Source organism: Nelumbo lutea, chromosome 6 (genome assembly GCF_056320005.1).
Source record: "Nelumbo lutea isolate HS-2025 chromosome 6, American lotus-T2T, whole genome shotgun sequence".
Classification (NCBI taxonomy): domain Eukaryota; kingdom Viridiplantae; phylum Streptophyta; class Magnoliopsida; order Proteales; family Nelumbonaceae; genus Nelumbo; species Nelumbo lutea.
Genome location: NC_142689.1, coordinates 66,109,400 through 66,226,373, shown reverse-complemented (window position 1 = coordinate 66,226,373; position 116,974 = coordinate 66,109,400). Strand labels below are relative to the sequence as shown.

The following is a 116,974-nucleotide window of genomic DNA, read 5'->3' as shown; positions in this document are numbered from 1 at the left end:
ATCTTAATCTGTCTCACCCGATTTCCATTGTTCCACCTATTCCTATCATTTATTTTTATTTTTATTTGTATTTTTGTTTTCATTTTTTTATTGTTCTTCTGAGTTAAAAGTATTTCAACATATCCACGCTTTCTCAAAGACACTTGCATCGCTGGAACATTTTCTACTTCCTTAAGAGTATAAATCGATGGAGAAGAGACAAAATACCATGCTATTTAGTGCTTAATGACCTGAACTGACAATCGATTCATTTAGCAGCAACAGATAAAAGAGCTAATAATATCGAATAGACATAGAAACTAATAAGAGGTATTAATACATAGGACAAGCTAAGCAGTATATTTAAAGAATAGGAAAAGATTTACATAATATGATTCAGAGCCCAACAATTCATTGTCACCATACTTGCTTTCAGCACCAAAAAAAGGAAGACAAATAAGTAAATACTCAAAACAAAATCTAAAGGTTGAGCAGAGACTACGTTAGTGGCTGTAATAAAATGCAATGCTAATAGTATGTAGAAATGAATAGATATCTGAATAAATGAAGCAATGACTAAGCTAAATACAACGAAGAGGCAGAGCAGCTACATAAGAGATGGCAGCAAAAACAACCCTACGCTTAACCAACCAACAAAGACAAGGTCATTTAAATCCAAAAAAAAAAAGAACAGCCAAGTGGGAGAGGTAACAGGAAAGAATAATGACATCCCTTTTAACCACCATTAAAGCGAGAAAAAAATAGAAAACAAGGGAATTCGGTGGTGAACCCATCGTCAACTTATACCAAAAAACTCTGATCATATACTATTTCACATTAGAAGTAACAGAAAATGTAAAGAAAAAAATACTAAAGAAGAAATCGAACCATTGATTACCAACGAAGGAAAAAAAACAGTGAACTAAAAAACACCATACAAAAAAAAAAGCACGGATAATGTAAATGGCAGGAAAACAACACTCCCATCTTTCTCTTGATAGAAACGGTTCAACACAGTTCATTGCCATCCCTTATGTCTGTGATTAAGTAACACATTTGAGCAAGGGAAGGTATCAGTTGAGAATTAAAGCAAAGAGAGGAGAAAGGGATTACTAGATGAATTTGCTTCAATATGAATGGGTATTTTGGCCTGAATCCGGCTGATGCTGTTGGCAACAATTGGTGTTGGTAAGAATGTATAGGACACATAGTTGTCAAGGCGACTAGGCGAGGCTAGGAGGAGACCATGGGGCGCCTAGGCGCGACGCCTAGGCAATGGAGTCTATAAATATATTAATTTATGGATTTCTATACTTCCTAAAGGACCTAAACTATTTTATAAGTTATATTTGATTACTAGCTACATATTATGCTAAGCATAATCAATAAAATCTTTCATATAAGTATAGTTTTCATGTGAAAACATAAAAATTAAACATTTGAATTAAAAGAAATAAAAAATCAAACAAGTGTACTGATAAAAAAATATGCAATCGAGCAAGTAAACTAGTAAAGTAAGAGAAAAAGTCTACTAACATGGCAAGTTCCAAGTTGGCAACACTAAAAAAGTAAAAAAAAAACTAATAATTTAAAATTTTAGTTTCATATAAAATAAAATCATAGTACCATATCTTTTGGATGATTGAGTGTTGATCTTGAGTATTCTTTTTTCTCAAACTTTGCCTTCAATAAGATAACAAATTAAAAGTATTAATCAATAAATAAGAAATCAACCTTATCATTAACAAATGGAAGAAGAAGCACTACAACAAAAATAAAAACATTCATAAGAATTCAATACATACCTTAGTTGATGCTTGGCACTTTAAGAAATAATAAGATGAAATGATGAAAGTCATTAAACCATTAAAAAATACAAATCATAATAGCATATAATGAATAAGTATAAAACTAAACTATAAATCACCGTTCATCTCCACAAGTCCACAAAAAATAAATATGAAGTTTAAAACTTTAAATGTATTATAGACAATACAATTCTTAAAGAAAATTCTCTATTTCTAATTAATTGAAGTGTCTAAGAAATAAGAACCACCAAAACCTCCATTGAATGCACCAACATCATTAGCACTATAATCAACATCTTCATCCTCATCATCATCATGATCATCTTCAACATCAATATCTTCTTCTTCATCTTCATTATCTTCCGTATCATTATCTCACATCGAGTCTTCTTCTTTTTTTTGAACAACACTTTTGTCTTTATCTTATCTTTCAAATTCACTTATCCCACGATTACCTCTGCCTCTACTTGGACCCCATTTGCATTTCCACGTCCATGTCCATTTCTCCTTTGACTATTTGACCCTTCAAAGATTTTAGATGCCCCTAATGCTTCATCAACTTGAATCCAAATAAGATCACACCCTTCATGGACTAGGTCATTTGAGGGGGTTTTCTCAGTTAACCACTCACTGGTTTCATCTACATCATCAAAGCAAATAGGGTCAAATTGTTTTGAATTTGCACGCCTTGTTGTAAATCTTTCTTGGAGGCGTTGATTGTATTGAACAAATACAAGATCATTGAACCCCTTTTGGTCAAGCCTATTCCTCTTTCTTGTATGAATCTACATTCGCAACAAAATAAGAAAAATTATAAAAATAATTATTTTAACTTTCATAAATAATTTTATCACAAAACTAAACATTAGGTCCATTACTTAGAACTTATATGCTCAAAAGTGCTTGTAGGACCTAATATGTGTAATGCAATACGCTTAAGGTCTAGGGTGCAATGTCCATAGCTATGCCACCAATTAGCTACAAAATAGAAAAATGAATTAAAACAATATAAATTTAAAATAGTAGGAATAACATATAAATATAAGTTTCAAGAAAAGAGAGCTTATATTACTTGGTTGCTTCATTTCATGTTGCTTAATTGTCAATTCTTTAGAGAAAGAACCACGAGTTTGCTTATACTCTTCCAACTGATTAGAAATCTTGATTTGAATTTCAATATCGTTAGCCATTCTCTCAGTGCAATCTAAAAAGTCCATTTCAAAATTTCCAACCGATGCTTCATCTTGTGTTTTAACTTTATAATAAAAGGGTAGATTAAGAAAAAAACTAGCAAGGTGCAATGGATGTTGCATCATATTAGTTCAACACCTATAAAAAATGTCTAAAATGAGATTATACTCCCTTTCTTTCCTACTAAAATTTTCTTTTTATTTTTTTTATTGCTCGCTCCATTGCATAGTAAAAATAATCCATTACGAGTTTCTCATCACCATCAACCAATCGTAAAACCTCCACAGTTGATTGAACAGCCAAAAGAGCAACTCTTACATTTTTCCAAAACCCAATAGAAAGCACATGCTTGATGCTCTTTGTTCATTTGATTTGTTAGCCCATTAACTGTTGTTCCACACATTACCAATTAATAAAGCACGCAAGGGGCTCTTTGAAAGTATGCAAACTTTGTAACTGCATATCATACAAAATCTCTTCCATTTGTTTTTTCCCTCATGAGTGCAAGAAGAAGATGATGCATATAAATAAAAGCAGTCACTTGTCTTGCCTTGGCAATACAACTTTTTGTAGACCTCAATTCTCCAATGTCTTCCAACATAGGGTCTACACAATGAGCAGCACAAGGAGTCCAAAATAAATTCTTCCTCTTCAATCTTAAAAGATCACCAGCAGAGTGGTTATCAGTAACCACTTGCACCACATGCTCCTCCCCTATCTCCTCAACAACTTTATTAATCAACTCAAATAGAAAACTTGCATTATGGACTTCATTTGATGCATCAACTGATTTAAAAAAAAAAGTTCCTTCAAGAGAATTCACCAAAAAAATTAATCAAAGATCTTTGCATTTTACTAGTCCATCCATCAGACATGATGGTACAACCATAAGTCTTCCAAGAAGCCTCATACTCCTTGTACATTAGTTTTCTCAACCCCCCCTTTCAAAAGTGGCTCTCGTAACTCATGGTAACTTGGAGGCTTGTATCCAGACCCGAATTGTGCAATTGCTTCATCCATAACTTCAAAACTTTTCAACTTCACCGTATTGAAAGCAATCACAACTTCATAAAACCACTTTGCTACATATTCATGTACTTTTTTTTTCTTCCTTCTTCAAACGACCTTCAATGCCTGTTTGAACCAATTTTACTTTATGCTTTGTTTCAACTTCTTCTAGATTTAGTCTGACAAAACTATCCATAGGTCCTCTGACATTTTCCTTCTTTTTTGGTGGAAGGGGGGAATTTGAAATTGGAGTGCTCCTACCATTTGAAATGGAGACACCTTCTATGGGTTGATTTCTTTGATTTGTTAGAACCCCTTTCAGATACAATATGCTCCCATGCCCCATGATTATCTTCAATTGTAAAACCATCCAATCGTTTCTTCCTCTTATTCTCCTGCATATATTCTTGCATCTCCTTGGCAACGCTTGCAGTAGTTTTGGGACATTTAGTCACATCCCCATATCCCCCAATCAAATGTTGTTTTATCTTTTTTATTCATCCTTTAACAACTTTACCACATAATGAGCATGAAATTGCATTTTTATCTTCTAAATCATGCCAAAATGCATATTTCCATGCAAGGTCCTTTGATTGAGCCTTATGCCTAACATTGTCACTTTCCTCTTCAGATGCCATCCTCTATTTCTATTGAAAGAAAACCTAATCAACAAATAAAATAAACAAAAATGTTATTATGTTTAACAATAAAATACTTAATAAAGCAAAGCAAGCAATGAAGTTTCAAACAATATTGCAAATTTGCAAGATTCATAATTTCATATATTTCTTAAATCCTAAGTAAGCAAGCAACCATAATGCAGCCATATAATCAAAACAAAACTGATAAAAAAATAAAAAAGTTTCAAAATAAAAAACACCATAAAGCATATAATCAGCCAAAAAAAAAAAAAACAAATTTAACAAAGCTGATAAAAAATCAGCCAAAATAAAAAAATAAATAAAAAACAAAACTGATAAAAAATCAGCCAAAATAAAAAATAAAAAAACAAAACTAATAAAAAATCAGCCATAATGCCATATACATATAATCAACCAAAATAAAAAATAAAAAAACAAAACTGATAAAAAAATCAACCATAATGCTATATACATATAATCAACCAAAATAAAAAAGTAGAAACAAAAGTTACAAAATTGATATAAAATCAACCAAATAATCAGCCAAAATAAAAATAAATAAAATACAAATTGATAAAAAATCTGCCATAATGTCATATACATATAATCAACCAAGATAAAAAAAAATAAAAGAAAAAATTACAAAACTTATAAAAAACCAGCCATATAATCAGCCAAATAAAAAAAAATAGAATACAAAACTGATAAAAAATCAGCCATTGAGCCAAAAAATAAAAAATAAAAAACAAAACTGATAAAAGAATCACTAAATCAACCATTTTAGATTTTCAAAATAAAGCATTTCAAATTCAAACGTATCTCAGATTTTCAATTCAGCAATCAACATACAATCAAATTCAAAATAAAACATTTCAAAAAAGAAAAAACAACAAAAGAATGGACTCAAGGACTCAAAGGGGCAGACGATTGTTGGAACACTTGGACAGTTGGACTCTTGACCTTATGGGGCGGAAGAAGAAGAAGAAGAAGAAGAAGAAGAAGAAGAAGAAGAAAAAGAAGAAGAAAAAGAAGAAGAAGAGTGGAAAGATGACTGAATTGACTAGCTACTGAGAGGACAAAGAAGTATATGGGAGAAGCCCTTGTTTTTGACTTTTAAAAAAAAGAAAAGGAGGTCTGGCAGAAGAAGAAGAAGAAGAATAAGAATAAGAAAACTAAAGAAAGAAACTTACCTGTCGCTTTCATTTTTATCTTACTCTTTCTCTCTCAAAGCTTTCCTCTCCCCTCTTTTCGTTATCTCCTTGGAGCTCTTCCCTGCTCTTCCTTCTCGTCTCTCTCCCTCCCTTACTTTCTCTTGGCTCTTCTTCTTGCCACTGAAAATAAAGCGCTCAGCCCCTCCTTTTAAAGAGTATCTAGGTGCAGCTTCGTAAATTTTTGAAAAATAAGGGAACACTGGTGGCTTTGGATACGTAGGTCAAAAAGGAGTTATTGAGTCAAAACGAGGTTTGGTGCAATACTGGGTGACTCCAGTTTAAAGAAAAATAGGGAATGGAGATTGGTTCAACCATAAAGAGGGTTTTTTGTGCTAGTGGGCTAGTGAGATTGGCGAAAATAGAATCTTTTTAGATGAATGGGGGAATTTTTGACTGAAATTTGACAAGGTGAGGGTTTTAGAGATTTTGAGTTGTTTGGTGGGGTTGGATTGGGCCAAAAGGGTCCAGATTGGGCAGATTTGGAAAAAGGTTTGATTCGACTAATCTAGAGCCTCAGAATGGAATCTAGGTGCGATTAAAGGGAAAATAGGGTTTGTTTTGGATGAAGCTTCTCAAGGTAGGGTTTTTGGGTAATCCAAGGTGATTTGTAAGGCCAGATCGGGTCAGATGGGCTCAGATAGTAAGAATTTAGAATCTGGTCAATATGAGACCTTGAAATGGAATCTTGGTGCGATTAAAGGGTAAATAGAGGTATCTTAGGATGAGATTTCGCAAATGGGTATTTGGGGGCGTCTGAGATCTGATGATGAGGTCTGATCAGTTTTTAGAGGGTCAAGGTTATAGGAGTTTAGGTCAACGGGATGTTCCGAAGCGGAATCTTGGTTTGACAAAAGGACATACAGGGGAATCTGGGTTGAAACTTTATGGTTAGATGTTTTGATGTGTTCGAAGTCTAAAGGTGTGGTTTGATCGGTTTAGATGTGTCAAGATCAAGGTAATTTGGGTCTGAGTGTTTAGGCTAATGGGAGGCGTTAGAATGGAATCTTCATTTGATGAGTGGGTAAACGGGGGATTATTGAGTTTGTATTTTATGGGTAGGTGTTTTGGGAGGTTCTAGATCTGATGGTTGTGTCTGATCTAAGGGTTGAGGTCTAAGCGAGGGTTGATCGGGGGCATCAGATAGGTACTAGGTAGGTTTAACAATGGATTTGGGGGCTTTGGGGATGGAAGTTGGGATTTTTGGGTTTTTCGGTGTTTCATATGGATAGAAAGGGTTTGATCGGGTATTTGGGGTGAATTGGAGGTTTAGACGACAGATTGAGCAAAAATTGGGTGTTAACACCACTTCAGCCATTATCAATGACTCCCTTAATGTGTGGGATTATTATTATTATTATTTTTATTTTGACTCGGAAACTAAATTAGTGGACCTATTACCCACATGATAAGTCTTTAAAGCCTTTTTTGCTACATTTTTTAGACCACTGTTAGCCTTTTTGGCTACAATTTGCATAGAAACAGAAATTAAATCATGAAAAGTGCATTGAGAAATTGAGAGTATGGCACTCAAGATTCCTCATGTTAAGCTGCACAATGTAACGTAATTAAATCATGAAAAGGAACAAGAGCAAAAACTACAGAAAATTTTCAAATATTATTTGTAAAATATCACCTCTCTCTCTTTCTCTCTCTCTCTCTCTCTCTATAACACCATGCATTCCATGAAAAAGGATATAAAAGTGTGTCCCACTCCCATACAATTAGATATCTGACCTATATGCCTAAATGAGGGTCCGATATTTTCAGAATGGAGTACATCTTTTAGTGATTTCATTTATCTGTTTTTTTTCCCTTTTCTTTTTAGGTTTGGAGGGTTTGCTTAAAAGACATAATGAGATTGGAGATATAACTATTCTTGATATCCTATTGATAGGCAAATTAAAATCTTTTTCCATTTGAATCTTAGCATCCTTCTATTGAATACTTTTCTGAGATAATCTACCATTTAGAGTTCAAATCTTACAATTCAATTTACATGAATTTTTCTATTATAACTGAATTGGCAATGGTCTAAAGACAGAAAATATAAAACATAGATAATGGCTGAAGTGGAGTAGGGCTACTGGGTAGTGGTGGTGGTGGTGGCGGAGCCAAGGAGGCCAAGTAGCCAAGTGGTGAATGGTGATGGTGGGCGGGAAGCGTTTTTCTGGCTGTGGGTGCATAGGTGGAGGTCGGTGGATGTAGGATGATGCCCAAGTTTTGGTAAGAGATGCTTAAGATTTCAAACATTGAATAAATTCAATGGGAGTTACTGATTTACTATTAGCGCCTTAACAGACGAAGGGACAGACAGATCACTAACGGACAAACGATTGAACGATGGTAGTGTTGTGCGACAGATGGACTAACAAACGACGTCACTGGACGAACTAGACTAGAATCACCAAGTCACTAGAAAACTTTACTCTTTCAAGTTTCGAATGAGAAGCAGAGAAGAGAAGAGAAACTGATAAAGGGTGAAAGAAAGACCAGACTCAAAGAAATAAAGACTCTTCAGAAACGAAAAGAGAAGGTTTAGGGGGCTGGGGGCAGCATTTCAGTAGGGTTTTGAAAGAAACCCCACCAAAATGACACTTTAGCCCCATCTTATGTAAATATGACATATATGATGTTTATTTATATTTAATAGTATATAATATATAGTTATACATAGGGACGGGTTGGATCAAAGTTGGTTCGGAACAAGGTGGGCCTGGTTCCGACCTGATAGTAATCGGGAATTTCTTAAGACCCGAAACTGACATGTCGAGATAAATTCTGGAACCAAAACCAATCCAATTGGTTCAGGCCCATCGGGTCTGACCTGACCCATTTACAACCCTAGGTTAGATTGAACTCATATAGTTTCAGCGTTGGGCAAGGCTTGAGCAAAAGTGATAATATGACAAAATGATAATAAGTTTATCCAAACTTTTAATCTCCCCAGGCTCAAATTCCATTAAGCTAAATTTTGAAATGTGCAATTTGGTTAACCAAGGATTTATATCGGGTCCGGATGTAGTAGGCACGTTAGGTAAGCACAAAGAGTGAGCACGTAATAGTTGTGTGACACATTTCCTAGTTAATGCGCCTTTCATCCAAACGTTTTTGTTCCGTTAGACAGAAATTATCCATTATTTTATTATTTTTGTTAAAATAATTAAAAATAAAGACAATGAAAAAGGAAAACCTAAACGTGTTGGGAGTTGTGACTCATTTATGTTTTTCTTTTTTTTCTTTTTTATTTTTAATTATTTTGACAAAAATAATAAAATAATGGATAATTTTTGTCTAACAGAGCAAAAATATTTGAATGAAAGACGCATTAACTAGGAAATGTGTCACACAACTATTACGTACTCACTCATTGTGCTTATCTAATGTACCTACTACATTCGGACCGGATTTATATCTGTATTTATTTTGGGACCAAGGATCAAAATAATAGAACATACCAGTGCATATCATACAATACATATTGGTTTTTGAACCCACTGAAATGCGACTTAAAAGATAGAGGGATCTAGGTTCAATCATTAAATCCTCTTCTATCTTACCTAATCCTAAAACGTCAAGATGAAAAAATAGAGTATTGAAGATTTATATCTGTATTGAAGATTTACTATATTGCTATAGAGTACTATAGCAGGTGAATGGCATTATTTACTGTTTTGTTTTACACTAAGAACAAATTTTACTCTGGTAAGATCTTCATTACCTGGAATGGCGTATAAGAAAATTATCCGACTTGAAGTTACCATGAATAATATTGACAATGTGAAGAGTCTCCAACATGTCAGGCATATCTATGGTGTAATAAATGTATAGGGTTAGTAATTTTGACTCCAACCCATTTGACCCACTCATTCTAATGTTGGGTCAACATGGGTCAATTAATCCATTAGGGTGTGAGGAAAAGGGTCGGGGTTGGGTCTACTTATTTAAAACTCTCTCCTTCGACAATGCTTTTCTCCTCTATCAATTAAGGTTTTTTTCTCCTCTGTTTAGGGCTTGCTGAAATCGCCAGAGGAAGATTCAAAATCACTCTTGTTGCCACCATTCTCTCTCGCTCAAGTCGCTGCCACCAACAATGATATCAATCCATTCTCACTTCCATTACCATCGTCGTTCCTTCTCCCCAATCTCTAAAGCAACAACATTGGTGTGACATGTTTCAACAGATTGATGTCAGCAATTGAACAGAGGAGAGGATGCCGATGATTGAACAAAGGAGGGGATGTCGATGATTTAACGGGTGGAAGAGAAACAGGGGAGAGCAATCTAAGAGTAGATGATGCCGGCGATATAATGGATGGAAGAGAAACAGGGGCGAGAAGTCTAATAGTAGTAGATGGTGTCGGCGATTTAATGGATGGAAGAGAAACAAGGGTGAGCAATCTAAGAGTAGATGACGCCGGCGAGTGAGATAGGACCATCTGATAGGAGACACCACTGCATTCAATTTTTTTAGTTTCTTATCATTTTTGTATATTTTATATGATTATTATTTTTTAGTTTTTTTGATACATCATTTTTAGCTGAAATATATAATGGGCAGATGATTATTATTTTATCATTTTATGTGATTATCTTCTGCAATTTTCTTTTATTCTAATCTTTGGTCGAATATATATTTTTGAAAGATTTCATCATTTTATGTGTTTTCGATAATTTGTTTCTATTTTTACCTGAAACATATAATTTCTGGAAATTTTTATTGTCATTTTCTATGTTGTTATGTGATTATTGTTTTTAGTTGAAATATATAAATTTTTGAATTTTTACTATTTTATTTACTATTCTGTAATTTTTGGTTTTTTAGCTGAAAATATATTTTTTGAAAATTTTTATCACTTATATGTTTTCACTAATTTCTATAAATTTTGCATTTTCTTGCATATTTTGTACACTTTAATGCAATCTTTTGTATTTTCTTCAATTTCTATGTTTTTTACAATTTATCTTTCATACTTTTATTTAATTTTTATTATTTTAAAAATTTTCTATAATTTCTGATGTTTTACATGATATATATAATATTTGTCATATATTGTGTTTTTATGCATTTTTATTTTTATTTTAAAATTTTATTTTTATTTTTGATTTTGTAGTTCAAATATATAGTTGTATGTTTTTATGAAATTAGAATAAAGAAAAGGTAAAAAAAATCTGACTTGAATAATTGCATTAGATATGTAGAGGGTCAAATGGGTAGATTAGGGTCAAAGTGGGTTGTGACCCTCTGGCCCACTAACATGAGTAACAAAAGGGTTAATGGTCAATATGGGTAGGTTGGTACTAACCCTCACCCAACTTAACCAAATCCACCCATTTGCCACCCCTAATGCATTAACGCTTGTTCCATATTCTAGCCAACCACCAAATATGAATTTATAGAACCTTGCACAAAATATTCATGTAAAGATCAGTTCAACAAATGTAAAATGGGATTCACCTACCTAAAGTGTTCCATAATTAATATGCTATAGTCAGAACACATATGCATCTTGTGAGAAAAACCAAAGGTTAATCTATGAAAAAAAAATGAAAGGTCATAAATAAGCAACATTTCTTACAACCAAGTCTCCATGATTAATGATAATGTCAACAATTAGAAAATTAGTGATACGTTTGTCCGGTTAGTAATACATGCAAAACTACCACAGTTCAAAAGATAATGATAGTTAAACCTAAATTACATGATATATGGGTGATTGAGTGTAGCCAAGATCAAATGAACATAGAGATCACAATGAACTTCAAAATAACAACTTCATCAAGATTGTTGTTAACATTTGCTTTGAATTCTTCAGCAAATCCACCTTAACTTGCGCAACTTTTGATCAGGTACTTCTTCCCACCTTGATCGCAACAATGACAAATGCAAATTTGTAATTACAGAAGATAAATATCAAATATAAAAAGCAAAAGAATATACACATAAATGTGTTTATCATTCTTTAGAGGATTAAACATTCAATTCTATTTACCAAGTATATCAATATCGTTCTAATTTTATGGCAATTCCAATATTATTTAGCAAACCAAATAAAAAGTTGCAAGAGAATAAGATAGTAGTATATTCTTTTCAAGGATTTAACCCATATTATTGCTGCCCCTTGACCATGAATATTATGAGGTTTTGCACAATATTTAGCACGAGGCTTTTGAACTTTCGGTTCTGCTGCCACCAATTTAAAAAAGGGATTGAGTAATTGGAAAAACCTTAGAAGCACAATATATAGCTTGGGGAAGAGCCATAATGTATACATACATACATACATACATATATATGTGCATTGTACGTTGAAATTTTAAATTGCAATGACAATTATTATTATTATTATTATTATACATACATACCTTAGAAGCACAATGTCCAAATGTTTTCGACAAAATTGTATACTTTTCTTTTTTGTGTTCTATCTTTTTTGAATATTTATTATTCAATTATGATATCACCATGAGTTTATTTGAAAAGTTTGATTATTGACCCACCATCTAGATAGGGAAATAGCCTTGCTTTTAGATCAATTTTAAATTATATATTTCATTATCATACTTGATTTTTATTTGATATAATTAATATATAATATTAGATACGTGTCAAATTTTTTTATAAATTTTATTCTTTGTACATTTTTTATTTTTTTAAAATTTATTATTTTACTATAACATCATTAGTTAATCCATTTGACCCAAACCACTAATCCACCACCCAAACTATTTATTATTGCATTTCCATCATTGACAAAATTATGTATAATACTTATTCTTGTTCAATATAATGAATGTATAATATTATACATGGACCCAATATTTTATTTTATTTATAAATATATAACATCAAATATGTGTCCAAATTGTTCTCTAATTTTTTCTTTATTTTTGTGATTTTTTTGTTTTTTATTTGAAACTTTTTATTATTTGACTACGGCATCATTTGATTTAATTTCAAGGTTTATTTTAGAATTGTAATTGTATTTTCATCATTAATAAAGATATTTCTTACATTTCATACTTAATTTTATTTAGTATAATGAGTATACAATATTAGAGATATGTTCAATTCCTTTTTTTGTAATTTTATATATTACTTATTTTATTTTTTTTATTATTTGATTATGACATTATTGGTTAACCCATTTGACCCAAATGGTTGAATTTCTTACCCACCACCAAGAGGGAAGAAAATGGTTTTATCTTCAAATTATTTTTTAAAGTATTTATTTTTATACTATTAAAATCAATGTTGTGGATTTAATTAATAGAATTTAATGATGAAGAAAACATATCTTCAATGCAGGATTTAATGAGAGAATATATACCTTAGATATGAGACTTAATGAGAGAGAATTGGAAAATAATTTTATTTGAAATTGGTTTTAAATTTTATATTCAATTTCCATCATTAATAAAAGTATTTATTATTTATCATACTTATTCTTGTCTAATATGATGAATATATGATATTAAAGATGTTCCCAAACTTTTCTTTAGTTTCTATATTTTTTGCACTCTATCAAGTTTTTAATTTTTTATTATTTAATTGTGGCAACAATGCAACATGGGTTGGGCTATTTGACCCAAAATTGTTAAATTTCTTACCACCACATAAAAAGCTTTTCAAAGTAAATTCCAAAAGAACAAGTTTTTATGTTATTAGAATTGTTTATGTATGGATTTAATTAGTGGAATTTAGTAATTAATAGAAACAAAAATGCCTTAAATATATGGTTAAATGAGGGTGAATGAGATTTAATACCTTAAATGGAATTTAATGATAGATAATTGAATGCAATGAATAACAGTATTCAAATTACATTTTCTACCCTCATAATAGATAGGGACCCTATTTCAAAAAAGGGGGTACTTTAGTCCAAAAAAATCTAGAAATCTTAAGACCCTATTTGTACTTTTTATAGTATATATATATATATATATATATATATATATATATATGTGTGTGAGAGAGAGAGAGAGAGAGCAAAAAAAGTACATCCATGATACACATAAATGGACAATTTTCTTTTCTTTTATTTTTGGAGCCTACATTGGACTCTATCACAAGACATCAGAATTGCAAATGCTAACACATCAATCCATTGAACCATGAGCTAAAACAAATGGATGAACAATTTATGTCATCAATATCAAAGTTGAAAAAAGGCTTATAACAAGTCTTTGCAAGTTGTCACACGAATTCCAGTTCCCTCAAACATTTTCTTGGAGTTATTATTTGACTCCCAATTTGAACAAATAAGCATGACAAGGTAATTAGCAAGAAACAAGTTCAATTCCAAAATAGCTGATATAACATCATGCTGGCATGGATACAATAAACACATACATCAAATAACAAATCAAATCCAAACTATGAAATATTTGCATATTGTGTTTTGAGCTATAACAGAATCTGAATGCATAAAAAATCAGAGGGAATGAGGAGTTCAAGAGGCAAGGACAGAATCCTAAAAATTGTTTTTTCTTAATAAAGTTATCTTTTGTATTGGCATCTATAAAAAAATTCAAAATGTGCCTTAGGTTTGCACCTAGTAACATTAATTTTAATTAAATAGTTATGGGCAATAGATACTTCAAACTGGCATTTAGACCCCATAGTCATCATTATAATTGCATTTGAACCATACTATTTGAAGACATTGGAGGAAATAATGAAAGAGAAAAGTGTGCATTCTTATAGTCATCATTATAACTGCATTTGAACCATACTATTTGAAGACATTGGAGGAAATAACGAAAGAGAAAAGTGTGCCTTCTTATTATAGTACATTTGGAAAAATAGAAACAAAAAATCCTTTAATAACGCATTAACCCCTATTCAAGTGGTGATTGAAAGAGCTCTATCGGCCTTTTAGGAGTACTATGAAACCAATTTGAAGATTAATGGGGTGGAATCCCATAAGTCATGCAAATATGTTGTGTGGCAAACTCCAAAAATTGGTACTATCAAAATTAACTTCGATGCGTCCCAGCGAAATAATGGGTTGTGCTTAGTCGTAGCATAGTTAGGAACTTCATGGGTGAAGTGGTAGATTACAATGCTTACCACTTAGGTTCTACGACAATCAACTTGGCGGAAGCTTGGGCCGCATGGGAGGCCCACAACTTGGCAATGAATTTCCCAAACCATTCTATCATCATTGAAGGCGACTCCTTGATCGTGATTTCTTGTCTGAAACAACTCATCAACCCCCCTGGAACCTTTGGAATATCATTGAAGAATGTTTGGATTTGAAGAATCGAGCAAGTGAAGACTTGGTCTACAATCATGTATATCGTGAAGCTAATCAAGCAGCAGACTGGCTCGCCAATCAAGCATTTTCGTCCCTACAGGGCACAATAAGTCTCAATCTTAGTGATCTTCCTTGAAATCTATCTTGTATTTGTAAGTCTATTTTTGGAGATGCGCTGACGTAAATGTTATATTAAGATATGTGGATGAATAAATTGAAGTAAAAAATGCATATACACTTAAAAGATAAGAAAATAGGAGATACAAAAAAGTACTAATTGCCTTCTGCTTGAACCTCAAAATCTAGCATTACCTCATCAGCCCACCCATCATCGAAAACTCGAGATACAACAACTAAACACAACCAAATCACACCAAACAACCCACATATCAAGGGACTGACAACGAATTTCTCGACTAAAACTTGACATTGGAATTGAATAATAAGCTGAATTCCCATAGCATACCCAATCCTGACCTCAGAGTAATATTCCTTTGGACTCAAGCCTCTGGAAGTGGAACCAAAGTCGTTGGGCACAGAGAGCTTCATTTCTTCATAATTTGGTTCTTCCTTCTTGATAACAGTCTTATGGATAGGGTGATATTCAGATAGGATTAGTGATTTCCAAAACTGGTTTTGTTGAGTGTGTGGGGTTAGACAATACAAGGGTTGAGACTGAGTCAAGGATTCAACTTTGATAGTCGTCTGATGTTGGAATTTATGGGGAAGGTTAGCAACTATGTTCAAGTGGCACTTTACTAAAGAAAAGGTCGAGATAAGGAAGAAAAAGCAAAAATGAAAGGGAGAGCCAAAGTCATTGTTAGATGTCATCCGCGGCCATTCTGGTATTGGGTAGTCATTCAATATTCACAATAGTGAGAGTTCAAATGCAATAGAGAGAGAAGTGCGAAGAGAATGATAATAATGGAGGAGGAGGGAAAATTCCCTGATTCGCGCCTTTCATATAGTGGCAGTTTTAAATGCCTACCGCTATATATAGTATTATTTTTAGCGGCAGTGGCTAGTGGCTAGTAATCTGATGAAATTGTTGCATCTCCTTTCAAAATAATGCTAAAGAATAAATAATATGTACTAAGTGCAAGGTTAGTATTTTAATCAATTTTGTTTCACACCCATCATTTATATTGTAAACAATAACCCAATTTATGGATTAATCTAATCAATTGGAATGCGCTTTTTTTTCTTTTTCTTTAAGCGGAGGTAACTACCGGCTACCACTAACCCTTTTTGAGTGTGGAGGTAACTATCATTTTGAAGCTCGTATCTTTTACATTTTTTAGATTAGGTAGATACATGCCTGAAAAAGAATGTTTCTATTTGAGGGCGGAAATAATCATTATTCTTATAACATCATATTTGGTTTTGAATACCAATGAATCAAATATGGGCCTACCTATCCTCCCTTTGTAGTCCTATCCCAAATAAAAAAGTCTTTTTCATGTTCCCATCAATACCCCATGCACAATGTCGCGTGACCATGTCAAATTGAATTGTTTAGATGTGGTGTGACTAAATCATTTTTGTGTCAAAAGTCAAATCATTTTTATGATGTTTCACATAGGCTCATAAGAAGTAAAATCAATGAGCAAAATAAAATAGAAATTATTAAATCTAATAATTACTATTTATTATTGATGTAGGGGTGATTTGGCCCGACCTCGTAGCACGGTGACACATGTATATGACCTGGTATAAACGATAAGTCAGCGTGACAGCCTGGCCGCAACTCGATGTAACAAGCTCGCTGATGCCCAACCAAACGACTCGGCGGGTGTGACAACCCGCCGAGAAGCAAGGCCCAGTTTGCCCCAAGCCTGAAGGTGAAGCTCCCCGAGCTCCCCAGTGCAAGGGGACCCAAGCTCTCCTTGCGACCCAAGCTCCTCCTAAGGGGCCCCGAGCTCTCCCTTCCTAAGAAGGGAGCACCCTGGCTTTTGGCTAAGTGTCCCGAGGGAGAAACACCTCGGGGCAGCACCATCGAGACTCCTATTCGAACTTGCTTAAGGCTCACCTCCAGTGCAGGCACCCTGGTGTACCTCGGTGCAAGGAAAACATGCCCTAGGTGGTTCGGTGTACAGTAGCTCGGCAGACTACAGGGAGATCTGCTTGACATCCGTACCTATCGGATTTGGTGGCAGTGCTCGGATCCCTTGCCAGGCGGCGTTCTGCTTGCCGTCTCTGAAAAGCATGGCACGCCTGTCGGGTCCGTACCTTGCAGTAGCAACCTGTAGCAATAGCCTGCACTTGCCACCCTTGCCTTGGCAGTAACGGCTAGGGCAGTGGCGGTTATGCCTGATGTGACCGAGCTTCGGTATAAAAAGACCCCGACCCTCACGAAGCAAAGGTATTGAAGCTAGCACTTTCAACACTCTTAACTCTCTGTGCCTTCTTTGAGTTTCCTCATAGTTCTAATTTAGCCATCGGAGTGTTCCCACCGGGAGAGCTCCCCGGGAACCCTTCACCTTCCTCTTCCTCTCAGGTGTCGTCCGTCATAGCTAGGAGCCAACTAGGAGTGTCTAGACTGTGCAACATCAATCATCATATTTAATAATTATTGTAAGGAAAAATATTTTACAACCCTGTATATTGTACCGTAAAATAATCATTCAATTTATGGTGGACTATCCATTTTGTCTACCTTATTGAACACTAAAAGCCTTATTTATTGGAATTTATGCCAAATGAGTATATTAGAGTGAGGGATAGGATTGCAAATATCTTTCTTATTATGGTTGGTATGCAATATTTTTGCATTCTCTAACTCCAAGGCTATGTTTGGTTTGAAAGAAAAAGTAGGGAAAGGTAGAGAAACCTTTACAAACCTTGTATATGTTTTCCTACATTTCCCTTCTTTTCCCTACCTTTTCCTTCAAACCAAACATAACCTACTGTTAGAACTCAAAAGACTGCTTTTCATTTCAATCTTAACCGACCTCTCAAGTTATATGGGAAGACTTCATTAAGAATTTGCCAATAAAGTAATAATTTGGGTAAAACTTTTCTTGGTTTGATGTTGCCTTTGTAATGGTTAGAGGCTTTCTTTTTGTATTGGGATTTTATGGGATGAGTGAATATGTAACAAACGAGAGAGAGAGAGACAATGAGTGAGTGAGTGAGTTTTACTAGAAACAATTAAGACTTAAGAGGGGTTTTATTTGAGTAGTGGATGGATTTTATTAGACAATTAAGGCGGAAAATGGTGTCAAACCTGGTGTGACTTAATTTATTAATTATTGTGTTTCTTTTGTATCCTTTTTTTTGTTATTATTAACGGTTTCCATCGGGAAAGTTTTATCCCTTAGCCAAATCCCCTTTCTCCTTATTTGTTTATTAATAAAATGAAACAATAAAATATTATTAAAATAATAAAAAAATAATATGTTAATAAAATATTTATAAATTAATGATAAATATTAAGATATTAAATATTAAATATTAATAAAAATAAAATAAAGTAATGATAAGATAATAATAAAAGTATTAATAAAATAATAATAACATATATTCATAAAACAATAATAAATTAAAAATTTCAATTAAGAAACTTGCCTAGCATTATCTGAATGAACAACATAAATGGTGGGCTCAGATATGAAAATCGAAATATATCCCTTTAAATGAAAATTTTCCTCGACCCATTCCACGTACCAGCTCTTACTTTTGAAAATCCACTACTCCTAAGATTCAAGCTCTTTTTCATGAGGTTGGTTTCATTGTTTTAGAAAACTCCACAAATCCAATTTCACAAGTACCTTGGATCCAGAATAATAATTCTTTTCACATGACCAATCACCCTATTATTGCAGAAATTCTGAATTATACTTTTACCAATCTAATCCAAAATGGTGATTGGAACACACTTGTAATCCATTCTTTTTTTGATATTGTACAAGAATCATACATACTCCACACACCTATCCTTCGTGCAAATACTCCCATTTCATGCATTTGGACTAAACATTTTTCAAGGAAATTCTCAACTTCAATGGCTTATAAAGAGTTAATTCAAAATAATTTGCCTCAGTTGAATGATCATTTGAAATCCTACATTAAATGGATTTGGAGTCTATCTTGCAAGGGCGATCATGGGCTGGGCCGGGCTTGAAACATAAGCCCTAGCCCAAGTCTATATAGGCCCGGGTCGGACCGGGCTTGATTCTGGGCCAATGTCACTCATATATAAAACATTATATAGCTATAATATTTTATATTAAATGACATAATATGCACATAAACTTATTTCATACATTATATAATATAAATTATACATGTCATGTTATAATATTTATACATATAATATATAATATAATGTAAAATAACATGTATACATTATACACAAAATATGTAAGTTTAAATATATGCGGGCCACGCCGGGCTTGAAGTATTAAGCCCAAGCCCAACCCTAAAATTTGCGGGTTTGATGTGGGCCTGGGCCTGGGTCAGGCCTAAACACAAAACTCAGGTCTAAGCCCAAAATTTGTGGGTCGAGCTTGTGCGGGCCAGGTTGAAATGATTACCCCTACTATCTTGTCCTCCTCGGTATCAATTTTTATTTTGGCGTATCATACATAATTACCTCCTAGTAACTAAAATATTCAACCGAGATTAAGATCAAACTTGTGTCTTTTGAAATAACAATTCAAAATCTACTAATCATTTATTACTTGAATGTTCCTTTACTCAAACTATTCTCTTTGCATCTCCCTAGAACATTATATTAGATACCTTTTTTTTTTTTATCTTAATTGGATTGAAGGCATAAATAGTCTTGCACAAAAAATTCCAAACAAATATGATTTTCGCAAAATTCTTAGCTCGTATGGTATTGTATTATACTATATTTGGTTCACAAGAAATGAAAAAGTTTTTAAGGATTCTGATCTTTCTAACATATGGGTTATTTGAAAAACAAATGCCATCTTTAATAAAATATTGGATAAATCAACAAATCCTACTCCAAATCCACCATTCCCTCTTCAATTATGTCTTTATCTTAATCATAATACTGATTGTATCATCTTTACAGATGCAGGAAAACTTATCCATTCTTAATTTTCTTTTGGGGTTATTATTCTAATTACTCAATTGGAGTGCTTACAAGTTGCAGGCAAGGTTCAAAATATCGATATGCTGGTAGGGGTGTATCGAGTGTTTTGATACTTGTATTTTTATCTTTTTTTTTTTCAAAACTGATTCAGGGGAACCGATCTAGGACCCCTCTATCCCCTAAACCGGTCAGACCCTCGATACATCCACTGTAGGGGCGTATCAAAAGGGTTTTAAAACAATACGTATCAACTAATACATAACGATACTTTGAACCTTCATTGCAGGTGGAATAAAACTTTTGAAAGTAGAGGAAGCATAACATTTTACAATCTTCCAAGGAATATCTTATGCTCGTCAACTAGGGAAATCTAATCGTTCAGATTCTCAGATGGTGATAAATGCGATTGAACATCCATCTTCTCTACATTGAACTATTCTTACACTGCTTATATCAGCTACCAACCTAACTTCAACTCTATCAAATTTATCTCATTATCCTTCCTTCATTACCTCTGTACAAAACTTTGTATTTTGCTTTTCTTTAGTCCAAAAAATACATCACATCAATAATAGGTGATTCCCATCTTATCCACAAATCGAACGACCATTAACGTTTTTCCCTTTCATAAAACTCCATGGGGAATGAATGGAGGTCGGTGTGACTTTTTTGTTTTTTAATAAAAATCGGTGTGACCTTTTGTGCTGAAAGCTCTTTACTCTTATCGATACTTAATGATTAAGGCTCTTCCTTCTTTTCACAACTGAAATTCCAATCCAACTGTCAAATAATTTCCCACTTGTAAACAGATCAAGAAGTCACGAAACGTCAGAAAAACTCCACTAGTCCAGGTGACCTTATCTCATCGTTCATTCAATCATTCTGAGTTCATTTGATTACCACACTTTGAGCTCGCGAGAAGGAGAGTTGAAGACGATGAAAATGGTGATACTGGTTTTTCATTAGGCCTAGCATACCGTCAACCTTACGCCCTCTTTGAGAATAGCATCGTCAACCCGGTCTCTCCCTAGAATTTCGGATTGGTTTGAGAAACCCTAAGAAACCTCTTCTTTCGAGCAAACGATTCGAGGACTCCTTGAGACCTTGACGTATTCCGCGGTTTTCATTCGTTGCCTAATCATGGAATCTGTGAGTCTAGATTCACCCGAGGAAGTGAGGAGCTGGCTTGAATTGCCTGCGGACGTTTTATATCTGATATTTATGAAGCTTGGTGCCATTGAAGTCCTTGTCCGAGCTCAAGCTGTATGTTCTTCATGGAGGAAGCTTTCCAGATCACCTCAACTTTGGCGATGCATAGATATGCGGGAAGTGCAGGATTACTACCACACTGATTATGGCGTAGAGAATCTGGAGAAAATGGCATTGAATGCCATAGATAGGAGCGACGGGCAATTGGTCGAATTTTCAGCGGAACATTTTACAACCGACAAAGTTCTGGAGCGTATCACCGATAAGTAAGATATTCGTATATCCTTGCTTGCCTGTAATACGTTTCTTAGTTTGAGCTTGTTTTCGTTTTTTTTTTTTTAAATTCCATAATAACCCTCTTTTCGGTGTTTGAAATCGTACTTGTGCTGAATTGCGTTGTCATTTTAGTTGGATGTTGTATTGATAGAAGAATATTATGAAATAATGTGAAAATTGTTTAATACGGACTCTTCCTAGTGCACAGACTCGTACCTACCAGGATTATGGATCATTTTATATGCACAGAACATATATACAGGTTTGAAAACGGATCCGTTTGAATCAGATATACCTAGATCCAAATTTAACTTGTTAATATTCGGTTATGAGCTGAATCTTATCTCTTCGATTTCTATTGGACCCGTATTGGAATTTGGATAACTGGATTACAACTGAACTAAATGAGAGCTGGATCTTATCTAATTCTTCTATTGGTGGTTTTATGTGTTTGAATTGTTTTTGCCAGGAATGGCAACGGGGCGGGGCGGGGTGGGGATTGGGAGCCTCTCCCCATCCCCTCGTCCCCGTGAAAATCCCCATTCCCGTCCCCGTCCCCATCCCCGCTAACGGGGAAAAGGTTATCTCCATCCCCATCCCTACGGGGATCCCTATCCCCACGGAGATCCCCATTCCCCGTGATTCTTTATAATGCTAACCATTTTGTTTTTGTTTTTTATTTTATTTAAAAAATAAAAATAAAATAATTAACATTTACAATCGTATTAGAAAATATTCAAACATATTCAATCATATTTTTAAAAATATTAATATATAGATGTGTGTTTACATATTTGCATATATAACGTATGCATACAGATATATATATATATATATGTGGGGATCCCACGAAGCGGGGATCGGGGTCCCCACGGGGCGGGGAGTGCTCTCCCCATACCCACCCCATTCCTGCTAACAGGGATGAAAATTTCTCCATCCCCATCCTCGCGGGGGGAAATATCCCCATCCTTGCCCCATTCGGGGTGGATCCCCACGGGGATCGGGGAAATGGGGAAAATTGCCATCCCTAGTTTTTGCTTTACAAACCAATCCCAAAAGGGAATATTTTCTTTTACTTCTAACTTATCTTCGTACCATAATTCTCGGGTACGTTCTCTCTCATTTTTAGAGAAGTTTTCAAAGAACTATTTTTTTCTTCATTGGTTGTGAATTAAAGTCTAACTTTATTAGGTTTTTATCTATTTGGAATTCTTTTCAATTTCCAAGATATTTATCTCAAAATCTGCTTCACTGAGGGGTTACTCCTCTGGGCTGCGTGATAGTTTGAGGGTGGTGTATCTATTATAGGGGTTTCATAGGTAGCATATATAATGCCAAGAGGAGGATGAGATGGTTCCAACAAATCTACCGATCTTCTTGAATGAGAAGATCTTACCTCTAGTGGTTCAACATACAAGGACCTTGAAGAAGTAGAGGCTCTTCTGAACCGCAACTCAACGGATCCATCCTGGTTACTGAATACCGATACTAATTCAATGGACTTCATGGGTCTGGGAGGTTCTGTATTAGCTATTGACCAACTGTCCGGTAGTTTTACATCTTTCCACAATCTGCCTAGGAATAGTTATATTATTCCTAGCGTTGGTCTGGAATAGGGTAGTTATTCCCCTTGTTCCGATGATCCTGGTATTAGGACAGATGGTATTCGTGGTCTTAAAATAGACCATATAGACTAATGCTACATTCACTGATCCTGGTTTCAAATCGAAGCCTTGGGTCTAAGGTTAAGGCTTCTTGTATCCCTGGGTCCGTTAACGACAATGAGAAATTAGGGAAAGCAATAAAGTATATCAGCCTTTGATGAAGACTTCCTTCTGTTACTCCTATTAAGGAATCACTGAATTTATTATGTCTTGAATCTGTTAGACAGGCTAAAGCAGTTGTCTAGAGGCCCAACCTTGTTAATGGTTTTATGGCTACTTGTATTAGGCCAAAGTGTATACAATGACAATGTATTTTTTTATAAGCCTCTATCACCTTTCTATCTATAAGATGAAAATCTTCTGATTCGTTGCCTAGAGCAACCGCTATTTCTACTATTCTAATGTTAAAGTCTGTATTTAGACTGAATACTCCTTTTTCATATATTTCGGAGGGTGTTATCTTAGGTATAGTCCAGTTTTGAAGAGATTCCTCGATATTACTATAGTTTTCTTCCATATTTTTTATAAACATAGACATTGTAAGGGATGAGCTTGTACCATATTCCTCAGGACTATTTTCATTACTAGATCCTGACCTAAACAATCTCCTCATCTTATCCTTCCCCTTAACTGTTAACATGCAGTCAACTTCAATGGCCTTTCACCAATCCTTTTTGGCCAAAAGCGACTTTGCCCTGGGTGCAAGGGTTCTAGCCATGGGGGAACTGTTAGGTGACTAGTCTAACAACTTGGGTGCTAGCCAAGTGATCTCTCCAAGGGGACTGCAGTTTTGGGTTCTAGCTAAAGGTTCTAGGTAGTATCTAATGATTAATAGTCCTGATTCTTGTAGGGTTAAAGCTCTGTACCTACGGTTTACCTATAGTTTGGATGTTGCTTGGATTATGCCTCTGATACCAAATGGAGATTAAATCTCAAATGGGTAATAGAATGAATGGAAATATTGTAGGAATTAAAGCTTAGGATAGAGAGAGAGAGATCTGAATCGAATTCAAGGAAAGCCTCTCTTATTCCCAATCCACTTATTTTTGCATGTACAATGTAGTTTTATGACAGCTGTAACAACTCAAGAATCAAGATTCCCACTTGCATTAGTTAGTTTGTTGTACACCTGGTTTAGTCCCACGTGTTTTCTTCCTTGAGTAGACCTTCTGAATAATTGGCTTGCTCTGTTTTTGGTTTCTAACAGTCCCCCTCCTGTCTCTTCGATGGTGGATTGAGGATGCACACCACTTTGGATGATTAGGACTAGGTGTCAATTCAATGCTGGATTGTGGAACATGTGAAGTGGCAAAATAGGCTGCTTATTATGTTTTTTCCCTCCAATGGAAATGGAGCAAAATATGCTTGGGTTGGATGAGATGTGCAAATTACACATGCCCGATGTAACATTTATCATTTTTCATCTACTTCTATATTTTGGTGTGCGTATGTGTTTAGTTTAGTATTGTGATCCTCCCAAAAGATGAAATTTCCACTTGTGTCAGTTCTTTGGTAAAGTGGGTAAACCAACCAAGATGTGCCACATGGCAGCACACCACAACCCGAATGTCCAGAATTATAACCTTCTAGTTGGGTTAATTTTTCCAGTTACTGGGTCAACCCAATCCTTATGTACTATTTGACAACCTACTATGACCCAAGACATGCATGTATGTGTCCAAGAATCTTTTAATGAGAATGATGGGTTGGGCAGGTTGAATTGGGTAATGGGTGGCACCCATTTAAGACTTCAAATTTGTCCTTCATAGGTCAGTGGATTGAAGCTCAAACCATGCCCAACCTCCCAATTGCAACCCGTATAGTTTGTGTCCCAGTGTTTGGCATTTTTCTTGGTTTTTTGGTTGAGGTGTGTAGTTTAATAAATGTTTTATCATTCTTTAGTGAAATACATAGTAAAGTCATTTGGGATAGTTGAAGTAACACCATAACTAGAGTTCACTATAACTTAAAAGACAAAATTGTTTTCCCTTAGATGGTTAGGATTTGATGAACATGGTAAGATATTATGTCTAGGCTCCTAGCTAGAGCCCACTATGCTGGACAGCCTAGCAGCGGCAGACCATCTGCCAACCCCACACCTGACTGAACACCACCTGGCACCTGATTGTGCAACCCTTGCACTCATCAGTGCACTTGGCTCCACCCTTGCCCTTCCCCCCTTCCTCCCCTTCGGCAGCACACTTGACTATACATTTCTGTGCAGCACACATTCTAGAATGTGATTGATGTTTAAGCATGTGGCGCTCACCATCTCACAAGTAGGATAAACTCTCCATGTTTAAGCTTCTAGATAGATATGTACACTAAATTTGCTGTTCGTACAGTGTCTTCTGTCATGTAACAATGACATCTATGTGCTGCAAATTATTATCAGAGAGATGTGTGAGGGAGGGAGCAATCCTGTGTCATGTGTCTTCCATTTCAATAGATGGTCCAAAATGCCATTACGTTCAGAATAGTTCTTTACCAAAAAAAAGTTCAGAATGAGAGCAAACTTTGCATCCAAAAACTTTTGCACTCAAAGTTGGTCAATGTAAAAAAGGGTGGATTTCAGTCTTGGAATTTGTGTTTGCACCCATCACAACTAAAATTGTTTGGCAAGAGTATGAAACTATCATTGCAAAACTAAGCCAACTTTGCATTTTTATGAAAGAGAGATATTTGTATCTACACTCTTCCCAAATGGAGCGTAAAAGGTCTTCATAGCTCTCTCTCTCACATCTAATGGCTATATGGTCTGTCTACATATTGCTTGCTTCTCTTCATTTTAACTACAGTGTTGCATCTAGCCCTCTATCTTGTTCTAACTTTTTATATGGAATATATTGTTCTGATTACATTATCATTTTCAGGTCAAGTCCTCTAAGATGCCTTCGGTTAGTGTCTTGCTATAAGATTTCAGATGAAGGGTTGATGGAAGCAGCTAAAAAGCTGCCCCTATTGGAGGAGCTACAACTTTCCTACTGTTCAATCTCAGAAGAAGCACTCGAAGCTGTGGGCAACTCGTGCCCTCAGTTGAAATCCTTCAGATTGAACTGCCACGGGTACAGGAGCCCACATATCGAGTCTAATGAAGAAGCACATGCTATATCAAAAAGCATGCCTGAGTTACGCCACCTCCATCTTTTTGGAAATAAGCTGAATAACGATGGTCTGCAGGCCATTCTTGATGGTTGTCTCTATCTTGAATCCCTTGACCTCCGCCAGTGTTTCAATGTTGATCTAGCAGGAGACTTGGGAAAGAGATGTGGAGAAATGATCAGACATCTGAGACCTCCCAATGATTCCACCGATGATTTTGAGTTCAGTGCTGAAATTCATGATGATCCATCTTTTGTTGATTCGTTCTCATCTGGAATTTCTGACATTTATTATGATGATTACTTTGGATATTTTGATGATAGTGGCCTCTCCGACTACGAAGATTTCAGTTTTGAGCCCTTTATATTGGTTTGATGGTATTCACCTAATCACATCATAGATTTGAAGACTGAAGAAAAATTTGGGAAGACCTGTTTTTGGATGGAGTGCAGGTCAGCTGGTTTCCAGGCTCTGTTCCTCTTAAAGCAAGAAAGCACAGTTTTATTATTGTGACTAGCTTAACATGCCCTTGGATAGGTTAATTAGAAAATCAATATGAGCTTTATGGAATAATCCTGGATTACCAATGGCTGCATTCATCATTTTCTGATATTATTCGGAGGGGTGGGGGAGAATTGGGGTTTTGTGCAGAAACATGTAGTTATTTTCTATTCACAGTTGATGTTAAATCTTAATTATTTTTTATTTTTTGTAGGCTTTGTTGATGCGAAGAACGGCATGATGATAATCTGTCTTTTGATTTTCACAATGGGGTACCCCTCCTTAAGGACATAATATAGAATGAAATGATCGATTTGGTATAGCTAACTCCCAGAATATTATCTTGGGCGAGTTACTATGTTTGTATTTATTCTTTTCTGTGGGTAAATGTTGTGTATGTTTAATTGTTTATTGTCCAAATAATCTTTGATTTGGATGCCATGTCCTAGAAGTTCTCAAGCTTCGCTTGGAATTATATTACTTAGTCCTTGTTATATAATATTGACATTATCTCTTATAAGGGAAACAACAAATTTTTTGACGCGGCAGGTTCATTGATAAATGCTTAGTTTATAAAGTAGAAAAATTAACAGTAATGAAAAATACAATAAAAAAAAAGATTTGAGAAATCTTTGCAACTGATGCAAATTTAAGTAGCGCCAAAAAGGTTGGTTAAACGCCTCCAACAGAGATGAAGTCATCAAGTGCATCTCCCTACCAAATGAGTCTGTATCAACTATGCAAAACCCTCAAGGGGTATAGAGAAAATAGGTACCATGGCAATTGAAAACGTGAAAGCGGGAGAGGCTTAAGATTGCTTCCTATTATAAAACTCTTCCTAATGCTTCACTGTCCAAACATTCAAGTCGTTATAAAAGCTGAAACATTTGAAGTTGTTACAAAATTCTCCCTAATGCTCCCTTAACTGTAGGAATGCAAAATGTGCAAAAAAAAAACCATCCATCCATATTGTTATAGAAGCTGAAATATTTGGAGCTTGAATGTCGTTGGAGAGAACTTGAAGGTCACTGGAAAAAGGCTTGCCAGGAACGATAACATCGTTACAAAACAAATGGATATTAGCACATTACACACAAATTCGACCAAGGCCCTATAGAAATAAGAAAAAGAGGAGAGGGAAAACGAAGATTAGAATGAATAAAACCAAAGTTCCCAAGTCTGCTCCATAGGCTTGGATCAAAACCGTTGTCTTTCAAATCTATCCAAAGAACCTCTCCAATGAACACTGATATGAAGAGAAATAAATGAAAACTTACATCCATAGATGTGAGAGAGAAATTCTCACGCAGAGTGTGAGAGAAAAACTCACATCCATAGATGTGAGAGAAAAACCCTCCCGCCAAGAGAGAGACTCGCGCAAAGGAAAACCTTCCGGCATAGAGGAAAAAAAAACATTGATTTCAATATTTTAAAAGTTTATATATATATATGTGTGTGTGTGTGTAGAAAAATGTGGTTTGAAATCTTAATGTTCTATTTTGAGAAATAACCATGTTGCAATTTTATCCTTATGGATGAATTAGTTTGAGCTATGCATGTATGCAAGTATAGATACTAAAGCAAGTATCACTTTATATAATATAGAGATTTTTTGCTCTAACAATCCTTGAATTTTGTGAAGAGGCTATTTTTTATCCTAAAGATTCAAAAGGGCCATTTTCACCCTCAAACTATAATGGAAAAGCCTTTAAATTTTTAAGGCAAAAAGTGAGAATGTTAGAGATGTTGTATATGGGTTTCATTATACAAATAATAAAAGGGCAAATTGCTGAAACATTTCTTGAAGTTTGGTAATTATAATCACTTCCCTTGAACTTTCTGACATAGTTTCAAGTAGACCCTTTTTTTTTCTAGAATCTTCTAAAAAGAGGCATAAAATGTCTAAAATACCCATGAAATTGTTTTTGACCAAAATGTTTAGTTTCTAAAATTTGTCTTCATATGAATCATTAACTCAAACCCTTTCAATCTCTTTTTTGAAACTGTTTTTTTTTTTCAAATTTACCCTTTATTTCAATCACTCAAAGGTGAACTACAACTTTAAATTCTCTTTGTTTTGTTTATAAAATTTATATTGTTTTTCTGTAGAAACCAGCCTCAATAGTAACTACATGGGTATTTTAGACATTTTAAAGATTTTTGTTAGAAGATCCTCATAGAGGGAATCTATTTGCAACTATGTCATAAAGTTCAAATGAAATAATTGCAATTACCAAGTTTTAGCAATGGTTATCAGGGGAGATTTCAAAAATTTGCCCATAATAAAATAGGGTCCGACTATGACATGGAAAACCATATGGTATCGAAAATCCCTCACAATGCCACATTTGCAGCAATTACTAGATTTACTATAGTAACTGGTAACTAATTATTTTATGTTATAATTAAAATTTAAAATATCCAAAAAAACTTGTAAGTCGATTCCTGAGAACTATGTCAAAGAATAACATATCTTGTACAATAATAATCCGATGCCCCACTTTCATCACCATACTGAAAGGACTAGCCACACTTGGAATTCTGAGCAGTGCAGCCATCATCTAAAGTTTGAACTGCTGAATAACATAGTTCATCTGAATAAGATACTAGAGAAGTTATGGATGAGGTGGCAGCATCAAAGAAATTCAAAGCAAGCTGCAAAAATGTAATAGTCTTGGCAAGGATTTCATCTGCAAAAATGTCAATGGAAATGAAAGAAGAGGAAGGAGAAGAAAGAAATAAATAAAGAAAGCTTTACATTTAGGCCGCTATATTTGGGGCAACCATTGCAGGCATTGTAGGTGACCCACAAGACATCACTTCCAGTGTCAATTTAGACATAGAATTCTTTTGGAGGAGTCCCCAATTTCACTCTGGTAAACTAGAGTTTGGTTCAAAGAAAAAGAAATGTGTCAAAACCATCGCAAAAAATCCCCACCTTGTAGAGTTTTAAAGAGATCAAAAGCCGAAGAAGATAAACAAATAAAGAAAATGAATCAACATCTTCGAAATCTCATATATGAACTATATTAAAAGAGAAAAAACAGTATAGACCCACATAGCTATCAATTTGCAAACTAAAGAACCTCAGAATATCAAAAGCCCATTAAACAAAGAAAAGGAAATAATAAAGAATCAAAGAAGAGAAACAAATTCCAGCCAAGAACATAAACTAATTCAAGAAACAAAACCCGAAAGCCAAACGTCATCTTCAATTGAACCCAGAGCTTAAAATCAACCACGGACCAAAAAAACAGAAAAAATTACCTGACGGTGTAAGGATTGTAGGTACTCTCGACGGGAAAATCGACAACCCCACCCTGCAATATTCGGTGGTGCCTTACACTGTCACGAGCTCTAAACTCACTCAGTTCAACTCTCTGGTTTATTGGAAAGGCTCTTTCGAGCTTCAACCTCTTCGGAAATCCACAAAACACCACCGCCGGCAAGAAGATGGCGCCCAAAACCAAGATCAGAAAACCCAACATTTCATTTTGATTTGCCTCTCACCCTCTCTCCACAACAAAAAAAAAAAGTGATATTATATTATAAACCCATACAATTCAGAGGTGAAGATCGAGGTGTGTCTTTTTGTATCATTGAAAGCAAGAAACAGACTAGAGACTGCCCAAGGTCCTAAGCAGAGAGAATAAAAAGACGTTCCACAAGAGGAGACCTCAACAACGGCCACCAATAGAGAGAGGAATGAAAACGTTAACATTCTTATTTTGAAATCAATTTCTTTTTTAAATGTTTGTTTTTGAAACCGGTTACATGGGATAACCCGTATTCACCGAAACAGACAAGTCGAATGTTGATTGGTCCATATCATCTGATATGATATGATATGAAAAAGATGCTTTTTCTATATCATAAATTTTTCCAATAAAATAATAAGGCCTGCTGATATGTCTACGCTGAGGTAAAAATAAATAAATAAATTTATATATTGGTTCTAATTAAAATTCCCACCTGTTTACATGTGATAAGAATATAAACAAAAATAATTATTTTTATTTTATAATTACACTTAAATATAAAGAGATGTTCTTAATACACGGTGCATGGACTGTGAGATTGGTGCGTTTATAATAAGACCCTAGATCAGTCATCACCCACTCTAATGACTCTGAGTGCTCGACAGGCACAGGGCATTATTATTGGTTAAACAGCCTCCAACAAAGCCATGAAATGCGAAGCTACTAGAAAAGGCTTGAACAGAAGAGCTGTGCAAATGGGTGTACAAAATACAATAATCAAATTCTGCTTTCTTAGCTTTTTGGGTGGTGGTTCACAAGTAGTGACCTTTGATTACTAACCTTGAATACATGAAGTGGCTCAACCGAATGACTTTTTGCTTAGGCCAATAAAGAGTTTACAACCTATCAAATAATTTATTCACTAAAATAAATAAAGTAACAAATCATTCGGTTAAACCATCTAAATTGAAAAGTTATTGTGTTTTGTCAAGTACCAAAACAACAAAAAATAAAACACTATTACTATATTTTATAAATATTTGTACTGTACATTCATTCACAATTCATTTTCAATGAATCATCACCAATTATGGTTGCCCGTAAAGTTGCTAGGTTTGTGCTTCATTGTCACTTTATTACTACTGACTTTTTGATAGTTCTGAAATTTCCAAAAAAGAACCAAGTCATAATGGTATATAGTGGTACTATGATAGCGGTCATCATTGGCTGGCCTGCACTGAGCCACTCACCTGTAATATTTATTAATAAGAATTGTTCTGTTGACTTTAGCGGACGTGATATTCCTCGTTCTGTGTAGTATATTTCTGTTTATTTTCAGAAAAATAAAATAAAAAATTATGCCCAAACTTGACCCCCCAAACTTAAAAAATTACAAGCATGATATGGACCTAGGCCAAGCCCATAAATTTCCGGGCTAGGTTTTACAACCGCATCAGAAAGTCTGAGGGATGCTTTTCTAAGTAGGAGTGTTCATTGGACTGAATTTGGTTGATCCAATCTAATATGAATCCATTACAAATGGGCTATGTCCATTCCAATCCCATGAATATTTTGGATTAATCCAATTCAACACCTGGACCATCTAATATGTTCAAACTGATTGTATTTTAAATTTATTCTAATTTAAATCAGGGCCATTGACACCTCTTTTTTATCTTCTATCAATGGACGTGATATTGGTTCAATATCATCTAATTCTAATATAAATCTATTACCGATGGAATGGATAAATCCAATCCAATCCTGTCCAATTAATACTTTATAGATTAGACCATTAAATCTAAACTGGTCCATTCAATATGTATTATTGGTCCGTGCAATCAGTCCAAATTAATTTTGATACGGTCCATTCCCACCCCTATTTCTACTACGTATTACAACGGCATTTGTTGACCAGTTGCAATCAAATTATTTTGCCATAACCTCCAATCCGGAATTCTTTTTTAGTAGAAGTAAACCTCCGTTCTCCAATCTCCAATTCCGTACCTTACCAAGAGCATGACCACATTCAGACTTCAGACTGACCCAAGTATCCTCTTACTTGAGTGCGACAGAGCAGAGTCGAATCGAGTTTTGATAGCATTTTCTAGCCATAGGAGATAAAGATAAGAGAGATGCTTCTTTGAGTAAGAGACAGAAGCGGCTAGAGTCTAGCGAGAGAGAGAGAGAGAGAGAGAGAGAGAGAGATGGGATTAGAGAAACCGAAGCACGGAATTTCTATGTTAATTTCAGCTTCCGTCTTTGTCTGCATCTCCCTCCTCTTATGCACGGTGGATGCCCAGCTCTCAATTCCCGCCAAGTATGACGGGTTTGTCTACAAAGACCGCAGAGTTCACGACGACACCATCGTGATTGAGGCTTTTCTCGACCCGGTATGCCCAGACAGCAGGGACTCTTGGCCTCCTCTGAAACAGGCACTCGAGTACTATGGCCCTCGCCTTTGGCTCCTTGTTCATCCCTTCCCGTTGCCGTCAGTAGCCTCTCTTTTATCTCTTCTTTGTCTGTTTGAAGAATCGAATTGTTGATTGTATTTCTTATCTGTTCTAGTTCGATGCTCAATTGAATTTTACTGAATGATGAGATTGACTTTTCTTGTGCTTTCATCAAATTGAATTAATCTACTTTGACATTTTATTTTATTTTTCCCGTCTGTTTCGCTTCTTCATACGAGTGTCTGTTTGGTATAAATGGTTTCCTGAAAAAGCTGAAATTCGGTTCTTGTGATTTAATGTTTATTGCTCTATAATTGTTCTTATCTTCCATTCTATTATCCTAGTCTGAATGGGTTCTTTCCATTCCTTTTACACTTTTTTTTGGTTAACCTTTATAACCATTTGAATCTAAAAATGATGTTTCTTACTAAAATTATTTTGTAACCTGAGATCATTTTTTGGAAGTAGCAGTTAGGCTGATTCCGTTCAACAAATCAACATTATGCAAATAGCTCCTCACGGACGACTTCCTCGATAAAGGGAGGAGGAAGACTGTCCCATTCAAAATCCTTACAAGAATTAACAGACTGCTTAGCTAGGAGGTGTGCAGCACGATTACAGTTGCTGGAAACAAACACAATTGACATAGAAGAGCTATCTAAATTAGATGCCTGCAGTCCTCTAGGACACCCTGTATCTTCCAAGGAGGAGGACGCCTTTCCTCCAACAGGCACTTGACAACACTTTCAGCATCACCTCTGGAAATTCAAGCTCAGGCCCAGATTTATTCCTTCTTTGATGGCCAGCACTTAAGCCTCTGCTGGGGATCGCGGAGGAATGCAAATAGATCTGCTTCAGAGATGGACGCCCTTTTGATCCCTGAAAATAACACCAAATCCAGCCATCATCCCTCTGATTGCCGCATAAATATTTACCTTTACTCCTTCAACTGGAGGCTACCATCCATCGTCTCAACTTCCGGCTTTTCTGAGACATCCTCCTGAGTATGGTGAGCAGCAGCACAGAGGTTCCTCCTGGCTTCTTTAATTTGAGCTTGGGCAGTCAGAACAGTAGAAATTGGATTGCCATCAGTCCTACTTTCTTGAACACAAATTTGTTGCGTTGCTTCCATATGTTTCATGCTAGGAAGGCACCATCAACAAGGAATAATTGATCACTCTTGACACCTTGACATGGAAGGCACTTCCATTCCTCAATCCACTCCCCCAGCCTTTCTTCGGAGGACTCGGCCTTCATTCCAAGATGAGAAGCAAACCATACTTGTGGAGCAAAGGGGCAGACAAACAATAGGAGCTGAACAGTCTCAGGCTCATTCCAGCACAAAGGGCAGGCACTGTCTAGCCCTTTAGTCTCTTTCCTAAGTTCTCCTTAGTGGGCATGGCATTAGAAAGGTACGTCTACAGGAAAATGATTACACTTGGCTGCACTATTCTTAGGTTCCAGATAACATTCCATTTCAGGTCCCAACCACACTGGGATCTTCTCCATTGCTGATCCTGAAGCACCTTGTACGCAGACTTACTTAACAGAAAATAAGCCTTTAGGCATGTGAGTCCATATGAGGTGGTCCTTTGGATTTGACTATGGGTCCTGCAGTCTGATGCTTAGGATAGCTTTGGCATAAATAGGACAAAAACTCTCTTCCACCAACCTTTTATTCCACTTCTTACCCGTGTCCAGGAGGTCCTTCACCTTTATATTCTTCACCGATGGATTAGTGATCACAGGCATGAAAATTTGAAGATCGGGAATCAGGGGTCACGACTAATGCTTATTTTCCATCCATCACCCACAGACCAGCAAGAACCACTTGCAAGGTGATCCCTGCTTGAGAGAATAGCCTTCTACACATGAGAGGAGCTCTTTGCAACTCCCACCTGCCAAAAGTCCTTTTTTTCTTTTGAATACTTCTGCTTGAGAATTTTTAGTCACAAAGCCCATCCACATTGAGCTATCAGATTTTATGCAATATTGTTCTCCTTTGTTGTTCTCTTATTACTAATGCTGGTTGATTTATTTTCTTTTCCATCCTCATTGAGCAAGCATCATCTAAGATGCTTTCTATTGGCCAAAAATTGGAAGAATACCCCATCTCGCTGGGCTTGAGATTGCTTCCATGGGCCCCAGTTTTGCCTTTTCATCTTAATTGTGGTCCCTTGCAGTAACTTCTTCAGTGAGGCAGATGGACCTAAGATTCCTTTTGTAGTGGCTCTACACCTTTCTTTCTTTTTTTTTTTTTTTTGTTGTAAAAGGTAATGTAACTTTATTCAAAAACAAACTCAAATACAGACTGAAATCAAACCCATGAAGGCAGTCTGAAAACAGCCGGAATTACAACCTCCACCAGGAACAAGACTGAAACAAATAAGACAAGTTTAGATTTCTGAACTCCTCAGAGGTAGAAATCCAAGAAATCAACTTGCCCACTGCTCTCTGAATTACATCATCAAGACTTTTAGATCTATTACAGAAAAATCTACCATTCCTTTCTGCCCAAATGGACCACAAGACAGCAGCAGGGATTGTCTTCCACATGAACTTCCGTTTCTTACTTAGGCCATTTGTATTCCAGCTGCAGAGATGCTCCTTAACCGACCTAGGCATGACCCAACTGATACCCAATGCTTTGAGAAAATGCATCCAAACCTGAGAGAACGGACAGTGAAGACACAGATGATCTGTAGATCCTGTAGCAGACCCACAAAGACCACAGGATAAATCCAGAATTTGAATGCCCCACCTTAAAAGATTGGATATGGAAAGGCATTTGTCAAGGGCCATCTTCCTGACCAGAAAATTGGATTTAGAAGGACTTTAAGGATTCCATATCTGTGTAGTGGCTCTACACCTTTCAAGCATAAACTATGAGAGTGCTTGATCCTTTTGGTATGTACTATGCATATTTACTATTCTTCCATATACCTACGGTCTCTCCTTATGCTCCAAACCTTAATAACTTCCTGTTAATGTATAGAGTCTCCTTGCTTATTTTCTCATTCCTGTATAGAGTTAGATGATCATGTACCACAAGGACCAACTGGGACCAATGGCTACATCACTGAGAGTGTTGATTTGGTGTCACTGTTAAGTTGAAGGCACTAATACGAAGGCAAAAATAATGTGGCTTGAGATTGTGAGAAGATATTTTATGGCCTCTGTTTAATTAGAAGATATGGCTCTAGATGGGTTAAATTAGGGCAGAGGGTTTGTGTAAGATGATGCCAATATCTTGGACAAGGTCTCTTTGACTTATTCAATGATTATTCTCCTTTCGATTATGGGATTTATTTAATAACCTAAGGTTTTTAATCCTGTGTAAAGCTTAGACTTCTTGTTATTTCTTTGGATAATGTCAATTCCTACTGTGCAAGATGGTCTAAGTTCATATGATGCATTTTTTTTATTGATTTGAAATGAAAAGCCTCTAATGGATATCTGTGTGAAAAATGCAGTTACCATGACAACGCTTTCTCTACCAGCCGTGCACTACATATTGTGAATAAACTAAATGCATCTGTCACATACCAAGTACTGGAAATGTTCTTCAAGCATCAGGTTGGCAATTTTTTTTTTTGGTTTCTGGGACTTTTAGTTACAGGTCTTTGATAGTCATTTTCAGTAACAAAATTTATATTCTAATTTTAATATTGTCATTCACTATCTTGTTAACTTCAGCTACCTTATTATTATTTTTCTTGACATCCTGTAGAATTTGATGGATGTATTCTTTATTAAGTAAGGACCATTACTCAAGGATGGTCCCTGCTATCCAGGGTCTGGGGAGGGGTGGACTGGATATGGACCTAGCCTTGGTATTCTTCTTTTGCACAAAGTAGCCACTATGGAGCCTACTTTCTCATGCTTGTCAGACCTAGATTTTACCATTGCAGCAAGCAATGTCCTGTTATGTATTCTTTTATCAAGTAGTCTAATCATTATTGTGGTTTAAGATGATCTAAACTATATTTTGAAGTTCTCTTAAATTACCATTGTTCTCTAAGGAGTTTCTCACCTTACGATTTGACTGGCAAATTGATGACAATCCAACAATTGCATTAGAATTCCTTCAGTAGAAATCTATTGAATTAAAAAATATAAAAGAAAAGTATTTTCTTGAAGAGAGAAGGAAGAGAGAAGGAGAAGAAGAGAAGAGAAGTTGAAAAGAAAAGAGAGCAATAATCTGGCTGCCCCCTTCACTTATTATTTATACTAAAATAATAGAACAGTACAAAGACAACTATGCCCTTATAGGGCGGCAAAACATAAAACAGCATATATAACACTCAAAAACATAATAAAATTTGGACTCACATAACTACTGTGGTCCCCACCTCCTATCTAACAACTAACATAAAACATCTACTCAGAAAAACATCATAAAACTAATTAATCTTCAACACTCCCCCTCAAGTTGGGAGTAAATGTCACACATTTCCAACTTGTGTAGATCATGTTCAAGCTTGTTCCTTGCCACCCCTTTAGTGAGAACATCAGCCAACTGCAACTCTGAAGAGACATAAGGCAAACAAACTTCTCCGGTTGTTACCCTTTCTCTTATAAAGTGTATATCAACTTCAATGTGTTTTGTCCTATCATGTTGAATTGGATTGTGGGCAATATTGATTGCAGCCTGATTGTCACAGTATAACATCATAGGTTCCTCTGCTTTCACCCTAATCCCACTCAAAAGAGATCTAACCCAAAGAAGTTCTGAGACACCATGAGCCATGGATCTATACTCAGCCTTTGCACTTGACCTTGCCACAACCGCTTGCTTCTTACTCTTCTAGGAGATCAAGTTTCCACCTACAAAGGTACACACTCCTGATGTAGACCTCCTGTCATCTAAGCATCCTGCCCAGTCTGCATCTGTATAGGATTCTAGCTTCAGATTCTCATGATTTGAGAAAAGAATGCCTCTGCCAGGGTGCTTTTTCAGATATTCAAGTATTCTCTCAATAGCTTTCCAGTGCTGAACCCGAGGTGCATGCATGTACTGACTCACAACACTGATAGCATAAAAAATATCTGGTCGTGTCATACACAAATACAACAGTTAGCCCACCATTCTTTGATATCTCCCCACATCCTTTACCAACTCACCATCCACACCATTAATTCTGTGATTTGGATCAATAGGAGTGTCTGTTGGTTTGGTCCCCAGCTTCCCAATCTCTCGCAGTAGGTCAAGTACATACTTTCTCTGTGAAATGAAGATCCCATGCTTGGATCTTGCAACTTCAATCCCTAAGAAGTATTTGAGCTCACCAAGATCTTTGATCTCAAATTCTTGCTGCAATGATTTTTTTATATCACTAATCACCTCTAGATCATTTCCTGACACCACTTTATCATCCACATACACAATCAGAATTGACACCAGAGCATCTCTCCTCTTCACAAAGAGGGTGTGATCAGACTGTGTCTGTGTGTATCCAGAACGGATGAGTGCCCCTCTGAACCTGTCAAACCAAGCCCTAGGTGACTGTTTCAGTCCATACAAAGACTTTTTGAGTCTACACACCTTTCCTTTACCAACATTTTCATAAAAGCCTGTTGGAATGTCCATATATACCTCCTCCTGTAAATCACCATTGAGGAAAGAATTTTTGACATCAAGCTAGAACAAGGGCCATGAATAGGTGGCTGCTAGAGATAAAAGGATACGAACTGAATTCATCTTAGCTACTGGTGCAAAGGTTTCCAGATAATCAACACCATAGGTCTGATTATACCTTTTTGCTACCAACCTTGCCTTGTACCTCTTTGTCTTGTCGCCGGCCTTATACTTCATTGTGAATACCCATCTACATTCGACTGTCTCCTTGTTTGGGGGGAGATCAACTATTTCCCAAGCTTGGTTTTTGACCAAAGCATCCATCTCATCTTGCGTGGCTGTTTTCCACTCAGGTTTGGAGAGAGTCTCAGTAACATTCCTGGGTATAGACACAGAATCCAAGGAAGAAAGAAAAGCACAGTAGGAGGGTGATAAGGCACTGTAGGAAAGATGGTGTGAAATGCAGTGGGTTGTACACTTTCTCTTCTCCTTACGAAGTGCAATGGGAAGATCAAGGTCAGTGGGATCAGCTGCAACAATGGTGTTAGGGACAAAAACATTATCATCAGAAAACATAATAGGCTCAGGCTCAAGAGGAATACCTGAAACTGTATCTGTCGAATCTGGAGTTTCAGAAGGGCTGAAAGAGAGTGGTGTGGGTTGAGGACGTGTGGAGTCAACCATCATTTGTCGGCGCTGATATTTCTGTGAGGCTGCCCATAGTGGCTCAGGTAATGAAACTGGAGGTGCAGGTGTTGGCTGAACTGATATAGATGCTGGCTAAACTGATGGAGGCACCACTCGAGAAGAAGAATGTGGATTCAAAGAAGGTAACATCTATAGTGATAAATTTGCTCCTCGACACTGGGTCATAACAACAATACCCCTTTTGGTTCTGAGCATGCCCAGGTTAATCAAATGCACGGCTATAAGAACTGCATCTCCCCAGAACTGCACAAGAACTGAAGTACACACCATAAAACTCCTTGCCACCTCCACAATGTGTCTGTTTTTCCTCTCAGCAGCTCCATTTTGTTGCGGTGTATATGCACAACTGCTCTGATGAACTACATCATGTTCTAAGAGATACGTGGTCAAGTCCTTCTCAAAGTACTCTTTGGCATTATCTCATCTAAAAGCCTTAGTTATCACTCCAAATTGTGTGAGAACCATCTGGTGGAAATGTCGTACCAAGTTAGGAACCTCATCACGTGATCTCATCAAATATATCCAAGAATATCGTGTATAATCATCCACAAACAAGAGAAAGTAATGGAATCCTCCCATGGAAGGGATATGATATGGCCCACATACATCAATGTGAACAATATTAAAAGCAATATTTCTTTTATTAATTGGTTTGAAAGACTGTCTATAATACTTTCCTAACTGACAACTCTCACACTCCAAAGTAGATAACTGAACAGACTCAAACAACTTTGGGAAAAGACATTTCAAAGAACTAAAAGAAACATGTCCCAAGCGATTGTGCCAAAGCATAATCTAGTTCATTGACTCTGACCCACTACTACTACTACTGCTAACATGATGGCCCTGATGTCTCAGAATCTCATCCAGAAGGTAGACTCCATTCACCTTACGACCACTCCCAATCATCTTCTTTGACTCCAGATCCTGCAAAACACAATTACCAGGAAGAAAGGTCATGAAACAATTCAAATTTTTTGTCAAAGAACTAACAGACAGTAGGTTGGTATGAAGTCTAGGGACATGTAAAACAGAAGACAGAGTTATATCATCGGTCACTCTAACTGTCCCCTTCCTAGCAATGGGCATATGTAAACCATTTGCTATAGAGATTCTGTCTCTACCAGAGCACAACTTATAGGAATTGAAAATGGTAGGGGCATTAGTCATATGGTCAAATGCTCCTGAGTCTATAATCCAGGGAGGTCCCTCCTTACCTGAAGTGGATGCAAGATCTGCAGTTGCATATGAACTACTTGTATGTGCAAAGAAAGTGGTGTAGTTGGCTCCTGCATTCTGTTGTCCATCTGGAAGGCTAAAGCTAGGTGAATCTTTCTTACTCATAAGTTGTCCAAACCTCTCCAATTCTGTTAGCATTGCTGCTACTGCAATGGATTCCCAATCAGTTTGGGAGAGAGGGATTGAAGAGTCTCCTGTAGTGGCTACATTTGCATTTCCCTTCTTGTTTCTTATTCGAGCAGGCATAAGATTTGGATGAAGCTTCCAACAAGTGTCCCTGGTATGCTTCAGATTCTTGTAATAATCACACACCAAGTCCTTCTTATCTTCCCTTCTAGTCTCACTACTCCCCCTGACTCAATTCAGCTTAGGTTTTGTTGTACCAACCATAGCCGACTGGTCAATCCCAAGCTGTATCAGCATTACATTCCTCCTACTCTCCTCTCCAGAGACAAAGGCATAGGCCTGAGAGAGTGTCACACCCTCCTTAGAAAGAATATGCTGCCTAGCAATGTCAAATTTAGGGTTCAGCCCTGCCAAGAACTCAAAAACCCTATTCCTCTTTACCAGTCTGTGATAAGTTGTTGCATCATTTACACTTTCCCATACCACAGTTTCTAAGTGATCTATTTCTTGCTATAGGGTTTTCAGCATGGAGAAATATACAGCAAGAGGTTTTTCTCCTTGTTTCATACTTATCACCTGGTTTTTTAACTGATAGGCTCTGGCTTCATTTTTCTTATGAGAGTAGGTTTCAGTCACTCCATCCCAAATCTCCTTAGCAGTATTAGCCCATAGGAAATTTTTTGCAATATGAGGTAACATAGAATTACACAGCCAGGACATTACCATGTAATTCTCCTGCACCCATCGGGAAGAGTCTGTATCAGGTTTCTTCTCCTCCCCAGTGAGATACCCTAATTTTCCATGGGCACCAATAGCCATCTTAGTTGATTGTGCCCACTCCAAATAATTTGTACCATCAAGTTTTACTATAGCAATGATCCTAGACCAAAAAATATCACTACTACCTCTAATACCCAGTCTCACAGTACCGGTATATTTCATCTTGGTATTCCAACTCTCCATCTTACTTCAAATAGTTCAACACTAAGAAAAAAGTATATTGAAGACCTTCAAAAATTAATTTAATATCACACACACACAGAAACCAACCCTTTCGGAAGAAGAAAACCCTACCTGGGGGGAAATCTCTCTCCTCCCCACGCCTCCCAACAGAGAGAAAAGTGAATTGATCACTCCGGGAGGCCCAGAAAATTCTAGAAACCAAACCGCCTTCTTCAAAAAATCAAAGGAAAACTAACAATACCTAGGCGCCCAAGATCAAATAAAAAACAAAGAGTCCAACTTTTCTGGGACTCTTCTCCGTGCTCCAGTTGATGTCGAACAGTATATCACCTTCCTGATGACTAAATCCCACCAAAAACTCCAAGAACTAGGCAATCTATAGCAGATTGATCAGCCCTTTACTACTTCATGCAGTTGGCTGATCTAGGGCTGCATGAGAGTGCTTCAAGAAACCCTAGTCGATGCTCTGATACCAAGTAGAAATCTGTTGAATTAAAAAATATAAAAGAAAAGTAGTTTCTTGAAGAGAGAAGGAGAAGAAGAGAAGAGAAGTTGAAAAGAAAAGAGAGTAAAAATCTGGCTGCCCCCTTCACTTATTATTTATACTAAAATAATAGAACAGTACAAAGACAACTATGCCCTTATAGGGCGGCAAAACATAAAACAGCATATATAGCACTCAAAAACATAATAAAATTTGGACTCACATAACTACTGTGGTCCCCACCTCTTATCTAACAACTAACATAAAACATCTACTCAGAAAAACATCTTAAAACTAATCAATCTTCAACACCTTTACTAGTTTTCATGGTGATATCTCAACTTCCTTGGTCCAGTATGGAATTGGCACTTTATTCATTTGGGAAGTGGTATGTGATATTTAAATGAAAGTCTTTTAGATAACAAAAACGGTACAAATTTGCCCAAAAAAAAAGCAAAAAAGATCTTCCAAAGGCCCACAATGTGTTAGGTAAAGCCACCAGATGGCCTCCACATTAAGGGAATGCACCGTTGAAGGATGGGTCTCCAATGGCTTGGGCCTATTCTGTTATATTGGTGAAAGCCCATTTAAACCAAATTAAACTCGATCGAATGATTTAGATAGGTTATATGTACTAATTCAGACAATCGATCACTGAGGGTCCTATATTCTATTAAGTCATAAAGCCTTGAGTATTCAGTCTATTTCATCCCATGTCAAGTGCAACTTCTTCGCCTTCCATGGAAAACTTGAGAAATCTTATGTTTTTTGTTTTTTGTATATATAAATAACAGTGAATTTCATTGATTGGTAAATATAAAGATGAACAAGACTACTCTCGAAGTCTCTTGGTTAAGTAGGACTGAACAACAAAACAGCTATTGGCTAGTAATGTCACTCTTTATACTTTATATATAGATACAAATTTTCACCCGGCCTAGGCAATGCCCATTCTAATTTATTCTTCTTTACTGCCGTCGTTACTAGTTTTCTGCTAAGCTGTTTGCATACTTTGGAATCCATTTGAATGAGCAGTTCAGATTGGAATATAGAGCTAATGCCATAATCATAAATCTTAAACTCCAAGGTCACTTGGTTTTTTATTGTATCAGCTAACACCAACTTACTGATTACCTTCCACTCAAGCCCATTCCATCCTATGCCATGCACTAATTTCAGCACTTGTTTAAATTTATCAGCCCTCACAGAGTTACTCAGCCCATCTGGGCCTGAATAGCTCACCAAAATGTTGCCTGCATGACATCTAATAATTCTCACAATGTGATTGCCCCAGGTTCCCAAGAAAACCACCACCATATTTTATTTAATATGCCCTTGTGTTGGTGCTTTCCACGGTTCATAAATTACTTGTTTTGGAGGGGAAAAACTAGATACCATCAACCATCGTCTAAGAATTGAAAAAGCTTGATTCCTTTAAATTCATCCCTTGTCTTGCCCCTTGTGCTTCTGTGATCATGCAAAGGTTGATGGTGCTTTCTATGATTTGATATTTATTTTCATTATTTGTTCATTACACTCTCCCTCCATAGAATTTCTTCCCTTGTACAATTCCATAGTAAATTCTCTCTTTTGGTGGTGATGTGAAGAAACTGGAAGGAGAATAAATCTACAATCTCCAAGGGGTTGACCAAGTGACTCCAAATAGATTGAAGAAATTACATAACACCTTTGTTGTGAAATAGCACTCCAAAAAACTTGAAAAATCTTATGTTATCCACATTTACAATAGGTCACAATTAGGCATTGTTGTTTTTTCTGTAATTATGTCTGCTTGTGGTTAATATGACCATTATGGACAGGTTTGCCTGCTTTACTGGCCATATTCTTGTTATAATTTAGAAATTTAGAATGTTGAGTATTATTTAATTATTTTCATCAAAGAAAAATACTGAAATAATATCCTACGATAATATGTTACTGTTATATTTGAAAAACTTATCTATATTATAGTGCCTGTTATTGTCATTATTGTGGTAATAACAGTCATGATTTCCCAATGTTGGGTATCCATATTCTTTGGCCAGTACAGTTTTCACATGGTCTTTTCTTGTCCCTATGCTCATGGTCTCTTTTGCCACAGGCTTCATTTTGTATGCTCTCTTGCTTTACTTGTACTTTATGGATGACATCAGGAGTAGGACTTGTACTAGTACAGGAATCCCCTTGAAAAAGCATTATGCCGAAATAGGAAGTTGTCTTCTCTGTGAGATTACTTGGGGCTTTAAAGTTGGGATAAGGCTTAGATTATGATGATTCTCTAACTTTGGTATGAGTGTCATCAGAAAGTGAACGTTGCGATTCTTTTAATTGGCCCTTAGATGAAGCCTGATGATAAAACAGATTAATGTGGAATTTTCATTTGGTATAATACCCAAATTAGTTTGAAGGCATCCAACAGAAAACTGTTGAGGAGGAGGACCAATGAAGGTAAGGGACTTGTTTTTTTTTCTGACACTGCTAGAGTGAACTCTCTGCTTTCAACTACCAAGTTCCTTTTTTCTGTTCTTTCGAAATAGTTGCAAATTAATTGGACTATCCTTCACTTTTTGTCTAGTATTCTACTTTGTCAACCGTGTCATTACTCATTAGAAGAACTTTGAAAATGTTAGAACCATGCGGGGAGTTCTCTGGTAACAGTTTTTGAGAACATGCAATTCTTATTGCAATTAAAAGGACATGTTTTGTTATATCCATAAACACAGTTTTCATTCTATGGTCAATCTTCATTCTGTCAAAGATATGTAAAGATTAATATCATCATTTGCTTCTTGTGTTCATGACATGGAAAAGTGAGAGATTCTCAACCATCCAAATTTACCACAAAAAGTAAGGCATCATCATATTTTGCAGCAAAGATTAAATATGATTTCTGATCAGAGAAAGAGAAAGAAATACATTTGAAATTCAAAGTTTTTTTTTGGTTGGAAATGAAGGAGAGGACGCTACACAAATCTGGGGGTAGTGCATCCCCATTCCCATTAATCCCCAAAAGCTATGTGATCAATTATAGTGTTTGAGACATCTCTTTCCTGGTTCTCTCTCCCCTGCTTTGATCTGAAATTCAAATATTATTGCAAAGATTCAAACTGAAAATTGAACTCCATAAGCCAAGAATTTTTACTAATGAATTTGATTTCTGATGTAATAAAATTGTTTTAGCCAAATGCTAGCTGCTCATGTGCATGAACTTCCTCGATATTGATTTTTCAGGTTCCACACATGCTGAACTTGATCAATCTTTGGTAATCTGTATGAATTTTCTTTCAAGATGGATTTCATGGTTCCCTTCTTACTGAACTTGGTGAATGTGGATATATACAGGAGATATTTTACAATAGGGAAACCTATAACAAGTCCAAACAATCTGTTGATCATCTCATCGGGAAGTTTGTGGCAAAAGTACTTGGAAAAGACTCGTTATCAGAAATTGAATCTGGGTTTAGTGACAGGAAAACTGATCTGGCAACCAGGGTTTCCTTCAAGGTAAGAATTTGAACTTCACTTTTGGTTGATTACAAATGAAAATCTTTTTTTTTTTTTTGGTAGAAACAAAAAATGGTCTGATCATATTACTTGGTCTCCCACATGAAATGCCATAATGATGATATATATGCAATATTACGTGGTCTCCCACATGATAAAATGGTCTGATCATGCCAGTTAATGAGCACCTCAAATTTCTATTATTTTTGTCCTGTTTCACTGGAAAATTTTGTCTTGCAGTATGGGTGTTCAAGAGGGGTGACAGGGACACCTTTTTTCTTCGTTAATGGGTTCCCATTGCCTGATCCTGGTTCAGCTATCGATTATAAAGGATGGAAGAACATCATTGATCCACTTATTGGTGCACAGAGTCAAGGAAGACAGGATATTCATTACTTCCTCTGAGCCTTGACCTGAGAGACCTTACACATCTCATGCTGTCTTCGTTTTAGGTGTTTCATGTGGAACAAAGGTGTCAACTTTTAATTAGATCATTGTTAATAGTTGATGGGCATATTATCTGCATACCGTTGATGACTACTTAACTAGGATTGTGAGGACCTTAATATGTGGCATCTAAATCAAATGCAGCCTTTGAATTGGTTATTCAAGCTGTGATCCAGTATGTACAAAATGAAGTTGATTTGATATTTGCACTCTCGTTATTGATAGCTTTTAGTAGTTCAGTTCAAGTCATAGTTCTTGATAACTTGATCCTTAACGGCTAAACATAAGCTATCAGACTTGTGTAATATGGGATTGTTGATCTTAAACCTATATTTCAGTACCTTGGTTGTTATGGAAATAAATTTATTTCATGGAAGCTTGCAAAAATTTACGAGAACATTTACATTTGGTACTCGTATATAGTGTCTTTTTTTTCATAGTTTTTTATGGGCAACCCAGTATAGTTGGTGCAAGGCTTAGATGATCATGATGATAATAATGAGATAACTAGCATCCACCAGTGTCTCTTACTTAGGTCAGGTGGTGAGACCATGAAAGTAACTTCCAATCATATGTTTATTCATTATTTTTCATTTCCTTCACTTTGTTACACCAAGGCATTTTGAAATTAATGCACCTAGTCTTCACCCATTAGCCTCAACTATTGATTCAGAATATTATGTGGGTTCCATGCAAATGTTGAATGTTGCCCCATTCTGTTCATCTCTCAATTTTCTTCTTCTTCCTCTTCTCTCTCCCCACTTTTGCATGTGACATTCAACTGGTTTATTCTGTGGGAAAAAGGACAAAAGGAAGAACCATTTACAACCCCCAATTAAGGTTGTGTTCGGTACCATTGGTGTTTCAAGATGTAATGTTTTGAGCTGAAAACACACACACACCACTGTATGTGCTTGAATCCTGTTCAGTGAAAAATGTTTGCTTTTCATCCATGCCAGCACGGCAGCACCACATTAGTTGAGACTTGGCTTCCCAGAGAAACACCTGACATGGATTTCCATGCAAAGTGTTTTATGGCTGTTTTAACTCAAAGCCAAACAAACAATTGACCATTAATCTCAAAACGCCTATATGGTGCTGATGTGGTAAAACGCCAATGGTACTTATAAATGAATCATAAACAGGGGGCACGCCTGTGGGCCAGACAGACTATCATGTCCTCCATTCCGTCTTGTTGTATGTATGAGAAACTGACAATGAAGGCTGAAGAAGAGGAACTGACAAGCAAACCGTAACGGTAGGACAGGATTCTTCTGTAAAAGCAAAACTGGAACCTGTTGCTTGATAACAAAAAGAGATGCCGTGGCCACTGGCCCGAGTAGATGCGGCAGGTAAAGACTAAAGTCTGAAATGAAGTGGATGCCTAGGTAAGGTCTGACTGCCTAAAGACTAAAGACTAAAGTCTGGCCACTAGCATTTGGCACAATGGCAGGACTATCGTCCATTGGCCCGACCCCAAAGGGCCAAAAGGACCAAAACCCTTCTTGACCCAACTTTTTGCGGTTCACATGAATGATTTTGAGTTCGTTTGCTTATGCTACGCATTATTCTCGGGCAGGAGGTAGTAGTAGTAGTAGTACAGCGGTACAACCCTGGTCATGTTATGGTCGTAGGCTCGTAGCCTGAACCCTTGTAGTCAAAACTCAAAACTCGTCCCTCCCTCAAATATCATTTAAGTCAATGTTCTCGACTTCCTTCGTTTTGATAATTAATTCATCCTAAAACAATCACCCCTTTCAACTATGTGATACAGACATACAGTGATAGTGATAATACGAGTCTGCATTTCGTACACCTCCTACGTTAATTATAATCGACTTCCATGGTTTATCCGATGTATATCGTATCGTATCTTTTGAAAAAGATGCGGTCCAAGATGCCTATACCTCAATTTTTTTTTTTAATAATAAAAAGCATGTTTTAAGATTTCCAAAAAACTAAAATTTGAAAAAAAAAACTAAAAAAAAATAAGGTGTTTTGGCCATTTCTAAGTACCGATACAATATGGTTGATATGCGTATTGTATCGATACTTTAGACCTTGCTTCATAGTGTTGGAAGGATTAGCATCCATCATATGAATGGCCGAACTATGTTACATGGTTGGGTGAAATTTCAAAATTTTCATAATCCTTCTGGGAGTCGAATTCCCTATGTTTTGAAAATTTGCAATTTTTAGGATTAATCTTGCACTGAGCCAATATTACAAATGCATATCAGCAACACCCTGATATGGGTATTACAAATGCATATCCCAAGGTAGAAACTCACGCCCAAATAAGTCTTAAAACCAGCCTCCAATAAAAATGGCGTAGTGCATTTCTAAAGCTGATTTAGCAACACAATTTTCTGTAAAACTGAGATCCAATTGCTTGGATCGAACTAAGGATGATGAACTTGATATCCCCTGAATTTTTCTTGCAAAAATCATAGGAAAACTAATCTAAATTAGTCTCAGATAGCTGATGTCGAACTGGGAAAAAAAACTAGGAGACAAAAGGGTGCAAAGAGAATTAGAAACTGCAAAAATATGAAGCTATCTTGGACTTGTCTGAATGAAGGGTTAGGATCCATCATATAAATGGCCAAACCATGCTAGATGGCTGGGCAAATTTTCTAATACTTCTAGGAATTGAATTTCCTATATTTCTAAAAATTGCATTTTTCAATATCAGTTTTGCATTGAACAAAATCAGATTTGAAACCAAACAAAGAGGGAGACATATACATGATACGGGTACTACAAACGCAGATCCCAAGTTGAAAGTTCACGCCCAAATCAGTCCTAAAACTAACATCTACTGAAGACGGCACAGTGTATTCTTGAAGCCGGTTCAACAACACAATTTTCAGCAAAACTACAATCCAATTGCTTAGATCAAACTAGGGAGGTGAACACGAAATTCCTCTAGATTTTTCTAGCAAAAATAAGAGAAAAACTGATCTATATCAGTCCCAAATAAGTTGTAGTCGAACTAGGGTTTCTTGGAAGACAAAAGAAGAGAGAGGGAGAGAAAGCATAATTGAGAGGTGTTATTGTTCAGTTCGCCCTCTTTTTCTTGTATCTCTTTATGGAGCACTTCTCCTATTCAAATTATGATATTATCCAAATCTAATTTGGATATGGACTACATTGAGAGATAAACCTTATCGTCTTAAGAGGATAGGTGCTCTATACCCATTTCCAAACCCAGATTCGCCCCATGTCACATGAGCTATAAGGCTTACGATCCAAGGGTGTTACATGGCCAACTTAGGCTTGATTTGTATGGTGTGAAACCCCACAATGATCTCACATAAGTCCACATGGGTCCGAACCAGCCTCTGTGAAAGCTAAATATAGTGAACCCCCTAAGCACATCACTATGGGGTCAAAACGGACCCAACATTTACTTTTAAATGATCATTGAATTCAGTTATCCTATGAAGACCCAATGATAGTTAACTTAAATAAGAAAAATCCCATAAGGTAATCATCCCTGTAATGGTCTCTTACACTTAACCACTCGAGTTATAATGATCAAACACTGCCTGACAGGGAATGACCTCTCCCCTGGCTACAAAGTGCAGTGTCACACTCTACTCAGATGGATCCCGGGAATTAAAACCTTTTGCAAATATTTTTCATAAAACATATATTCTGCAAAACCAAATCTCAAACACAGTTGAAATCCACTATCGACAATTTAGGTTTCCATTAAAGAGAGTGTAAACCCTATCATTCACTTTGTCCGACAAAGGAGCTGATCCTATTACTATGATCACCCACTTAAGTGAATTCTCAAACTATCCCAATATACCCAAGGTTTTGACCTTTAATGGATCTCACAAATTGGCACATCAAAGACAGTCTAATCCAACACCTAGTATAGTACTATAATCAAATCTAGGGGTTATGTATAACTTTATACTTTTGCCCATCAATCTCCAAGGTCAAAGGCATAACTGGAAAATGGTATGGGTTCAACGTTTCAACCAAATACACATTGCATGTGCTTTGGGTCTAACCTTAGCTGCTGCGACAAACTGCCCCAATTTCTTTGACAGCATATCAATGTCAGCCTTGGTAGGATAAACTCTCAAAGTCTATCCAACGGCTGAGAACATTCTAAACTAACACGAGTCTCATAAGTGTGCAGTTTAAGGGGTAATTTCATAGAAACATACTAATGTCAACTTGAAACAATAATGTATTTTTATTCATTTACAATAAAATGTATTTGTACATCAATCTAATTGAAGCTAAAGGCATACATTGTCTAACATGGTCCACCCCATCTTTTATAATCTCTTATAGAGCTATCCCCTAATCTAATTAGGAGATAATTCATATATAAATTAGATATGGACCCTAATTAGAGATATACCTTATCTTCTTATAAGATTATGTGCTCTATACCCAAATCCAAATTTAGATTCGCCACACATCACATGACAATTTAATTAATCATATTAATTATGAGCCTTAGGCCCATCAACTATGAGGTTCACGATACAAGGGTATTGCATGGCCAATTTAGGCCTGATTTGTATGATGTGAGACCCCATAATAACCTCATACAAGTCCACATGGGTTCGGTACAATCTCTATGAAAAGGCTTTGCCGAATTCACTGTTAAACACAATAAACCTCTGAGCACATCACTATGGGCTCAATATGCGTCTTTTACACTTAACCTCTTGGCTCATAATGATCAGAACACTGCATGACAGGGAATGATCTCTCCCTTGGCTACAAGGTACAGTGTCACACTCTCTACTTGAATGGATCCCGAAAATTAATTCCTTTTTACAAACATTTTTCATAAAACATTAATATATATTATATAAATATATTTTGCAAAACCAAATCTCAAACACAATTGAAATCCATTTATGACAGTTTAAGTTTTCATTAAAGAGAGTGTAAGCCCTATCATTCACTTTGTCTGACAAAGGGGCCAATCTTATCATTATGATCACCCACTCAAGTGAATTCTCAAACTGCCCCAACAGACTTAGATTTTGACCCTCAATGGATATCACTAATTGATATATCAAAAACAATCCAGTCCAACACCTGTTTAGGGGTTATATATAACTTTTCAGTTTTGCCCATCAATCACCAAGGTCCAGGGCATAATTGGAAAATGGTATAATTTCAAGGTTTCAATCAAACACACATTGCATGTGCTTTGGGTCTTACCCTAGCAACTGAGACAAGCTACTCCAATTTCTTTAGTAATACATTAGTGTTAGCTTTGACAGAATAAACTTCCAAGTTTATCCAATGACTAAGAACATACTAAACTAACACGAGTCTCATAAGTATCCAATTTAAGGGGTAATTTCACATAAACATATTAATTTCAATATAAAACAATAATGTATTATTATTCATTTATAATAACTGTATTTATACATCAATCTGATTTGAGCTAAGGGCATACACTGTTCTAACACATATGTGTTTTATTTTTGACTTCATTTGTTTTCTGCTATATCGATTTTTCCGAGCAATTGATTTTTGGGGAAACTTGCCCTGGGTGTTTGTTGGAAGAGATTGGCTTCAATGCTTAGAAGACCGGGTTAACACCATTTGCATAGTCTTTTACGGTTGTAAATTGGGATTATCTCCCCACTTAGTACCCTTTTTTTTTGTGAGAAGATATTTCTATTTTCTAATGCAAGATTGCAAGACCGCGAGAACAAAGTAGCATGGAGGAACAAATCTGATTTCTTACCGGAGTGGTACAGAAGGCGGGAAACTCAATTAACTGAATGCTTTAGCTATATAGCAGGCTGTGGGACCAACGTTAATACGCCAACACTCGTTTTTATGCAAAACGAACAAGCCCAAAAGATCGGCTTCAGGTCAAGCCCGTGCTAACACCGTCCCAACGGTCTCTTGCAACCTTACTGGCGTTGCCCTCGAAAGGATCTGTGCTTTAGTGTTGGAAGTAGGAAATGTAGGAATTCAGGTCTCCCTAATCACATCCTCATCCTATCGCTCGCGCGACTAGTTTCTACTTTCTAACGGCGATGGTTAAAATCTGAAATGTCGCTGTTGAGAACATTGTTTAACGTTCTCAACTGTCATCATCAATCAAGGCGGGACCCATTTTCCCACACAACTCCTCTACACCAGAAATGTGGTATCCACTTTCCTCCAACAGTTTACAGTTTCAGAGAAGAGAGGAGCCGGTTCATGTTCTAACGTGTCGATCTCTCCCTGTCTGTCTCCCTCTCTCTATCGTGCCCTGGTTATGGTGAACTCAAATCTCTTTCACCATCCAAGATCTAGGATTTCTTTCCAATGCGGATCTTTCTAGGGCTTATGAGTATTCAAGCGTTCCGGATCGGATTCTTCTAGCCATGGCTTCTTTCTTTGGATTTCTTCTCATTTTGCTATCGGTTTCGACATGGGTATTTGCTCCTCAGAGCTGTCATGGCAGGGTATTCAGCTTTAAGATGCACCATAGGTTCTCGGAACCAGTGAAGAGATGGACCCAAATGATCGGGAAGGGAATCGGCCCCGACGATTGGCCGGAGAAGGGTAGTATCGATTACTATGCTGCATTGGCTGATCGCGACCGGATCTTGCGAGGCCGTGGCCTCGAGGACGTGGATCGACCCGTCACGTTCTCTGATGGGAACTCGACTTACCGGATTAGCTCGTTGGGCTTGTACGTGCCATAAAGTACCTCTAGTTTTTGTTTCTTCCTTTTCTTGGTTCTCTGATTTTGTTTGAGAATTCTAAGTATCATTTCTTTTCTGTTCCCCCCCACCACTTTTTCCCTTGGAGATAAGAGATTCTAGTTTTTGGTCTGAGTCTATATTTGCTTATTACTCCCAACTCCTTTGATTTTTGTGGAAATTCAGTTTGCACTACACTACTGTTTCATTGGGGACGCCGAGGAAGAAGTTTCTGGTGGCGCTTGACACTGGGAGTGACCTATTTTGGGTCCCTTGTGATTGCAACAAGTGCACACCAACGTTGGATACAAGCTATGGATCAGTATGTAGTTTTTCATTCTTTCCTTTTTCTTTCTTTTGCTGGCCGAGTTGGTATTTCAAGCATTCTGACACTTAAGTTCTTTCGTTGCCTTTCCTTGAGTTAAATTGATGAGAAGTCAAATGGGTTTATGGAATTAGAATAGTTTGATGGTGGAAGTGCATTGACTCCTTTTACTTTTAATTGCCCTTTTAAGAATGATCTGGAACCACGTGGTGACAGTGCAGAGCTTTAACCAATTGAGCTACCTTATTATACCCAGACACGCAGAGAGACTAGAGTATGAGACAGGATCCTTTTTGTACTTTACAAGTCCTGGTTGTATTGAATCGATTCTATTACTGTCAAGTGTAGTGCGTTCTTTTGAAACAAATAAGACAAGGCATTTGGTGGGAAGTAAAACAAAGGGAGTGCGAACTCATATTGGAGAGGATAAAAATTTAAATTTCTCCACGGTAGAATGTTAGATAGTTCACTTTGGCCAATTGAAATCTGAAGTTTTAAGTTTTTGTGTAACATAGCAATCCCGTCTTTGAAGATTTCTAGTCTGTTTACAGGATTAGCTGCTGGAAGGCATGATATGTTTTTGTCCATACATGAAAAACCAAATAATTTTTCTCATATCACTTGCATACATGAGAATTTGGTTGGATAACACTTAACAAGCTATCTTTAAGGCTATGTTTGGTTTGAAGGAAAAAGTAGGGAAAGGTAGGGAAACCTGTACAAGGTTTGTAAAGGTTTCCCTACCTTTCCCTTTCGCTACTTTTTCCTTCAATTCAAACCAAACACAGCCCAACTGCCTAAGTTGATCAGTTTGAGAAAATCCATGGCATTCTTATTCTTATTCTTTTGTTTTATTCATTCATTATGGTGGTAGGAAAATTTCTGTCATTTTCAGTCTAGAATCTTTATGAAATGGGATATAAATGAAAGGGTGCATGCTCAGATCAGTTCAGTTTCTCTCATCTTTCTTGATTAAATCACTACAGCTTTATTCTACTTTTGATTTTTTGGAGATTCTTGAAGATATTTTAAAGAAGATTGGGTTGTTCTTGAACTAGACAACATGAATAGTCTGGCAAAAGTTTACATGAATTCCACTTCCTTGGTTTCTCTTCCCTCTCCCCCCTTTAGTTATTCCCCCTCCTTCTCCCCTTTCTCTCACTGAAATCCTTATCTTCCTCTACCTTTCTCCTTAGTCTTTCAGCTTCACTCAACTTCCTCTTTCTTAACTTGCTCTCTTCCCTTCCTTTCTGTAGGAAAAGCATCAAATCATTCGGATTCTTCACTTTACACCCTAGTTTCTTTTCAAATTCTTCAACCGAACCCTCCTTATCATTTTCCTTGGTACCATCTCTCTCCCCTTTATCCTCATTCTTCTCTTTCCCTACTTCCTTTGTCTGCCAGTTCCCATTTATACTTTCACCCAGGGTTCAAAATTTCATTATGTATTGGCCTGTATCGACCGATATGTATCGTATTGGTGGGTCACCAATACGTGAAATGTAAGGAGTTTCAGGGTATGGCCTGTTTTAGGGGGTAACGAGGCCTTTAACGGACCCCCTGAACATATTTTGAAAAAAAACTAAAAAAATATATAAAAGAGTGTCGATACAAAGTCCGATACACCCAATTTGGCGTATCGAAACTTTGAACCTTGCTTCTACCCATGCTTTTTTTCTTTTCAGTTCTAAAAAAAATTCTATTAACTTCCAAATCTTCTCCCCCACTTCCTCCTCATCTTCCTTAAAACCCCTTCTCTCCATACTATCCACCCAAAGGTACAAATGGACTTGTGGCAAGACGGCTGGTTGGGAATCTGGACTAGAGGCAACAGACAAAAAGTTAGTACCAAACTGGAAATTCACAGCCATACCTTGGGTGGACTCCGGGAGAGGATCAGCAGAAGTGTAAGGAATTCACAACAATTCTCTTAGATGAACCTATTTGTTGAGAAGTATTTCCTGCCATAGACTTATCTTTTAACAAACTCCTTAGGCTCTGTAGCTCATCTTTGGTTTGGTCATCACTACCTGGCTGCCGACCTCCTACCTGCTCACCAATAGCCTGCTCTTTGTCCGTCAATTGGTTAGGTTTTTCCCCATTCAGTTCCAGGTTCTCACCCCCTTCAACTACGACACTCTCAACATTGTTTATGCTCATTTTTTTTTATTGGAAACAGTAACTTCATTAAATAACTTTAAAATAACTTTCCAGATTTAAGTACAGCTGGCAACCCCTAAGTAGGTGTTGAGCCCCAGTTATCTTTCTTACAAAACTGCCCAGAACATACTCTCCCTCATAGTCCCTTGTTTAGCCAACATGTCAGCTAAACCATTAGCTGATCTCCTTGTCCATTTGAAGCATGCACTGATCTCCCTTGTTGTGTTGTGGATTTCCCTGATGGGCTGTCTATAAATCCAAGCTCCCAACTTACCAGATTGCAGCCAATTGATCAACAATTTAGAGTCTCCCTCAATCTCAATTTGGTGTAACCCCAACTGTTTTGCATATCTTACACCTTGAAGCAAGGCCATCACCTCCGCTCTCAATGAGTCTCCCCCTCCTATTGGTCCTGAAAACAAAGCCACAATTCTGTCATTTTCATCTTTGAAAACTCCTATACTTGAAGGGCCCGGGTTACCTCTTGAACTCCCATCAAAATTCAATTTCACTCTTTGTCGTGTTGGTGGGGACCACAATTCCTGCACAATAGGTTTCATGGAAGTTGTAGAAGCCACCACTTCTCAATTCCTGTAAATGTCTTCAGCTGAGAAGTCTTTAAACAAATCCAAAGTTTTCAACCAATGAATAGTCATAATAATTATCCTTTCTACAATTGTGTCCTTGGATTTCTCCACACCTTTAAAGATTCTATTATTCCTTTCTTCCCAACTGACCATAAGATAGCTGCCCTTGTGGCTCTCAACATTAATCTTCCACATCTCTTCTGTTGCCTGAAAAAGCTTGGGTCAAAAAGGCTTGCCGCATCTGGGGGAGGTGTCCACCTACATCCAAAGATAGAAGAGAACCAAGTCCAAATAAAGCATACAAATGGACAAGAAATCAATAGGTGTGATCGTCTCACCAGATCCCAAGCAGAGGCTGCAAACATGGGGTGATAGGCAAACATTTGGCCTTTTTCTTTGCAACATATCTAGAATATTGATTTTTTGGATAACCACCTTCCAACAAAAAGCCTGAACTTTTGGGGGTACAGGCTGACACCAAATCTCCTTTGAAGGAAAGCTCCTTACAGGGTTTGATGATTGAATGAGGATATCAAAAAAGGAAGAGCAAGTGAACACACCAGAAGGGGAAGGTTTCCAAATGCGTAGTCCACACAAGATGATCCAGGTAAGTTGACCCTAGAAGGTTAATTAATTCATCCACCATTGTCATTTTCTGACTCCTTGAGACCTCTCCTCAAACCCAAGTCCCAAGTGTTATTAGTAAAGACAGAAGAGATCACTTTTCTTTTATTTTCAGAGAGTGAATAAATAAAAGAGAACCTTTCGTTAAGGGGAGTGTCTCCAACCCAAGCATCTGCCCAAAATAAGACCTTATTTCCTGCACAAGCATCAAATTTGACATAAGGAAGGAATGAAGGTAAAATACCATGAATAGCTTTCCAAGGAGAGCACCGGGGTCGACTCTTGCATCCCAACCATTGTGTGCCAATCCATGAATTCTAATAATACTCTATGCCAAAGTTTGTCCTGTTCTAAAGGCAATCTCCACAACCATTTCCCCAACAATGTTGTATTTCTTAGCCTAAGATTTCCTATTCCTAGTCACCCTTCATCTCTACTTCTAGAAACCACCTCCGACTTCACTAAGTAGTCTCTTTTGGTGTCTCCTGGTTCCCAAAGGAAGCCCCTCATAATCTTCTCTAGTTGGTTTGCTACTTTCACCGGTATCCTAAAGGTAGATAGGAAATACACTGGTAAGTTAGCCAACGTTGACTTTATTAGGGTTATTCTACCTCCCAAAGAAATGTAATTTCTCTTTCAATTTGCAAGTCTCTTTGTAAATCTCTCAATCACTGGGTACCAGAAACTATCCATATTAGGATTTCTTCCCAAAGCTAGTCCCAAATACTGTAATGGCCAATCTCCTACCTCACACCCCAATATTCTAGCTAATCGAATCACTTCTTCACTCCCTAAGTTTACTCCTGCCACACAACTCTTGCCCCAATTAATCTTTAGGTTAGAGGTCCTCTCAAATTATGGACTATCCTTTTTAGGTTCATGAGTTCTTCAGTTTTCCCTTCACAAAACATAATAATGTCATCTGCAAATTGTAAATGTGTAACCCCCACTTCATCCCTTCCAACTCTCCAGCCTCTAATCATATTGTTGGCATCTTCCCTTATGATGAACTCACTCAACACATCAGTTGCCAGAGTGAAGAGGAAGGGAGATAGAGGATCTCCTTGTCTTAGGCCCCTTTTGGCAGGAAAAAAATCTCTTGCTGCTTCATTTACCAGAATTGAAAAATGACATGAAGTAATGCAGTCGTTCACCCATTTACACCATCTCTCTCCGAAATCCCTATGCTTAAGAAATTTCAACAAAAACTCCCAATCCACCATGTCATAGGCTTTCTCTAAATCCAATTTGCACACTAATGCCTTTTGTTTTTTCCTTCTTCTAACCTCTAAACATTCATTGGCAATAAGGATTTGATCAATTATTTGTCTCCCAAACACAAAAGCCCCTTGATTTGGAGAAATCATCGAGGGAAGAACATATTTTATTCTTAGGGCTAAAACCTTGGAAATGATTTTGTACATGCTACCTATCAGACTTATGGGCCTAAAATCCTTCGGTTGAATTGCATCCACTTTCTTTGGTATCAAAGTGATGAAGGTTGCATTTGCACCTAAGTTAAATTTGCCCCTCTCATAGAACTCATCAAACGCCTCCATCAAGTCACCCTCATTTATTTCCCAACAATCTTGATAGAAAGCCATCGTAAAACCATCAGGTCCTGGGGCTTTAGATCTCATCATCGAGAAAACTGCATTTTTGACTTCTTGAACCTCAAATTTCCTTTCCAAGGAGTCCAACAGCTCTCTGTTCCCAACCCTCCAGTCCAGGTCCTCTAAGTTTTCTCCAGACCTCCTTGGACTCTCATAGAGAGTTTTGAAATGATTCACAAAGGCTTAGGCTATGCCCTCATCTCTAGTCAATACTTGCCCATTCAATTCCAATTTCAACACTGAGTTTTTCCTCTTTCTCCCATTTGCCAACATATGGAAAAAACTGGTATTGCCATCCCCCTCCCTGAGCCATTGACATCTAGATTTTTGTCTCCAAGTAACCTCCTCTTTTCTTAGGATGTCTTCCAACTCCTTCTTCAATCCCCATCTCTCTCTCCTCTCTTCTGAACTCAAACTTCTCTCAGCTTCCTCACCATCTAGCTCCTCTATTCTGCCTAGAATTTCTTGTTTTCTTTCTTCAATCTTTCCAAAACTCTCTTTATTCCACAACTTAATTCTTGCTTTCAGCAATTGCAATTTTTTATAGAATCTATAGCCCTTCCATCTGAAATCCACTTGATCTTCCTCCCACCACTCCTTCACCTTTGGCAAGAATTCAGAGTGCAGAAGCCACATATTCTCAAACCTAAAAGGGCAAGGGCCACCCTCCAATCTCTCTTGGGTCAAACTTATTGGGCAGTGGTCTAAAACAGGTCTTGGTAGAGCTGTAACTACTAAGCCCCACCAAGCCACTTCCCAGTCAGTTGCGAATAGGAATCTGTCTTATTTACAGCAAGTGGGAACCTCTTGAAAATTTGACCAAGTATAATTTGCCCTCTGAATAGGTAAATCCCACAACTCAAAGCTCTCTATGAAGAGGTTAAACTTCCTCATACTCGTTGTTATCCTGTGATTTGGGTTGTTTGATTCACTCAAAAATCTTATGACATTAGAATCTCCTCCTTGACACTAGGGTCCCTCCCATAGACCTCTCACTGCTGCTAATTCCTCCCAAAGTCCCTCCCTTTCCGTATAAGAGGTGGGACCATACACATTAGTTAAAACCCATTCCCAGTCATCCATCCTCCTCTTCAACTTGTTGGACACTGAATACCTCCCAATTAACTCAGTACACTCCATTTATGCATTTTCCCACAAAGTTATAATTGCCCCTGAAGCTCCCCAAGATTGTGTGTAAGCCCAACTTATATCTCTTGCTGACCAAATACTTCTTACCCAAATCCTATCTATCTCAGACAATTTAGATTCTTGAATCAACACAATATCTGGTTTTTCTCTTCGCAACAAATCCCTAATCACTCCTCTTTTCTTGAGCTTCCCAACTCTCTTACATTCCAGCTAATCAATTTCATGGAGACCGCGACAAAAAACCCTTTAACCAAACAAACCACTCACCGCTTCTTCTCCTTTTTTGCAACACTCCCTTTATCATAATCCACCTCACATCTTAGCCTTTCCACCTCACTTAATTTTTTCTTTCTCTGCTTTTTACACCAGCTCCTTTAGAACTAGGCTCCTCTAGCTTCTCTTTCCCCTCTTTCTTTCTATTTGGACCCTTTTTCTTTATTTTCCCCTTTTGTTTTTTTACCCATCTTCTGCATTTAATCTACCATCACCCTTTACTTCCTCTTCAACAATAGGATTAGGAGTGTCACCCTCCTCATCCCATTCAATCTGTTCAGCCATCTCTTCCTTCACCTGAATTCTAAGCAGTTCCATAATCAGCTCCCAAATTCTATCCCCGACTTCCATGTCTACATTTTCTGAAAATAACTCTCCTATCACCTCTGTTTCCTGTACTTGATCATTTTGATTGGCAGACTGCATGGTTGGGTTAGTCTCCCCTGTAGGCACAACATACACAGGACTAGAAGAAACATTAGTACCAACAAAAATCTGGTTCAAAGGAGACTTTTGTAAATAGGTAGGAATTACTGGAGGATTTGGCGACCCTTTAACCCCAATCATTGGGCTAAAGTCAGAGGTATAACCTTCAGAATCACCCTCTAGATAGTTAGCCGTGGGAACAGGGCAGTTTGTAGCTCTACTCAGAAGTTCTGGGTTGACTTTACAGCCCCTACTAATATCCTGTATTTGGTCTTGTTCTGAACACAGAACTTCACTAATCTTTGTTCTAGATTTTACTTCCCCCGAGGTGGTGCCTAATCTTCCTTCCCCTTTGTCAGGTTGGATTAAGAGTCTAGGAAGAGTAGTTGAAAGATCTTCATCAAACAGTAGTTTCACGCCATCTTCTGCTCCTTCCCCAAGTCGAGTGGAATTTGCTTTGAATACTTCCAAGGCTAAAACCTCCAGAGTTCTCTCCTTCCATATGTCTTCCAAACTTACCCACCCTGAATCTGAAGTTTCATCTCTGTTCTTTATTCTATTGTACCTGGGATTCAGCTTCTCTGGACTAGTAGAGTAGGAAACCAGTCTTGGCACCCAAGCAAGCCCCAAACTAGAGCTTCTCATCGAGTCTGCAGCTGGAGATTTGCATCTGGAGGTAAATTTTGCCATTGCTACAGAAGTTTGGGATGATGATACACCCAAACAAAGGTCCAAAGGTCGACCTCTTTTAGTAGTCACGTGACCACTTAAGTGATCACATGGCAAAGCCTGAGCAAAAGTTTTACATCTGCCCATTGAATTTCTGACCTGCTGCTTCGAAATCCCACACTTGAGAGGTAGCTTGATTTATACCTTTCAAATTCTCTGTCTTTTCCAGTTTCCATATTCATGAAATTTCCTACTTTTCTCTGTTCTCTCTTTCCAAGGTTTCCTCGAGACCAAATTTTGGCCACGTCAGCATCATCTTCTCCAGTCCTTTCTTCCACCATTGAGCTTCCACAGAGGAGGCTATCCAAGCTTTGAACATTTGACCATCTGAGAAAACATCTACAGAACGTATTTATCAAAAAAAAAAAAAATCTACAGAACGTGGGATGAATTCTGGTTTCGCTCCATTCACCTCTATATGCACAGCTTGAAGATCTGAGGCATCCACAGTCGAGAGTTCTGCGCCAGACAACTTTGCATTTCTGTTAAGAATCTCATCTGACCATAGATGATAAGGCAGCCCCAGAATTCTCAACTCAATGCTATTTGTTGGGTTTACAGCTTTCTCATTACAACTTGGGGACCATCTTCCTACCACTGCCAATCCTTGCTTTGTTACTGCTGACACAGCTTCAAAATCCGGCCAGGGATTTTTTACAAAGAATCGCAGCTGTCCATCAATAGGAATAATCTGTAGTCTTTCTGATACCTTCAAAATTTGTTGAATCTCTTCACCCAGGGCTTTCCAATCTGTAACATCCTTACTCATGGATAACACTAATTTGTTCTCCCATTCTGTTTTGGCTTTATTGATCCACATTCTCATTGACCCTAACCTTGCATCAATCTGAACATCCTTATCTGTGTTGGTTCTCTTGTTTTGTGTTTCCTTCCAGTCTGTTAATTCCATCTTCTCTTCAAGGTTCTTCTGACCCTCTTCCTTTCTGATTGGAGAACTTCGTCTTTCATACACTAACACCAGAAAATCCTACATTGCCTGAATTAGCCTATCCCAACCCGATGTTTCTCTCCCTTCAGGGAAGCAAGTGAACTGTTTCATACCATTACCATAATATTCATAGATACCCACAAATCTTCCCTTGTTGTTTTCTCTTCTTTCAGCAGCATACCTTCTTCCTTCTTCCACAAGACTACACTTCCATTCTATTGTTCTTAATGTTCTCTTCGCTCCTTCCAGGAATCCCTGAAGCCAGGATATTGTTTTCTCTTCAAGAATCAACGAAGCTTTTCTTAGTTCCACTATCTTCAGGGTAACCCCTTTTCTTGTCCAAACTTCTTCCAAAACAAATGTTTTTGCCTCAATCTTCAGAACTCTTCTCCATCTCCTTGGTGGTGCAAACTCCATCATGTGATCTTTTTAGTTCCCTAGAAACCCATCTATGTGTCAAGGTTGTCAAGGCTGTGTCATCACTCTCCTCATAGCAAGGTTGTCAAGGCTGAGTCGTCACTCCCTAGAAACCCATCTATGTCTCCCGGATTCAGCATCGAAAACATATTTTGAAACCTAGTGGCTCCTCAGCCAAGGAAGAGGCCATCTCGGTAAGTTGAGAAGGGGAAGGTGTTTGAACCCATCTCCCTTGCCAATGTAAATACCATTTCACTATCTTGCAAAAAAAGAGTGGAGGCACAAAGCAAAATTTTGTCTTCTAGTAGGGTGTGAAATCTCTTCCCATGAATCCCATCCTCTTTTATCCAGATTGAGTCTCCTGCTAGTGGGTTTTCAAGCTCAACCATTCCAAGGATTCGGCCTCTTTATGGAGGCTGTACCATATGAAACCCGTATACAAACTCCAAATCAACTGACTGGAATCGATTTGCAGCTTGTCGATTTTTCTAGGGCTTTTGAGCTTGTCGCGGTGATTTGCAGGTTGCAGCTTTGCAAGTTGCAACGAGCCAACGACCTGGAAGGCTGGAACCGATTTGGCGATTTGCAGGCTTGTCACAGAGTCGCAGACAGTAGGTAATCCTCTTCGGCGTCTTCGTTTGACGCACACTCGCACTGCTCAGTGCTCACTTGCTCTCTGTTTGTCTGTGAGACTGTGACTTTTCTTGTTCTCAGTCTTCTCACTTTTCAAACCAGTTTGTCAGTTCAAGACTACATTTATGTTCTTCAAATCCTTAGACGGAATCAGAACAGGGGTTATGCTTGCCACACCTTGATTGACACCAAACAGAATGGTAGTATCGATCACTTAGTCCTCAAGGGCTACCACCTCCATATTTTCCTCCAAGCTATCAGCCACAGAAGAGTTTGTTGAATCTTCTTCCTCCTCATCTGAAGTCTCACAATTGATCCATCCATCATCTTCAACATCCAAATCTTCCCTACACACCCTAGAGTACCTTGGATTAGGGCGATCTGTACTCTTCCTACCCATCTCCTGTTCTTTGTAAGGGGGTCTTGGGATCCACTGCATATTTTCCTTCTTCGCCTTCTTCGAAGTGGAGAGCAGATTGTGGAGGAGCCAAGAAGGGTCTTGGGATCCACTTCCAATTCCAACTTGTGCGACTTCACAGAGCACACTACTGTGAGATTTGATCTCTATTCTGCCTCTGCTCCTTGACTTGATTGCTCTCCACTGTTAATCATATTAGTTGCCATCTCTCTCCTCTCATCTTTCTCCAGTACAGTCTTCTGTAGAGCATTCTCAGCTTTCTCCATCAACACAAGGTATTCCTGTAACTTCTCTGCAAAACCTTTCCACCCTGTCCTTCTATTTCCTTCAGGGATACACACCATCTTCCTATTACCTTCCCCAAAGCATTCTGTTATCACTATATACCAACCCTTGTTGTTTTTCACTTCTGCTATGAAATTCTTCCTCTCCATATTCAGCTGCCCCTTCCATCTGTTCTCTTTTTTGTGTAGACTGCTCCATCCACAAATCTTTTCACCCAAACCACTGCATCTCTGAAGAGGAAAATGGTTGTTTTCTTCTCTTCCCTGATTTTCAAACAAACTTGATCATTGTTTCTGCAATCTTTGAACACAAATTTCTTTTCTTCGAACTCCATATTGCTGCAAGCTTGAACTCCCCTTGTAGGTGGGAACCTTATCGAAAACCCATCACTTCTTTTGAATCTCCTTCCACCACAATGTCCGTGTACTTAAGATTCCAACCAAATGTTAATCCATGTAATACCACTAAGATATCTGCCCTTGTTGAGTTCCCGTAACCCATAGGACCTGTGTGAAGAACAATTATATGTCCATGGGAGCTTCTAAAGACTCCTTGAATCTCCAAATTTCCAGGGTGACCCAAGCTGCATTTCATCAAAATTCATCTTGACAAGAGGATATATAGGTTGGTTGCTCTTGCTCTCATGGTTAGGATTTTGCAATGTTCTACCAATTCATTATGATATCTATCATCTGTGGTGAAGCATTCAAACTTGGGCAAAATTTTCACTTTTCACTCTTCACCCAATGCTTCCCTTGTATATGCTGATAAAAAAAAAATAAACAATGCTTCCCTTGTATGGCTCCTATCTTTCAATGTTCTTGCCATTTCTTCCTCCTAAACTGTTCATAGGAAGTCTTAAATAGGCTACCCACCTTACTTGGGGGATTTCACCTGTATTCAAAGAAGTCCAAGAAGAATGCCCAAATGCAAGCTACAAATGTGCAGGTGATTAATAAATGCAAGGTAGACTCGCAACTTGCTCTGCATAAAACACACATGTTAGGACAGATGCAACAAAAGGGAGGCCTTTTGTTTTGAAGATATTCAGTTCACATGTATTGATTTCTTATGAGCAATCTCCCAGCAGAAAGCCCAGATTTTAGGTGGGGCAGGACCACACTAAACAGCCATGGAAGGAAAATCCAATTTAGAAGGAGTTGAGGAAATAAAGAACTTCAATATAGATGAAAAAGAAAGAAAATACAGCCGAACCCTTTCAACCATTGTTTTCATTTTTAATTGTGAGGGAAGATGAAAGGCTATGTGATTTTTTTTTTCTTTCCCACTGAGCGCAAAGTTATGGCCAAGGTTCAAAAAATTGATACAATATTCCCTGTATCAGGCATGTCATAATGTATCTTTGGCTCTCTGAAATGCTAACTACTAGTAATTTGTGAGTTTTTTGGTTTGTTTTATATAATTTTATATGATATGACAACACATCTGACAAAAGAATAGACAAAAAGTTAAAGTTTTGAATATGCAAAATTTGCATATTAGAGTATCGATACTTTGAACCATGGTTATGGTCTCCCGAAGTTTGCATATATAACATATAATTTATTTTTAGGTTTAATTTTTTTAATTGCACCTATATGTACATAATTATATATGCAGAAAATAATATGATAGGACACAGGTTAGCCCACAACCCTGGCCCATGATGGTCACAAACATGAAGCAGCCCACGAAACCTCCTGTTCAATTTGTCTACACCAGGAAACTAAATGAAGGTTGCTAGAGATTGTGAGGTTTCCCATGTGCATGAGGTTTGTAATACGGCCATCACTATATGAGGCCTCAGTAGTTAGAATCATAGAAAGAATATTTCCTTTTCTTCCCCAATCCCCTTTTTCTTTTCAGGAGGGCGAGCTCCCTCGAAGCAGCTCCACCATTACGAGTTGAACCTTATCATAATATTTCATATCATAAATATATAATTTTATGGATGCCTTCACATACGATGATGATGGGGCCGGCTACATTAATCATGTTTCGCCAATCCATTCTATTTAAAGACATATCCATTGTTAAATTATTAGTACTTAAATCGTTTCTAACTACTGAGCCCAGATTTCCTACTCACTTTTCCTACCCACTCTCTACCCGCCGTAAATTGTAGCCACATATCTCTCAATTCATAATAGAGATGTGTGGCTCCAATTCACGGCGAGTAGAGAGTGGGTAGGAAAAGTGAGTAGGAAATCCCTAGTGCTTACTACTACCCATGTCCTTTTTAGTCTACCCTGAGCTCTTCTAGCCCCTTCAATGGGTAATAAAGCAGTTCATCTAACTGGCACAGTTGGTGGTCTTCTATGCACGTGCCCAAACCATCTTAGTCTACTCTTCTCATTTTATCACCTATTTGAGCCACTACTCCTAGGTTCCTATGGATAACTTCATTCCTAATCCTATCCTTTCTAGTTTTTCCACTCATCCATTTTAGCATTCACATTTCTGCCAAATACATGGATATAGGTGTTATTTAAAAAAATTAAACGTAAAAAATGTAAAAACATATTTTGTAATTTGTAACCTATTATCCACTGACCGGGTCAAGTGGGCCAACAGTTTAACCATCCAGGTTGACAGGTTGCTGACCAAGTCAATGGATTTTAAAGCAAGAGCAGGTTTAGGGTTAACCCAAATTGAAGTTGCGACTGGATGATGGGTTCAACAGTCTGACCAGCCGGGTTAATGATGGGTCGAAAACACTGCATCACCCAAGCCTTATCCCAACTATATGGGGTCATCTACATGAAACCTATTTTTCCATTCCATTCTATTTAATGTCAAATCCATTGTTAAATTATTAGTGATTAAATCATTTCTTACTATTTCAAATCATTTCCTTTTTGCTCTATCTCCTAGACCTTCTAGCCCTTTCAACTTGCAACAGATAACTTCTTTACAAACATGCCATGCGGATGTGGCTTCAAAAACTCCGAAAACCTATAAAACCTTCCCAATAAAAGAAAATTTTTTCATATTTTTAAGAGCATCATTTGTTGCAGAAGTTACCAACTTTGTCAAAAACATATCATCCTTTTTTTTTATCAATAATCAAAAACATATCATCTCTAAACCTGGGGATGTAAAAATTTCATCTTTGCATGGGTACTAATTGTTTCACAACTCTTTTGTTACAAGAGTTGTTTTTTATGAAAAGCTCTTGTTCCCTGCCTTGAATAGAGTTACATCTTAGTGCTTATTACTGCAGTTTATCTTGGGCTAACATTCTCATAACCTCACAAATCCTAATTATCAGCATAATTACAGTTTTCACTTCATAAGAAACTAGCGCCCATTATTAGCAAATGTCAATCCATGTTTCTCACTTGGTAGATGATGAATCTCCTGGTTGATCCCAGAAGATGCCAACTTTAAGAGATTAAAGATGTCTGTGAAAGTGGTGACTTGAAAACTACTGGTTCCATCTCTTATCAGAGCTACTTCATTAGATGTTTAAGTGGTCTACATTTTCATTGAAATCAACACTTTAAACATTGATTTTCAGGGAACAGCCATTGGCATAAAACTATGACTTTACCATGGGTAGCCTCCACAATTTGAATGTATGACCTGATATGTAGAGGATCAACCGGCTTGAAATGCAATCTCAGTACTTAAATATATTCTAAATATTCATTGTGGTAGATTGGGTTCTTTGTCATTATGGATTTATAGATATCAAGAAAAGAGATTTAGATTTTAAATTATGGCATAAGGGAAGTGGAAGAATATTGTTTATTGTTTATTTTGGTTTCTACTTTTGATGGAAATTGTACTCTCTCTCTCTCTCTCTCTCTCTCTCTCTCTCTTTGGTATTTGGCGCTATGCACCAGTAATAACTTTCCCCTGACCCCTTTTTCCCCAAAGTGCTAATTGCGGGATTTGATTCCGTGTCAACACTGGAACAAACCAGTTAACACACCAACGAGCCAGCCCTCGGTTGGTGATGGAAATTGTACTTTGAGGTTTCGTAAAACATCATCAATCATAAAATCATTTTATTTTATGAAAATTTCTTTTATTTTGCTAAAAAAATTTGATGTTCCAACTCATGTTATGTACTTCAGTAAACCATGACATTTACCTCGAACTCGTTATCTTCTTATTACAGGATTTTGAGCTCAATATTTATAATCCTAGAGGATCATCAACAAGCAAGAAAGTAACTTGCAACAATAATTTATGTGCACACCGTAATCGTTGCCTTGGAACATTCAGCAGTTGCCCTTACATGGTTTCATATGTTTCTGCTGACACATCGACTTCTGGTGTTCTAGTGGAAGATGTCTTGCACCTAATAACAGATGATAGCCGTCCACAGGATGTTGATGCAATTATTACATTTGGGTTAGTTTCTTTCTTATTTAATTCATCTAGTTTGGATGTTTGCTGAGAGAAGAAAGGCCATTAGCATCAAACGCAAATATCCCATACAGGTGGAGCTGTTGGCCTTGCTGGCTCTCTTGCCAGAGAAGGGGTTCCTACAGGGCAACTATATGGGGGATTCTAGGGCCTGGGGCCAAGTTGTAATGCTCTCAGACACTTGACCTCATAGTTTTGGTGCATAAGCTGGGATTGGACATTTGACCTGGATAGGTTGCTAACTTGCTATCTCTCCAATAAATTAAGCTTTTTCATGCTCCTGTCCTGGGATTGGTCTGTGTTGCTCCCCAGTATATCTCACTTCTATAACAGTTAAGCCTGATAATTTCACTTCGTCATGCAGTTGTGGACAGGTGCAGACTGGTTCATTTCTAGATGTTGCAGCTCCCAATGGTTTATTTGGTCTTGGTATGGAAAAGGTATCTGTTCCTAGCATTTTATCCAAGGAGGGACTGACAGCAGACTCCTTTTCTATGTGTTTTGGAAGTGATGGAATTGGAAGGATAAGCTTTGGAGACAAAGGCAGCTCAGACCAAGAAGAAACACCATTTAATATTGACCAACTACAGTGAGTGTTCATCTATATTCTCAGTCAAGAATGATAGAAGTTAACAGGAAAACCAAATGCTTATCATAAAATATTCTGTGGCAGTCCAATGTATAATATCAGCATAACTCAAATGCGTGTTGGGACAAGCATCATTGATACAAATCTTAGTGCACTTTTTGATTCTGGTACTTCCTTCACCTACCTTGTTGATCCTGCATATACACGCCTTACAGAGAGTGTAAGTATTTAGATCCATGAAAGTTAACCATGTCTAGTGATTCTTGGTCTAAATTGCTAAATGCACATTTATGTCTTATGTGCAGTTCAATTTACAGGCACAAGATAGACGACGTCCACCTGATCCAAGGATCCCTTTTGAATATTGTTACAATATGAGGTCATTTATCTCCTAACTCATTTCTCTCTATTGATTTGTTAATATTTCTCTATGGAGATTTTGAAATAAAAGCCTAACATTTCTTTATTGTAAGCCTAACTTGGTTTCTTGATAATATGCAGGCCTGGTGCCAATAGTAGTTTGATACCCAGCATGAGTCTAACCATGAGAGGTGGAAGTCAGTTTCCTGTTTATGATCCAATAATTGTAATCTCCACCCAGGTAAGATGCTGCTTTGGAAAAAGGGGGAGGAATGGTATATCCTGAAATTTATCTGAACTTATTTGTACCTCAAAATGTGCAGGCTGAGCTTGTATATTGTTTGGCTGTTGTCAAGAGTGGAGAATTGAATATAATTGGGCGTAAGTGTATTTTTGTTTCAAGCAATTTGTTTTCTTCAGTATATGTTTAACAACAATTGACTGTAGAAGACAGGTTAAAGAGAGAAGTTATGTTCATATAGCACACAAATGGTAGTCAAATACACATGCACATTAACCTCATCTCAAGTCTTTTACAAACGTTTGTTCATAAGTTTATTATCCCCAGCCTGTGCTAGGTACTTTGAGAACATGTTCAACCAGGAGATTCTATTTAAATTTATCAACTAGTGTACCTCAAATTCATGTCTTGAACCTTTACTCTCCAAGAAACTAACATGATGGTTTGGTCAAATTGACAAATATAACTAGGTGCACTCCCAGACTGCTAGATGCCCATGAGTTTGATATCTAAGTTCAATCTATGTTATAGTTTCTTATATAGAAAAGCTTTGCTTCTCAAATGAGAAATGTAATTATATCCATAATTCTGCATTCACTGATGCTAAACAATTTGCAGAAATGACATCAATAAGCAAAAAAAATACTTGTAATCAATCTGCCATGGGTCAAAGTAATATGATGCTTAATCTCTAATGGACTAAAAATGTGCCTGTGTAAGAGGTTGTTGAAATCCAGTGTCAACATCAATGCAGAGAACTTTATGACTGGCTACCGGATTGTATTTGATCGAGAGAAACTTGTGTTGGGCTGGAAGAAGTTTGACTGTAAGTGTTAATTTCACCTTTTATTTATTTTGTTTTTTCATTCATATCTACTGATCCTTCCATGACTTGCTCCTTCAGGTTATGATACCGAGGATTCCAATACGTTCCCACTAAAACCACATAACTCCACCGGTGTGCCTCCTGCTGTTGCTGTCGGACCACATAGTTATACTCCAGAAGCAACAAAACAGACAAGGAGGAACAGTTCTGAGATTGCAGCAGGACCACCTCATCCCAGTCATGCTACCCACCGTCATGTGTTTTGTCTCCAATACACCATCGTCAAACTGTTTCTTATTCTTTTAGCCATTCTTTGACCATTCTTTTCCTGCATTTCATGTGGCTTGCTTCATGCAGAAAATATTGGTGACCCCTGTATCATGTTAACCATGGCCATTGCCGGTTTACACTTTGACACTGAATAGGATGCAATTTTGGGAGCCCTCTTTTCTTTTCCCCTTTGTTGTAAATATGATTTAAACAGAGGCTAGTACAACACTTTTGTATCATCAATAATAGGAAATTACTTAATTTTCAGTTCAGACTAGCTGTGTAGATACATATGATTTTATGTGCTATGACACCTTTGAAAGTGTTCGATTATGATCACTCCGAATCACGCAAGGTTTTTAAAACCGGATCGGGCAGGGAACCATTCTGGGGACTGATTCTCGGGTCAAATGGCCTGACTGATTCGAATGGATGGCCCGTTCTAACAAAAAATTAAAAAAAACAAACAAAAAATGGCTAAAACCATTGTATGGGTGATGATTTGATAGTTCGATCACCCGGATCAGCAGTTCACTGACCAAATCAATGGTTTTGATCAAAAAGTAGTTTTGGGGTGAAAAAGAACCGGTCAGGTGATCGATTCCCAATATTTTTTGTCTGATCATCCGATCTGATCCGATTTTGAAAACACTGTTGCCACGATCATCTCGACCCACAAGTTGTTGATGCTTCTTCCCTCCTAGGTTGCATGGAATCCAATATTAATCAGTCAATACTGTTTTGCGGTTAAAATGACAATGTGGTGAAAGGGATGAAGTGGTAGTCTTCATTGGCTACCAGAAATTGTGGAGAAAACATAACCTGCAGCGGCTACATCACACCATAAACACAAAAACCAAACTGATGTGATGTATTGAATTAATTGCAAAGGATAGTATGTTCATTTTTCACGGGGATCATTGAATTGTAATGGGAGCCCAGAATTACGGAGAGATTAAGATAGATGGGCAAGTGGAGGGAGAAAAGAAGAGCCCAGATCTATCCTGCACCTGGATTGGTGTGGGCAGGGGTCCTCTTCTGATCAGAATCGAACACGGCACCCTGCTCACATGTGTGGAGGACTTCAAATAAATAGAAATACCGAATATAGGGAGTAGGGCTGTTCATAAGAAGACCTAATCCAACCAAACCGACCAACTTGGAGGATAGAAATTAAGTAGTTAAGTAGGAACTAATTAGGTTGCCATTAATGTCATGCCATCTTTTAATTCTTGTCTTACGATGGTTCGGGTCAGTTTCGGTTTTCATGTTTGAAAATCGAAACTGACCTAAACCAAACCGACTTAATAGTTAATTCCTAGTTAGTAGTTACAACCTACTTAGTTCCTACTTAACTAAGTTGTCTCTATCCTATTTACAACCTAACTTAATTTCTAGTCTTCTAATTAGGAATGACATTAATGGCAAGTATTGTAAGACAACTAAAAAAAGATTTTTTTTGGAAAAGTTTAAAGAAAAGAATCAAAAGATCTTAGTTTCTATGGTCTTTTTACACCAAATAGGCAACCAATTACAATTAGAATTAGGTGTCCTTTTTTATTTAGATTAGAAGGTTTCTTGAAATATACAAATTTCAGTCTTCTTTCTCTAATACAATTTGACTTTCTATTTTCTTGATACATAAATTCAAATTTTTATGTGCTTCACAAAGTTATTGGCATGTTTTCTCTTAATTTATGTGATTTCCTTGCTGGATGATGTTGCTAGCTACTTCTCTAACGCCCAATCTACCAATTTATTACCATGGTTGAACTTAGAGCTGAAACCGACCCAAACCAAACCAACCCAACTCAAATCGACCAGGTCAGTTTTGATTTCAATTTCAGGTAACCCGACCAAGTTGAGTCAATTGGAAAAATCTCAGTAAACCGACCCAACCTGACCTGTGAACAACCCTAATAGGGAGGGAACTCCACAAAATCCTAGAGTTATCTGCCATTAACAATTGCAGACCTTTTTCTTCAAGCTAGCCATTTGCCAGCAGTCATATTCCTTCAATCTTCAGGGAGGAACTCTTGGATATACAGACTTCAATCTTGGGCAAACTATATTTTATGGTGGATACGAAAATTAAAAAAAATGAAAATGATAGACAAATATGAAGTAATAATTTGAATAAGAAATATATCCAAAGTTCTCAGACTTGGGTATTTGCTCTGTAATGCAAACCGAGTTTTGATGTCCTTATCATCATTTTTCCCACTACCATACATGGTTCTCTTTCACAGTATCATTTAGGTAACTTGTGTAAACAAACATTTTTTCTCTTTTCATAGGTTATTAGAATTTTCTGTTTGCTTTTGTATTTTTTCTCAATTTTCTTTTTTTTTTCTCATTTCTAATATAATTTGTTCATCTTTTTTCTCAAAGATTTTCAATCTATTCTTAGAATTTCCTATTTGTCTCTTAATCTCTTATTTCCTTATTGGATATATTTCTTATTATAAATTATTAGGGAAAATTCTCGATTAGTACCTTGTACTTTGGGTTTAGTGCCATTTTGGTCCCCAAACTTTAAAATACAACAATTCAGTACCCGAACTTTCAAAACGTGACAATTCAGTACCTACCGTTAATCAAATGTTAACCCACCGTTAAGTGACATTTGAAAAAGATACAAATGCCCTTCAAGTGTCATTTAATTTTCTTTATCAACCACCTAAACGTTGACAAAAAATTAACAGTCACAAATCCTTGTCGGTTCCATTCAAGAAAGTTGGGGTCACGTTTGTGTGGGCATTCTAACATGACCCCAACTTTCTTTAATGGAACAGGCAAGGATTTGGGATTATTATTTTTTTTTTGTCAATACTTGGATGGTTGATAAAGAAAATTAGATGATATTCGAAGAGCATTTGTGTCTTTTTCAAATGCCACTTAACTGCTAATTAATAGCTAGTTAATGGCAGGTACCGGATTGTCATGTTTTGAAAGTTGGGTATTGAATTGTCGCATTTTAAAGTTTGGGGACCAAAGTGGCACTAGTCCCAAAGTATAGGGTACTAATCGAGAATTTTTCAAAATTATTATTTCATTTTTGTCTATCATTTTCATTGCAAAATACACAATTTACTAATTTAATAATACTCATTTAGAGTTAAAGGATGTAGAACTGAATAAAGAGTTTGGGTTTTGAAATGAAAAATGTGTATTTTTCGTTCTTTGTTCAAACATAATATTTAGGAATGGAAGTTGAAGAAGGGTTTCATTTTCTAGTTTTCTATTCTACAAATGTTTTTTTTTTCCATTTTTTCTAGGAGTGGAAGTTGAAGGAGGGTTTCTTTTTTCTGGTTTTCACTGCTACAAATGTTTTTTTTTTTCATTTTTTCGCTCGAACATAATGTATAGGAATAGAAGTTGAAAAAGGGTTTCATTCTTTGGTCTTCTATGCTACAAATGGGTTTTCTTTTTTCTTGGGCATATATATATATATATATATTAAAATTGGTCTATCCATGTAAGCATGTCTCTCCTTTGAGAGAAGTTATTTATCTACCTTCTCTATTTTTTGCATTTTTTCTTATTTTCTTTTGTTTTAAAAAATATAAAATAGTAATCATTGCTTATCTTGATTAGATTAATAAAGATGCATACTATTAGAGAGACTTTTGGGTTTTCCAAGGCCTCTTATTTTAATGCATGTTATTATTACATTTAAAAAAAAAAACATTTAAGAGAGAGAGAGAGAGACCTTTGGATTTTCAAGGCCTCTTATTTTAATGCATGTTATTAGTGCATTTAAAAAAATATTTAAGAGAGACCTTTGGGTTTTCCAGGGCCTCTTATTTTAATACATTTTATTGTTACATTTAAGAGTGTGAGAGAGAGAATAATAATAATAAAAATCAAGGTTTTTAAGATCAAACTGGACAACAAATCGAACAGAGATCTGGTTCCCAAGTTGAACAGATGGCCCGTTCTGTCAAAAAAATAAAAAATAAAAAAGTGGGCAAAACCGTTGGACAGTTCAAACGGTTTGACCACCTAGGTCAGCGGTTTGTTGACCAAATCAACTTTTAATAATTTTTGGTATTTTTTTAATAATAAAATACTAGTAATTGTACTTTTTAATTAATTTTAGTTAATATCCTTATTAATATAAAATATTTGTTATTTTTAATTATTTTTAGTATTTTAATTATGTTTAGGTTTTTCAAAATTTTTTAGAATTTTAATTAATTGGTCATGCACAACCTGATTTACATCTTTACTTGAACTAGCCCAATACTGGGGATGGGGCGGGGAAATTTGAGGATTTCCCATCTTTGATGAGGAGTGGGTGGTGCTTTAACTTGCCTAAAATTGAAGAGTGGTTGCCTTGCCTTGAACCCACTTGACACTGGGGACGGGGAGGGGATGAGGTAGAGTGTCTTGACTATGTAGGAGGGACAAGGATGGAGTGCCCCACCCTGAACCCACTCTGTTGTCATTCCTATTTAATTGTTAATTATTAATAAAATTAATAAAAATATTAGCTTTTATAATTATTTTTACTTATTTAAAGTTAATCAAAATTTCATTTAAAAATAATAACAATTATTAAAATTATTAATAAAACTAAATTTATTAAAAATATTTGTTCATATTAAATTAACAATAATTATTTTCTACAAATCAACATTAAATGAAAATAGAATTATAAAAATTTTAGATATTAACAATAAATTTGAATACTTTTAGTTAATTAACAACAAATTTTGATTATTAATTTAATATTAATTAATAATAAATAAAATTATTAAATCTTTCAGATTTTCCCTGTATCACACGGGTCCCTGTTAGTTTTTTATTTATTTTTTATCTTTTTAATTTTAAAATATGAACACCGAGCCACATATTTATCTTGTGTACATTACTGAGACTCTAATTCACTGCTGACTTGTTGGCAAATGAATGAAAGTGTGCACAAAAACGAATGTAGGAGTTCCCAACTCCTAAAGAAAAGAAGATTATCTGTCTTCCTGTAGGTGAAACGTCACAATCCAGAAAGGTTTTATGGCAGATTTGATCGTTCATGAAACGGGAAAAGCCTTTGGATTGACTGACTTATTTGAACTTAAAAAAGAAAATTATAATAGAAAAAGGGAAATGGCTAAGAAACCGGAAGGAAGACCTTGTTAATTCATTTTTCTGCAGTAAAAAAAAAAAAAAAAAAAAAAAACCGGTATGACAGACCAACCTCAATTATAGAACAATGAAACTGTGTCTGGCCTATCTATTTTTAATTGGGTAAATTGTTGAAACATCTACCAAAGTTTTTGACCGTTGCTCTTGAATTTTGACAATTGAAATTACCTTCCTTAAGCTTTTTAATACAGTTGCAATTAAATCCTTTTGTTAGAATCTTTTAATAAAAGGTAGGAAAATGTTCAAAATACTCGTGTAATTACTTTTGACCAAAATGTTTATTGTTCATTTGTTCTATTTTTTTCTTCATATTAATTTTTTGATAAATGAAAAAAAAAAACAAATAAGAAACCAAAGATAAATAGAAAAAAAAGGATCTAACCAATAAGGAGGGGATCCCAAATACATCGCTAAAGACTTAGCCTCCGGGGTGATGATATGAGCTGGCTTATTATAGGATCTAAGCACTTGGATTATAGACAAAATTTACAACAGAAAACAACTTAGCCAAATTTCTAATTCTATCAATCAAAAAAGAAAATCACCAAGGTATAATAGCTTCTTTTTCTTTTAGGGTATGTTCGTCTTTTGGATTTTGAGGGGAGGGTGGGGGGGGGGGGGGAGTTGGTCAATAGAATTTTGGTTTCAATAAACCAAGAAATTCATGTTCTTTTTTCATATTTATGTGGAGATAAGGAAATTTTATTTTCCCAGGTAAGTAATATCCATTTCTCAAGTGAGTAAATAACTTTTTTTCTTGTAACAAAATTGTCCCTTTTAATAATGGATTTTTATAGTTAAAATGGTCATTCTCTTATTTACTTGGGATTTTGGGAAACACTTACCTAAATAGTATATTTACCTGGATAAATAACTTACCGAAAAGGCAACATGATAGAGCTTTTAAAACTGCTGCAAATTCAGCTTTACTTGAGTCATATTAATAACATAATATGATAATAATCATTACGGAGTAAAGAGATGGACCCAAACCATTCTAATATCCTTTGGAAATTGATTTATTTTTCAAATTTGACCTTTATATCAATTGCTCAAAGTAAGCATCTTACAAAAATAAGTAAACTGCAATTTTAAGTTCTTATCTTTTATTATTTATAAAATTTATATTGTTTTTTTACCTCACATTGGGGTCTACTTACAAATGTATTAAAAGACGATTATATTATAATTACCACGCTTCAAAGGGGGAATTTCGAATTTTTTACGAGGGTACAAAGCTAATATGGCGTGCAGGCAGATGCGATGCCGGAAAGACAGGATACCGGAACTGCTGTGGGTTTAATTGGTTTGGTCAAAAGAAAATCGTATGCGGACGTTTTGCAACCTCTTGTAGAACGTTAATAGATTAATTGCCGTGAACAGATTCAAAGTCTTCAGACCGGTATTCATTTTCTCTGGTCAGAGCTTTTTACAAAGAATAATGACAATGAACGTTGAATAAATTCTCTTTTCATGGAAACCGGATTTGTTCTTCACAAAATTGTTCTTACAGCCTTTTTCTGTAGAATAGGGATATGCTGTTCACCATAATTTTCAAAATCGGACCGGACTGAATGGTCGGACCTGAAAAACTGGGAATCAGTCAGGTGATTGGTTCTGTTTTACCTCAGAATCGTAATTTTGCCAAAAATTGTTGATTTAGTCAGCAAATCGCTGACTCGGGCTGTCGAACTGTTCGAACAGTCCAATGATTTTGACTGGGCCCCTAACCGGTTCATTGTCCAGTTCAGTTTTAAAAACCTTACTCTTCACATCGATCTCACATCCACATCTGTGTATTGAGAACATCTCCCATGAATAAGGCATACAAATAGGGGAAATGTTCATGAGGCTGCATTTGGAAATTATGCAAATGGAATGTAAATCCTGGTTCAAGGTAAATTTGCACTCTGATTCATTTTTGCCCGTGTTTGGCAACATTACATTTATGCATTGACAAATGACAGACCAATGCATATTTATATTGATAATAAGATGTAAAAGTACATCAATAAAAAAGAAGTAAATTTGCATTCAAGTGGGCTTTTGATAAAAAATAAAAAAGAAAACATATGCTTTATTAGAATTCATGTTTGCATCCATTACATCTAAAAGTCTGTTTGGTAAGAAGGTAAACTTGTCAGTGCAAAACTAACCCAAATTTGCAATTTATATGAACCGTTTTACACTTTGCATTCACAATTATTTGCATCGTTTCCAAACGTAGCCTAATGTGCGATCGGTACATGCTGTGAAGTTGGTGTGAGGAGCAGATCTAGACTCTTTTTAACCATGTATTAGGAACAACTCCCATGAATAAAAAGATACAAAGTATTGAGATGTTCCCAAATCCTAATCCATGACTGAAAAGGGTTGTGAATAGGGGTGTCAATGGACTGGTTTGGATTGGACCTGTCCAAAATTGGACAGACCAACAAGACATATTGAATTGGACCAGCCCAAACTTAATGGTCCAAAGTATTCATTCGATTGAATTGGACTGGTCCATCCGTAATAATTTATATTGGATCGGGTTGGATTGAGCCAATGTCTGATCCACTAATAGAAGATAAGAATATAGATGTCAATAGACCAGGTTTGGGTTAGAAATAATCTAAATTAAAACAAATTTGAATAGATGGGACGGTCCAAACATTAAATTGGACTGGTCCAAAATGGTCCAAAATATTCATTGGATTGGATTGGACCTGGTCCATTCGTAATGAATTCACACTGGACGGGATCAGATCAGACCAAATCGAGCCCAATTGACACCACTTGCTGTGAGAACAATGTGAGCACAATTTTGTGATGAGTGAATCCATCCTTACACCTCTCCTATGTTTGGTAATTGCAATTACCTTTTCGACATAGTTGCATGTAGATCCCCTTTGCTGGAATCTTTTAGAAAGAGAGATAAAAATGTCCAAAATACCTGTGTAGTTACTTTGACAAAAAAGTTTATTTTCCAAAATTTCTCTTCACATAAATTGCTAGTCCAAGCCCTTCCAATCTTTTTTTTTGGAAACTGATTTATTTTCCAATTTTACCATTCATACTAATCGTTCAAAGGCAAAGATTAAACTTTAAAGTCTCTATTTTTTTGTTATTTAAAAAATTTGTTATATTAATTTTCCGTAGAAACTAGGCTCAATAAGTATTTGCATGGGTATTTTGGACATTTTGTACCTCTTTTTAGAAAATTCTAACAAAGGGGGCCTATTTGCAATTGTATCAAAAAATTTATGAGAGATTATTGAAATTATCAAACTCCAGGAAAGGTTTCAGCTGTGGTAAAAAACTTCAAGATTGCAGCAATTTACTGAAGGGATGAAATATCCATCGTATGGACGCTCGAATCTTGCAGAATAGAGTGGGCGAATTTCAAAAATTTCTCTCCATCCTACTGGGAATCGTATTCCCTATTTTACAAAAATTATATTTTTCAATGATCAATCTTGAACCCAGAACCGAACCAGATCTTTACAAATATAGTAGGAGAGGGATATACCTGATACGAAGAAATAGTATCTCCCAATGGAGGTGTTAACGCCCAAGGAAGGAACCAAAAATTGCTCCCACTGAAGATGGCGCAGTGCAGGGTGGAGCAGAATCAACAGCGTTCTTCACAAAAACCGAATCCTTCGCAAGAATCAACTGGATGGCATGTGAGCACTACTTCCAATCATCCCTTTCACAAAGGACTGATATCAAGATCTGAGCTTGATCATTCCCACTGAGAACAGAAGATCAAACTGGCAGATATGGCGGCGGCAGGAAGGAGGCGACAAGAGAGATTTTGCGTAGTAAAGCTGAATTCTCTCTTTTGTGATTTCAGCACTGAAGATAGGATGTGAAGTGTGTCAAAAGGCTGCCGCCCCCTCCTCCTTTTATAACCTTAAAGGGATCAACTCGTAATCCCATTAGGAGTTGCTGATCCAAATCATATTTGGATCAGAATTCCCTTTAAGTGATAAGGATAAACTCTTATTTTATCTACAGATTAGATCAGCCTTCTCCTAATCTTATTAGGAGGTTTCCAGATCTGAATCACATTTAGATATGGATTCTCTGAGTGGATAGGGTTAAGACCCAATCCTATCTACTAATCCAATCTCAGAATTCGCCCCTTATTTAACTGATCAAATCAGTCTAGTTCGAAATGGGCTTTAGGCCCAATAAGGTTATGTGCTCACTTAGCCTTCCAAACTGCTGCCCAGCTGGGCTTCCTTGTATGGTGTGAGACCTAAACATTGATCTATACATCAGCCACATGGGTTCAGCCTAGCCTTTGTTACAAGGCCTGGCCGAATACACTATTATGGACAGCGCACCCCCTCAAACCCATCACATGGGCTCTATGGGCTCAACACTTACCCTAAGTGGTCCCTGGGCCAAGCCACTTTGTAACACCCAAGGATTGTGGGCAGATGCAAGATTAGCCCATCAGGTATTACCCTCAATGGTCTTACACTTAACCTCTCAACCCATAATGATCAAACACTACCCGACAAGAGAGGACCTCTACCTCGGCTGCAAGGAATAGTGTTGCATTCTCTACTCACATGGATCCTGGGAATTAAAACTTTTTGCAAACAATTAAAAACCATAATATATATACTTTTATATCTCATATAAAATATATTTTGCAAAACAAATCTCAATGATTGAAATCGGCTGCCGGCAGTCTTGGTTTCCATCAGAGAGAATGCACCCCCGATCATTACCTTTGTCCAACAAAGGGGCTGATCCTGTCACTATGATCACCCACTCAGATGAATTCTCAGACTGTCCCAACATACCCAGGTTTTCACCCCCACTAAGGATCTCACTGATTAGCATATCAAAGACAGCCCAATCCGACACCTAGTGCAGTATCATAATCGAGTTTAGGGGTCAGGTGTAACTTTCCAGTTTTGCCCATCAATCTCCAAGGTCTAGGGCAATACTGGAAATCTGGTCCAGTTCGAAGATTCAATTAATCCTACATTGCATGTGCCTTGGGTCTCACCCTGGCAGCTGAGACAGGCCACCCCAACATTTGGCAGCACACCAGTGTTAGCCTTGGTAGGATAAGTCTTCCCAGACTTATCCAACGGTTGTGAACATTCTAAATTAACACAAGTCTCATAAGTGTCCAGTTTAAGGGTATCACACAGAAACACACCACATGAACATGAATCAAATATGTACTTTATTCATTTATAGTAAATTCATAATGTACATCATTATGATTGGAGCTAAGGGCATACAACTGTTTAACATTTACCCTAAATTCAAACCATTACCTATTTATTCTAATTAAAACGAGCCTCAGTTACCCCATCTAAACTTTTACTAGATGCCTATCTGATTGTTAAGTTAGATGATAAAATATATTAAATTATCAAAATATCCACATGAACTCTATTTTTTTTCTTGTAATTTTTTCTTAAACCTTAATTGACCCCAAAATACCTCAAACTAAAATAATAAGAATCATTTTAATGACATAGTAAAATAAATTTCTTTAAATTCTTGTTTTATTTCACTCTCATGAATGTCTCTTCATCTTAAAATATAAACTTATCCACTACTTTTCCAATATACCAAGAAAAAACTAAATATAATCTTAAAATTATATTTATTAAAAATAAACCTCTACGATTTGATCTGAATATTAAATTCAATAAAAATCTGCAGTGATCTATTAGAGCATTTGAGAGGATTTCAATATTATATATAGAAATTAATCGAAACATAAATCATTCAAATTAAACAGCTTAATGAAAATTTTTTTCGAAGGTAACCCATGAAATCTAAGCCGGAGATATTTGTTACAAAGTAAAAGATCAGGCGGTAATTGTCACTAGCCCCTTAGTACTTGGGGCTCTTTGTAAACCACCTAATTCCCGCTGCCAAAACTCTGGCTGTCCATGATCGACAGCCTTGACTGTCAACAAGCCGCTCTCCGTGCGACACGTAGTTAGCCCAAGAACCGAAGGAATGAAGTTTGAAATTCTCTCACAAGACGACAAGAAGGTGGAGAGAGAACGCGCGTGGAGGGAGACGTTTTTCTTTTTCCCTCGTCATCCATGATTCACCAGCCACAGCCAGGCTTAGAAACGAGAAAAATAAAATCGAATAAAAAACGAAAACAGAAGTCTGAAGGTGGCGGAGGGAGGGAGAAACTACGATTTCAACTTCGTAGCGGACTAGAAAAGTTGGCGTCAGCCCTTCTCCAACTCCCTACTTCGCCAGGTGCGATCGAGTCCATTCTTCTATATTCAAGGTCATATCTTTTCCTCATTTTCTTTTCACTTCTCTACTTTTTTTCTTCTCTAGTTTCTTTCAGACGAATCTCCTCCTCTAAGCCATGGCTTCTACTTCTAGACCTGCCTGTAAATCTTCTCCTCTTTTGTTTTTGTTTATCTTCGCATTCGGTTTGCAGACTTGCCATGGCTCCGGGACCTTCGGCTTCGATATTCACCACAGGTTCTCGGACCCCGTCAAGGGAGTTCTCCCCGTCGACGACTTGCCAGAGAAGGGAAGTCTTGATTACTACTCTGCTTTGGTCCATCAAGACCGTTTTATTAGAGGCCGCGGACTTGCTAGCAACGACAATAATCAGTCTCTCACTTTCATCAATGGGAACACTACCATTCGTCAGAATGCCTTGGGATTGTATGCCTTCTCAGATTCCCTTACTCGTTTAGTTTCATTCCGTACACATTTGCCTTGGTCCTTATTTTTTTTCTCTTTTTTATTTTATGGATTCATCGAGTAGCAGTCCGATTGAACCATTTTTATTAGCTGAATTAATTAGTTTAATTGTTTTTACAATCCAAGGTCACTTGGTCGATTAAGAAAATTTGTGTTGATCGTATGTTATGTGCTTTTAAATCCAGTTTGCATTATGTCAATGTTTCACTGGGGACGCCAAGTTTGTCATATCTGGTGGCACTGGACACCGGAAGTGACCTGTTCTGGGTGCCATGTAATTGTGTCAACTGCCTTAAAACATTGAGGAGGTCGTCTGGAGCTGTACGTTATTCTATTTTCCCTGTTAATTACTTGCCTGTGTGTGTTATTTCTTTTATTGATTATTAGCTTGTTACTTGTGTTGAATCGATATCTATATTTTTCCTTAGAAAGTCATGTGCCTTTGTTCAATATATGTGTTATAGATCAGTGGTTTTCTAAGGAAAGATGAAACATTTACAAATTTGGATGAATCTGAACCATTCTTTGCACTTGAATTTGTTTCTTCACTTCCACAAGCTTGAATTGTTTTTAGTTTCTCCGTGAGGTTTATTTCATTAAAGGACGCGTTGTGCATATGCTCAAATGAATCAGAGCTTACCTTGGTACAAGTACCCAACAAACTCTGATTTCACAAAATTTGACTTGTGCCCAACTTATGCTTATTTGATGCTGCTTTTGTTTAGATTCAGGCATTCAGTTCTGAGGTTTAGTTCTTCCCAAAAGGCTAAAAACCATTATCTGCACTATCACTGGTGTTAATTGCCATGGCAGGATGCTTTTATTTTCATGAGGTCCAATATTACTAGATTTAGGGAAAGTAAGTCATTAATTAAGCAAAATTGTGGGCAGGATTCACCTAGCCAACCCTAGGGGTGCTCAAGAAAAACCAAAAAACTGAACTGACTGAAAAATCTGGTTAGCCGAACTGACTGGTATATATATTTATTAATATGATATATATATATAAATATATACTACATTTTTAATTATTCATTTGTGATATATTAAATAGATTATATTTGTAGTATTTATAATATAATATACATATTTATATATTATATATTATTTTTATATTTATAGTACTTATATTATATATTTTTATAATATATATTGAAAATATAAAAACCAAAGAACCGAACCAGTCAAAAAATGAACCTTATATATATAAATATAGATATATACTACATTTTTAATTATTCATTTGTGATATATTAAATAGATTATATTTGTAGTATTTATAATATAATATACATATTTATATATTTATAGTACTTATATTATATATTTTTATAATATATATTGAAAATATAAAAACCCAAGAACCGAACTAGTCAAAAAATGAACCGATCAACTGGTTAATCGGTTGGTTTTGGTTTGATTTTGGTTCAAGGTTTTTAAAAAACCTTTGGGTACTAGTTTGGTTTCAAAAAATAGCTCACGGTTTGGGTAACCAAATCGTCAGCACCCTTAGCCAACTCCCAAATCGTTGGTAGAAGCAGAAATATATATAGATAGATAGATAGATAGATAGATAGATATATGTATGTATGTATATGGGGTTAAGGCTGAGTTGATTTGATTTGATTTAAGTCATTAAGCACTAGATTGAAACACATCTTTAAGGGTTTGAGAACATGCTGTACATGGTGGTTATTCTCCATGTATACCCTGAGATAGCCATGAAATCATATTCTAATGCTGAATCACTGATGCATAATTCTGGAGACATAACCATGGGAGTAAACAGTGATGACTTCTAAAGGCTTCATCTGTAAGTCTTAACAATGAAATTGATGCTAAAGACCTAAGTGCCTTAAGAAAGTAGTAATTTTAGCTCAAAATATTACTTATAAAAAAAAAAAGTGTTAGCTCAAAATTTTGATTCTATTCATGGTCTTGAAGTTGTGCCAAATTGTTTAAATTTTAGTTTGCATAAGATGCTACCTTATAACTGTTTTACCCTTTTCTTTTTTCACATCATATCTCAAGTGTTTTGTTAAATTGCGTCAAAGAAACTGTTAGTGTCCAATATGTAGGGGTATTTCTGTCTTTATACTTGTGTTTATGTGCTGATGTGTAAGATTATGTTAGATTTAGTGTCCCTTACTTAAGTAGGGGCACATGTGTCTTTTCCACAATATAAGTAATATAAATCAATTCTGGCCGAATGGGAGAATGATCTTTTTCTCTCATTCAAACCAGTTCTTTCTCTCCCTTTCTTCTCTTCTCTTCTTCTTCTCTCTCTCTCTCTCTCTCTCTCTCTCTCTCTCTCTCTCTCTCTCTTCCTTCTTCTTGACTATTATCAGCTTAATAGGATTCAAGGGCAGGTCGAATCCTAATATGGTATCAGAGCCAAACTGAGCAAATTAGACCTGCCCAGAATTCTATTCTCTGCGCACCTAGTCTAGGGTTTTCTCTCGGTTTCTTTGCCATCTGTTGGAGATAAGGGAAAGGGCTGAAAAGGAGTGGTCACTCTCTTCCCTTGGAGGTTTCTATGCCTCTAGTTGTGCTATTTGTGGTTTCTAAGAAGCCCTCCTCTAATCGATGAAGAGAAGAGGGCTGATTTGTGTAGTGCAGTGGATGTCTTGTGTGGTCTGATTTTCGGGTGATTAGGTAAGAGATTTCTATGCAATTTCATGTTGTGAATCAAATCATAAGTATGCTTCAGATTGTATGGTGGGATTTCAGATTGTAGTGTGCTAGGGTTTATGCTTTCTTTCAGTATGATTCGAAAGGGGAGTGGTCCTTAAACAGTGTGGTGAGTGTTCAGGTAGTCCTGGGGTAGGGTTTGTGGTGTAAAGAGTGCAATTTTCAGCAGTACTAAGTGCTGAAACCAGTGTGTTCAGTGTGTGATGTGGTCTAGTGTGCAGTGTGCCGAATTTAGCAATATCAAAATTCAGTTATGGGAGACAACAATGATAGCAAGACTAATGTGATGGTCCCTATTGACTGCCTGAATGTTCAAATGACCTCCATTAAACTGAATGGAGAAAATTATGTACCCTGGGCTAAATCTGTAGAAGTTTTTCTTAAGGCAAAGAAGAAGGTGAAACACATAAGGGAAGAAAAACCCTCTACCGATTCTCATGAGTATGATGACTAGGAATAAGAAGATGCACAGATTATCACATGGTTTTGGAACAATATGGAACCCAAGATTAGTGTAAACTTCATGTTTCTTGACACTGCCAAAGAAGTGTGGGATCATGCTAAAAAGTTGTATTCGGGTCAAGACAATACAACTAGATTATATCAGCTGTATCAGGAATATTTTAATCTACAACAGGGTAATCAGAGTCTTGACGAGTACCATGCTAATATGAGAAACATCCATAATGAGTTGAATGCTTATCACCCCCTCACTTCTGATGTCAAAATTCAGCAACAACAGAGAATAACTTGATGTAACTCGATTTTTGGTGGGATTGGAGTTTGAGTATGAACCAGTGTGGACCCAGATACTAGGAGGGTTAGCTCTCCCTTCCTTAGAAGAAGTGTTTGCTCGACTTAGGAGGATTTCCATTGGATCTACCAAGAACACTAGTGTTTCTGATAGATCACCCTTTGTAGTATCGAGGGGTTATGGTGTTAGAGGTGGAGCTCGAGGAGCTCAATCTGGCCGTAGTGATAGCAGTGGACCAGTATATGGCCGGAATAGTGGTGGTGGACCTACCTATAACCGTGGTGGTGGTTGTACTAGAGTAGAGATTCAGGGGGAGCCCATGGCCGAGGACGTAGTTCGGGTCCGAGGGGGTGTACACACTGTGGTATGGATGGACATATCATTAATTACTGCTATGACTTGCATGGTCCACCTTCAACTTGGACCAATCATGCCATGACTAGTGACAGTAGCTTCAGACAGGAGAGTCATTCAGTTGATCAGGTGCTTCCTACATCCACAGATGTTCCCGAGAAGGAGATGATGAGTATGAGAAGTTTGTTCAGGCCACATCTCAGCAGAACACGACCACTCTCACACACTCAAGTATGGTTTGTCTGGCATCCACACCCAATCCCTAGATTATTGACTCTGGAGCCTCCGATCACATGACTAGAACTCCATGTATGTTTTCTTCCCTCTCTCATTGCTCAACATAGCAATCCGTCACCCTTGCTAATGGCTCCACATCCTCCATTTGTGGTGTTGGCAATGTTAACATGACCTCCTTACCTTTATCCTCAGTTTTGTATGTCCCTAAGTTTCCGTTTAACCTTATGTCAGTTAGTAAGTTAACAAAGTCTCTTAATTGCTCTATTACTTTTTACCCTTCTTCATGTGTTTTTCAGGATCTCAAGATGGGGATGAAGTTGGTGGAGGGCATGAAGCCGGTGGATTGTATTATCTTGACGGTGGTGGAAGAACGTCAACAACTCTCCAGTCATTTCTCTCTCCTCTCCAGTGGCACTGTCGATTTGGTCATCCTTCACTGAAAGTTTTGAAGTCTTTGGTTCCTTCGTTGAGTCATTTTTCTGTTTTGGATTATGAGTCGTGTCAGTTGGGGAAACATCATCGTGTTCCTTTTAGTCCTAGGGTTGAAAACCGTATGTCGAGTCCTTTTTCTTTGGTTTATTCAGATGTTTGGGGTCCTTATAAAATAATGTCATACAATGGATATAGATATTTTGTCATTTTTGTCGATGATTATTCAAGGATGACGTGGCTCTATTTAATGAAAGAAAGGAGTGAATTGTTTATCATTTTCCAAAAATTTTTTGTTGAGATTTACAACCAATTTGGTGTTCACATTAAAATTTTTCGTTCCGATAATGGCCGTGAATATTTTTCTTCATCATTTCAAGAATACTTGGACCAACATGGCATTATCCATCAGACTTCATGTATCTACACCCCACAACAAAATGGAGTGGCTGAGAGAAAGAATCGTCATCTTTTGGAAACAGCTTGATCTCTCATGCATCACATGAATGTTCCCAAACCCTTTTGGAGTGATGCGTTGCTTACTTCTTGCTTCTTGATTAACCGGATGCCCACGTCTATCTTTGATGGTCATTCTCCATTCACCACTTTGTTCCCTACCTTGTCTCCATTTCCTCTTTCTCCTTGGGTTTTTGGGTGTGTCTACTTTGTCTATAATCTGGGGCTAGGAAGGAACAAGTTAGATGTACGATCCATTAAGTGCATCTTCCTTGGCTATTCCCGGACTCAGAAAGGGTATAAATGTTATCATCCTAGCTCTCGGCATTCCTTTGTGTGTGCTGATGTTACCTTCTTTGAGTCTACTCCGTTTTTCTTGGGGTCCAGTGGTGTTTCTTCCTCCTCATCACCTCCTCCCCTTCCTCTTCCAGTTGTGGATTCCATTCCTCTTGTTCCAACTGTAACCAAGTCCTTGCCTCTGGTGCCACCACCTATTGAACGACCACCTATCCATCAAGTGTATACACATCACCCACATGTACCGGCTCCTCCTCCATCTCCGTCATCGTCAATAGATCTGATAGTTGTCACCACACCAGCCCCACCCCCAGTATCTGACCTTGATCTTCCCATTGTTGTGCGGAAAGGTAAACACAGTTGTACCCTTCACCCTATTTCTGATTATGTTTCTCTCACTCACCTTTTTGCTTCCCATCGCCAGTTTATCTCCTTGTTGTCCTCTATTGTTGTCCCTAAGGATGTCTAGGAAGCCCTTGCCTCTCCAGGATAGCGCCGTGCAATGGAAGAAGAACTCTCAACTTTAACTCAGAACCATACATGGGACCTTACTCCTCTTCCTCCTAGTAAGCAGGTTGTCGATTGTAAGTGGGTTTATACTATTAAGTACTTACTTGATGGTGGTGTAGAGCAGTTGAAAGCTAGACTGGTTGCCAAAGGGTACTCCCAAACCTATGGTATTGACTATACAAAGACCTTCTCCCCAGTTGCAAAGATTGGTTCAATTCGTGTTGTAATCTCTCTTGTTGTTATGTTTGATTGACCCATCTATCAGTTTGATATCAAGAATGCTTTCTTGCATGGTGATCTGCTCGAGGAGGTCTATATGGAGCAACCACCAGGGTTTGTTGCTCAGGGGGAGGACAGTAAGGTGTGCAGACTAAAGAAGGCCATTTATGGGCTTAAACAGTCTCCTCAAGCATGGTTTGGTAGGTTCAGTGAGGTGGTTAAGAAGTTTGGTATGAAACAGTGCCAAGTTGACCATTCAGTCTTTAGTCATGACTCAGGCAGGAAAGATCCTATTGGTGGTGTATATAGATGATATTGTTTTCTACCAAAAATGATAAAATGAGCATTGATAGGTTGAAGGCTTTTCTGTAGGAACATTTTCAGACAAAGGACCTTGGTAAATTGAAATATTTCTTGGGGATAGAAGTAACAAGGTCTAAGCATGGTATTAACTTGTGTCAGATGAAATATGTCATTGATTTGTTGGAAGAAACAAGTTTGTTAGGTGCTAAACCAGCTGAAACACCTATGGAAACAAACACTAAGTTGAGCAGCGATATAGGTGAAGTGTTTGAAAATCCTGGTAGATATTGGCGGCTTGTAGGTAAACTGAACTACCTAACCATTACTCGGCCAGATATTTCATTTGCGGTTAGTGTGGTAAGTCAGTTCATGTAGAATCCTCTGGTTCCACACTGGGATGCGGTTCTAAGGATTGTGAGGTATTTAAAGGGGGCTCCTAGTCGTGGTTTGATATACAAAAGTGGTGGAAAACTTGAAATAGAAGGATATACTGATGCTGATTGGGCCGGTTCTATGTCTGGTAGGAGATCTACCACAGGCTATTGCACTTTTCTTGGGGGTAATCTGGTGACATGGAAAAATAAGAAGCAGACAGTTGTGGCAAGAAGCAGTGCAGAGGCAGAATATAGAGCTATGGCACATACTACTTGTGAATTAGTGTGACTGAAGAACTTTCTACAGGAGATGGGATACACTGTTGACACTCTAATGAAGCTCTACTGTGACAATTGGACTGCAATTCATATTTCTTCTAATTCGGTGTTTCATGAGAGAACCAAGCACATAGAGGTTGATTGTCACTTTGTAAGAGAGAAGGTGATAAGTGGAGTGATAGATACTGCATATGTTAACACAGGGAACCAGTGGGCAGACTTGTTTACTAAAGGCTTGAGTTAGGGAAGAGTGGACTTCATATGTAACAAGCTGGGATTATATGATATATATTCTCCAGTTTGAGGGGGAGTGCTAGTGTCGAATATGTAGGGGTATTTCTGTCTTTATACTTATGTTTATGTGCTGATGTGTAAGATTATGTTAGATTTAGTGTCCCTTACTTAAGTAGGGGCACATGTGTCTTTTCCACAATATAAGTAATATAAATCAAATCTGGCCGAATGGGAGAGTGATCTTTTTCTCTCATTCGAACCAGTTCTTTCTCTCCCTTTTTTCTCTTCTCTTCTTCTCTCTCTCTCTCTCTCTCTCTCTTTCTCTTCCTTGACTATTATCAGCTTAATAGGATTCAAGGGCAGGCCGAATCCTAATAGAAACCTTATAAAATTTATCTTTCTTATGTTTTTACTCTTTATAATTTACAATTCTGTAATCATATAATTGTTTATCCTAATCAACTTGTACTATGACAGGTGGTAAATCTCAACATTTACGGTCCAAATATTTCAACAACTAGCAAAATTGTTTCCTGCAACAGCAGTTTGTGTGAAAGTCAAAATGTACTGGAACACCAAATGTTTGCCCTTATAGTGTTTCGTATCTTTCTAATGGTACTTCATCTGCTGGATACTTGGTGGAGGATATTTTGCACTTGACGACAAACAATATTCGTCCAGAATTTGTTGATGCACCAATCACATTTGGGTATGTATATATTAATGTTGACCTTTCTTACTGTACCAAGAAGTTCTAATCAGAATTGAAGATCTCTTATTCACTGAGCTTTTTCCCTTGTTTACATACTGCACTTAACTGGTTTTAGACATCTAACATCCCTTTTCTTCACTTCTTTCCATTATTACCGGGCCATGTTGGTATCTTTCTTACTAATGTGTCTGATCCAATATTGTCACTTGGATGATGCAGTTGTGGTAAAGTTCAGACTGGTTCTTTTCTGGTTGGTGCTGCCCCCAATGGTTTGTTTGGGCTTGGTATGGATAAATTATCGGTTCCAAGCATTTTATCAAGTGCAGGCTTCACTGCAAATTCTTTCTCCATGTGTTTTGGAACAGATGGTATTGGAAGAATCATTTTTGGAGACAAAGGTAGCACAGACCATGAAGAAACTCCATTTGAAATTAACCAGTTACAGTGAGTGGTCTTTTACTTGATTTGTATTTGTGTACTTCAGTTTAATGTTAACATCCACCAATAGCACAATAACTTTCTGACTTGTTCTCTTGGAAATTGTGGCCAGCCCAACATATAATATCACAATGACTCAGATAATTGTTGAAAATGATGCCATCGAAATCAATTTTAGTGCAATTTTTGACTCGGGAACTTCATTCACATACTTAACTGATCCAGTTTACACGCATCTTGCTGAGAGTGTAAGTATTCCAGATGATGGCTTTCGCTATTATTCCTGCAGCCACTTTTCTAATTACTACATCTGCAACATTTTGCTCTTTTCACAGTTCAACGCCCAGGCCCAAGACAAACGAAATCAACCTGATCTCCAAATACCATTTGAATACTGCTACAGTATTAGGTAATTCATCTAAGTTCTTTTTATCTGAATACCTAACTGGTTTCCATATTGAACAGTCCAAGTTTTGACTCTTTATCTGAACATGTAGTTTGAATGTGACAAGCATCATCGTACCTAATGTAACTCTAGCCATGAAAGGTGGAAGTCAGTTTCCTGTTCTTGATACCATAGTTGTAGTCTCTTCCAAGGTAAGGCATGGTTTTCTATTGCAATACTACAATAACTTGCAGCAATCTTATAAAAAATATATAATTTTATTCTCATGATGTGCAGGATGCACTGTATTATTGTTTGGGTGTTGTAAAGAGCCCGGATGTGAACATCATTGGTCGTAAGTATTTCTTTACAAATACCGTTTATGAATTTTGTATGGACTAAAGAGAGATAAAATATTGCTTGGGGATGGAAACCAGGTGGTTGTTTTCAAATATCAAGTTCAGTCACGTAAGGGTTTTGCAATGCTGTGGAAGATCAGTTGGCTATATTAAACCAGGAATTCACTAAGTGTTTCAGGCAAAAGTCTAGGCAAATTGATTATCTTTTTTGTCCTGGGCGGCAACTAAATAAGGGAAACTTTGTGGGCATCATTATTGGAATCTACTGAAAACCTGTATCCCACATATTGTATTGTCGTGTGTGTCATCTAAAACCAATGCAATGGTGAAAAGCTCCCTATGGTGTGAAGTGCCTTATTAATTCCCTTATAGTACAAAGGTGATATACACAGACATAAATTGCATTGTTGTACTTTTTTTATACAAATGGGAGAAATTACGAGCAACAAGGGAGAACACTTCCATAAAATTCAAGAAAAACTATGAACCTAAAATTCTAGGGGGCCTCCTGAGAGAAAACAGCTTCATGATCTAAATCGTTGTTGGCAAGCCAGACACTTGCACAAGCAAAATTTGCAAATATGTATCGGAAGCTTTTAGATCCAGTCAACATTGACATAGGTCAAATTTTGAAATTCTTGATTATCTAAAGTTGCCCAAGTCACTGGTCAATCACCTTGACAACTAGGCAATCACCTGCATGGCTATTTTGACAAAATCGTTGCTTTGTCTGGTTGTGGCTTCATCCAATTGAGGCATTAGCTAGGCAGCTAGTTTATATCATTGTTTGTAAGTCTGTGGCATATAGATCTTTGGCTTTCAAAGCTCCACCAGTGCACTGTACCATGTGGAAACTATACATTTTTTCTAATTGCTTATCACATCCATCCATTTTATTGCCCTAATTGAATTTTTATCAAGCCTCTTGTCTCTGTTCCTTCTGTAAATAATATACATTTTTTACTGAATTATCAATCAGTAGTATGCATCTCTGCTCCACATTATTAATTGTTGGTGTAGTAGGCTCAATGTTTGAGCTTTTGCATACTGACAAACACATTAATATATATTGTGTGCATATATATGCATTGGAAATAGTTCATAGCCTTATGCTGCAATATTGATCTTCATGCAGAAAACTTCATGACTGGGTACCATTTAGTATTTGACCGTGAGAAGCTGGTATTGGGTTGGAAGCAATCCAATTGTAAGTGTTGTTCTGTGATTGCACATATTGATTTCTCTTTAACCATTATGGAAATTTTACCATTCTAACAAGGAACTATTATTTTTGTCCCCCAGGTTACGACATCGAGGTTTCCAACACTTCGATAGTAAATACTCGAAACTCTACCGTAGTGCCTCCTGCTGTTGCCGTTGAACCGGGTAACCATAGTCCTGAAGCCACGACACAGACTGGGAATGGTTCAAATATGTCAGGAACATTACCTCCCATTCAGGGCTGGTCATTACTTTTGAGTTCCTTCAGTTGCATTTTCTTGGTTATTCCATTTTTAGGCAAGCTTTGATCATTCTCTCCTTTGACTATATACAGCCTATTACATCAAATTTTTTAGACCAGCCAGTTTATCATGTCTATTTATAGACCTCCTACCCCCAGTTGTCCTCCGACAGCTACATTTTACACTAGAATGGAGGCATTCCTGGTTTCCTTCCCTTTGGCCAGGTGGTAAGTTTAATCATTTTCCTTTCTAAGCATGCCATCACATTACTTTTGAACTATTGATTGTAAATATTTATAATAAGTTAATAACCAGGTGCTGATAGTATTTATAGAAGAGAGCTGTTATAAATATCTTTTGTAAGTCTTTGCTTTGAATAAGCTTTTTTATTTTCTCTTTCACTAATCACTCTAAGTCTAAATGATGTTGAGCCCCGCATCTTTTTGCAAAGCCCCAAAGTAACTTATAAAAGAATTTGGTTGGTCGGGTTAGAGATCTAGGCCATGTTTAGGAGTGCTTATGTTAAAAACAAGTGCTTATTTGAATAAGCACTTATTTTCAAGTACTTTTATAAAAAAATAAGCACGTGTTTTATATTGGGTGTTTGGGGGCCTTTTTCTCCAATAAGCACTTAAATAAGCAATTGTGCTCTTTTGTCCTTAATTTTCTTTCAAATTTTCAAAACATCCAATCCAAAGTGAATGAATGAAAGTACCCTGATAGAAGTGTTTTTATAAAAGTATTTTTATAAAAGTGCTTTTGTAAGAAGTGTTTTTGTGTAAAAGTACTTTTATAAAAGTGCTTTCATAAAATACTTTTATAAAAGTGTTTTTGTAAAAGTACTTTCGTAAAAGAGCTTTTGTAAGTTTTTTCGTAAAAGTTGTAAAAGTGCGTTCATAAAAGTACTTTTGTAAAAGTAATATTATAAAAGTTCTTTTATAAAAGTACTTCTATAAAAGTGCTTTCATAAAAGTACTTTCATAGTACTATCAAAGAAGTGCTTTTATAAAAGTATTTCTGTAAAAATGTTTTCATAAAAGTACTTTTATAGAAGTGCCTTTGTAAAAATTCTTTATTTTTGTAAAAGTAATTTTAACAAAATTGCTTTTATAAAAGTGCCTTTGTAAAATTGTTTTTGTTAAAGGGTTACAATTGGTATTCTAAAAATCCACTAGGGACAATTATGGGAGAAAATTTTTGAATAAGTGCTAATTGTATGAGCACTTAAAAAAATATAGAAGTTTGGGCTTAAAAAATAGGTTCTTATTTTTAAAATAAGCACTTATTTTAGGCTTATTTCCCAAACACTAATAAGTGCTTAATGGTGTGGTCCCTACCTAAATAAGCACTTAATTTTGAGAACTCCCAAACATGGCCCTAGTAGAAAAATATCAATTTGATTTCAGATGTAGGAGTGCATGTATTTTGGCCTTTCTGTAAAATATAACCAATATGTGAAAGGCCCCATTCTTTTGTCGGTATCTCATTGGGTAAATTGGTTAACCAGTTAATTTGACCAACTTCCCCATATTCTTACACCACTATAATGGGTCCCATGATAAGCCAATTTTCTGGAGACTATTGATTACCATCAGTACCTAAGTTGTTTATCCATCTGCTGAAAATATTAATCTCATCTCACTTTCAAGGTTTAAAATATCGATACAGTCTGATACATTGATAAGGGTGTATTGGCTCTTGCTCATCTTTTATTATTATTATTATTTTTTTTCTTTTATGAACCTGCTTCAAAGGGGTCGGTCTAAGGCCCTTTTATCCCCTGAATCATGTTGAACATCGCTGTAGGGATGTATTGAGAGGTTTTCAATATGATACGCATCAACTAATACAGTTCCATGCATATCAAAATTTTGAACCTTGCTCGCTTTACTTTATTCAGGTAAGTGACCATGCATAAGAATACTGTCACAAACGTTATTCAATGTCTCATCGTTGATTCCAGCTGAGATATAGCCTAAAGTTCAAAGTACTTGTATATTTCATCTATCGGTAACCTCAGAAACGTATTGATGCTTTGAAATTTGCACCTTGGATATGGGGCCATTTGGTCTATTATGGATGATATTAAGGAGTTTCATTGGCAGGGAAATATGATTTCTCATTTTTTGGCTGGTAAGAATCGTTTGGTCAAGGGAGAATCGACTGATGCCCTCTTGTTGGGGTTAGTTTGTCAGTTGTCTTCTCTCTAGTACGTGGAATAGGGTTGTTAATTAGACCGTATTTGTTCCAATCTTATCCGATCCAATATGAGTACAATATACAATCCGATGAATATTTTGAACTATATAGGATAAATTCCATTCAACGTCTAGATCATCTAAAAATTTGTTCCAACCCAAACCTCATTCATTGACATTTGTATTCTTATCCGACTTAGATATAGGTTCAATCCGACCCATTTCAATATAAATTCACTACAGATGGATCAGACCAGCGGGCATGAATGATCATTGACCTTCCAACGAAAATCCTAGGTTACGTGGGTTTGATCCTTCACTTTCATATTCGAAGTGGTGCTGACTCTGCTGAGTGAACGTCTCAGCTATTGGGTTATCAGTTTGTTATTAGTACATCCAGACTCTACACTCTAGTAAGATCTGCTGCACTTTTTTGTCTTATAATCTGTATAAAACAGGTGTTTAGGAATTAGGATAATGATTTTTTTGTCATTCACTGGTTTCACTGATTGCATAGTGCAAAAGTGCAGCTGTGCAGGAAGAAAAGCACAATAGATTTTGAATGAATCCAGATTTTGTTCTCACAAATTTCGTTCTCGCACTGTCCTCGCAATTCTTTCAACCGCGCATTAGGAACACCTTCCGATGAATGAAAATATACAAGCATGGAGATGCTTTCAATGCACAACTAAAGGTGCTGTGAGGATACTGTGAGGATGAAATCTGATCTCATCCTGAATATGGGCGTTATGAAAGTTTTTTTGAATTAGACAGGAACAAATCTGATCTCAATCCTAAGTGCCCATTTGGGAGGGCTTTTGGGACATGACTTTTGATGTTTAAAGTTGGACTCGCATGAAAGCATGAGTTATTGATGATGGGTAATTTGGTCCTTCAAATCACCTCGCGACATGTGGCCTTCAAGTAATACCTTAGCACTGAGTAAGTAAACTAACTCGACAAGTTAGTCTAGAGGACCTTGCCTAGGCCAACCTCTACCTCGATCGGGCCGAATTGACAAGCTCCCTAGCTCGTGGCGACTTGTCTTAGAGACCGGCTAAACTGTAGGAATCTGTCGCAACCTGCAAGGAGAGCCCGCTAACTTAGACCAATAATGCGTTACTAGCCCGAAATATCCAGGACGTTAATACCTCGACCATTAGATTGACCTACCGCATTGCACGCCTTAGAGTTGTTCAGGCAGTTCGTAACCTCTATGCAGATCTTGTAATCGGCATCTTAATATGCCCAACTAAGCAAAAATGGTTCCACGAGAAGAGAAGACCCATTGTAAGAGGGCTCTAACCACTAATACCTATATAAGACACTCATTTCTACCTGAGAAGGTACTCGCGATTACATACTCTTAAGCTCTCTCATTCTCTCAAAGAACTCTCAAACACTCTCTGACTTAAGCATTAGAGTGCCCACCCCGAGGTAAAGACAACCCAGACACTCTAACATTCTCTCTTGAAGAAACACATAAGCTCGACCACTTCTAACTTGGCCCAGCATAGCTCGGCCCTGGCAAGAAATCTTCCGAATCAGCATCCGAGTCACCTAACATGAGGGAGCAGGCAGATCGCACAATATCAATAACTAAGTATTTGTCTTAATTTTAGAAAACCTTAAGAACTAATGGAATCATCTAGCAACCAGCCCGCCAACAATAACCAAATCCCTACTATGACCATTGGACAAATAGATGTCCTTCTACACCTGACCGCCGTACCAAATAATGTGAATGTACCTCCTACTGCAGTCAAGCCCACAATGGCTCCTGCGGCAGTTGATGCGTGCTAGTTCTACGATCTTGTGCAATGCGTACGGGGAATGAGCAACTAGCTCAAGTTTTGCGAAAGCAAGTTTACCTTCATGGCGGGGGGGGGGCAACAGCAACAATAGCAACAACAACACCAACCTCGCCACCAGCAGAACTACCGGGTGCCACTCCAACAGGTACCTTAGTAGAATGCCAGACTGAATCAGATTGGTAACCCCAACCCGGGTCCACAGTCAAGTCCAGGTCTCCAACAAAGCACTTGAGACTTTTAATAGCCAACCTCAGGTTGACAACATAGTCCCCAACCACAATCAAAACCTACTATCGGTGGAAAGTCGAGATACGGCTCCCATCGGGATAGAGGCCGACAGCTTGTCTGAGGGGTCCAAGAGAAGGCACAGGAGACATGCACACCGCACCACAAATAAAAATCACTTCACTCTAGCAGGGAGTGTGATGCAGAAAAAGGGCGGATAGAAAGGCAATGAGCCAAGTAGGCGCTTTATCCGAGCAGCCACTCACAACTCAAGAATCTCCATTGCCACCAGAGATCCTCTAGGCCCCGAGGCCAACAAACTTCAGAGCACCTGCCCTTGAGACCTACAAGGGTGCGACCAATCCAATTGAGCACGCTGATAACTTTCAAGCCCTAATGATGCTTCATGGGGCTAATGATGCAAGCATGTGCATCACCTTTCGAACCACCCTTAAAGAAGAAGTTTGGCTCTAGTACTCAAGGCTGGCCCCTGGCTCCATAAAAAATTGGAGCCAATTCTTCCGCCTATTCATCAACCAGTTCGCAACAAGTAAGAGACATTCAAAGTCTGCGCTAGTCGTACAACTCACCATGGCCAAAAATGACGTGCGTCATTCTGACCTTTGCTGGGAGATCAAGTTGAGCCCTCTGACGACTATGGAGAAATTCCTCATAGTGGTAGACAAGTTCATCAAGGCATAAGAATCCCTAGGGTCGTAGTTCGAACTATTCAGGAAAAGGAAGTGAGTTGAAGAAGAAGCAGGTAGCAACAAATCAAAGAACAGGAGTAAGTCTCCAAAAAGAAGCATATCACCATGAAGCAGGCGAAGCAGCTCGCCTAGAAGAAAAAGTAAGTCACCCCAATGGGGCTTAAATCGGTGATCTGGAACCCCACCTCTATACAATAAAACCTTCACTCCCCTAAATACAAAAAGGGGAGAAATACTACGTAAAGTGGCCGCCCAAGATGAAGGGCGACCTAGCCACCTGAAACCCCGACAAGTACTGCCACTTCCATTATGACATGGGTCACAATATAGAGAACTGCTTGAACCTAAAAAATGAGATAGAAGACTTAATTTGTCAAGGGTACCTTAAGAAGTTTGTAAAAGATGAAGGTCGACTTGCAAAGCAAGGCAGTGAGGCACCCCAAACAAGTAGGGAGCAAGAAGCAGCTCCCAGGAACCAGCAATAGGAGCGACCTGTCCGGGAGATCATTAACATGATCACGGGGGGTCAATTGTAGTTGGGTGCACCACCTTGGCTGGAAAAGATTCAGTTAGGGAACTTGAGCATGAAGATGATAATCCACTAAAGCTCCAACGAAAAGAAGAAGTAATCAACGACTTCAAGGTAAAAAGAATTTTGGTCAACTTCGGCAATTCAACCATCATCATATTTTTAAAAGCCTTTGAGTGCATGGAGCTCGGAAAAAAGGATATACAGCCCACCAACATACCCCTCGCATGCTTTAGCGGAGAAGTAGTTCGGCCCGTTGGTAGGGTGAGGGTACCAGTTGAGGAGGGCTCACCTCCTAACATAGTTCGGTTTGATCACGACTTCCTAGTGGTCGCCACTCCCTCCCCGTACAATGCCATACTAGGTTGACCCATACTGCATTCCCTTTGGGCGGACATCTCAACATATCACCTGGCTATAAAGTTGCCTACTGATGGAGGCACCGGAGTCATGTGAGGTGACAAACTGGAATCTCGCAAGTGCTATGTAGCCGTCCAGAAGGCAAAAGGCAAGATTGCCATCGACATCGACCTGGAGCCACTTCCAGAAAACACAGATGAGCGAGTTCAATCGACTAAAGAAACCATCTTGGTATCGGCCTCAAAAGTTGTGCAAAAAAACAATTCAAATAGGAGCTCGGCTAACAGAACCAGTGTGCTCCAGCTTGGTAAGTTTTTTACTTAATAATTTAGATGTTTTCACCTGGTTGACTATAGAAATGCCTGGCATAGACCCTAAACTAATAACTCACAAGTTAAACATTGACACTACAATCAGACTAATCCAGTAGAGGAAATGGAAACTTGCTCGGAGAGATGGAAAATAGTAGATGAAGTAGGGAAGCTGCTCACCATGGACTTCGTGAGAGAAATCCAGTATCCGAGCTGGATCGCGAATCCAGTGTTAGTGAAAAAGGCCAATGGAAAATGGCACATGTGCATCGACTACACTGATCTGAACCGAGCCTACCCTAAAGACAGCTTCCCTCTCCTCCGGATAGACTACCTGGTAGATGCGACCTTAGGGTTTAAGCTGTTGAGTTTTATGGCTGCATACTTTGACTACAACTAGATCTCGATAGACCCAATAGACGAAGAGGAAACCACCTTCGTAACCAAGATGGGCTTGTGTTGCTATAAAGCCATGCCCTTCTGATTAAAACAAAGTTTAGTGCTATGTTGATGACACGGTTGTCAAGACTCAATTCTCAAATGGTTTAATCATCGACCTGGACCTCATTTTCAATGTTTTGAGAAGGTACAACCTAAAACTTAACCTGAACTAGTGTGTCTTTGGTGTGACATCGAAGCCAACCTAGAAAAAATCCAGGTAATACTAGATATGCGACCACCTAGCTCGGTTAAGGAAGTCCAAAAATTAACCGGTAGAATAGCCGCCCTAAGTCGATTTATGTCTAAGTCAGCTAGGAAGTTCCTACCCTTTTTCAAAGCAATAAAAAAAGAATCAAGACTTTGAGTGGACCGAAGAGTGTTAGCTCGCCTTTGACGAGTTAAAAAGATACCTTAGTTCACCTCCCTTATTGACCAGACCTGAGACTAGGGATGAGCTTAAGCTCTACCACTCTGCGAGTGATGATGTAGTCAGATTAGTCCTAATAAGAGAAGTAGGAAAAGTTTAGTGACATGTATATTATGTAAGTAAAGTCTTGCATGCCACTAAGACAAGGTACCTGGACATACAAAAATTAACCTTCGCCTTAGTGTTAGCAGCCCAAAAGCTAAGACCTTACTTCCAAGCCCACACTATTGTAGTTCTGACTGACCGACCTCTAAGGCAGATCCTGCAAAACCTTGAGGTCTCGGGGAGACTCACGTAGCGGGCAATTGAGTTCAGTGAATATGACATCCGTTACAAGCCGCGACCAGTGATAAAGGCACAGGTCCTGGCCGATTTCATCATCAAGTGCACCTTTAGCTCGTCGACCCCTAAAGTTGTCAAGTTGGCATCCACATCGGAGGCTTCGACCAGCATAGCACCTGCCATAGCTCGGGAGATACCGACCTGGGATGAGGAGATACTCCATGTGGATGGCTCGTCCAACCAGAGCAGAAGTAGGGCAGGGTTAATACTCTATGGACCTAACGAAGTGAAGCTAGAATACACACTTAGGTTTTTATTCCAAACTTCAAACAATGAAGCCAAGTATGAGGCACTTATAGCCGGGCTAGCACTGGTAAAGGAAGTCGGGGCCAAAGAAGACTTACCTCGCCCCTCCATAGAGAAGGTAATGGAGGAGGCCGCCCAAGTAATGATAGCAGAGCCTAGTTAGATAGATCCACTTGTCGACTATCTACGTCAGGGTACATTGCCAAAGGAGCGTAATGTAGCTCGAAGAATAGAACGACAAGCAACTCGCTACGTGATTGTGGATGAGCAGCTATACGAAAGGTCTTTCATGTTACCTTACCTGTGGTGTCTACATTGAAGTGAAGCATATGGGGTACTGCATGAAATTAATGAAGGGCTCTGCAGAGGACCCTTGGGGGGCAGAGCCCTCACCCAAAAAGCTTTGCGGCAATGGTACTACTTGCCCACAATGAAAGTAGATGCCATCGAGTTGGTACAGAAATGCGATAAGTGCCAATGACATGCCAACATCCTACACCAACCAGCGACCGACCTAAAATACATGATCAATTCATGAACGTTCGCACAATGGGGAATCGACATACTAGGCCCCTTCCCACCAACAACTAGACAGAGGAAATTTTTAGTGGTAGTAGTCAACAACTTCACAAAATGGGTAGAGGCCGAGGCACTTGTCACCATAAAAACTCGAAATGTGTAGAACTTTTTCTGGAGAAATATCATATGCAGATTTGGGTTGCCAAGAGTATTGATCTTGAACAATAATAAGTTGTCCGAGGACATCAAGTTTCAAAACTGGTGCGCATAAATGGGTATAAGGCAAAACTTCACCTCGGTCGCCCATCCCCATGCTAATGGTCAAGCCGAAGTAACTAATAGGGCAATCCTTCGTGGCCTTAAAACTCAGCTTTCCCGAGCTAAAGGTATGTGGGTGGACAAACTACCCACTGTGTTATGGGCTTACCGAACAACCGTCAAAACAGCAACAGATGAAACAATCTCTGAAGGGATGAGAGATTCATCGTATGGATGCCCAAATCTTGCAGAATAAGGTAGGCAAATTTCAAAAAAAAAAAATTCTCTCCCTTTCAACTGGGAATCGAATTCCCTATTCAAAAAATCATATTTTCAATGATCAATCTTGAACCATAAACTGAATCAGATATGAACCAAAAGAAGTAGGAGAGAAGTATACCTAATACGGAGAACTAATATCTCCCAACGAAGGTGTTCATGCCCAAGGAAGGATCCAAAGACTGCTCCCACTGAATATGGCGTTTTGCAGGATGGAGCAGAATCAGTAGTGTTCTTCTCCAAGAACATATTCCTTCGCAAGAAACAGTAGGATGGCACGTGAGCACAACTTCCTATCAATCCTTTCACAAAGAATTAATATCAAGATCAAATCTTGCCTTTTTTCCCACAAATGGAGATCGAACTGGCAAGGTAGGCGGCAAGAAAGAATTCTGCATGGTTGTTTTTTTCTTCCTTCTGTGATTTTAGCACTAAATAGGATGTGAATAATAATTCTTCTAAAGGCTGTCGCCCCTTCTTTCTCTTGTAACCCTAAAGGATCAGTTCCTAATCCAATTAGGACTTGTTGATCCAAATCTGATTTGGATCAGACATACCTTTAGGTGATAAGGATATACCATTATCTTATCTGTAGATCAGATTAGCCTTCTCCAAATCTTATTAGGAGGTTTCTAGATCTGAATCACATTTAGATCTAGACTCTCTGAGTGGGTAGGGTTAAGACCCTATCCTATATGCTAATCCATCTCAGAATTCACCCCATATTTAACTAATTAAATAGCCCAGTTCGAAATGGGCTTTAGGCCCATTAAGGTTAAGTGCTCAATTAGGCTTCCTATCTATTGCCCAGTTGGGCTTCCTCGTATGGCATGGGACCCAAACATTGATCTACACATCAGCCACATGCATTCGGCCCAACCTTTGTTATAAGGCCTGACCGAATACACCGTTATGGCGCGCCCCCTGAAACCTATCAAATGGGATCTATGGGCCCAGCCCTTACCCTAAGTGGTCCCTGGGCCAAGCCACCTTGTAACACCCAGGGACTATGGATAGATGCAAGATTAGCCCATCAGGCATTACCCTCAATGGTCTTACACTCAGCCTCTCAGCCCATAATGATCAAGCGTTGCCCGACAAGAGAGAACCTCACCCTCGGCTGCAAGGAACAGTGTTGCACTCTCTGCTTATATGGATTCTGGGAATTAAAACCTTTTGCAAACATTTAGAAACCATAATATATACTTTTATATCTCATATAAAATACATTTTCCAAAACCAATCTCAACGATTGAAATCGGCTGCCGGTAATCTTGGTTTTCGTCAGTGAGAGTGCATCCCCAATCATTACCTTTGTCCAACAAAGGGACTGATCCTATCACTATGATCACCCACTCAGATGAATTCTCAGACTGTCCCAACATACCCATGTTTTGACCCCCACTAAGGATCTCACTAATTAATACATCAAAGACAGCCCAATCCGACACCTAGTGCAATATCATAATCGAGTCTAGGGGTCGGGTGTAATTTTCCAGTTTTGCCCATTAATCTCCAAGGTCCAGGGCAATACTGGAAATTTGATCCCATTCAAAGATTCAATTAATCCTACATTGTATGTGTATAGGGTCTCACCTTGGAAGCTGAGACAGTCCACCCCAACCGACTTGGTGGCACAACAGTGTCAGTCTTATCAGGATTGTTCTCCCCAGACCGACCCACTGGCTGTGAACATTCTAAACTAACACGAGTCTCATTAAGTGTCCAGTTTAAGGGTATTACACAGAAACATACCAAGGGAACATGAATCAAATATGTACTCTTATTCATTTATAATAAACTCATAATGTACATAATTCTGATTGAAGCTAAGGGCATACAAAACTGTCCAACATCTTTAACCTAACATATGGAATCGAGGTTGTGATACCAACAGAAATGGAAGTGTCGACCTTGCGATTTTAGACGTTCAGTGAAGAAATGAAGATGACCTATGGACCAACCTCGACTTGGTGGAAGAAGTTAAAGACCTGGTCTACCTTCTGACTGCAACATAACAACAACAGGTGGCTCGGTACTATAACACCCGAGTCAAGAAATGCCAATTCAGAGTTGGTGAGTTGGTACTCAGAAAAGTTGTGGTACCTGAGCTCAGTGTGGGAAAGCTAGGCCTGAACTGGGAAATCCCTTATAAAGCCACCAAGGTAATAGTTGGAAATGCACACGAGCTTGAAACACTGGAGGGGAAGGTGGTACCCTGGGCATGGAACATAGACGACCTAAGAAAGTATTACCTTTGAGAAGAAGTGTTCTGAGCTGAATCCGTGAACTTGTAAAATTTCACCAAGGCATTCAGGCCAACCTACCAACAGCTCGTACATAAGAGCACAGAAGATAAGTTTGAGCAACAACAACTATGAACGTTTTTACACTAAGGCATTCAGCCAACCTAGTGATAATTCAACCGATCTAAACAACGGAAATAGGAAAGAATTCTATCCAAAGGGAAAGCACCAGATACAAAAGGCCAACCTAGCGGCAATTCAACCATACATGTGTGCAAAAAAAAAAACTTAGCATTTCTGAGTTTGAAGATGAAAGGTACACAGGCCCAAAGAAACAACTTACAGGAACACGCAGGCTCTCGGAATCACTAGAGAATCAAAGTCACCAGACAGGTCGACCTACTAATTGTCATCGCCCCACAGCTCGTCGCCTACACCACCACCCTCCTCGTCCCCCTCCTCACCATCTTCCTCCTCATCCTCCTCAAGACTCAAGGGCTTCCCATCAACTTAATTAGTAAGTTCGTTAGGCACGCCACTCACAGAAAAGGACCCAAAGTTGAAGTTAGAGTGTTGCGTTTTTAGATAACGACGGCAAAGCTTAAAACCCTTCTTCATTGAAGGGACAACATCCTTCACCTTTCTCTTTTCATACTTAGGGGACTCCAAGAAACGGCCGACAACTACCTCCTCAACTCAGCGGATGTCTTCAGTGTATTTTGTCCGCCTCTCCTCCAGCTGGCACGTGTGGGCAGCAATAGTGTCTTGAGCCTCGTTCAACTTGCATTGCATTTTGTTACTCAACTCACAAAAGCGCTGGTGATCATCCTCCGAACTAAGCTAGACCTTCTGCATCTCGGCCTGCAATGCAATGATGTTCGCTTGCATCTCACCTTTCTTCTTCTGTCTTGGATGAACATGGTCCAATAAAACCTATCCGATGGTGCTCGCTTGCCAAAAGAAGAAAAGCATGATCAAAATAGACGCTCCATAAACAAGAAAGACAGAAACCTTACAAGGAGATGAACCTGAGCGATGTATTGAGTCAACCAAGCTCAGACGTTGATTGGGTCTAGGCCGCGGTAAAAATGTACATCTTCATGAAGCAGCATACCCCTGGCCATCAAAATAGCTACACAAGGATCAGACATGTGGTCAAGTACAAAGACATTCATGTTGGGAACGAAGCGAGGAATATCCAAGACACGAGGGTCGGCCTCCTACCCCTCTTGGCTGTCCTGAGGTTGGAAGGCAATAGGACCTATAGAGTATTGGTCAGTACTCATTGGTTCACTGCCTCCCTCAAGGTCGACGACAGGTGGGGCAAAAGATGGCGACCTCACCTCAACACTGGCCGAGGTCCCCTCCATCGATGAGCGGCGATCCGCCCTTCACTTCTTCTTGGAAGCCTTCCTCTACTTGGTAGCCGCCAACATTGAAGCCATTCTCACTATATTTGAAAAGAGGAAAATAGAGTCAGTCGAACTAAAAAACTAGCAGAAATCGAATGAAAGTGCAAATGACTTGATGGCCGACCTACCTACGTGACTCAGGCCGGCCTGCATAAGCATGGGTTTGTCCCTTTGGCGAACAAATTCTTGAACCACTGCATGCAGCTCTTCATCAGAACTCTCACCAAAGCACCAGCTAGACGGTGCTCACGCCCCTGCCACTGTCCTTAGAAAGGAAGAAAAACCTACTCTTCCACTCCTTAACTTTATTAGGAAATTTGGTCAACACCTTGTAACCACTTTGGAAAGTGAGGTAGAAGCAGAAAGGAGCACTAGAGGCTTTCTTCATATTACACAAGGTAGAGAAGATGTCTAGGTTCAGTGGAAATTTATGATGATGGAACAAACTAATCAGCCCCACCAAGGTCCGAATTGCGTTGGGACGAGCTGACCTAGAGAGACATCGTAGTACCTCAACACCAAAAGAATGAAAGGGTGTAGAGGGAATTAAAGACCAGCGACCAGTGCCTCCTCATAAATGTAGACAGCATCCCAGCCATGGTCCCAAGGATACTGATCAGTGCGCAATTCGATGCAGTTGTATTCACTATGGATCTAACAAATGTGGTATAATTCAACTATTCGCTCCCCAGAGAGCTTAGTTGGGCCAAAAACAACTATTTCCCGCTCGACCTCTTCCCTTCTCCCTACTAAGGACCCAACACAGAACTCACCGACAAAGTCCTCCCTTGAGGAACTCGCCTCACTATCCGACCTTTGGTTAGACGACCTACTCTCAGAAGGGCAGTGAGACATCGAAAAAGGTAAATTACTCACCAAAAAAAGTAAAGGAGACTAGCAATGACAACTAGCAAAACCTCGACAGAGCGAACAAGGAACAGGACTTGGACAGCGACCTCCTCCAACTAAACACCACCCCAGAAAGCTCCAAGAACAGTGCAAGTGGGAACCCCATAATTATATCCACTGGACAAAGGAGTGAGCGGTGAAGATGCACCAACAACGGATTAATGGCTGGCGACGCGCACTAGCAACTTTGAATTCAAACTTGTGTGCTTGTGGAGCGTGCCCAAATTTGAAATTGAAATCGACGGGCCCTTTGAGCGCACCTACTTTCAAATTTGAAATTGGCATTCCCATTGTGCACGCCTCTTTTGGAATTTGAAATTTGAAAAAACCGCCATGATCCCGCCCAACCTCAACTAGACCAAGAAAGCAAGCCAGGCAACCTACGAACCAGCCGAACCAATTACCTTATTAAGACCTACCACCTTTGCTGAGCTGACGTAGGCTCAGGAGTGGGGGAAATTGATGAGGGGTAATTTGGTCCTCCAAATCTCCTCACGACACGTGGCCTTCAAGTAACACCTCAGCATTGAATAAGCAAACTATATCGGAAAGTTAGCCTGGAGCACCTCACCTAGGCCAACCTCCACCTCGGTCGGGCTGAAACTGGTAGGCTCTCTAGCTTGTGGTGACCAGTCTTAGAGACCTGTCGAGCTATAGGAATCCATAGCAACCTGCGAGGAGAGCCCACTGACTTAAATTGATAATGTATTACTAGCCCAAAATCTTTGGAACATTAATATCTCGACCATTAGACCGACCTACCACATCGCACATCTCAGAGTTATTCAGGCAGTTCATAATCTCTACACAGATCTTGTAATCGACATATTAATACTCCCAACTAAGCAGAAATAATTATGCGAGAAGAGGAGACCCATTGTAAGAGGGCTCTGACCAGTAATACCTATATAAGACGCTCATTTCTACTTGAGAAAGTACACACGATTACATACTCTAAAGCTCTCTCATTCTCTCAAAGAACTCTCAAACACTCTCTGGCTTAAGCATCGAAGTGCCTACCCCGGGTAAAGACAACCTGGGCACTCTAACATTCTCTGTTGCAGAAACACATCAGCTCAACCACTTCCAACTCGCTCCTAATGAGGAATCTTCTGAGTCAATGTCTGAGTCACCTAACATAAGGGAGCAACTAGATTGCACAATATCAGTTATGTTTAGCAAAAATCCAGAAAGTCACCATGAACTTCTCAAACCCCAAAACCATGGTTGTATTATAAAGTTATTCTGAGTAACTTCTCTAGAGCACAGGAGTTCAACTGAACTTCCCCCAAATGTAGAAGATGTCACAAACAAGGCCTAAACATGAAGGCTGAAGCATGACACTTGGTCATGTTCGCTTTTTGGTAAGTTATTTATCCGGGCAAATGCACTTACTTGGGTAAGTCTTTCCCAAGAAACACTTACTCGGGTAAGTGCATTTACACATGTTCTTTTATTTCCCATGTAAATAAGGCAATGATCATTTTGACCATAAAAATCCATTATTAAAACGGAAATTTTTGTCCCATTCAAGTGTTGGCAACCTTCCACCCCATGTGGGAAAGTTATTTACCCACCTAGGAGATGGGTATCACTTACCAAATATGCTTTCCCTGGTCCCACATAAATCTAATAAAAGAATATGGGTTTCTTGATCAATGGAAATCAAAATCCCATTGACTAACTTTTCCCCCTCTCAAAATCCAAAAAAAAAAAACACCCCCTTGGTGTTAAATGGAGTGGAAAGGCCTTGACTTGTTCTAAAAAAAAAGGGTAAATTACAAAGACCCCCCTTTGTACTATGAGGTCTGTGACAAAGACCCACTGTACTTTGTTTTGCGACAAAGACCCCCTTGTACTATGACTGTGAGACAAAGACCCCCTTCCGTTAGCCTTCCATCCGAAAAGGCCATTGCAATATTTTCTAATCCCCACACTACCCTTGTGATAACCATTCGGACAATTGGGAGAAAAACACTATTCATCTTCCCTGACCTTCACGATATTACTATTCACCTATGTTTCTTCTTCTTCTTCTTTCTTTTTTTCTTCATTTTCTTCTTCCCCTTCTTATTGTCCATTACATTAGAAATCATCCACCAAGAAAATGACCACAGAAGCTTTGCTTAACATAAACAAGAGAGGACACAAACATTATATCCAATCCATAGCTTCTAACTTGCAGGTAGAGGGGTATCATAAGTGGGCTCTCCAATGTCAATCGCCTTGATGAGTGATGAGAAATCCTTACTTAACTAAGAATTTCTGAGTACTTCCACTTGAAGATGAAGATACAATCCCCTGAAGTAGGAGGATGAACCAGATATTGAAAAATGCAATGCTTAAGAAGGGGAATACTCACCAGCCATTCCCTATGACCCTGATGGCCATCTTGTTTAAGCCTCTTCACGGCAATAATCATCCCTGTTATGGGCTTGGTAGCAGTAAGTGCATTTTCATTAATCCAACCCTTAAAAACTGATCCAAATCCCCCTTCTCCCAAAACACTGTCAGGCTGGAAGTTTCTTTTGGCCATTTTGAGTTCACTGGAACTAAAACTCTTGAGGACGGAATGATCTCCCTTGCACCACGAGAAGTTAGAGGCACAAAAGTAGTTGAGGAGTTAGTGGCCATTTTGAGTTCACCCCTGAAGAAGTTCATGTACCGAAGCCGGACAATAAAATAAACTAAAGAAAATAAAAATAATAGTTTATTATTTACCAACTTAATTGTTGATCTAAACATTATATATCATAGACAACGATTAGTAAAAGTATCACAAAGAAGGAATTCGAAATTTTAAGCAAAATCTCCTTCTAAAGCATGTTAGAGATAAAAAACAAGGTTCCCAAACCCAACGATTCGCAGTAGATATGAGAGAAGATATTCCACGAAAATCTAATTTCCAGGTAACAAAAATTCAAATCATTTAAACAGTCAATGAGGTGAACTATTGTTCAAGCTACAACAGAAAATCGATGTTTCTAGTGGATGAAACTCACCCACCTAGAAGACAAAAACTATCAAGCAAATACACATACACACCAATCATTTTCTTCAAATAATAGGAAATTGAATCGAGATCCAAGGGAGTGTCAATGATCAGCGAGTGTGATGTTATAAAAGTTGGATTTGACTATAGGCATAGTCACCAACAGTGTAATCTCGGTAGTCAGTGATCTCTAATGTCATGGACAAGAAGAAGGGGAAGAAGAAAATTAAGAAAAAAAAAGAGAGGAAGAAGAAGGAACATAGGTGAATAGTAATATTGTGAGGTTAGGGAAGATGAACAGTATTTTTCTCCCAATTGTCTGAATAGTTATTACAAGGGTAGTATGGAGATTAAAAAATATTATAACGGCCTTTTCAGATGGAAGGCTAATGGAAAGTGGTCTTTGTCTCACGGTCATAGTACAAGGGGGGTCTTTGTCGCAAAACAAAGTACAGGGGTGTCTTTGTCATAGACCCCATAGTATAGGGGATCTTTGTAATTTACCCCCCAAAAAAAAGTGAAATGACCAACAACGGGAGTAGTTCATTCCCCTCCCTTAGCCTTCCAACCCTGGTGGCAACGAGATTTGATCCCAAGTCTCTACTCCGACCAATTAGAGATCCTACCTTGTTGTGCTTAAGTAGGTTCATGGAACTATAAATTCTTCATGGTATGGTTGATGGGCCTAACATGCACCTTATTGTATCGTCACCAAGAATCCCCACAAATGTATATTATGGCCATGTTTGGGAGTGTTTATATTAAAAATAAGTGCTCATTGAATAAATGCTTAAAAACAAGTGATTATTTGAATAAGCACTTATTTGCATTTGGCATCCAACTTTTTCAAGTGTTTATTTTAAAAAATAAGCACTTATTTCAAATTAGGCATTTGGTAGTCTTTTTCTCCAATAAGCACTTAAATAAGCTTTTGATGGGCCTAGCATGCACCTTATTCTATTGTCACCAAGAATCCCCACAAATGCATACTATGGCCATGTTTGGGAGTGTTTATATTAAAAATAAGTGTTCATTGTACAAGTGCTTATTTGAATAAGCACTTATTTGCATTTGGCATCCAACTTTTTCAAGTGTTTATTTTAAAAAATAAGCATTTATTTCAAATTGGGCATTTGGTAATCTTTTTCTCTGATAAGCAATTAAATAAGCATTTGAAACTATTTTATACTTCAGTTTCTTTCAAATTTTCAAAGTATACCCTTATGAAATTGCTTTTATAAAAACACTTTTATGAAAGCACTTTTATAAATATGAAAAGTAATTTTACATAAAAGCACTTTTATAAAATTCATCTAGGGATAATTTTGTAACCGGTATTTTAAAATTCAACTAGAGATAATTTTGGAAGAAAATTTGAATAAGTGCTTATACAATAAGAATTTTAAAAAAGTTAGAAATTTGGGGGTTAAAATATAAGCACTTATTTTGGGCTTATTTCCAAAACACCAATAACATTAAGTGCTTAATGGAATGGTCTCGACCCACATAAGTACCCAAATATGGCCCTATGTAATACTACGAAAAAAAATTATCACAATGTTTAGAAAAAAAAAAACAATTCAAAAATGAAACCATCTTTTTCCCTTGAGATGGTGGGATCAACGGTCAATCATCCAGGCCAAACAGATCAACCTATGACACCATAAATCATATATAATAAAAATAAAAAAAATGAAAAACTAGAAAAAATGAATAAATTTAGAAAATCTATAGAAAAATTGGGCATGTCTTAACTCCTAATATTATAGTTTTTCATCCAATGCATTAAGCAAAAATAAGCTTAATATATGAGAATTATTATTATTGCCAAAAATACAGAGAGAGATCTAATGTATTACCCATAAGTTACCAAATATGTCTGATAGGAAACCAGGAAGGACGAATGGAGAAGACAGTAATTTCTTTATTGCTTCCTATTCAATAAGTTGCAGCTCTATTTATAATAGAGCGAGATACAATCAAGAAACTGGGTCAGTGACCAAAAGTAGAATACAAGAAGGAAAGAAATAAGAGAGAAGGAGATAAGATAGGTACAATTAATTATCTCTTAGAAGTAAGGAGATAATGATACAAGTTTTGATGAAATATGCTAACATCCCCCCTCAAACTCAAGATGGCAATGTATCAGTCATGTGGAGTTTGCCAACGAGAGCACGAAAGCGAAGAGGAGAGTGTGCTTTGGCAAATATATCGGTTGACTGATCCTGGGAAGGGACAGGAATAAGGCAAACAGTATCCGCGAGCACATGATGACGAACAAAATGACAATCAATCTCAATATGCTTAGTGCGTTCATGAAAGACATCATTGTGGGCAATCTGTATGGTGCTACGATTGTCATAGTGAAGAGGAGTTGCAAATGAATGAGAAATTCCTATGTCATGGAGTAATCATCGTAACCATAACAGCTTGGAAGTAGTGTCAGCAAGAGCTCGGTATTCAGCTTCAGTACTGGAACGAGAGACAACCATTTGCTTCTTACTACGCCAGGATATAAGCGAATCTCCAAGAAAGAAGCAATAACCAGAAGTGGAGCGCCTATCAATAGGATCACCAGCCCAATCAACATCAGAATACACGATCAAATGGAGAAAGGAAGATGGAGTTGTGAAGTCCTTGAAACAGAGTGCCCTTGACATAACGGATGATCTGAAGCACAATAGCATAATGAGCAGTGTGAGGGGCAGACATGAACTGACTCACAATATGGACAGCATACACAATATCAGGATGAGTAACAGTAAGGTATACAAGACTGCCAACAGTTTGTCGAAATAAGGTGTAGTCACTAAGAGGAGTACCATCAGTGGCTGAAAAATGGGCATTAGGCTTAATCAGAGTGTTAACAGAATTAGTATCAGTGAGTCCTACACGAGAAACAAGATCAGTGGCATACTTGGCCTGAGACAGATAATATCTCGATTGGTCGGAGGAGACCTCAGTGCCTAAAAAAATAATTTAGTTGACCAAGATCTTTCATGTCAAACTGTTTGCTAAGAAAAGTCTTAAGATCGGAAATGCCTTGCAAATCATCGCCAGTAATGATCATGTCATCCACATAAAGGAGGAGTAGTACAGAACCCTAAGAGGTCTTCCGGATGAACAAGGCATGAGCATAAGTGCTAGATTGGAAACCAAACTAACAAACAATAGAGCTGAATTTGGAGAACCATGCTCGATGTGCCTGCTTAAGTCCATATAGAGCCTTACGGAGATGACACACCTAATTAGGGAGATGATCATAACCAGGAGGGGGCTGCATATAGATCTCTTCAGAAAGTTCACCATTGAGAAAAGCATTCTTAACATCCATCTGAAATAGCTGCAGCAATCACAATAAGACTGCGAACAGAAGTGAGACGGGCCACGGGGGCAAAAGTCTCCTCATAGTCAATGTCATACTCCTGTGTGAATCCTTTAGCTACCAATCTAGCTTTATATCTTTCAACTGAACCATATGCCCGAGTCTTGATTTTGTAGACCCATTTGCAACCAATCACGGGTTTATTTGGAGGCCGGTCAACTAAATCCCAAGTATGAGTGCTTGTAAGAGCTTGAATTTCTTCTGCCATTGCTTTCTGCCATAGAGGGTCAATATTAGCCTCGCGAAAGGTACAAGGCTCGTATAAAGACACAATGGTAGAATAATAATGAAAATCACGAAGAATAACCGAATGTTTAGTAAACCTTCCAGAGCGATGGAGTGAAGCATCAGAATGAGCAGGGTCTAATTCCTCAAGGGGAATCAAGGGCTCAGAAGATGGCAGAGCTGGAGGATCCATAGCCAAGGTAGATGCATCAGGAGAGGCTGTAGGTTGTGCAGTATTGTTAGAGCTATTAGATGAAGAAATAGTTGGACCTGCAGGTAAATCATCAAGAAAAAGCGAGATAGTAGGATCAGTAAAAAAATGTGAAGATGTCGTGGTAACCTGGAATGGGGAGAGACTGGAGAACATTTTGTGTTCCTAGAAGGTAACATGACGAGATATGCAAAGTCGTTGGGAAAGAGGATCCCAACATCAATATCCTTTATGTTCAATGCCATACCCGAGAAAACAACATAGACGTGCTTTTTGTTCAAATTTGGTATATTCATGATGTTGTAATAGAACAAAGCAAGCACAATCAAATACATGAAGAGACTGGTAATCAGGGCAATGGCCATACAATCATTCATAAGGAGAAATGTTACCAAGAACAAGAGAAGGAATGCGATTGATGGTATAAATAGCAGTGAGGGTTGTTTCCCCCCAAAAACGTTCAAGACAGGAGAAAGAGACTAAAAGAGCTCGAACAATATCAAGAATATGCCTATGTTTTTGTTCTGCACGCCCATTTTGTTGAGAGGTACCGGGACAAGATCTATAAATGATAGTTCCATTTTGTGAAAGAATTTGGGTAAGGATAGAATCTCTATAGTCCATATCATTATCAGTGCGAAAAGTTTTGATGATAGAGAAAAACTGAGTTTTGATCATGGTGGCAAATTGAACATAAATTGTAGGTAATTCAGATTTATTACGCATGAGATAAATCCATGTATATCGATAGAAAACATCAATGAAGATCACAAAATAACGCGAACCACCCATGTTATTATGAGGCGAAGGGCCCCAAATATCATAATGGCTAAGATCAAAAGGTGCAGAAGAAATATAATCACTTATAGTAAAAGGCAAAACATGATGTTTTGAAAGAGGACATGAAACACAATCAAAGTGTATTGTTTTAACAGGACTCAAACATCCATTAGAAATTAAAGATCCTAATCTAGAGGTAGAAATGTGACGAAGGCATGAATGCCAAACGCTAGAGGTGACAGCAATAGCAAGAGATGGTAATTGAAGAAATAATAGGTCAAACAGTCTCCCAACCTTACGGCCTATCCCAATGATCTTCCCTGTCCGTGGATCCTGCACAATACAACCATGACTTGAGAAATTTATTTCAAAACCAAGTTCACATAATTGTCCAACAGATATAAGATTTAGAGATAATTGAGGTACCAAAAAAGTGTTAGGGAGTGATAACCGAGATGTTGAAATAGTGTCTACACTTTTGATAGTTAAGGTGGAATTATCAGCAGTATGAACAATTGGTGCAATAGAAGGATGTGACAAGTAAACAATGATGAATTTGATGTCATATGATTGCAATAGGCAGAATCAAAATACCATGATGAGGTAGTATTTGGAGTGACGAACAAGAATGAATTAGAAGGCATACCAGAATCAGGTTGGAGTTGATGAAGAAGAGCTTGGAGTTCTCTAAGAGAAAATTTTGGAGAGGTGTTATCAGAAAAATTCTCTGTAGCAGCAGCTGCAGTAGAACTCGAAGCCTGAGAACCCATGGATGAAGACTTCTGTCCAGATGCTTTTTTGGCTTGTAAGCGGCGGCACTCAAAAATAGTATGATCAGTCTTCTTGCAGTAATTGCAGAAGGTCCGTTTTGAAGATTTAGCTGAAGGAGCAGCAGATGTACCCGAAGTAGCAAAACAACATCAATTGATAAAAAGGATCGCTCATCTCGAAGTGTTTTTAGATGAGTTTCTTCAGAAAGCAAATCTTTGATCACAACTTCAAGAGAAGGCAATGGGCTACGATGAAGTAGAGTACCACTAATAGGCTCATACTCATCCCTGAGAGTCATCAAAAGATGCCAAATGCGTTGGCGATCACGAAGCTTAGAATAAGTAGTAGCTGTAAAAGTACTATCCCATTCAGGTTGCTGCTTCATACGGTGAAGACGCCTATAAAGTTGAAATTGATGAACATCATCAGAAATAAAATAAAGGCTTTGTAAAAAAATCCCATACCTCTTTAGGAGAGTCATATATGTGAAATTCCAACTTGGTGCTTGCAATACAAGTATTGCGAAACTAGGTCAATATTTGATGATTTTTCCTGTCCCATTTTTCTATTCGTTCAGCAAATTCATCTTCTGTTTCAGCAGCAATTTTAGTAGGTTTGGGAATCTCATCGGTCACATATCGCCATAGAAGGCGTCTCTTTAGAAAACTGCACATCTCTTGGGACCATAAATCATAGTTTGAGCCATCGAAGGTAACAGTGATCGGATGAGAGATATGTTGTGCAGCTTCAGATGAATCCATGAGGAGAAACACAGATCTTTGGAGCAACATGAATTATGGGAAAATACTAACCTTTAAAAAAAAAACTCCGCAGAGTCCCTAATGTCTTTTTCGTCGGGGCAACCTTAGTTCTGGTGCACGCAGACGCTGATGAAGGTTTTGTACCTTCAAGCGCACAGGTCTCGTATGCGGATGAGGTCACTGCCTTTCCTTGTTTCTCACTTCAAAATCCCGAGTTGTCGATCCCTCTCAGAGCTTTGCTCAGTTACTTGTCAAAAAGTTCAGGCATTGGAGCTTCAAAGAAGGCAGTATCCAGGAGCAGCAAGGCCGGGCTTCAGTTTTCTGTTGGAAGGATCGCCAGGTTTCTAAAAGGCGGTAAATATGCAGAGAGAGTCGGTGGCAGTATCCAAGAGCAGCAAGGCCGGGCTTCAGTTTCCTGTTGGAAGGATCGTCGGGTTTCTAGAAGTCGGTAAATACGCAGAGATGCCAATCGTCCACGATCACAAATGGTCACAATCATTTGCTTGGTACGGCCACGATCACAAATGGTGAGGAACGACGAAGAACTCAGCAAATTGCTTGGTACAGTTACGATCGCAAACAGTGGTGTGATACCTATCGTCCACAATTTGTTGTTGCCGAAGAAGACCGGGAGTGATCCTCCAAAGGTGTCTCTGCTAGTGGCAAAGCCGATGATGAAGCTTCTGGTGGGAACAGACGCTCGTTGAGTGCTCGATTCAGAACGACGTGGGGCTCCAGTTGGTTGGGCGGATGAGCTTCTGAAGCAGAGGCTCCAATACCATGATAGGAAACTAGGAAGGACGAATGGAGAAGACAGTAATTTCTGTATTGCTTCCTATTCAATAAGATGTAGCTCTATTTATAATAGAGCGAGATACAATCAAGAAACTAGGTCGGCGACCAAAAGTAGAATACAAGAAGGAAAGAAATAAGAGAGAAGGAGATAAGATAGGTACAGTAAAATATCTCCTAGAAGTAAGGAGATAATTATACAAGTTTTGATGAAATACGCTTACAATGTGAATTGTAAATTGTCAAACAATCCACCCATGAAACACAGATAGATCAATAATAGGAAGTTAGAAAAAATAAAACTAAACTGAATTTTTCTATTATTGGCGTGCCCATATTTGATTGAGGATCACAAGGGAGGAGAAAACTTTGACAGTTTGAGATAAATAGCATGGGCTGTTAGGGTTGTTCATAAATAAATTCGAACCGACCAACCCGATTTGGCCGATTTTTCTTCACCACCGGTTGGTTCCGTGTTGGAAAGATGGGTAAAGCGATAATTCAGTTATCTATAAATATATTCTCATTGAAATATTATATATAATATGTATATTTCAGTTTTATATATATATGTTTTCAGAAATGTATATATTTAAACCAAAACTGACCCAAACCGACCTAAACCAACCAGGTTAGTTTTGCTTAATAGAGGGTCAATTTTGGTTTAATCTTTAGGTAACCCGACCAAGTCAGGTCGGTTGAAAAAAAAAACTAGTAAACCAACCCAACCCAACCTGTGAACAGCCCTATGGGTTGTTAGGGTGTTAGGGAGCTTTCACACATTGCCCTATTCAGCCACTTGTTTGTTTTTAGGGTCATTTATTAGAATACCCCCTAAAGTTTTGTAGATTTATTAAAACCTATCCTATAATTAACATTTTATTAAAGCACCCCTATAATTTGTAACCAATTTACTTAATCAACTTTATGTTAACAACTATTTGTATTGGCGTCTACAAATGGCTATGCTTTTTCTCCTTAATACAATTAGAAATAGTCATATGACCACTTAAACTGAGTGGAAAATGTTTAAAGGCACAAGTCCATCGTTTATTTCAAAAGTACCCCTAGTGCTTTTGATAAAAACAAAATTGAATTGAGTGGTTGCCCACATTTTACCGGGGGATAAAAACTACATTTTGATTTTCTTAATTAAATTTGTTTAAATGAACATTAGATTCAAAACCATCATTTTTCACTTCTATCTAGTGGAAAGTCAATTAAGTAAATCGATTGCAAACTATAGGGAGTGCCCTTGTAAAACACAAACTATAGGATAGAGTAACTTGTGAAACTTTAGGGGTGTTTTAGTAAATGATCTTTGCTTTTAAGATTAAAAGAGTAGTAACACAAATTACTCTTTTACTCAATGGTAACAATTTCATATTTACTCAAGACCAAATCACCCCCCCCCGCACAACGTCCCACAGCACATCCTCGCCATGTATTGGGAACATCTCCCAATGATAATCCTAGAAACGATGATGCCATCATCGGGAGATATTCCCAATACACGACGGGAACGTGTTGTGGGAGGTTGTGAGGGGCAATCTTGTGGGGGGGCTGATTTGAACTCTATTTACTCCCCCTTATGGAAGATGTTCCCAAATGCACTATTGGGATGTATAGTGGGATGCGTGTAGGATGG

The 116,974-nt window shown here is 37.8% G+C and overlaps 3 protein-coding genes, 1 long non-coding RNA gene and 1 pseudogene across 7 annotated transcripts; 4 read left to right on the top strand and 1 right to left on the bottom strand.

Moving 5' to 3' along the window:
• The first annotated feature begins 20,810 nt into the window (after positions 1 to 20,810).
• LOC148849336 (F-box protein SKIP19-like) lies at positions 20,811 to 27,450 on the top strand. Of its 3 annotated transcripts, none has more exons than XM_088949038.1 (3): positions 20,811 to 21,635; positions 26,183 to 26,788; positions 27,127 to 27,450. In XM_088949038.1, the coding sequence occupies exons 1-2, from the start codon at positions 21,301 to 21,303 to the stop codon at positions 26,784 to 26,786; spliced, it is 939 nt and encodes a 312-aa protein (XP_088805164.1). In that variant the 5' UTR covers positions 20,811 to 21,300; the 3' UTR covers positions 26,787 to 26,788; positions 27,127 to 27,450. The 3 variants fall into 3 exon arrangements, 2 of the variants coding, with proteins under 2 accessions (XP_088805164.1, XP_088805163.1); XR_016100587.1 differs by having other exon boundaries at positions 20,839 to 21,635; positions 26,183 to 26,863; XM_088949037.1 differs by having other exon boundaries at positions 20,818 to 21,635; positions 26,183 to 27,450.
• A 1,827-nt stretch (positions 27,451 to 29,277) lies between these two features.
• LOC148849335 (uncharacterized) lies at positions 29,278 to 30,642 on the bottom strand. Its single transcript, XR_016100588.1, has 3 exons — positions 30,180 to 30,642; positions 29,671 to 29,793; positions 29,278 to 29,567 (listed from the first exon to the last, which is right to left on the bottom strand). It is a non-coding gene; the product is annotated as an uncharacterized LOC148849335 (long non-coding RNA).
• A 1,631-nt stretch (positions 30,643 to 32,273) lies between these two features.
• LOC148849334 (uncharacterized) lies at positions 32,274 to 46,280 on the top strand. The gene is made up of 4 exons (XM_088949039.1): positions 32,274 to 32,882; positions 36,318 to 36,420; positions 45,285 to 45,446; positions 45,687 to 46,280. The coding sequence occupies exons 1-4, from the start codon at positions 32,599 to 32,601 to the stop codon at positions 45,849 to 45,851; spliced, it is 714 nt and encodes a 237-aa protein (XP_088805165.1). The 5' UTR covers positions 32,274 to 32,598; the 3' UTR covers positions 45,852 to 46,280.
• Positions 46,281 to 51,740: 5,460 nt separating this feature from the next.
• Positions 51,741 to 70,111, top strand: LOC148849333 (aspartyl protease family protein 1-like). The gene is made up of 10 exons (XM_088951127.1): positions 51,741 to 52,578; positions 52,775 to 52,910; positions 67,303 to 67,538; positions 67,918 to 68,142; positions 68,227 to 68,362; positions 68,448 to 68,521; positions 68,644 to 68,743; positions 68,826 to 68,883; positions 69,498 to 69,569; positions 69,648 to 70,111. The coding sequence occupies exons 1-10, from the start codon at positions 52,268 to 52,270 to the stop codon at positions 69,884 to 69,886; spliced, it is 1,587 nt and encodes a 528-aa protein (XP_088807253.1). The 5' UTR covers positions 51,741 to 52,267; the 3' UTR covers positions 69,887 to 70,111.
• Positions 70,112 to 81,264: 11,153 nt separating this feature from the next.
• Positions 81,265 to 92,534, top strand: LOC148849332 (aspartyl protease family protein 1-like; annotated as a pseudogene). The gene is made up of 10 exons (XR_016100396.1): positions 81,265 to 81,650; positions 81,875 to 82,010; positions 89,304 to 89,535; positions 89,758 to 89,982; positions 90,089 to 90,224; positions 90,312 to 90,385; positions 90,474 to 90,573; positions 90,659 to 90,716; positions 91,856 to 91,927; positions 92,023 to 92,534. The product of XR_016100396.1 is annotated as an aspartyl protease family protein 1-like (transcript).
• Positions 92,535 to 116,974: the final 24,440 nt, after the last annotated feature.

Coding starts and splice junctions, on each gene's coding strand:
- LOC148849336 (XM_088949038.1), top strand. CDS start 21,301: ATGGAATCTGTGAGTCTAGATTCACCCGAGGAAGTGAGGAGCTGGCTT. Junction 21,636..26,182: donor CTGGAGCGTATCACCGATAA/GTAAGATATTCG, acceptor TATCATTTTCAG/GTCAAGTCCTCTAAGATGCC.
- LOC148849334 (XM_088949039.1), top strand. CDS start 32,599: ATGGGATTAGAGAAACCGAAGCACGGAATTTCTATGTTAATTTCAGCT. Junction 36,421..45,284: donor AAATGTTCTTCAAGCATCAG/GTTGGCAATTTT, acceptor GGATATATACAG/GAGATATTTTACAATAGGGA. Junction 45,447..45,686: donor CAACCAGGGTTTCCTTCAAG/GTAAGAATTTGA, acceptor TTTGTCTTGCAG/TATGGGTGTTCAAGAGGGGT.
- LOC148849333 (XM_088951127.1), top strand. CDS start 52,268: ATGGCTTCTTTCTTTGGATTTCTTCTCATTTTGCTATCGGTTTCGACA. Junction 52,579..52,774: donor CGGATTAGCTCGTTGGGCTT/GTACGTGCCATA, acceptor GTGGAAATTCAG/TTTGCACTACACTACTGTTT. Junction 68,143..68,226: donor TTTAATATTGACCAACTACA/GTGAGTGTTCAT, acceptor ATTCTGTGGCAG/TCCAATGTATAATATCAGCA.